Source organism: Canis aureus, chromosome 17 (assembly GCF_053574225.1).
Source record: "Canis aureus isolate CA01 chromosome 17, VMU_Caureus_v.1.0, whole genome shotgun sequence".
NCBI lineage: Eukaryota > Metazoa > Chordata > Mammalia > Carnivora > Canidae > Canis > Canis aureus.
The window spans coordinates 25,202,285-25,346,463 of record NC_135627.1 but is presented as its reverse complement, the minus strand read 5'-3'; the positions used below and the strand labels follow the sequence as shown (position 1 = coordinate 25,346,463).

The window sequence follows — 144,179 nt, the reverse complement described above, 5'->3', positions numbered from 1 at the left end:
CCTAGGTTTTATTCAAAAAACTTCTCACACAAGTATCTGCTTCCACATGTTGAATATTGATTCATAGTGCTTCTTTCACCTGGGTCCATGAATTTTTTTAATAACACTGTCACCCCACTGGCTGACCAGAAATAGCCATGTTGGACTTTGATATGAGTGTGAAATAACTTCTATTTTGCTATGGTACTAAAATGCAGAGATTCATTAATGTAGTTACTATAGCTTCATTGTTACACTTCACTATTTTTGTCCATCATCCTCTATTACCAATAAGAAAGGAGTGATCCAGGAGCAAATTTACTGATTTCTTGAATATTCATCATTTTTAAAATTTCATTTAAGAAATCTTTATTTTATCGATCAAAATTCAGAGTCTTCAACGTGAAATCATGTGACTAATGATGGCTTTAGGTTATGGAAATTATGAAGAAAAAATGTTAGGAGAAAAAAAAAGTAAAGGAAATTAGAAATCCAGAAAATGAATTCTGTTTATTTAGGGCTCATGTAGTCACTAGCTACAAACTAGCACTGCAATAGAGAAGATTGACTTCTGTCACCTCATTACAGTTTTACTTTCACCATGGTGTATGTAGCTGATAAAATGACTAGGTCAGAAGTAATAGCCACCTGCCTTCTATCTGCCTGGCCACCATAAAAGGCAAAGTGGTACAAACATGGTTCCCTGTGTAAATGGATAAATAGATTTGAGTGAGGAATAGGACTGTTATTTCTCTTCCAGTGTCTCTATCTTTGTACATTTCTGGAAGGTAAATAGTAGTAGTTATAAACAAAAAGCTTATGGGTGACAATGTATTAGAAAAGCAGTCTGCCTCTTTTTTTTTTTTTTTTTTGGTCAGTTATTTTTATTCTTCAATTAATCATGATATGTTAGATTATCTTCAATATCCCCTTCCCCAGTATTTTTGGCCATCTACACTGCTTTTGCAATGAAACCCCCCAGCTGTAAAGAGAACCATTTAAGTCATAGAGTCCACAAATAAATAATGATAATGATAATTGTAATAACTATGTGACCCTGAAGTCTGAAATTCTTGCTCCTGCCTGTAAACCAAAAATCCAGTCTTACTTAATTTTCTTTAATCATTGATGGGGTGCCTCATTATGTGTCTTGCTTATGACCATGGATGATCTGGCTTTCCTCCTCTACCCTTTTACTTGTTTCTTTAAGCGTTACCTGAGCAATGTACAAGTTTTCCTGGGTGCTTTTCCCCTATAGGACATTGCTACCTAGGCTGCAACTGATGAATTGCAGTCCATGTAGTAACACAATAGCACTATGTGGTCTGAAGAGATTCTGTGTACAGGAGATGGTTGGGATCCACAAGCAATAAGGAGGTTATCACTATAATACAAATGTTATATTTTTCAAAGGAAAACTCTGTGTATCTATATATGTTTCCAACACAAAGACTTTAGAGAAATACTCCTAGAAATGTTTTTATTTTTAAGATTTATTTATTTATTTTAGAGAGAGATAGCATGTACACATGGAAGAAGGGACAGAGGGAGAGAATCTTTAAGCAGACTCCCAGCTGAGCATGGAGCTCCATGCCAGGCTCTATCTCATGACCCATGAGATCATCCAAGACCTGAGCCAAAACCAAAAGTTGGATGCTCAACCAACTGAGCCACTCAGGAACCCTTTAAGATGTTTATATATAGTGACTTTTCCCCCCAAATCAGCTGACTCTCATATCTAAAGGAAAAATGATGCCTTTATTTTCTTTACCTTGTTAATATTCCAAAGTATTGATCCACTTACATGTGTTAAAGTGTTTATAAAATATATTACTCTTGTCATAGATCCATATGTAATAAATTATATATATTTTTTAATCTCAAAGATTAAAACATTAAAGCTAGAGAAGTTGTATACTTATATTGATAGCTATGTGAGTTAATAGGAGAAAGAAAATTAGAACCCAGGGGGTGCCTGGGTGGCTCAGTCAGTTAAGCATCTGGCTTTGGCTCAGGGATCATGCCCCACATAGGTCTCCCTGCTCAGCGGGAGCCTATTTCTCCCTCTCCACTCACGGCCACCCAACTCATGCTCTCTCTTGCTATCACTATATCTCTCTCAAATAAATAAATAAAATCTTTAAAAAAGAAAGAAAATTAGAATCCAGGGCATCTAGATCCATGTTTACAAGTCTATGCATCCAAAAACTCATTTAAAAAATATTTAGGAAAAAAAATTAGGCAATAGCTATAAAAAGCAAGTTTCAAATGTGACTTCTTTCAGTGACCTTTTTTCCTCTTCTCAGTATTAATGTAATTAAATGTACTGTAATCATGGTTATCCTTTCTCTGCAAGCAGTAAAATGCTGACAGAATGAATCTAGCATCAATCTCTATTCAAAGAGTATATTCCAACGCAAAGATATTCATTCACTGGAGAAATTCTCTAGAGCTTAGGTTGACACATCAAAGAATAAATTGAAATAGAAATTGCCTAAATAAAAGAGCTTTAGGCTTTTAAAAGATAAAATACTTTTGACTATCTTTATATAGTATGTGGACATAAATGTTCACTATAATATTTTTATAATTTCTATTTACTACTAGTAAATGCAGCCCAGTCTTAATCAGGCTCTTGACATTCATTGTTTATAACTTGTTTGAAAGTTTTGAATTTATTCTCTTGTTTATACTAAGGAAATTTGGCTATTCACTGTCTTATATTGAACAAACTAAATGTAAGTGATACAGGTCTGAATAGGAAGAACTAAGACACTGCTAACATCTGTCTTCCCACATATAAACTCACAACCAATGATGAAACACATTTAAATTTAGAGAATCTTATAATAACAGCAATAAATTTTTACCTTCTCATAGGCACAATCAATTCACCTTGTTAACTTTTCCTAAGACCAACAGTAAAATTCAATAAGGTTCTCTTTTCTCTCCTGTAAACTAAAGGTAGATAGGTCTTCACATTTCATTTATAGAAGCTGGGAGAACAACAATAAAAAAATGTGAATTAAATGTAGAATATAGAGCAGTTAATAAAATCCAAAAATAAGACAGCCACAACTCTTGGGGTATTAGATTTCATATATTCATAATTTCAGAAGGAAAAATAGTGAAAAACATAGAAGTTTCCATGGAATTAAGATGTTGATTTAAGTGTGTGTGAGGTATATGTGTGTGTGTGTTTATGCATGCTCACATGCCAGATGTAGAGCTTCAGTATTTCTATGCATTCTGCTCAGAAGTCATTTTCAGTATATTTAAATAGCAACCTCCACCTTTAGTGAGGGAACCATAAAAAATTGCACTGAAATATGATATTTTAATTTTCAACAACAAAATATTTTGAGAAGGGACGTGTGGGTGGCTCAGTGGTTGAGCATCTGCCTTCTACTCAGGTTGTGATCCTGGGGCTCCCCACAGGGAGCCTGCTTCTCCCTCTGCCTATGTCTCTGCCTCTCTCTCTCTCTGTGTCTCTCATGAATAAATAAAATCTTTTAAAATATATTTCAAGGATATTTTATATGTTTACAGTAGTGATGTTAAGCTGTATTTGTCTTGATCTAGATAATGCAAAGTTCATTCCTATGTTCTGTTCCAGGCCTTTGTGTAACTGGCTTTTCAACAGTCACCTAAGATCTTTAAGGCATGATCTCCATCTCAGCACCTGCCTCCATGTCTTGCTCAATATAAAGGTTTGTAAGTACCTAAGGAGTACATGAAGTTACTCTTTCAAAATAAGTTTCTTTTCTGGGTGATTAATGGCATAAGGAAAGGACTAGGGAGTCCAGGAAGGATTTTGACTTGGAGAGTGAATCAGAAAACTATGAAGTCTGATACCAGGAAATGAATGAGAAACCACCCCACCGCCCCTGCCTCCCCCTCCCCTGACCAAGGATGATGCAGTCATTTTCCCACCCCAAGCTGAGCCCAATAAAGCCTCCTTTCTAAATCTTCCACTTCTATACTTAGAATCTTTTTCTTTCGGTATTTTCTTCAAAGGATCAAAGCCAGTTCATGTCTGCTTTGCCTGTGAGATGCATTTACAATCAATTTTTCTGAAAGGACTTGCCACTATTTAAACTTGTACAATGTAAGAATTATTGCATTTGGATTGGGAAATGAGAACATGAACAGGCTAAAAAACAGATAACTCTTCATGTTTTTATGAAGATGATCTTGTTGATGACATATAGAGTTAAAACACAACATGATATACAACTTAAAAAATAAATTCTTTATGGAATTACATGTATTTGGTTAAATATGAAATAAACCAAATAAAAAGTACAAATGATATACCACAAAAGAGTATTAAGTCCATGGGCTGTGAAGTCACACCTCCTGGTTTTAAATCTTGCCTCTGCTACTTACTAGCTCTATTTTTCCAACTCAGATGAATATCCTTTTAATTCAAGAAAAGCCATTCAATTTCAGTGCAGGGATTCACAAGAAGTACAGACTTCCCTTGTAGAGCACAGTGTTTTGTTATTGTTCTTTCTTCTCTCCATTCAGAAAGCTCTCCCTTCATCTTCAGGTTACTTCTTACCTTTTCTTACACGTCAGTTTACAAATCTCTTCCTTATGAACCCATCTAAAGCATCTATTACACCTTGATTTTCTTCAAAGTGCTTATAGAGAAATCATCATATACATTTGACTGCTAATTTGTTATGTTTCTTTTTCCAACATGAAGATAATGACAATCTCTGTTTTGTATTCTTATATTCCCAGTGTTTAGTTTTAATACCAGGCACATAGTAAATACTGAACAAATATTTGTTGACTGAATGAGTGAATCTTGTTGGCTATTCACGATTGTTATTCTTACATTGCAGTGTTTGGTTTTGGCTGTTGGTTTCTCATATATTTCATCCAGGAAAACCTTTATCTATATTTGGCATTTTCATGTCAGTCTGAACTACTGTGTTTCTCACCTCCTTTTTTTCCCCACTGCCACTACTTCGGTGTTGCTGACCTAAGTTAATTGACTTCCCCACTTCCAAATGACCTAAAACTCGAAATGATTTATATATAGTAGAGAAGAGGGTCATATATTTTTATCTGGAAGAATGAAAGCTACATGCAAAAACATCACGCTTATTTGATGGAGAATGTAGGTAATAGACTTAGTACAACACTATCTGAATTATTTTGACACATTTCATTGCTTTTGCAGAAACTCAGCCAATGGCTGCCACTTCCCACTGAACTGCTATCATAACTCAGTATTTAATTATATACTTTTTATGAAATGGTAGTTAAATAACGAACATATAACTGGGCATGACTTCTGTACCTCCCACAAATTAATGTGTCCTACTGTTATAGTGTTCTAAGTGTTTAATTAGGGGAGAATATTATCTTTTAATGTGCTTCTATGAATTTCTTTTCCTTGCCTATTTTTGCTCAATAAGACACAATGTATACATCTACTTATTATCACTAAGTGCAAGGCAATCTGACAGTTGTCTCTATTCTCTTCATGTATATGTACAAATATGCCACCTATTCAGACCTCTGTGCTAACATGAGGGAACATAATGCAGACACAAAATGTAATACATTTCAAGGGCTGCCATTAAAAATGGTACCACAAAGTAAGCTCATACAACCAAATTTTTTGTCTCACGGTTCCAGAAGCTGTTAAGTCCAAAATCAAGAGGCTGTTCCAGTTGATTCCTTCTTTTATTTTTTTAACATTTTATTTATTTATTTATGAGAGATGCAGAGAGAGAGAGGCAGAAACACAGAGGGAGAAGCAGGTTTCCCTGCAGGGAGCCCTATGTGGGACTCCATCTGGGGACTCTGGGATCATGACCCAAGCCGAAGGCAAACACTCAACCACTGAGCCACTCAGGTGTCCCCAGTTGATTCCTTCTAAGTGAAATAAGAATATTTGGCATTACTTACCTTATAGATACTTCACCCCCAGCTCTGCCTTAATGTTTACATGGTGTCCTCCTTCTGTATATGTCTCTTCACATTTCCTATTTTTATAAGGACATCAGTCATATTGGACAAAGGGGTCAACCTGCTCCAGTACGACTTCAACTTACTATATGTGCAACAACCTATTTTCAACTCTGTCCACATTCTGAGGTACTGGGGGTTGAGGTTGGAACTTCACCATATGAATTCTTAGGGAATACAATTTAACCCATAACAATTCTGTTTCTATCATGATACTTAAAGATAAGACACTTAGATTATCTTTGATAACCTGATGCTCACCAAAGAGTGAAAAATATTAATCAGCCATCTTAAAAATTAGGCTTATTTGTTGCAAGTAAGAACCAGAATGTATTCAGGATGACTTACTTTGTGGACACAGTCTTTCTATGTTATATATTTGTCATGTGCTTACACAGACCTATGTAACATATATTTCCCACCCCCCCTTTTTGTATTGTGTAGAGAAGAAGGGAAATGTCAGAAGCTTTACAGTGAGCTATATTTCTACTCTAAGAGGGTATCCTTTAAGTTTCCATGATTACTATTTCTTATTTACAGTCCTGCTGCCCTACCAATCTGCTTTAGTTTTAACTTTTTCGGTGTTTAACTTTGATCTTGTGTATTCTCTCCAATGGTATGTATTGATAAGTAAACACCGCAAATACTCAAGAGGTAAGGAAGTCTTCAAACCTAACCAGTATAGAATTCCCTTAGGTAATGGAGCCAGTAGGCTGCCTTTTTAGAAAATAAAAACATAATACCTTGATATTCACTTACTTTAAATGCACTAAGAATAACCAAAAAGAAGGCTGGCTTTGATATGGGAAAGTCATTGATTTGGGCATGTCAGAGAAAATCTCTCCTTAAAATTACAGATCCTTTTTCCAAATACAATACTCTAGTTATGGGATACCTGGGTGGCTCAGCAGTTTAGCCCCTGCCTTTGGCTTGGGTCATGATCCCAGAGTCCCCAGATGGAGTCCCACATCGGGCTGCCTGCATGGAGCTTGCTTCTCCCTCTGCCAGTGTCTCTGCCTCTCTCTCTCTGTGTCTCTCATGAATAAATAAATCAAATCTTAAAAAAAAAAAGAAATAAAACTCTAGTTATTTGATTTTAATACCAAAGAAAATGTCTTCTGAATTTATTAAAAATGGGAGAAAAATAGTACTGAAAGCACTTGAGTGTACTTAGAAACCAGCTAATGAGTTAAAGATTTCAGAGATATGCAGTATATTCTCCTTTAGAAGAAATAGGCTTTCATCTCTTGGTTATATTTTGAACACCATATATGCTATGTTTGTTCCACCTGTGCTGCATATGACCTATTTAAAGTTGATAAACCGGCAATGCTTTGGTTAGGATAATTAAAATTAAAATCTGTATAAATATTTCTGTTCACTAATTATTATTTTTTTCTCTCTGAGCATCTTAGGGAATGTTAGTACATCTAACTCAGCTTCCTTGAGGCTGGGATAATGACAGGTTATACAGTAGTTTACTTTCAAGTCTCTAACCTTTTTTAGATTTTTTAAGCCTTGTTTTATAAGTGCACCTAATGAGGTCAACAACCATCAAATAGAGAACAGAAATGTCAGCATGGGCTAAATCTGACAATTTGCTCATTATTCACTGTCAAGAATAGCTTATGAACTTTTAACGATAATTCCTAATGAGAAACCCCCCCCCAAATTGAGAACAAGATAATTAGAATAAATGAGACTGGCCTAAGTGACAGACTGATATATTTTATCCTCATGACTATGATTTTATGAAATAACATGTATAAATTTTAAAATAACTCATTTATAATAATGTATTTGACCTTTGGAATTACTATCTTTCATAATCTGTGCCACTAATTTCTAGATCAAGATTAGTCAGTCATTTTTTCCCTTCAGAACTAAAGATAGAATGTTAAGTTTAAACAGAAGCCCATATTGAAAACAGATGCTATTTATTAAATTTGCTTATTTTTCAAATTTTCTGCTGCTTTTCAACTCTGTATGACCTTTCACTTACCCCTGCTGAGTCTGATGTTCCATGGGTCACACCTGTTCTTAAGGAGCTGTGGGAGGGAGTAGGTTGAAATTTGAAAGAAACACCTGGGTGAACTTTGCTGTAAAGGATTTTTACATATTGCTGAGTCTTTTCACCTGCTGCCCCAATGCCCTTTGTATTGACAGCAGCAATGTGCCTCTTGCTGCCCCATGGGTCAGCTTCTTCCTTACAGGCACAATAACAGCAAACAGTTCTACCCTAAGGAGGATACTGAGTAGTTTTTGCTTTCAATGCAAAGCACAACAATAAGAGGACAAACCTAGGGAAGTCGTTTTGTTATAAAGTGATAAATAAACATTGAAACATAAAATGTGCATTACTAGGAGGAGGAACATCTAGGATTTATTCTTAGTGTCTGAAGCATTGTATATCCTTCAGCAGGTTATGCTACTGGGACTCGTTATCTTTATACATAAAATAGGAAAGTTAGACCAGATGTCACATACTGTTCCATCCAATTCCCTTAGTCTATGTTTTTGGTTGTGTGACATTGCAATGTGTAAAGGCAATTATTAGCTTCCAAGTGGTTCTTTCTGGGCTGTTTCATACCTGCTTCCCAAATACATAGCTCTTTTGCTTTGCCATGAAAGACATTGGAAGATGCATGAAATAATACTGTTGCAGAATCAGATGGTAGAAGTTGACAAAAGAAAAAAATAGTGATGAATCGAATATACTTAAGTCAACAAGCCTTGAGCAGAACACTCTACCCCCTGCATGATGGTGATATCTACCAAACACCTACACTATACAGGCTGAAAATTTTACTTTTCTTTCATCATATATCTGACCTCATGTCAATTATATATTCTTTTGAGTTACCAAACTTCATTTACATGTATTCTGAAAATTAGTTTAATACTGTAGTGAGGAGGATGTTTAATGTAGCTGCTTGATCTTAAGAAACCGGTCATATAAAGGTAAGTATAGAGGTTTGCTACCTGCTAACACTTACCAAGTGTGCATAATATGTCATGTACTGGGCTATATATATATATCTGTTTCTGGAAACCTATGAAAATCATATGAAGTAGAAATAACTTTCCACATTTTATAAATGGTTAAACCAAGGATTAGCATGTTTTTGCTTTTCCAGTGGCCACATGGAGCTAAAAATAATACGTAGCATTCAAATAACTATTAAGTACTGCTATTAAGTACTAGTATTTTCAAAGAGCAAGTTTGTTACTGTTGCTGTTTTTTTCAAACTATATATAATTCCATAGTCTTGCTTCCTGGAAGTTTACCCTAACTTTATAAAGCAATTATTTTCCATCTCATTAAAAGTCTTCTTAAATATGCTGTAACTGATGCCTATATTAACATTTTATTGCTGCTGTAATGCTACAGTTTTATGGCTTAAAATAACCCAACTTTATTGTGTTATAGTTCTAAGAGTTAGAATTGAGAGTCAGAGTCCAACGCTGATGTTACTGGGATAAAATGAATCTGTTGACTGAACTACACTTCTCTGTGGAGGCTCCAAGAAAAATGGTTTCCATTACCTTTTCTTGTAGAGGCTGCCTGCATTCCTTACTTACCTCATGGTATACTTATCTTGAAATCCAGCAACAGCAGATTCAGTCTTTATTATACCACATGACCCTGATCTACGTTTCTGTTTCCCTCTTCCCTTTCTAAGAACACTTTGTAAACATTGAGACCACCTGGCTCTAATCCCAAATCTTCCTATTTAAGGGTCAGTTGATTAGCAACCTTAGTTTTTTGTTTTTTAAGATTTTATGTATTTATTCATGAGAGATGCAGAGAGAGAGAGAGAGAGAGAGAGAGAGAGAGAGAGAGAGGCAGAGACACAAGCAGGCTCCATGCAGGGAGCCCAATGTGGGCCTCAATCGCAGGATTCCAGGACCTCGCCCTTGGCTAAAGGTAAGGCGCTAAACCGTTGAGCCATCCAGGCATCCCCACAACCTTAATCTGCAACCCTAACTCCTCTGTGTCACGTAACCTAGCATATTTACAGATTCTGGTGATGGAGACATAGACATCTTTAGGGGGTGGGAGGAACTATGCTGCCTATCACAATGTCTAATACTATATTTTAGGACAATACCCTAATACTAATACACACCTAAAAATAGTAGGAAATTGCACAAATTATGTATTATTTAACTACTACAAATTTCCCATGTCTTGATACATAATTTTACCTCATGGTTAGTTCTTGGAATATGTTTTGGTATTTTTATCTTTAGGGTATTTTTTCCCAGGTACACATCTGTGAACATATTTATGTTGATTTTACACATGGAAGATTAATTCTTAGTGTGTAATTTATGGTTATAATTATTTCCTGTTGAAGATCTATAAAATACTATACTTTTTCCTGCCATCCAGCAGTTCGAAGGAGAAATACGAGGATAAAATAATAGGTAGACATAAATTTTTCCCTGTTGTAGATTTAGAGAACTTACAGATACATATATATATATATATATATATATATACACATATATATACATATATTTATAATGGAATGGCTCTCACATAAAGATGTTAATGCCCTCATTCCTATAACGTGTAAGTTACATGGGGAAAAAAGTTTGTTAAGGCTATGAATTTTAAGATACAGTAGGTGTTCTAAAAGATTCAGCTGGGCTCAATCTAATCACAGGACCCTTTAAAAGCAGCAATATATCCAGAGAACAACCTAGGAAACCATGAGAAGGAATATGGACAGTTTCTAAAAACAAAGCCTAAGCCCCAGCTGACAGCCAGAGGGGAATGGGGTCTGCATTTCTGCCACTATATTAGGAACTGAATTTAGCCAGCAACCAGAATGAGCTTGGAAGTTCTCTTGGAAGGTAAGCTTCCTGCTAATCTTTTGATTTCATCTTCATGAGCACTTCAGCAGAAGACTCAGATGAACACTTGGATTTCTGACCTACAGAACTATGAGGTAATAGCTGGGTGTTGATTTATGCCAATAACTTTGCATTAATCTGTTTTGGCAGCAATATAAACCTAACATAAATAGTTCCTTAAATTACAGCCAATTAGTAAGTAAACATTGAAATAATTAAAACTGCTCTTTCCACTAATGGGATTGACAAAACTAAAAAAAAAAAAAAAAAAAAAAAAAAAAGTTAAATCTCATGTAGGATTAACATGAGTGCTTTCATAAATAGTTTGTGACAATATTTATTTGTAGTGATGTTTAATAGCCGTTTGATATAAAGATTAAAATTCACATGTCATTTGATTTGTATATAAATTCTATGTATATACCCACACCTGAAGCAAAGACATGTATAAGAATGAGTCCCCATTTTAGAACTGTTTGTGTAAGAAGAGGAAGAGTACTAGAATGATTTCATTGCTGTTTAATATGGTATATTCATGCAATGGAATGCCAGGCAGAAATTTTCATAATGAAGTAGATATATTTGTTGTCATGTGTAATCTTGTGATTAATAAGAAACATATATTTGGTCATTCGGATGTCCAAAATATGTTTCTCCTATATATTTGGTCTTTGTCCATGGTTCCTGGCTCACAGCCCTCAAAATCTTTGAAATTCTCTGAGCTGTGAGAGCAATGGGGTCAACTTTTGTTATAATATTTGGTTTCTTGTCCTTGATCTCCGAAATTCCTTCAAAGCCATAAAGGTAAAATGGGTGTCTTGTTCATAGCAAACCCCTTCGACCACAACTGGAGTTATGCTAGTGAGGTGACTTTTGTAAGTACCTGAGGATGGGAGCTGGTTGCCAAAAGAGGCAACTATGTGATCAGAGGGTTGGAACTTTCACTTCCACCCCTGAATTTCCAGAGAGAGGAAATGGGCTGGATGTTGAATCATAGGCAATGATTAAAACAATTGTGCCTATGTAATGAAGCCTGCATGAAAAACCCTGACAGGTTTCAGAGAGCTTCAGGGATGGTGCACGCTTGGGAGATTGAGAGAGCATTAAGTTCTGTTCCCTTTCACCATACCTTGCTCTCTGCCTATCTGGCTGTTCCTGAGTAATACCATCATAGTATAAAACAGTTATCCAGTAAGTAAAACATTTCTTTGAGTTCTGTGAGCTACTCCAGCAAACTTAATTAAACACAAGGAGGAAGCTATTGGAACTTTAGCTGGTTGGTCAGCAGCCCAGGTGATAACTCAGATGTGCTGGGCATCTGAAGTGTGAGGAAAGGAGAGTCTTGTGGGATGGAGTCCTTTATCTGTGGGATCTGATGCTATCTTCGGTAGATCGTGTCAGGACTGAATTGAATTTTAAGACACCCAGCTGGTGTTAGAGAATTGCTTGGGGCTGTGTGGAAGCCTCTTCTCTCCATGTGTGGGAATTGGGTGCAGAATGGTTTATCAGGAAACCATTCCCAAGATGCATTTTTTGAATGAAAATGATCGAGGTCTGAAGAATAATATGTTATGGTCTCATTTGTATTAGGGCTTATATCCTTTATAAAACAGCACGTAGAATTTTATAGATCCATATGTAAAATCTAGTTAAAGATTAGGAAGAGTGTCATGGGACCTGGGAGTTCAAGCTGAGAGATACACTTACTGTAATTGTTTTTATTTATTTTTTTAGTTAGTTGTGATTTTATTTATTTTTGACACACACACGCAGAGAGAGAGAGAGGCAGAGACATGGGCAGAGGGAGGAGCAGGCCCCATGCAGGGAGTCTGATGTGGGACTCGATCCTAGGTCTCCAGGATCACGCCCAGGGTGGAAGGTGGCGCTAAACCGCTGAGCCAGCCAGGCTGCCCTACTGAAATTGTTTTATATTGAATTTTATTTTATTTTATTTATTTTATTTTTTTAAAATTTTTATTTATTTATGATAGTCACAGAGAGAGAGAGAGAGGCAGAGACATAGGCAGAGGGAGAAGCAGGCTCCATGCACCGGGAGCCTGACGTGGGATTCGATCCCGGGTCTCCAGGATCGCGCCCTGGGCCAAAGGCAGGCGCTAAACCGCTGCACCACCCAGGGATCCCCGTTTTATATTGAATTTTAACATGTGCCTGTATCACTTCGCAAAGTGCTTTTTTTTTTTTCTCTTCTGCTATAACCAAATTGTCCTCCAGAAATTTTACAATTTACATTTCCATGAGAAATTGAAATGTTGCCTGTTTTCCTGGAGTGAGTATCCTAGAATTTGAATATCAGATTCCACTAACCTCTCTTCTTGTACCATATGTACATATCCAAGCATTTAATACACACCTGAACACACATGTGGACCTTTGTATACTCTAAAGTCATATTTCTACAAAAAACTCAAAGTATAAAACATCCAGAGAGTATCTAGTATCTGGTCAGTGAGGATATAGGATAAGGGAAGAACACCAATAGCATATTCTATATGGTACTTAAAATTTTAAGGCACTGTTTTAAGCGCTAGGGTGGGGGCAGTAAACAACATTGAAAAGTAAAGTGGTTATAGGAGGTTTTCATGATAGAACATTAAAGTCTAGTAGGATTTTAATTCTAGTGGAATCAAATAAACTTCAATTAAAATGTGTTATGAGCTATTGGATTAAACAGGATATACATTATGTTTCCCAGTGGCAGAATGTGGAGAAAGTTTAGTTTCCTTATTGGTGTTTATCTGTTTTCTATATTTTCTAAGAAACATGTAAGTCAGTGTCATCAGAGAAATCTTTTAAAGATCAAAGACCTAGGGAATGATAGTCCAATACTCTCTATTCACCATTGTTAACCTGCATAGAAGTAATTGGGTCGGAACAAGGACTTTCCAAATTTAGAGACGGATTTCATAGATGAGGCATCAATGGTAGTTTCCATTCTGGTTTCACACTCCTACTGTTTCGATGCTGTAGGCGTTTTTCTCCTTGTGTCTTCATGGGTATGTTAGTTGGAAGTTGCTAGATACTCATCGGTTTTTGCTAACCATCCTCTGCTCTAAGAAGAGTTCTTCTAGTTCAGACTGGGAAAATTGACGTGTTTTTGAATTATGTACATGTAGCCCATTCAAAGTAGAATATTTTGTTATAAAAGAGAATTAGTCATGGGAAATGTGCTTGTCTTATCTGAGCTGCACATTTTTGACTCCAGAATCAACTATAGTAGTCAGATGGAGTACATCAGCTTGTATTTCTCTCCTGTAATAACTCAGATATATCTAACTCCATATTTTGTGAGCAAAGTAAAAAGATTAAATTGCATAGACCCTTGGCAGTGAATGAAAACCGCATATGTATTTACCTGACAGGTTATCTGTACATTAAAACTAAAGATTTGGTGGAGCTGATGTTAACATTCAATTATACCAATGCTCATGAAAAGCCTTTAGCTAAAGGATACATTTTCCTTTTTTTTTTTTTTTTTAATTTTGGTGCATTCAAATTCCTCATTTGGCTTTGTTTCAGATTTGTTCATCTTGTGTTTCTGTACAATAATATGTCCCCTTCCTAATGAGTATTCTTATTTTATTAAAATTCTAGATTTCCACATCTACAATTTGTGAAAATTCACTGAGTTTTATATCTTCAGGAATTATCTCTTAGGAAGATAAGCTTCCTCCAATATGTGCTGCCGAATCTCTGTCTCTAGTTATGTATTAGTACAAAAAGATCCCTTCTTTACATAGTGTATATCTCTGAATTTCCTCTGCTGCTTGCTCCATGTTCTTCATGTATTTTGTGCTAGGAGTGGTCTTAAAAACTTTTTTAAAGATTTTATTTATTTCAGAGAGAGACAGAGATACTGACAGCAACAGAGCTAACAAGAGAGCATGTGAGAGAGCAAGGGAGCAAGCATGTGTGCGTGAGTGGGGAGGAAGAGGAGAGAGAAGCAGGCTCACTGCTGAGGGGGGAGCCTGATGATGTGCGGCCCTATCCAAGGACCCTGGGATCATGACCTGAGCCAAAGGCACCGACTGAGCCACCAGACACCCCAAGACTCTTTTTTAAGAAATATTAACTGTGTTGAAAAATGAGCTCCCCCCTCCCTGCCTTTTGCTGAAATAGTTTCCTGTAGGGTCAGAGTGAATATATCAAACATATTGGCTGAATGCTTTAGGTTAAAACTAAAAGCTTATCATGTTATCAGGGCTACTATGCATAGTTGCAGATGTGCACTGTGTAATACAAGAGGAACCTATTCATATCATAAACCTCACCGATTTGAATATTGGGATGATTTCTGTCCAATGACCAAATATTTTGCTGCAAAAAAGCTCCTACATTTTGACAATGTTCATATATATGGAAGTGTCTTAAGGGAGAGAGATACATTTTTTAAATGTCAGGGGTTGGGGTGGAAAGTCCTATAGGCTAATGTTGACCTTCACTGTTGTAACAAGGAATGTGGAGATTGCATTCATTCAAATACCTTTAGGCAAACAAAACAACGAAGTGGTTATGTGCATGTTATTTGGAGTCGGTAAAACCTATCTCAAAGATTCCTTCGCCTACTAAATGTGTGACCTTGGGAGAAATATTTGACTTTTCAGGAATTTGGCTTCCTCGTGTGGATGAATGAGAATGGGAAAATAAAACTTTCATAAGTTTAAATTTCTCTTGAAATACAAACATACATTGTTGACAAAAATGGGCAATGAGTAGATACCACTAGGCCAGCACACCAGAGAACTAAAAGACTATTTTGAATTTTAATTATCTGTGTGCATGTGTGAATATACATATCCTATCTAAACATGATACTTAGGTAGACTCCTAAGCAAAGTGGTTAGCAGGTAACAATACATGTAATGGTAACTCTAATGCAAATTCATAAAGATTTGAAACATTGGCCCAAATGACCAGAACTGTGGATGATCAGAGGGATGAGATTTAATAATGGCAATCCATAGGTAGGAGTCTTGGCACCAGTGGCTTTGTATGCGTCATATAGAATAAGCTGTTATGAATATGCATAAAGTCCTCTGCTTCCTTCTGGCCAGAAATGCAGATGTTCAATTAGAGATGAAACAAGCTTTCAGCAGAAGAGTCCTTAGCAAAGAGTCCCTAAGACATCCAGGTGAGAAGTACCACTAAGAAAAATATAAGAAACTGAGAAGAAATTTTGGTACAATAAGAAGCCCTTGGGGTTTGTTCTCTACCCAAGACAGAAAAACTTTAAAGTTCATCTCTGGTGAATTCACCTGAAGCAAACTTTATAATACCTCCTGAGTGTGAAAATAGGAGGCCATAGAAAAGACACTAGCAAGGAGTGATTGAAAAGTACAGGGATTTACCCCAGGTAGAATCAAATAAGTAGTGGTATTCTGTGAGGAGCTCTGATCTTTTGGTGTGCAGGAGAAAAAGTAGAAATCTATCCAGCAAACAACATTTTAATCCCAAAATACCCACAGAAGTTCTTGAGGCAGAATAACTGATTGGGAACAGATGTGGACATTTAGAAAGATAAACTAGATGAGGCATAACTTGAATGACTATTGTGTACAAAACCAAATCTTCCAGGAAGTTTGCTTGTTTAACTTTTTCGTGTTGGGAATACTGTATACTTCTTTTTTCCCCCTCAAACCATTTATTTCTGTGGACCATCAGAGAATCAGGATGGAGGCCAGGGAGAAATAGTCATAGGCCGATATGAGTCTAGGGAAACCCTTAGATATACCAGAATATTTGTTTTAAGGCTTGGATTTTCTAGAAACAGAGACTGTAATGGATCTGGGGTATAAAAATCTTTATTAAGGAATGGCACCTCAGAAGAAAAGGAATAGAGGCAGGATTGTGCAGAGGGAGAAATCCAGTAGTGCTATAACTGTGATAAAGCATCAGCCAGCTACTTGAGAGCCCTGCAGTAAGTACTGCCCAATAGAAGTACCCCAGGTTAGCCTGAAATGATTGGGTATTTATGCCACACTTTGCTCAATGATGTAAGTGGTCTTCCTCTGCCATCACTCCTGCTCTAAGGGTAAGGCACCAGGCAAAGCAGCTCTGCAGCTGAGCTAGACCTGAAGGAGCTGGAAGCTGGAGACCGTTGTTCCCCACTCCTCTGGCCCAATACCCACCACCCCCGGCCACCCACCCTACACCCAGGCCCCACCCATTCCTGTGATCATCAAGCCTTCCTTTACTAGGGTCTGAGTGGCACATCTCGGGATCCAGTACTTCTATAGTCTAAGCATTATAAAATGGCTTTGATAGACAAAAGCTCAGCCAAATGCTGTAGTTCTACAAATCTTGACTCTGTATTTTAATTCTCCACTCCCATAGAAACCTTGTTTATTTCCTTTGTGAGCCCAAAAAAGATTGTATCATATCCATCTGAACTATGCAGACTTCTAAATATCCACCCAGTATACATGATTCATGTTTTCCAGTATTTAGATAGATACTCCAGCATTTTCCTCTATTTCTTTTAATATTCTAGCATTATTTTTAGTTTCTCATTTATTTCTTTTTTTTTAATGTAGATCTATAAATGTCTGCTTTTCCAAGTGAAATCAGGAAAAGTAATGCTCTCTATGGTGGAATTGTTTTCACCAAGTATATCTGAAAGAATAACAGAATTTACTACATAGGAAAACAGTTGTAGAATTATGATAGGTAATCCTAATCCAGAAAATTTTAAAAAGTGTTCTTCACTTGAAATCTAAGTCTAAAGTAAACTTAAACAATTCTGTGTTATGCTTTATATTTTAAGAAATTATTTCTTAAAAAATACATGAAGAGCTTCTTACTCAAAATTGGATTCTGTCTTCTTGGGGAAAAAGTTTTTTCATCTCTTAATAAACCAAAGTTTCTACCTAGTATCCCTAATTTAATATCCTTAACTAAGCTCTAATTTAGCACTTATAGTTTATTTTTAAAAAGAAAGAAAAAATAATTGCTGTGATGTTGACAGCTTTTTCCTTAGCTGTCTTTAAGCACAGTTTTGACATTCCCTTGACCATTCCAAACCTAGACGAGACCCTTCAGTCAGGAGTTTTACAGGAGTAGGCAAGCATGAAATTAATTTTCCAAAGTGAAGTAGCTTACAGATGCCAGAAGCTCATAACTCAGTAATTCGAGTAAATCCCTAAATTAGTTCTTTAGCTTCTAGGTTGTTTCGCTGTTGTTATTGCTCTTACGGTTTAACTGGGTGAATTCCTTCAGTTTTTATTTTCTTGTATAGAAAGAGTGGATTACACATTTTCAGAACAAAGAAGCTATTTTCCATTATTTGTGTGTGTATGTCAATTTTTTTACTCTAATCTTTCTCGGTAAGGCCTAGTTATCCAGGCATCCACCAATTTTTTCATGTTATTAGAAGATATTTTGCTTTCAATAGAACAATTGTTCTAGTCCTTTCATTCTGAACAGGTAAGAGACATTAGTAGTACATACACTTGATAGTCCCATAGCTTTAATTTCTACTCCAAGGAAAAACATTATGACCTCTGTGTAAAATCATGAAGGACTTTCACATGAGGGACTATAGCATTTTGATATAAGCTTCTCATTTACAGATGAACATGTTGGGCTGACTACATTTAAAAATTTGTAATTTTTAGTAGTCATTTAGAATATAATTTTTATGTATGTGTACTGACCTAAATATACTGTTAGTTACCACTATCAAATATATTATTTCAACTCTTGCAAAGTAATTGCTACAAGTCTCAACCAGTTATCTAAAATAGATAGATGTGTGTGTGTGTGTGTGTGTGCATTAGTGTGTGTACAAAGAGGATTCTCCAATGTGGTGGTTGTTTGTTTGTTTATTTATTTAGCTGTAATAGCTAATTTGGAGGTTACTAATCAAGCTTATCCCTGTGAATTCCTTCTCCCATGTGGATTTACATACCATCAGCTACAAAATCCTGACATATTTTGTATATCATAGTATATTCTCATGACCACAACTGAAACCATTAAACCAAGTTGGGAATATCTGAATCTCTGCATTAAGAATTTATAATAAATACCTCTTCCACTCTTTCTTAAGCATTATCAGCTCCCTTCATTACTATGGAACCTAGTAGGTAAATGGTAACCTGATCCAAGTCTACCTCTCAATGACCAATGGGCCATTGATCCGTCCCATGTTCACTTTTGTTACCTTAGTATGTAATCAGAATGGATATGCTTCAAGTTGGAAGAATTTTTCACACTTTTTCCAAGACTTGTGGACTAAGAACAAAAGGGAAGACTTAAGTGGAAGCCCTATACTACATCCCTTCACTCAGGTAGAAGTAAAAGATCAGAAGCAATATTGCATCCAGGGAGGTGGTAGAGTTTAGGATCATTCCCATTGATTTATAGGATATAGTGTTAATATGTCTCCATTATATCCCATTAAAAAAAAAAAAAAGAAAAAACAAGATGCACCTCGCATCTGCATCAAAGAAGGCACAGCAATTCTGGACTTCTTTGGAAGATGGCTCCAAACTATTAATAGTAACTTGAAAAGTTGTCCCTTCTGAGTGAGGCGCAGAGGAAGAGCAGGATTTGCAGCAGATTCAAGCTATGATATTTATAGCTCTACCAGTTAAACTATATGGCCCAGCAGATCTCTGGTTGCTAGAGATGCCCAGGGTAGATAGGGTTGCCTAGACCCTAAGGAATTAGACCATGGTTCCCATAGACTTGTCCATATCTCTGAAGAAAATCTGTGCCATCAGCAGCAGAAAATTCTTCCCCATGTGAAAAACAGAACCTGACCTTCTATTGGATCCTAATAGAGATTATTAAGCAACTCTGTAGCTGAGCTGCCCATCGTGAGCTGGGTGTGGCCGACCTGTTAAATCATAAGGCTTGGTTATCAAAGCATCAACTCACTATGCAAATGAAACTGTATACATATTTTGTCTTGAGAAGGTCTGGCGGACACAAATTAGTTTATAGAAACATGGCCTGTATATCCATGCCACTAGCCTCTGTTGCACTCACCCTTTAGATCATACCATAGCCCTGTGATGTTTTATATATATCAGATGATTGAAAAGCAGGTAGAAAAACATAGTTTATGGGTGGCTTTATTCAATCCTATGGTGCACTGCTACTCAAAGCATCACTTAAAGGTGGCCCTGCAAGACCATGTTGAGGAGAAAACTTCCCAGTAGACCGAGCATGGAGTGGTGGTACACCTGCATATCAGCTTGGTATGGAGGGAGAGTAGCCTGAGAGAACTCATAAAGTGTGGTCATTGTGGCTCATTGTTTAGAGGCAGAGGCCAGGAGAACTACTGGAAAGTAGAGCCTCTGTAGCCTGGCTAGAAAGCATGTAGCTGGTCTCATGGGAGTGAGCATAGAGATGGATTATCTACCATTCAAGAGGATCTTTCATGGAGGAGACTCTAAAAACCCATACAGGACAGCTTGGCCAGGCCCTGTCCTCAGCTATCCTAGTACCTAAAAAAAAAAAAAAAATCAATAATGCCATAGCCATGGCATGATCATGGATGGGAATTTTATATACCCCAGTGGGAAGGGTTATCTCTGACCAAGGCTTCTCTAGCTTTTACCCCTGCTCGATCTTTCAAATACTTGGTGACAAGTTAGTTATGTCAAACTCATTCCTTACTGGGGTCTGGAATTCATTTTGATGTGGATTAACACATTTTCTGGGTTTGGTTTTTGCCTTCCTTGACTGGAATAGCACCAATATACTGGGGCTTATATAGCACCAGTATACTGGGGCTCATAGGCAGCCTGATTTATCATCATGACCCATATAACGTGGCTTTTAACAAGTCAAACCCCTCATTGACAAGGAGGTGGAACACTTGGCAAAGCTGTCAGCATCATAGGCTGTATCATGGGGCAAGCACCCCGCAGTTTGGACTAATGTACTTCAAGTGTGTCACTTTATGTTGCTGTGTCCCATACGGGTATCACACATGTCAAGGACTCAAGGGGCAGATGTAGCAGTGGAATCTTATCACTATAACTCCTCATGACCTAACTGGCCAGATTGCAATTCCCATCTGCAACATAAACACTTTCTGGGTAGCATCCCTGGTTTCCAGGAAGGATACTTCTACCAGGAGACACAATAAGGTTTCGACCAGATGTAAAATTATGACTGCCATCTGAATGAATGTTTTCATCCATCCAGGGGTAATGGTGAACAGTTACTAACCCAGAAGAATCAATGACAGGATAGACTGAATTTATGTACAGTTCTTGCAGATCTGTGCATTGTAGCAGGTAGTGACAATGTCCATTCTTATGCTCTCACTCTTGCCTCTTCAAAATAGACAGGTTCTAACTTCCAACTGCTATTACCTGCATTTTACTACTGAGGGATTTTTTCATGCTGCCAAAGACTGCTCATCAATTTGAGTCCATTTTGCCATGATTATGGCACACTGGGGATGCTGAGAACTTGACACCTGGGAAAGGCTCTGAATCAATGACCGCCTAATGACAATGGGAGTTGTCCACTTCCTTGCTGCTCAGGAGGGATCATCTGAAATCAGGTGTCATAGGCAGGCCCTGTAGTTTCCCCAATTGAATTAAGCTCAACTGCTGACTTCTCTCTTTCTAGGGTGATTTCTTTGGTATCATTTCTTTATTCCTCCACCAGTATTCTCTTTACCTGCAAAGTGAACTGCTAACATCCAGATGCTTGTCTCTAGTTCTTAAAGAATCCCATTTAGACATTGCCCTCTCTGGTGTTCAACTTGGATGAAGCTTTTTATTTCTCTCAGGCTGTATCATCGTTCATGCTAGTCTCTGCTGATGTCCACATTCTTTCTAGATCATGATGCACAGTCCAGCATATTCCCTGAAGGCTTCTCCTTTTCCAGCCAGAAGGCCCTTCTAGTTACACTGATTCTTAGACCCATCCACACCACTCTCAACCATATGGGAAAGCATTTAAGCAAGCAGGAGCTCATGGGTCCCTGTGGGGTAGCTCAGGCCTGGTTATTTACACATCATTTTCTGACTCTTATCTTTGAAAATTGCTTCCTGTCAAGACTTGCTGCTTGGAAATATAACATTGGTTTCCCCCTAATTTCATATCCTCAAACTGAACTTCTATCTTCTCTCCCTCCTGTTCACTCCAGAACTGGACTATAAATGTTTCCAGTAATTTTCCTTTTACTCTCATCTAGAGAGAGCACTTATGTGCTAATCTCTGTAGTAGAAAAGGATAGTTCAGAAAGTATATTTCAAATGTAAATCTTAGCTTTAATCATTCAAAAAGACTAATTCAGTTCTTTAATTTCTTTTTTTTTTTTTAAGATTTTATCTATTCATGAGAGACAGAGAAAGAGAGAGAGAGAGAGAGAGAGGCAGAGACACCGGCAGAGGGAGAAGCAGGCTCCATGTAGGGAGCCTGACGTGGGACTCGATTCCGGGTCTCCAGGATTACGCCCTGGGCCTAAGGTGGCGCTAAACCGCTGAGCCACCCGGGCTGCCCAGTTCTTTAATTTCTAACTGCACTTCTGCTGTGACTTCTTAACCTAACAAGGAGAAAGAGTTATATGGTGTAAAACACACATGCATGTGCACACAGTAGTGTGGGCTTCTTTATATTACTTCTACCACATGTGCAGTGAAAGTCATCCTTAGGGAGACTATGAAAGACAGTGGTCACAGTGGCATGTGGGGTGGATGAGATATCATGAGAGATTGAATGTTAGATTACTTTTAGCTTATCAGGGGTAGAGTGTTTTTAAGTACTATAGAACAAAGTAAATACTCAATAGACCTTTATCATATGCCATAAGAGGGTCATGTATATACATGTGGTGGGGAGAAATGCTACTGAGCTACAGAGTGATGCATAAAACACTTCCATATAGTCACGGAAGCTTAATTGGATGCTACTGACTACCAGTGTTTCCAGATGATTTTATGCCAAGATTTTTTTAAACTATACTTTAGATATAATGGCCTTTGGAAAAATTTATCCTTAATCATTTATATTCATTGCCTTTTCAAATGTTAGTTCTATCATTTCCTTCAGGATGTTTTACCTCTTAGTATTTCTACATACAAATGAACATAGTATATCATTATATATGTAATATATAAAATTACATAATTACATATATAAAATATAAATAGGTATATATTATTTATAAAAGTATATTTAACATTATGCCTAATATATAGTATCTGATATATTTGATATATATTATAGATTCATAATTTATTAAAGGGGAAAAACTACATTAATTACTTAAAGTATTTTTATATGTTTGGAATTCTTTGAGAATTATTTTTTTTTTAGATTTTATTTATTTATTCATGAGAGACACTGAGAGAAGTACAGAGACATAGGCAGAGGGAGAAATAGGCTCTGCAGGGAACCCGATGTGGGACTCGATCCCAGGACTTCAGGATCACAACCTGAGCCAAAGGCAGATGCTCAACAACTGAGCCATCTAGATGCCCCTTCTTGAGAATTCTTGAGATTTCTTTAAACACTTTTTTTGGTATATATAAAAATACACTAAACATATTTTGTGTAATAGAAACCTCAGTTTCCATGGTATGGTATATTTCCCCAATATAATTATTTAATAAATGATAACAACAATTTTTTTGTTGCCTGTATATTCTTTTAGCAACATCCCAACTGGTTTATTGCACATGCCAGTTAACAAACCCTAGTTCTAACTAACTGAAATCTAATCTCCAAATATGCTAGTGTCCTCATTCCTGTCAATCTCCTGAATTTACTGCAGCAGCTATCCAAAAGGATAGGTTAATGATCATTGCTGAAATAAATCTGATTCTGTCACAACTAAACATTTCAGCTAGTTTGGGTGAAGAGGAATATAGGATGTCAGATTATGATACAGGAAATAAAAGTTTAAGAACCTAGTGTACCAAATAAATCTTGCTTTCCAACATAGGAGAAAAAAAAAGAGACACCTAAAAGACAGGCCTGGAATATCAAAGGTGATTGCTGTATAAATGTATCCAAGTGGCAAGTAGAAAATATGTGTCAATGCCTTATTTTAGACATTAAATTACTTTGATAATAATCAGTAGTTTAACCATAAACCAATTTTCATACCAATGTTTTCTTCCATAATTCTAGATTTGAAAATTAATTTACCAATTTTCTTAGAAGGAAAAATAGTTTTAAAAAATGTTTAAATGCCTGCCTTTTTTTTTTAAAGGTAACTGCTATGAAAAGGAAAATAGGCAATAGGAAAAGAACCGTGCATGTTCCGTTATATAAACTAGAAAAAGTCATAAATGAAAACTGTCTAGACTCTTCCAAGGAATATGTAAAAGGATCTAGGAAATATTACTGGGTACTATCTATTGAATGGTTTTCATGTGGCAGGCCTGTTGCTGAGCACAATGATTAGGTAAGTTTTAGTTTGCTTAAAAGTGAAGGAGGGGTGCCTGGCTGGCTCAGGAGCACACGACTATTGATTTCAGGGTTATGAGTTCAAGCCCCACCTTGGATAACATAACAACAAAAGAAATGAGCTTTTCTGTATAAATGGTATGTCTAATCAGAGCCTGGATGATAAATCAGTTTATTGTATCACTGTTAAGAGGTGCACGCAGTTTCTCTTATGTGCTACACTTCCTTGTTCAATAAACAGTAGAATCTGCCTTCCTGTGATAGAAGAAAAAGGATAGTCAGTAGTCTTGTAGCTTCAGGTACCACCAGGCTGTAGATTCCTGTCAGAAGCCAGCCGTAACACATTTACAGAGCTTGTCTGCCAGACTGTGCCTCCTGATATGTTGGCAGATGAATCTGAGCCCCAGAAAGATCTATTTCATCTGGATGCAATCGTATATTGCAGATGGGGGTTTGTACAATACACAGCATGTAACGCTCTATAGTGACTCATTTTATATACCCCCTCTGGCGAATGTACCTCTCTTTGATGTCCAGTGCTATTAAACTCAATGTGCAAACTTAGTTATAAAACAAGTCACAGGAATATAATATACAGCATTGGGAATATAGTCAATAATGTCATAACTTTGTATAGTGATGGTAACTAGACTTGTCATGTGATCACTTTGTAATGTATTTAAATGTCAAATCACCATATTGTACACCTAAAACTAACAGAATAGTGTACATCAACTATACTTTAATAAGTAAATTCAATATGCATAGTGTTCCTGAAACTCTGAAACTAATTGATGTCAACTGGTGCCATGTATATAGGCTGCCCTCACTTTAGAGAAAGGAACACAGTTTTTTTTTTTTTTTTCTGATCATTCATTATTTAACAAATATAAATTAAGAACTTCTACATTTATTTTGTCAAGCATTGTTTCAGGAATTGGAACAATCAACAGAATAACGGCCTTTCTGTGATGGGATTTATATCTAAGAAGGTGAAAAAAAAATACCAGTAGGGAATGAGACTGAGGCAGTAGCAAAGGAACATATATGGTAAATTTGGATTTCATTTGAACTCTGATGGAAAGCCACTGAAAGTTTTTAATCAGGGAGTGATCAAAATTGGCATGTTGTCGTCTTCTTCTTCTTCTTCTTTTTCTTCTTCTTCTTCTTTTTCTTCTTTCTAGATCTTAGTTGAGAGTGAAGGAGAGAATATGAGCAGGAGGAGGGGGGTGGTGGCAAAAATCACAAACTGAGTCAAAGTAAGACACTTAACCAGTTGAGCTACCCAGGTGCCCCCAAATTGGGATTCTTCTGGCTGTGTGAATACACACATGCCCCTGTTTACTGTTTATGTGGCCAAAGTAGTTCTCTTGGTCCTAATAAACATCCCCTCAATTCCTCCCAAGAACCCTTCTGTTCTGCCATTAGATTACTGTATGCTGTGCAAACAAAACTTCAAAATCATTACTCTGACATTGCAGTCCTTAAGAACACTGACATACATCAGTGTTAAGACACTGATATTTGTGGACTTTGCTCTCAAAAAACAGGCACAATTTAGTCCAGAGCCTATTTGCAATTCTGACAAGACGGGTTATCTATTTTGTGATACAGCAGAAGATTTCAAGCAGAAATTTTGTAGAGAAGTGTCACTGAAATAGGCATGATCAATCTGAATCCAAAGATAAGGAATTTCTGGTTTTAATTTCTTTTCTTTCTTTTTTTTTTTTTTTACTTAACCTAAAGGAATTCTTTACTCTTTTATATGCCACCATATTTTCTGTTCTCAGAACAATGATTCGCTGTAGATGTTCAATAAATATTTGAATTAAGCTGATGTATCATTCTGCAATTACATACTGAATGTTCCCTATATGTAAGGCAATATGCTAAGTTTTAACGGTGATGCATATTGAGATAAGACAAGTGTCCTGTCTCCAAGAAAGTTTGCAATATAATTTGTTTTAAGAGATTTATGTGACTACGATTAACATGACTGAAATAAGAATTGGTATTTACTGGATGTCTGCTCTGTGCCAGGCACTGTGCTGTGCATCACTCATATATTTTCTTTGTTAATCCTGGTTAAAGACCTATAAATGATGGTATGTTGTTATCTCCACTTTCCGAAAAAAAAGGGAAACTGAATTTTAATTTATATAATGTGACTAAGATTTCAAGACTGAGATATGAACTCAGAGAATTCAACATGCCTTATTAACCACGAGATAATAATGGTCTCCAAGGCATTAGTAGTGTTAGGCCCTGCAATTCACCCTTAGGAAAGAGCTCTTACTATTGGGTCCTGGGAGAAAAGCTCCTGAAGGAGTGGGCTGATGAGGCAACATAGAAAAATATTGAGCAATCCCATTCAAGAGGCACACCAGCAGTACCAAAGTGAATCTAATATGATAAAGTGAAGACAATATAAAAAGGTAATTATAGCTTTGAAATTCCAGTTAAGTTTTGGGTATTGTGATATTGTCCTTTCACATATATATTGAGGCTTTCATTCTTTAACTTTGATTTTTAAAAATTTTTATTGAAGTATTTTAAGCCCCAACATGGGGCTCGAACTCCCAACCCTGAGATCAAAAGTTGCATGCCCTTCTGATTGAGCCAGCCAGGCACCTCTAATTTAGATTTTTTTTTAAATCAGATATAGTTTATCTGAGGTTTGAAATTGTCCTGTATAAGTTACTTTAGCTGATATAATTGTATGAATTCATCATTTTTTAAGATTTCAACTTGACGTTGACTGCCAGGAAACTAGGGAATTTTCAAATTTCAAGTTGAACTGTCTGATATGTGTGTATGTGGGAAAGGGTCATGGAAGGAAGGGAAAGAGGAAGGAGTGAAGCAGCAGAAAATGGAGTATTGGGCAAATTCTCACATTTCAGTGTTGGAAAATAGCTCTTCATGTGCAATATCTGCTTAATGTGAAGCTGTTTCTGTCTCTATCATTACATCATAGTATATGAACATATATGTTGACATATTTTTTTTAATTATATATAGGGGTACCTGGTGGTGCAGTCATTTAAATGTCTGTCTCTTGGTTTCAGTTCAGGTCATGATCTCAGGGTCCTGGGATTGAGCCCTCTATCAGGCTCTGTGTTCAGTGAGGAATCTGCTAGAGATTCTCTCTCCTTTTCCCTCTGTTCCTCCCGACCACTTTCTTTCTCTCTCTCTCTCTTTCTCAAATAAATCTTTTTTTTTAATTATACATAATTATATATAAATTTATTTGTATACCTGTTTCCCAAGACTCTGTATGCCATCAGAAAGTGTGAGTTCCCTGTTACCTCTTTCTCTCTCTCTCTCTCTCTCTCTACTCCTTTCACTCTCTTCCATCTCCCATAAAGCAAGAAGAATAAACCCAATATATTGCATGCTGTGAACATTTTAAATGACAATATAAATGCCAAGGAAACATACCAGTACCGGCAGGGTATCTCCAGTTCTTAGGGTTTAAATATTTTAACCTTTAGATGCAAGTCATTCCTTATCTCTGATTGACATATGTTCTTTAGTCTTGTTGGTTTCTAACAGTTTTTTTAGCAAGTACTTTATATTTGTTCCTAAAAATATATATGATATTATCTTAGTGCATGTACCCTTCTTTAATGCAAATTCTTTTTCAAGCTGGACCTAGGCTTACTGAGAGAAAAGCTTTTAGAAGAGAAGGCATATACTGATAGCTGTTCAAAACTGAATTTTGTCCTTATTCCTTTGAGTTTTGAAATCTTTGTCTATTGACATTGATCTTAATTTGGTACTTCCTAAAAAACACTGTGTCAGTTACAAATTATGTTTTACTGCTATAGTAGAGCCACACTACAAAGATGAAACACAATACAATTTATTCTTCACATAAAAGAACCCCAGAGGTAAGCGGTTGACCATTAGTTTAGTAGCTCTGTGCAGTCAACTAAGACCAAGGCTGCTTCTTTCTGCTCTGTCATCCTTGGTGAGTTATTTCCTGCAAGTTTACAAAATGGCTGCTGCAGCTCCATCTCAAAATAGTTTTGAGAAAGGGGAGGAAAACAGAAGAAAAGACCCATTATAGAATGCCTGTTCTACATTTGATTGAAGGACTTCTTAAACTATTCAATGCTTTTACATCTATCTCAGTGGTCAGAATTAAATATGTGGTCCTACCAACCTGCAAGAAAATCTTTAAAACTATTATTTTCTAATAGTCATATTGCTACCTTAAATGAAAATAGGAGTGTTTCATTAGGAAGAAGAAAGAATGAAAATAGTGTTGGTGGCTGCTAACCCCTGACATAATTCTATCTTTAATCTAGAGTTATGATGGCCTAAGCTGAAAATGATGTTAGAGAAAACATCAACTAAAATAATGTTAAAAATTAGTCTATTTGTTTGTTAACTAACAAAGTCTATTTGTTTGTTAAGTACTAACTTTTATGACCAGTGACATGTTAAAATGTTTACATGTAATATTTTGTGTCCTTACCATGTCTGTGAAGATGGCATAAATACTTTCTACCTCTGATTTTGGTTAAGCATTTAACATCAAACCTCAGTCTGCATACAGGATCCCGGGAACAGTAAATATGGAATATTCATTACTCTTTAAATTCCACATAAGGATTATGTATTCCTAATATACTCCATGGCAAGGATGATGTCTGATGCATGGGAGATCTTTATTTATTTTTTATTTTATTTTATTTTTTTAATTAATGAATGGAAAGTCACACTGCTGGCATGGTTTGAAACAGTTTTCTCTAACTTGACAGTCTGGGCTTTGAATCCTATTGCATTCCCTTATTATTTTTTTGTCAAAATGTCTTGCTTTGCTTTTTATTCACTATGTTCCATTTTTCAATAGTGCTTTTTTTCTCCTCTCAAATAGTTTGTTCGAAAACTTCATAGAATATTTTTTTTTTATTTCAAGCAACAGAAATCCAATTAAAATAAGCTCAAAGGAGGAATGTATTGCAGGGATACTAGGGCTTATCAATCCAAGGATAGAAGTATGCTGGGATCTTAGGAACAACTAGAAACTACTCCAGCAGTCAGCACTTTCTGATCCATTCATCTATACCTCTTTTTGCATATATATATATTCTTCGTACTGCATTTTGTCATTTTATGCTTTGCTCTTCCCAAAACAGCGTAAATTTTCAGCACTCAAACTTTGTATCTTGTATCTGCAGCAATTGAAAAGAAATAGTGTTGGGGTACCTGGGTGGCTTAGGTGATTCAGCATCTGACTCTTGATTTCAGGTCAGGTCACAATCTTAGGGTTGTAAGATCGAGCCCTATATTCATTTGGGCTCAGGCACTGGGTGTGGAGCCTGCTTAAGATTCTCTTCCTTTTCCTTCTGCCCCTCCCCCATTCCTTCTCTCTCCCTCTCTCTCTCTCTCTCTCTCTCTCTCCCCCCCCCTCTTTAAAGAAAGAAAAGACAAGCTGTCCCATGGTTACACTTCCAAAAAGAACTGAGTGAGGAGACTGCCTTCAGGGAATACATGGAGAGGAAGGAGACTGTGTTAATTTGGCTAGATTCTAATTCCCAGTTATTCAATCAAACACTAATTTAGGTGTTGCTATACTTTGTAGGTGTGATTAAAGTTTGCTATTGGTTGACTTTAAGTAAGGGATATTATCCTAGATAAATTGGGTGGGCCTGAGGTTCACAAGCTGCTGATGATCTCCTCAAGACCCACACCCATGACCTCTATTTGCTGCTAGACCTAGAACCAAGCTCTATTTCCAGCAGACCCCAAAGATGAGGTACAAGCTGTAATCCATGAAGCTCTGTATTACACGATAGAAAAATGGTATACTTCTTCCAATTTATACAGAGAGAAATCTGGAAAATATGTATGGAAATGGATTCTAGGGATGGAGATCATAGCAGAAGGAACACAAAGTTGGATCAGGTTGGATCTTTAGATATGGACTCACTAAGCAGAGATTCTGGATTTAGTGCTTTAGCTTTAGGAATTAGAGATGGTTCAACAGTTTGCTAGTTCTAGAGCTGAAATATTAATGTAATCTATGCCAGAACTGCCTTGTCATATTTCAGAGGAAGATATCCAAAGGCTTAGGGAGAGAGGCATGTTAGAGTGAATTTATCAGTAAGAACTGCTTAATCTGTCCTGGATGGTCCAGAGGACACACCTGTCACTAAAACAGAGAAAATGATTTGTGAATAGGGTCTCAAAATCCCTGAAAAGCCCTGTGGTTGTTTTTTGTCTATAAATCCTAAATTATAGTGAACTGTTCCCATCTAACTGGGTTCCCTAAAAGCATCGGGGATAATGTAATCTCAGAATTGCACAAGCCTGATAGTGATATTTTACCATCAAAGATAAGGTGGATATTTTAACTTGATAGAAGTAGAGTTGAAGCAGTGAGAATATCTAACTCCTAGAGAAGTATATCTGTGGTGAGTTGAATATGGTGACCTTAAAGAGAAATAGAAGGAAAGGAAGCTAAATTCTGAATTGAGCTGTATAAGCAGAAGAATTGTAGGTCAGGTGCACAAAAGTCCATCTTGAATCAGTAAAACACTGAATCATGGCCCATTAGTCAACTCCCAGACTTGAGCCAGTTTACAGATGTAGAACTCTACCTAAGAAAGGACCCTATAATACTTCCAAAGGTGCGTACTGTTAATTTTTCTCTCAAAGGACTTACAGCCACTTACCAGAATGATGGCTTTGGAGAAAAGAAAATAATACTTTTGGGGATTGATAGACACTTCTTTGAACTGAAATTAATTGCTGGGGACACAATATCACCATGTCCACCATTCAGAATGAGGGCTTATAGAGATCAGGTGATCAGTGGAATTTAGCTCAGATCCATCTCATCATAGTCAGTCTGGTTGTTTACTAAACATGCACTGTGGTTATTTCCTCAGTTCCATAATATATTCTTGCAATAGACACACTCAGCAACTGGCAGAACTTCCATCTTGGTTCCTCAGACTATAAAGTGATAATTATTATGGTGGAAAAGACCAAATGGAAGCTATTAGAGCTGCATTTACCTAAGGGGGGTAGTAAAGCTAAAGCAATGCTTCATTCCTGGGGATTGCAGGGATTGCCCTCATCAAGAAGTTGAAGGATGTGATGCGGTAATTCCTACCATCTGCCATTCAACTTATTTATTTGACCAGTTCAGAAAACAGATCTTGGAGAATGACTGTAGGTTTTCATAAGCTTAACCAGGTGGTAGACTCCAGTTGCAACTGCTGTTTTACATGTGGAACATTTTATTGCTTAAGCAAATCAGGATATCCCCTAAAACTAGGGTATAGCTATACTGCCAAAAGTACTTCTTTCAGGTGGCAAGGTAAGCAAACTATTAGCTTCACTGTCCTACTTCACAGGTAGGACAGATATCAACTCTCCATCCCTGAATCATATTTTAACTCGTGGGTTATTTTGATTGCCTTTCCCTTCCACAAGATATTACTCTGGTCCATTCTATTGATATTCTGCTGATTGGACCTGGCAAGCAGACTATACTTAATATTTTAATATATAAATATCAATATTAATATTAAATAATATATCAAGTAGAGTGTGTGTCAGACACTGAGAAATCCAACAAATAATTCAGGATCCTGTCATCTTGATTATATTTCTAGAGGTCCATTGGTATGGGGCATATTAAGAGTATTAAAATATCCTTCCCAAGATGAATAAGTAGCTGCATTTGGCCTTTCCTACAACAAAAGAAGTGTAAAACCTAATGGGCCTCCATGGAAAATGGAAGCATTCTTAATTTGTTTATGCTACTTCAAGCCATTTACTAAGTGACCAAAACTGTTCATTTTGAGTGAGGCCCAGAATAAGGGAAGGCTCTGCAAAAGGTCTGGACCTTCATGCAAACTGCTTCTAACATATGTAACATATAATCCAGTAAATCCAATGACCATAGACATGAGTCTATAGCCACTCTTTAGCTGTGGTTAGTGCTTTGGCCAGATGGTCAGGATTTAGAAGGACATGACTGGGAAAACTAGTCACAAGATTTGGGGAAGAAGCATGTGCATACTTCATTATGAATGAGAGAACAATATGAAGATGCTTTCATCCCATATGAGTGCTCATGAAATGGTGACCTCAGATTTTTAAAATTAAGTGGGTAAGAGTACCCATTTCTTTGAATATAAGTCAACCTCTTCCCCTAGCCATCTGTCATTACCCACTGGGCTCATGAGCAGATTGCCTATGGTGGTAGGGATGGATATTTTACATAGTTTTAGCAATACAGACTTTTATACCCATCAAGCCTGGTCTTCCTATAGCTACTGGTTGTGCCAGAAGCTGAGAATAAAACTGGATCCCCAAGCTGATCAGCCAACTAGCTGGTGAGGTAGACTGATTACATTGGGCAGTTTCTGTCATAGAAATAGCAGTACTTTTCTTCAACTGGAATAGATGGTTACTCTAGATATGGATTTGCCTTTACTGCACTAAATACTTCTGCCAACACTATTACCCAGGACTTATATAATGCCTGATCAAACTTCATTGTATTCTACATAGCATTGTTTCTATTCAAGGAATTCACTGAATAGCAAATGAAGTGTGGTGATGGGCCCATGCTCATGAAAATCCCTGGTCTTACTGTGTTTGCATCATCCAGAAATGAATAGTAAAATATCCTTCTAAAGACTCTGTAATGGTACCAGACAGATGGCAATACCTTATGGGACCTATGCAAGGTCTTCCAGGGTGTTGCATGTGCTCTAGCCTAGCATGTGCTCTAGCCTTGTTGTACGGTGCAGTTTCTTTCAGAGCTAGCATTTGTTGATCCAGGAATCAAAGAATGGAAATGGGAGTGGTCCCATTACACTAACAAACATTTGATGTCCTGTCCCCATGACCTTAGATTTTGTTGGTCTGGAGTCCTTAGTTCCAAAGGAAAGAATGGGTCCACAAGGAGATGCTACAGTACCACTACTGAAGTGGAAGCTGAGACTGCCTCCTGGCCACGTTGGGCTCTGCATGCCTCTGAACTAGTAAGCAATAATGAGAGCTGTGATACTATTGCCTGGGCTGACTGATCCAGATTATCAAGGGGGAATTGAGTTGTTACTACACAATAGAAGTGAGGAAGAGTATATCTGAAATACAGAACATTCCCCTAGTGCTATCATGGCCTATGACTGAAGTCAGTGTAAAAATACAATTTGGACAGGACTGCTAATGGCCCAGACCCTTGAAGAATGAAATTGGAATCGGTAGAGAAGAAAGTAGTTATAAATTCCTGGTACAACTATGTGATCCGTTGCAGAAATGAGGATTGTAATAGTTATGTATACTTTCCTACTAATGTGTTTATATATACATTTATATATATGTATATACACATACTAGATAGGTTTCTTCTCTTATTCCCTTGTCATCTAATATAAGAGGTATTTATAACAGTTAATTTTATACAACAATATTTTAACACATATCAAAGAGAAATATGAGCATTACCTCAAGACTTTTCCTTCTCTTCTAGGGAGAGGATAGCCTGTGTTCAGATTTATGCAAGACAGGGCAGCCCAGGTGGCTCAGCGGTTTAGTGCCGCCTTTGGCCCAGGGCCTGATCCTGGAGACCCAGGATCGAGACCCACGTTGGGCTCCTTGCATGGAGCCTGCTTCTCCCTCTGTATGTGTCTTTGCCTCTCTCTCTGTATATCTCATGAATAAATAAATAAAATCTTAAAAAAAAAAAGATTTATGCAAGACAGCTCTGTCATGTACTATGGAAGCATGACTTGTTATTCTCTTTATTTGAGAATTAGATTTAGTTTAAGATGTGTATGTGTGCCAATTTTACAAGACACAGACTGTGGCTGTCCATTTTATTTTTTACTTGCTACATTATTGGCTTAAGTTACTCATTCAAACATTAATCTAGGTGTTGTGGTGATGGCATTTTGTAGGTATAATTAAATTCCACAGTCAGTTGACTTTAAGTAAGTGAGATTATCCTAATTAATCTGGGTGAGCCTCATTCAGTCTGTTGAAAGACCTTAAGAGTAGAACTGAGTTTTTCTTGCAGAGAAATTCCACTGAAGACAGCAGGTTTAACCTATGCCTGAGAGTTCCATCCTCCTCTTCCTCTAGCATGCCCTTTCAGTTTGGGGACTTTGGTTTTTGCTAGTCCCTACAAGCAAATGAGGGATTTTTTTTTTTTTTTTTACAATTAATCTCTTAAAATATATTTCCTAATAGTCTGATTATCTGTTCATAGTCTGGCCAAAAAAAGGGACAAAGTTACATTTCACATAATAGATGCTCTGGTGGGAACCAAAATGTAGAAAGAAGCAGGGATCAATCTGGGAAGTTTTATGGAGAGTGGAGGGGGCTGGGCATGGGGTTAGAGTGGAGGGAGGTTGAAAAGATGAACGTGGTAGAAAGGTCTATAGGTTTTTACGACTTTGTGCTGAGCCTGCAATCAACATTTATGATGCTTTATATTGTGTATAAAATTCTACATACAAAGCCTATTCAGAGGTATCTATCCATTTTTTTTCTATAAGATACCCAAACTGTCCACATTATTATTTAGCAAAGATACTGATAAAAAAAAAAAAAAAAAAAAAAAAAAAGACTACCTTATCCTTGGACTTATCCTTCCACTTATTCTCATAATCTCAAAAGTTTTAGTTTTGAACTGATCGGTTGAAATGCAGTTGGAGTCTCTGTAAACACATAGGGACATACTCTGGAGAATTATGTTATTTAAAGAAAATATATTTAAGTTGGGCCTGTAGGTCCTTTTAAATCTATACTGTGTATTGTTTTACTCTGGGTATTCCAATATACATTAGAACCATTCATCCATTATTTTCTAAGCTTTTTATTCTTCGTGTATTCCTTTTTTCTTTACATTTGCTGGAGTAAAATAGCTCTGAAGTATCCATTAATTTTTCTCAGAAATCGTACTTCCTGAGAAAGGAAGAAAAAAAGCAAACCCCATGCTAGCTCAAGGCAAAATGAGCAGAGATTGCCTGTGTTTTCAGAAGCTCCATTACATAACAAACAGAAAGAAAAAAAAAAAGAAAGAAAATTAGGTTTAAAGAAAATTAAAGCAGTAGCAAAACAAAGTCTTAGACGGGGATTTTCTGCTGAAAGTTAATGTGTTCCTCTGAAATGCAAAATGAGTTTGCTATACTGATGAAGCTCTTCTTTACAATTAAACATCAACAAAACAATTAAGATTTATTATTTGTGTTTTAAGTACCTATCTTTAGGAAGATAACTGGTAAAGAGAATGAGGTAAGAAAGGAGGCTGACAGGAAGGGGTAAAACCAGTCAGAAAGAAGAAACCTTAAATTCCTTCCACTTATTGGCTCCTATAAATATGGTAGAAAAAAAAAATCTTGAAATAGTAATATTCATTCTGTGGCAACTCAATGCATAATTCAGTCTGTCTCACAATAGACTATCTGATTCACAGGAATCATTTTGAATGTTATCTTCTCAAACAGCAATTTTGCCTTTTGGAAAGCTAATTTCACATAGACTAGGATGCTTTTGCGGTCTGTCAACAATAACAGCAGATAACAAAAGCGAGAAAGCAAGAATGAGAGGTGGGGGAAGGGAGAGGGTAGATAAAGGAGGAACACAGTTAATTTACAGAGCCTAGGTATTTAGGCCAGGTACTCTGACTTTAATCCATATTTTCTCCCCTTACATATGTTTCATCAACTTTGATATATTTTTGTGCTGTCTCTCTTCCATGGTTTTTAAAAGATTTGTGTAAAGCATTTTGAAATTTACATTTAGATCCATGTTCATACTTTCAGATTAATATCTCTCTTGGAAGATAAACTTAAAGAAATATTAAAGGCTTTGAAAAATATATGCCCATTAAGCTAGCTATTACTATAGACTTATTTTTAACAGAAAAAAAATTGAAAGAAAAATAAGCATAGAAATCAGGAACAGTTAATAAATCTACACTAATTCAGTAGAATAGTATGCCCCTTACTAAAATGATTATTGTAAATATTGTAGGAAAATATTTATGGTAAGTTGAGTGAAAAAGTCAGTAGACAAAATAAATCTCTACCTTGATTGTAATTATTTAAAAAGCCACATGCATGTGGAAACGACTATAAGCGGCCATGAACAAGCACTTCTGTGTTTTAAAAGTGGAATGGTGGGCAACATTTCAAAAAGTACATTTTATTAATAAATGAAAATGAAGTTTTAATGCATATGGGTTTTCTTTTTCAAATTTTTATTTTCTGAAAAGATAATTGGCACTCTTGGTACATTAGTTTTCCAGAGCACTGTATTCTAGGCTAGTACTTTTATTTTATTCATATCCTTTCATCTTTTGGCTCACTAGTCTGTTGTTACTGTTTTGATATTTTTATTATATTTATTCTCAAACCCAATTCATGACTTACCTCAATTCTTGTTTTAAAATCTATCTTTAGATCCAAAATATACTGTTATGGAGAGAAGAAAACGGACAAGAAGAAGGCTGCTTTGTGCTCTCAAAAGTACAAAATCAAATTCAGATGGATCCACTCCCTTTCCAAAATTGTTTTGGCCAAGTAGGGTAAGATAGACATAAATAATAATTATACACGTACTTACAGTAGATAAGCATCATGAAAAACTAGGATACAAGGACTACATACTGACATGCATGCTCGCTCACATGCACACACACTAACAGACACAGACACCAGAGGAATATAGTCTGAGTTTGGGTTCAGAGGAAAGCATCCACAAATATTATATTTAAGATCATTTATAAAAGACCTATAGAAATTATCCAAGATGAAAAGAAGGAAGTGATTGTTAAAGGCTAACTGGAAACTTCTTGCTTGGCAGAGATCTAAAAAGATATTAAAAAGGTGAAGAAATGAGGTCTTTAGTAGCTTAGGATGTATGAGAAAGTCCAATACTATGATTGCAGTTCAGGGCACAGGGGTAAGGGAAACGGTGTTGTTCTTAGACGTGACATTTAGGCATGATTTTATATGCTATGTAAGAATTTAGAATATTTAACCTAAAAGCAAAGAAGGCCACTGAAATATTTTATGCAAGAAAATAAGAGCTAATACTTATATTGAAAGGACTATCTGGATGCTTTGTGGAGAACCATCTGGGAAAAAAAACAAACAAACAAAAAAAAAAACATAGTGAACATCCATAACAAGAAAGCTATTGCAGGAGACAACAAGAAATCATCATCATGGCTTAGACCAGATGCTGCCATGAAGCCAGGCAAGTTTTGTATCAAAGAAATATTTTTGAGATAGAATTCACTGGGTTTGGTGACTAATGAGAAACCAACTAAATTTGGACTAAGACTGAGAAATTTGAACATTTAAAGTTTTGGCTAATACAAATCAAGGATGGAGATTGGAATAAGTGGCAGAGATAGAGAAATAATTTTTTAAAAGTCATTCACGAAGAAGGGAGTTATTATGTACGTCTAGGTACTTCTGCCTACTTCCTTCTGAAAGGATGTCCCCAAACTAACTTCAAGTGCTCTCAGGTTTGGTTTTGCTTTCTGTCCTGTGTATGTAGAGAGTAATTTTTCTAGAACAGTGGGTGTCTTCACTGCCTTCTGCCACAGGGAATCCTCACAAAAGTCTCCTCATGCGGACTGTCATTCTGTGGAGGCAGAAAGGGAGTAGTAGGATGCATCAGACCTTCCATTCCCTTTGTTGTTCTATTCCAGGTAGATTTCACAATAGTATTCCAGAATGCAGAGTTCTGCTTGGAAGGCCCTGGGAAACCTTAAACTAGAGTTAAAGCCAAGAGGGTACTAAGATTAAAGTTCCAGTTAAATTGGATTTTGACTTGCACAGCACAGGAGAAAACCTCTAACTTCAGCATTAGGATGGTATGTGACGCTGGGAGGCTTTCTCCACCGAACAGATTCCTGGTTTCACACCCATTCTCACCTGCTCTTCTTCCTCATCTCTCAATTCTATTACTTCTATCTCTCCCTCATATACAGGACCTCTTTTGTACTTCCCTCTGCCCTTTCCTTCTAATTGTCAAGAAATTAGCCTGTTATTTCTCTTGTTGCAACTCCTACTCAGAAGCATTGTGGAGGCTGAGAAAAATTAAGGCCATTCCACCTCAAGTTTAGCATTAGCACAAGTACAGCCATCTTAGGCTCCTGTGAATAAGATTTGAACTTTACAGGAAAAACTGCAGAATGTGCTCAGCAGGGAATCCCATATCAGAAAGACCACAGAGCTCAGAATTGCCCTCAGCAGAGAATCCCATATCAGATCTTAAGAAACTCCCCCACCCCTTCCCCCATATTGGAATGGAAAAAAAAAAAAAAAATTCCTCCACGCCTTCTGAAAACCCCCTAGACCAGCCCATAAAAAACCCAGCTGTAACCCACTTCAGGGTCCAAGCCCCTGCTCAGCTGTGTGGAGTATACTTGGACCCAAGCCCGAGCTTATAAATAAACCCTCGTGTACTTGCATCAGTGTCGACTCCTTGGTGGTTTTTCGGATTCACAATCTTGGGCACAACAGCATGACCCTAAAAATTAGCAATTCTCCTTATAGAAAATGCATGTTACAACCTTTCTAGAATAGTTTCCCCAGTGAACACTACCTAGGCTTCTTCCTTTGAACATTCATTTACTATCATTTAGAGTTGAGAATTATTGTTTTCTGAAGCTTTGGAGTATAAAGATATAAATAACTGAAAACATTCAATGAGTGATCTTTGTTCTTGGGGTCTCATCACTTTATATCACTTTATATGTTGATATTTTACTAAAGATTTCCTTACAAATGAAGACTAGCAAATATTTACTCAACTGAGTTCTTGACAATATTGGATACTATGTTGAATATTGCAAAGAATAAAATGTTTTCGTTGGACAGATCCTGTTAGACTGACTTGTAGTTATCTGGTGGCATGAAGAAAATTAATGAGATATGGGGAGATAGGAACAGGGATTATAGTCAGCACATACCACATGTAGCTGTGAAGAAGAGGAAAGAGAACAGTTGTTGAATGGTAAATATCTTAATTTTTAAGGTAGACATCACCAGATAATATGTAAAGATATGCATAAAATTCAAAGGGTTAGATGATGACCTACAAACAGAAGATTAAAAAATCATAAAAACTAGGAGTAAAGAGTTAAGGGAGAGGCTGGGATTTAGAGCAAAACTGAAAGATTGCCTTTATAGGAGGAGGGACGCAATCAGGACTAAATCATGTGTGAAATTATAGATGGCAGGTCTGCAAAGCTAGGTTTGGATCATGTGTGCTAGGAATTGGATTTTTTTTTTTTTTTGGTCATCATATTTTTTTAGTGGAATATGATGCAATGTCAGATGCTCAGAATGGATAAAGTTTTAAAATGTTGTTGCAGATATTCCAGAAAGCTGATTAGAAAATGCATTAGAATACTACAGTGAGGGATGCCTGGGTGGCTCAGTGGTTAAGAGTCGGCCTTTGGCTCAGGTCATGGCCCAGGGTCCTGGGATGAAGTTCCACATCAGGCTCCCTGCAGGGAGCCTACTTCTCCCTCTGTTTATGTCTCTGCCTCTCTCTGTGTCTCTCATGAATAAATAAATTATTAAAAAAAATACTACAATGAGCTGAATGTTTCTGTCCCTACCCTCTTCGCCCCCAAGTTCATAAGCTGATACTTGATGCCCAATGTGATGGATTTAGGAGGTAGGGCCTACAGGAGCTGATTAGGTCATGAAAGCAGGGCCCTCCTGAATGGAATTAGTGCCTTTATAGAATAGACTCCAGAGAGGTTCCTTGCCTTTTCTGCCACATAAGGTTATGGGGCAGAGATGGCCATCTATGAGGAAACTGGCTCTTATCAGACATTGAACCTGTGGGTACCATGATCTCAGACTTCCCAGCCTCCACAACTGTAAGATATAAATGTTTGTTGCTTATAAGCTATCTAGTTTATGACATTTTTTTTTTTTTTAGAGCAGACCACATAGACTGATACAAATACTAAGGAATTACTGAAAGCTAAGTTGAAATTGGTGAACATGAATTTTCAGGTTTAACAGGGTGTCTGCTTGTTTGTGTGGGACTCTACAGCAGCCTGTAGCTACACCATGCAATGTAGAAAAGAGAGAAATAGATTGATTAACTCTTTATGCTAGTGTAGGAGTTGAGTTTGAGTTGTGCCAACAACTAAATACACATTCCACTTTAATACATCTTTCTATGATCTAACATATTTATAATATACAATATTACTAATTACATTTTATTATATGACCTTATAAGGCAAAATCTGTCTGCTAATGAATGGTGTGTGAGACAGCACAGTCATAAAAAGTTGTGCAAAGAATGCTAAGTGTCTCCCTCTTGTTTCTCAGCCATATGCATTGCATACTTTTATTATAGGACTCATCATTATTTTCTTTTGTTTGCTTCACTTTCTATTAGTACATTTCTTAAAGTCTGGAATATCTTCTTCCAATTTTATATTCTTAACACAGAGCACTAGGCCTAAGCTGTGCTCTACCATTGAAATTACCTAATTAAAAAAAAAAAATCTTAATTACAACGTTGCTCTTATATTTAAAACTTATTTATTGCTGATTTTTACTAAAACTAGCTTAATGCAGTGTTTTTATTATGAAATTGCAATGCACATGGACATATGTTCCTGTAAATGAAAAATCCTGAAATTAAGTATAAACTATTATAAAGTAGCAATTACTACCATATGATAAATGTCATCCACAATGTAAAACAAGTATAATGAATCTAGTGTTTGCAAATACATATAAGTTTACTTTAACCTGGTTATGAAAATGCAAAATACTTTGTCCTAAATCTGACAAGAAGCATATATATTTCTATTTTGAGGGGAAATTGTATGTATTTCCAGCAAAGCAAATAAGATGCTGGCTGTCTGCTGAAACTACATGCAAATAACATTGACTGATTCATATTTTCTAAAATTAGTATAGAAGCTCTCCGTATTTTTTCATACTTTATGGTTCTTTTTTTTCAAGTATATGGATGGCAATGATGAGTAGGGGATATTGATAAACAGAGATTCATTTGTTGGAAGGCAAAGGAGATAATGAAGTGAAACAGTCCTCCTACTCAGGTGAATTTTAATAAATATATATTTACCTCTGGCAGTAGGCCCCGATGTGCTTTTATACTCCTCCTACTTCTGTTTTTAAAGCTTTCTATCTAAAGATATTGCTTTAAAGGCAGCACATTTATTCTATATTTTGGGGAGAATAATCCTTCTTATATATTCTACCTGTTTTGGGGGGTCTTCTAACATAAAAAATGTTTTGACTGTTGGTGATCTATAAGGATCATTTCTCATAAAAATAATTTGAGGCAGTCAAAAAATGAAAGTCAGCCTCCTTTCCCTCAAGCAGACTTCAGAGTTTAACATTAAAGGAAGAAAGAAAACCGTTGTGGCAACCCTCAGGCTGTCAGTGTTTTTTAATGTAATGATCTGGAAGTTCAGTAGGGTCATCTCAGATTGGTTCTTGGACTAATCCTAAGAAATGGCTTAGGACTGATGCTGTGGCTGATATGATCTATCTTCTCTGCCAGAGGCTTTGCAAACTGCTTAAAGAAGTTAGATGAGAGTATTTTTCAGATTGTTGATTACAAGTAATTTCAGCAATTAGAGAATGGAGAGGTATTTGTGGTAGTCTCCAGGCCCTTTAATCATCTGCTCTGAGTATAAACACATGTAGAGCCAAAGAATAGGATTATACATTTAGGAATTTTTTAAAAAATTACATTATAGTCTGCCATATTTTCATTTCTCATCCATTTTCCTAATGAGACTTATTTGTACTATTGCATCTTTTGCATTCCTATTTTTGTCCTCAATCTATATAACCTTACTATTACCTATTAGGAGATAAATTGAGGGAAAGATGGATCTTTTTTTTTTTAATTTTTATTTATTTATGATAGTCACAGAGAGAGAGAGAGAGAGAGAGAGAAAGAGAGAGAGGCAGAGACATAGGCAGAGGGAGAAGCAGGCTCCATGCACCGGGAGCCCGACGTGGGATTCGATCCCCGGTCTCCAGGATCGCGCCCTGGGCAAAGGCAGGCGCTAAACCGCTGCACCACCCAGGAATCCTGAAAGATGGATTTCAACTTAGTTTTAGCTAAGGCAAGCTTTTAAAATAAATTTCAGAATATCTGAGAATAGATCAAATTCTTGAGTATATCAGTTTTCAGAAAACTTTATAAATTCAATTATTTTTCTCTTGAAACTATAAAAGATGTTAGTTGATTTTAGTTTCAAAATGGTAGAGTAGGGAGCAACCCATGTTGGGTTGCTTCTGCTGCCGCCACCATACCAGCCCCTTAGGTCCCAACGAGACTGATGACACCCTAGAATGGGAGACAAGCCAACTTGGGAGCAGACTGGATCCAGTTGCATTCAACATTACTATCAGTTATTTGATAACAACAGAACCCAACCAGGCACTATTTATATATGCATCATGTTTTATGTGGAAGGACGCAGTTCCAGGGGAAAACTGCCATTGTGGAGAAGTTGTCTAATTTTTCCCTTCCAGAAAATCCAGCACAGCATCACGGCAGAACTATCAGCCATCACCAGATAGCGGACCATCAGCATGGTTGTGGGTCAGCTGAAGGTTGATCGTGGAGTTTACCAGATGTTCCTGTTAAGGACCATCAATGATACTTGGGTTCGCACCAATGACAGGTTCAGGCTTGCCCTGCACATCTTCAGCTGGCCTCCTCCCAGTCAGGCACTCGTGCTGTTTCCTCCTTCTTCTTCTTCCTGATACTATTCATACTCCTCCAGATGCTCCAAACAACATACACAAATGAGCAGGGAGCAGGGCCACACAGTGATCTTTAATACAATTTTAAAGATAAGATAATTTGTACATTTAGTCTAAGACTCCCCTACCTAATTGCCAATAGGAAAGGAGATGGGGGCAGATGAGTCGCATTTAAGCTTGTTATTGTTACTGTTTTCTTTTGTGATTTTGCTCAGATTTTAACCTACTTTGGAAAAGAAAGAAGAAAAAATGTTCCATAAATATTCTCTAAAACTAAAATATTTCTTCTCAAAGATTTAGATCTTAAAACATTTATGGTGAACCATATTTTAACAAACCAGATGAATAATCTTATGAAAGAATGGACGAATGGTTTTTCCAACATTTTTATTTAAAGCTGGGTGCTTGTTGAAGTAGTAGCTGCTCCTATTGAAAATAGTTTACTAAGAAACAGGAACAAACTATAACATTATTATGAAATGTAACTCTTCTAAAAGAATAAAAGTAAGGAAAATAAAAGGTATCATTTGAAGAACTCCCACCATATTAGGACTCATGCTGTGAATTTTACAAAAACTCTTTGTAATTCTTACCAGAATCCTTCAAATACTATATTTTCTGGAAGATTAAGCAGAAAAAAATATTGTTAAATTATTTGCCCATTATCACATAGCTAAAGGATGTGAAGGACCTGAGATTTCAAACTCCCAGTGTTAAATTTGAGTTAGTTCCACCATAAATGAATTTTTTGCTTGGCCCAAATGGGAATTTTTCTAATTGAATAATTCAAAAATTACATTTTCCAATCAATTGTTATAGTTTTGTATAAAACCTATAGAAATATAGTAAGATGTAACCTATAATCATAAAATCCCTGTTTCCTTATAATCTGTATTCTATGTGGCATCTGTGTGCACATATGAAATGCCACATAGAACTAAATTATGTTCAAATTTAATAGGAATTGCGATAGGTTGAAAATGTCAATTATCAATTTTCTGAATTCTTCTGTAAAGAAAGCAGTTCTCAAATTTGAGCTTCTGTTCTTTGAGTTGGGTTGAAAGTGAAGGACAGTGGTAGATCTGTTACTCAATTTTCCACTTGCAATTATTTTTCTACTTGTTCTTCAGTTAACTGATTATTTTTTCATTCCTTTATTTCACATTTTATATAATAAATCACCAGCTTTCCATAAAGGGAACATTTTCTGAACTTTACTAATAATTGTTTTTTGATAACAAGCACAGTTGGTCATTGGCTTTATCAGAATGATACCTTATATAATAACTCTTGAAGTTAATATCTCATTTTCCTTCACATGCCAAAACTAAGTATAGCTATATTGTAAAAAAAATCTCTGCTTAGAACATTGATATGAAGAATCAATATTTGGTAGTAAGTACTCATGCTATACAGTAAAATTTGAACATTGCTTGTGAACTTTTCCTATGTGCTCTGTGCATTTAAAAATTCTTCGTGTAAATATCAAGAATAAATAGACAAGGCCAAGTAAATTATACAACTAAGCTCTCTGTAATCTCCATATAGTAAAACTGGAAAGGTCAGGATATTAATGTTTTATAGTTTACATAAAAATAAACTGAGTCTTAGCTTTCCATTTGGCCTTGACAGGTAATACAGTGATAATAAAAGCTTCTAGACTCTTTCTCTTTAAGTCACACTGTAATCTGACATCACCTTCAATCTCTAATTTACCTTTCAGTTTGCTACCACTTTCAGAACTACTGGTACATAAAGCCCTTATTCATACTCTGTCTCTGTTATTACCAAAACTGATCTGCATCAGTCACCAAAGAAAATCTGTCTTACATATAATTGCAATGCAGTTAATGAAATAATTGGTTTAAAATGTAGTACTCTAATGGTACAGATTATAAAGACTTTTGCAGGCAATATACTTTTTGGAATATCATTTTGGATGTCATCTTTGAAGTGCACTGTTACTTAGAATGAATTGCATGACAAATTTAAAGCACGTGGTATTTTTCCATGACATTAATACTATACATACCTTTTTCCTCCTCTTTTTTGGTATCGAAAAGTGTTCTTCCTCTCTTCTTAAGTAGAGCAGCAATGTGATGCTGGAAAAGGACTCTGAGTATTGAATCAGGACAGTGCTGGCTGATAAGAGGCAGCCCATGTCTTATAGGGTTAGTCTCCCTTTTGAGCAGTTTCTAACCCATTAAATGCATCAAATACATTTATGTAAATGTGTTCCATGCAGCATGTTTTGTTTACTCTTACTCTAGGTAGTATTCTATTTCTCCCTATATTTGTTCTCTAAGTGTTGGGGGAAAGGTAATTTGTATTGTACCTTTGTATCAAGTTGGCAGCTTGAAAGATTTTGCAATTAGGAAAACTCTGGCCTACAATTTAAGAACTACTAGTGGAGAAAAGCAGAGTTTAGAGTCAAGTTTTAATTCTACCAGTTAGTGGTCATATGTTCTCTGACAGGTCACTTAACCTGCTGAATTTCAGTGAATTATTCAGTGCATAAAAGACACTTTTAAACTATGTAATTTGTCTACATAAGGTTTGCATAGTTGAAATGTGTAAAGTTTCTGGGGTGTTAACCAGGCACAGTGCTCACACAAGAATTATCACTTACCCTTCCTCTCAATTTTCAGGCAACCTAAAATAAGCCAATGTCACAATTGTCTTCTTAATATATGCAGGTGTGTATGTCATTATGCATCTAGAGAGATGCTAGAAACACAGTGGATGCTTATAAATACTTTGTGCTTATTGGTTATTGACTGATAATTTATACATACCTGGACAGTGGCTGAATGTGGGATTTGATGCAGTCCAGCAAGGAAGGAAAGAGTATTTTATGACAGAAATTGTTTATAATTGTTGGCATATGGTGATGATAACACATACACCCACTTTTATTCTATTTCACTATTGTATTTAAATTTTCTACAGAGGATGTAACCCCCGCCCCCCCCCCCCCTTATTGCATTCCCTTTTTGATATACTGTTGATGGAACTGCTTGGTTTTGGCTACTGTCTAATCAGAATTTGTCACTTCCCACATTTCCCTAGTTAGTGTTTATTTCTGATTATTTATGCAAATGCTGCCTTGGGATCAAATATAGTTAATATTATTTGTTGATATGAAGAAACTAGATATTATTGTAGGGATCCTGAAAAATCCAGTTGATTCCTATTCATCTTCCAAAATCTTTTTTAAGATGCTATATTTATTAGATTGAAAGTGGAATTTAGGGCAGCCCGGATGGCTCAGCGATCTAGCACCGCCTTCAGCCCAGGGCGCGATCCTGGAGACCTGGAATCGAGTCCCATGTCGGGCTCCCTGCATGGAGCCTGCTTCTCCCTCTGCCTGTGTCTCTGCCTCTCTCTCTCTCTCTCTCTCTCTCTGTGTGTCTCTCATGAATAAATAAATAAAATCTTTAAAAAAGAAAAAAGAAAGTGAAATTTAACTATACTTTAAAGATAAGTAAGAATCACAGGATTAAAAGTCTTATCAAAGGGGCCTTGATTTTTTTCAAACACAAAGAATAATCCTTACCGTGTTTCAACTTTCACCAACATCCAGACTATTAAATATACTTAAAGCGGGAGTCTTTAGGCAGAAGATAAAAATGACTTTGATATGCTAGCACAGACCTCTCTTTCTTTCAGCTACTTCAAAGTTGCTGTCTTCCATTTCTACTCCAGAATTCTCAAAGGAAAAACCTTGACACTTTGTCTACTTCTGCACCTCCCATTCACTATTCAACCCACTGCAGTCTGGCTTCTGTTCTCAGCACTCAGCTAAAAGTGCTATTATTATGATCACCAAGGAGTTACTAATTCCCATATCTAATGAACATGACTTCATTTGATATTGTTGAAACACTATTTGTTTCCTCATTCTTACTTTTACTCTTTTTATGAGCACATTAATCTCTTTCCTACATTCCATATATTTGTTTTATAGATTTTTCCCAGACCCACTTGTCTTCTAACTTCACAAACTGCTCATTTTTCCCCACAAACTTACTTATTCTTGTGGCATCAATGACCTTGTCTATGTTGATTCCCAAACCTCTTATTTTAAGATCAGACCTTGAAGTTAAGATTTGTATATATAATCATGTTTGCTTTTCCTCACCTCGCCATCTAGATATCCTACAGGTATATCAAATTGAACAAACTCCAAAACTGAATCAGTTGTGTCTATGCATAAACAATTCTGTATTTTCTGTTTGTACTGTTATCCATCTATTTTCCAATCTTAAGAAACTATTGATATGTTTAATTATCTTTCACATATATTTAACAAATAGTCTATACTTAAGTTCCTTAATTTTCATTTCTATTTCAGGTGCTCAGGGTCAAGTCTTTTCTCTCTATATTAGATATATAACTATTATAGAACTATCCTAAGTGGTTCCCTTGGTTTTGGTCATATCCTACTATATCTATTCTCCAGAGAGTCAACATCAAGTACTATAATGCAAATATGATCATGTCATTTCATGTTAAGTGTTCAAGCACATTTTTATAGGCTTTCTAAAAATATAAAGTCACAATATCCTATTTTCACTCTTCCATTTTGCCTATTGTGGAAAATATACTTTTCTTCTACAGTGTCCACGCCAGTGACAAGTTACAAAAAAAAAAAAAATACAAAGCCAAAAACCGGGTACTTACTGTGTCCAAGGAGTCAGTGTCTTCATTTGGTCCAATGGGTAAAACTTGAAGATATGATCATCGAGCAACCAGAATCCATTCTCTGCTTCCATTGCTGCTTTTACTATACACAATATTATTATTGCAAAGAGGCAATTTCTATATGATGCTCTCCCTTATGTGTTGATGTGATCATGGACATTGCTGCTAGATTTTCAAAATTTTGTTTCTTGGATTAAAAAAAATTCTCTCTAGTGTTATTCTCAACCATACTATTTGATACCACCATAATTCTTGGTTCCCAATGAACTATTTGAGTATACACACACATGCACACTCTTCCCAAGTGAATGTCCACAATATTAAGGTGGCTTCTTTGAGACTAATTCTGGCCCAACACTTGTTTTTGCAAAAAAAAAAAAAAAAAAAAAGATATTTTCTATGGCAATCAAGACCCAGGCACTAACATATTCCATTATGATGATTCCTTAACTCAAGGGAACCTTGTTATACTAACCTACCAGTGTCTCCTCTCTAGGCTCAAAAATCAGTATTAGATATTCCAACAACACTGACCTCCTCAAAATAAGAATTCTTCTCAAAGTAAGAATTATGAAACTTGATCTTACTTTTTAAGGAAAAAAACGAATCATTACTGCTATCCTGTTCAATATTGTATATTTTCCACAAAATAAATACCATGCAAAATAAAATATAATTCACAAGGTTGTGTATATTCCATATGTAACTATGCCATCCTTATTAACAAATTTCCTTATATAGATTTTCACTGCAACATGTTCTATTCATATTTTTGTAAATATATTTGTAAATATACATTCTGTGACCATTTCCTTAGAATAAATTTCCTTCACTGGAATTACTGAAAGAATATTTCTAGAGTTTTTATAAAAGTAGTCAATTATTTTCTATAAGATAAGCTTATATTTGTTTCAACAGTGTATAAGCATGCCCACTCTTATGTTTAACAAGACTGCCTTAGCATTTTTAATTGCAAAATAATCTCATATTTTAACTTAATTTCATAGATTACTTATAACTAGGACCATGTGCTCTTTTTCCCACATATATTTATGTAATATTTAGAAGGTCCATTGGATATCTCAGACAAACTAACAGCATTATTTCCACTGTTCAGCAAATTCCGTCTTCCCTAATCTGGGCCCTATACTAATATATTATTAAGACTTTTCCAGGTGTTCTCTCTTTAATTCTCAGGCCGAATTCATAGATTTTCAGGATAATTTGAAGGTTTTCTAGGTAATTTGGTGGAGACAGGTGATTTGGAGACCCTACTCTTCTGCCATCTTGCCCCCGCTGTGCTATTAAGACTTTTGATGTCCAAATGACATCACTGATTTTGATATGTGCCAAAAGAGTGATTTCTCTCACTGTTCATCTTAAAGATGCTGGTATATGTTAAGATTTTTGTTTGTTTCCTGCCACATTTAAAGCTCAGTGTTATGTTCTACACACATATGAAGAAAGTGGTTCTACTTCCTTCTAAATTTAATCACTATGTACTATTGTCATTCTGTCCACTTGAGATAATTACCTTATAATAGTGCCTTGTGTTCTGACTCTACTGTCTAAGGATGAGCACTTCATCTGTTCACTCACACAATGACCCCCAGCAACCTTCTTTTAAAAAGGTTACTCAGAAATGTCCAAACCATCTAAATTCTAGACCATGCTACCCTATAATCACTCTGTTATGCATGGAACATTTTTTGTGGGGTTAGGTGGGGGGTGGGGGGACTTGTAGCTCCTATAAACATACACCTGAGGCCAGTTCCCTAAATATACCAGAAATCAGATACTTTGTGGAATCCTTTATCTAGAAACGTTAAACTCAACTCTGTATATTTAAGTCAGAATATAAGAGAACTAAAAGTAAAGGATTAGTTCATTTCATGGTAAAATCTTTCAATTCAGGGTTTTTTACATAGATTCATGGTGCCCATGGTCTACCTGAATTTATATGGAACATTTTATTTCAATTGCATATTTTCCCTTAGCTTTTACAGAAGCTGTGAGAACTTTGTGACTCAGAATTATGTTTAATTATAAAACTGCACAGAGGCAGCCTTCAGCAGGACTTCTACCTTTCTGGTTACAAGATGACAGAAGCCGAGTGAGGAGAGAAATATTACCTATGCTTGGGGGCTTATAGCAGAATCTTAGCTTTGTTATTTTTAAGTCCTTGTTCTTGTATACAGTGATGAATTAAGATAAAATGATTTTTTTTTCAGTAAAAATTGCTGAGGGGAAAGTCTTCTCTCTTTAGTATTACTCAATACTATTTAGCAACTCTTAATTGAAAAGTTTTATCTTTTTTGAAAACAGTAGGGAAATAACTTTGACCTTTCTGATGAGGACATTATTGAAAATTCCTATCTTCTGATATTCTTTTTTCCCCATCTATTTCTCACTGACCTTTATTGAATAATTCTGAATTAGATTTAAATTTCCTTAGGTCTTTGTGATATTTACTATTGAAATACCATTTGCTTTGTGGATCATTTTTAAGAGTCTCCTTTATGCACATAGCATTACTATAAATGAAGCACAGATACTTCATGAAGTCTTTCTTCTCTGTTCTTTTTATCCTCTCAGCCAGCATTTCCTTTCCACATATCTCTAATCCTGAAATATACTTTTATCATAAACAGTGAATATCTTAATGTTTTAGTATGACAAGTAATGGTCTAATTATTTTAAAAGATGACTCTAAAATAAGCTAATGCTGATGAGATCAATTTAATGATCAAGTTTATATGATTTTTCTTCTACAGATAGAATTAGGTTTTTTTTAGTGAATTGCAGTTTAACAAGATATTTTGAACACCTAATGTCTGCAAGGCCCTATGCTAGGAATAAGAGAGAGCAAAAGGTGTCCAATACACTATTTCTACACTCAGAAAGGTTGGAGATTAGTGGATTAGCGTATTGGGATATATAGTCTAGATGAATCATACAGAATCATATATAATTGCTTTTCACTCATAACAATGAGATAAGTGGGTAATCCCACATATTGAAAATATGGATTTTCAACAGCAGTTTTCAATAGCAGTTTTGCTCTAGTAGATCATCCAGGGTTTAGGGATCTTGACTCTTGTGTCTCATCTCATTCAACTATTGCCATTATCTGCATACTCAAACTTGGTTGACCAGTGCCAGATCCAAGTCCCATCTCATGGGAAGGAGAAAAAATTAAAAGGAGAACCAGAGCCTAATTTTTAAAAAGGAAAGGCCTATTCTTATAACAATTGGCAAGGACTTTATTACATACTACCTCTACAAAAGGTGTAGGAAGTGATTCTGTATGTGCACCCATGTACTAAACTAAAGCTAGCAGAGAATGCTAATAAAGAAAAAGTAAGATTGGAAACTAGAGAATTACTAGCAATACAAGTGTGCTTTTATAGAAATAAATAAAAAATTAACATACCTGAAGTACTATAATAGAAAAGTAGACTAGAAAATGAATATAGGAGTATGAGCTATTATTTTTGGTTATGGGTAGTTGGGAATAGTTCATGCATCATTCTTGAATTGGTTCTTAATATTTGACTTGGAAAAACAGTAAATACAGATGGAGGGAAGGGACTTTCCAATAGAGATGTCATTGTGGTCAAAAGTAGGGATAAGAATGTGTGGAAAATATTTGGGAAGAGAGAAATTAGTTTAAGATGTAGAATGAAGTTTTGAGAGTTGAAAAGAGAGCTTTCACAGAGAATACAGGGATTTGGGGTTTATTCCTTAGAGAATTAAAAGATGTTCTGTACAAGAATCTATTTACTTAGAGGTGTATTTTGCAGTAACAGATCTAGAGAAGGAAGATAACAGAATCATTTAGAATGCCACAAAAATATTCATGGTGACAGATAATCAAGACCTGAATCTGTGATATTTGAAAGGAGACCTAATGTTTTGATTTGTACTTTTATTTTTTATTCACTAATAGCAGGTTATTAAATAATGTAATCCTGGAAGGGTCTACAATTACTGACACATTAACTTATTAACAATGATTCTCTCTTGATTGCTTTGTTTTAAATATCGACAAAATTATGTTTTCAGATATACCAATAAGAAACTGTACATTACAGTTAATTTTTTAACGTTACTACAATTTGACTTAGTGATTTATATGCTCCATTTCCTGCCAATTTTTCCACTATTATTATTCATTGTATTTGAGATTGTCAGCAAATAAAACAGATACTAATTTTAGACATATAACAAAGACCAATGACTTGACTTCCAAATGTTATGCTTATTACATGGAAACTTATAATCAGGAAAGGAGAAACTGATTATTATATACTTCTGAAACATTGACTCAGAATGCCAGCATTGATTCCACAATAGTAACTTGGAAAGAGTCTGTCAAATATTATTAGAAAAACAATAGTTTAATCATTCCTTTTGGTTTTTTCTCTATATTATTCAGGATAGGACACACATTCTTTCATTTTCCAGTACTATTATGGGGAGATAGGAAAAGAAGCATGATGATCTTGAAAGAACTTGCCATTAGGTATTAATAAACCTAGGGTCCGGTCCTAATTTGTCTGCATTTAAGCTATGTCTCCGTGTTTCGGTTATCTAACATACCATTACAAACCACCCAAAAATGTAATGGCTAAAAGCCAATATGGTAATTTGTCTTGCTTAAAAATCTCAATTTAGAAGACAATTTAGGCTGGGCTTGGTGGGTGAAGCGCATCTCTCTTTTATGTGTTGCCAACTGGGATGACTGACCACAGCTTAAGGATCCAGCTGAAGGTGGCTGACAGCTTAGTTAGCCATAAACTGGGAGCCTCAGTTTTTGTCCATGTGGGACTGTTCAGCAATTGCTTGGGCATTTTCCAATATTTTAAGAGGCATAAAGGGGAGGATAATCTGAAGAATTAGGCCAGGAAACTGGTACAAATCACTTCTGCTAAAATCGATTGGTCGAAGTCACCTCAGAGCCAAAATTGATTCAAAAAGAGGGAACACTCAGTGGTGTACTCGTGAATGATGTCTCAAAAACAAACAAGACCCCCCCCAAAAAAAAAATCATGATTTATAGTATTTACCAATAAAACTGGGTGAATTCCTTCATAAGATAGGAATGGTGTCTGCATTGTCTCACAAATTATGTTAGGCACAAATATAGGTTGTAATTGAAAACGCTTGGAAATTTAATGTGTAACAGCTTCATTATTAGAAGCTCTCCTGCAGTTGCATCCTTAATAACAGTGATGTTTCTCCAGTAGATAACATGATGTGTTACTTACCACCTGATTTTTCATACTAAAACTATATAATGAACACTGTGAAACTGCTTTATATTATTATAGCTCACATTCTGGTAAAAATAGTATATTTTATTTACAGACAGTTCTAAAAACTATATGTATCTCAAATATAGGAACACTATATCTGAATAAATCTCCAGATTTTAGTCATCTTTGAAATATTAGGTAGAGGAAGCACAGAATCTAGGTCTCCTATTTTGCATAATATAATTCCACTACAATACACTGATAAAACTGACCTTCTGATCTCAAACCGGGACAATGAGAAACACTTTGTTTCAGTGCAGTATTAAAGAAAAAAACAGAAGACTGATTTCTATAGATTGATAATTTTCTAAATCATGTTTCTTTGTTGAAAGATCAAGTTGACTGTTAATATTGACCCTGTTTCACAAATGGTACTTTGTTCTGAAGGTAAGCAAGCATTTAAAAATACAGTTTATTTTAAAATATTTTATGTGTGCATTTTAAACCCACCATCACAGAGCAACACTTTTGAAACTGGGGTCTCTTATGGAATATTTCAAAAAATATAATCTCACATTTATTTCAAGAAAAATCTCTTATGAACAACATTTCATAAATATATCCCTAGCATTAGAGACATTGCTTTTAGGAGAGATCTTTGTTATTCATTCCAATTGTATGTCTTCATCTCAACAAGTATTTTGTCAATTATTTCAAAACTAAAGACTAAGTTAAAATGTTAGTACTTGAAATTAGACTACCTTGCCTGGATTTTAAAGAATGAATTACTATGCTCTGATATTTTGTCATTCACCTATCTATCTATGCAGCAAGTGTTCTGCAATTAGTGCTTCTTTTAAAGAGTAAGGCTGTCTATTTATAAACTATGACAATGTGACATTTGTACAAAAAAAATCTCAATTTAGAAGTAAAAGTCTAAAAGAGAAAACCATTATAGAAATGCTTAGTGATAATTTTTTTCCTATTGAATTGGTTTTTATATTAACTTTATTCATTGCTAAAAAAAATAACTGTACAGATTTTCTGTAAGTAAATTTAGAAAATTGTATTTAAATGTTGACTAAAAATATATTTTCCTCCCTTCTCAGAACTACTTTGAAATGACAAAATATCCTAAAACAATTAAAAATGAATGCCCCTTATGTATATATATCACCCTGGATTCACCTCAAAAACAATGTGAATGACAAAAAAACATGCTTCACAATGATAGAGTAGAATATATTTTCTGTAAAAAAAAATAACATTTACATATATGCATTCAAAAACATGTCCAATTCATCTAAAAACTAGTTGGCACATTAGTGGACCAGGGACTGTTGAAGGATCTGGAGGTAGAGAACACCTACCTTCAAGGTGTTCACATTGTGATGTAGGAGGCAGTACATAAGTGTTATCCATAAAACACATTGTACTTGAGATTGATAACTACAATGGAGAAAAGAAAGATGGAAAGATAGGAAGCAGTGTGTGCTGGGAGTGAGGAATATCACTGCATTTTAAAAGTGAGGATCTCCCTGGGAAGGTATACTTCGAACAAAAAAAAAAAAAAAAGGGTGAAACACCAGGCTTAACATACTTGGATGAAGAGGGCAGAGGGAATAAATGCAAAGGGCCAGAGAAGGGAACATGCTTGCTCTCATAGGGAAAAGCCAGAAGGGGGAAGGAAAGACCTAAAGCTGAGAAAATGAGGGGTATAGTAATAGGAGATGTGGCCCAGAAGGTAACTGGAATAGAGGATTTTCTTGGGTTTGGGTCTCCAGAAGCATACCCTTGAGGGTATACATTCACACAGGTTATTTATTATGGAAGTGTTCTCCAGAAGAACTTGATAAAAGAGAGGTGTACTCAAGAATGGATATGGAAGGAGCAAAGAAAGACTGTGATCTTGCAGGGGAGTTCTAGAGTACAAATCACCCTCCAGATCTGATCTCAATTGCAGTCAACATGGCTAGGTTTTCTTATGCCAGCACAAGTTAGTCCTCAAGCCAAAGACTGCTTGAAGGAATACAAATTCTCAGGGACGCTCAGCTCATTGGCTCAGTCATTGGCCTAAATGGCTACAGTCATTTAGGGCAATCCTCAGTGGAGACTTGCAGTCTTGTGCTATTAGAAGTAGAGTCACAGGGATGGGGTAGAGATGGGGGGGCAGTCTAGGGTACCTGTGCAAAACACCCATAATGTGCCTACAGATCTAGAGATTGCATAGCACTTTGTCAACTTGTAAAAGTTATGCTTTTTCCTGGAAGCAAGATGAGAAAGCACTGGAGGATTCTGAGCTAAAGCAATGTGATCTGACCACTGCTTTAAAGAGAATGGAGTATAATTTTTAAAAAGGCAGGATCAGTGTGAAGTAGTGTGGCAGTCCAAGCTGTATTCCCTTTGACCTATTTTGGTGGTTTGGACCAGAATGCTAATATCAGAAGTATTAGAAATGTTTGGATTCAGATTAATTTTGAATGTAAAGCAAATAAGATTACTAAATAGACTTGAATAATGTGAGGGGGGAGGAATCAGTTAAGAAAACTCTAACGGATTTGGTGCGACCAACTAGACATAAGGAACTTGGAAAATTCTTCCCTAATATACTAGAGAAGAATTTGGGGTGGGAGGTGGGAGAGTAATTAAGGTCTCAATTTTTGGTACTTTACCAAAAGTAAGTATCTATTAGAGAAATATCTATTAGACATTCATATGATTATGTCAATAGGCCTTTAAATAACTGAGTCAAATTTGGGAAAGAGATTCTGGCTATAGACACAATTTTGTAATTCTTCAGAGTATGGAAATACAGCATGAGACAATGAAATTTCTGAGTGAGTGCAGGTAGGCCAAAAATATTTCAGGGATAGACACCTGAAGTACTGTAAGATCTATTTGCAAAGAAATGAGAAAGAATCCAAGGAAATGATCAGGGAGATAGACACCAAACCTGGAAGATACTTGGAGGACGGGGGGAAAGGGCTTTGAGAGAAAGAGAGAGAGAGAAAGTGGGGGAGGCGGAGAAAGAGAGAGAGAAAGAAAAAGAGGGAGAGAGATTATATGAGATGCTACTGTGGCTCAGGAGGAAAATGGAGAATTGACCATTTTGTTTAGCAGCTGAGAAATCATTTAATGTCTTGGCACCTTGACTACAGATATTTTGATATAGTGATAGTGGCAAAAGCCTGGCAGGAGCAGGTTTGAGAAAGATAAGAAGGGAAATAAGGTCAGAGGGTATATATATATGATAAAGTTAAGTTTTGCTGCAAAGGAAGGGAGAGAAGTAAGGACAAATTAATAAATAAGATTGAGGGAAGTCCTGTCTTTTGTTCAACATGAAAATAATAAGAACGGCTTAGTTAAGCTCCTGAGTCTTGATTTTGGCTCAGGTCATGTCTCGGGTCCTAGGATCCAGTCCCTGAGTAGGGTTCCATGCTCAGCAAGGATTCTGCTTGAGATTCTCTCCCTCTGCCCCTCCCCTCACTCACATGCTCTATCTCCCTCTAAAATACTTTTTTAAAAAGGTTTTATACTGTAAATATGGATTCAGTAGCAAGGGAAAAAAAAATGATACAAAAGAGAAAGGGAGAAATCTTGGAGCAATGGTTTGAAACATTACCAAGGATGTGGAATTGGATGTGTAAGTAAAAGTGTTAAATCTAGAAGAAGTCTGGCACTTCATTAATGGCAATATGACAGAACAGATGGTATGTGCATGGACACGAGGTAGATAAAATTATGAGAGTTTATGGATATTCTCTTCTGTATTCTATTCTGTTGGTAAAATATAAAGTAGGGGTATTAGTAGAGTGTAAGTAGAAGCAGGAAATGTTAAATGTTTGAAATCCAAAAAGATGTAAAATAGTCATCTTTCAGCCTGGGAGAAGGGATGGATTAGAGAAATAAAATGTGATTGTGGGAGAGCAGTGAGTGTTCAATTGAAATCATTGATCATGAATCTAAACTGGAAGATTCAGCAAGATTAGTTTGCCTTTAGCCATATTCAGCATTATAGTTCCAGGCCAGGGGTGCAGCTTCAGCAACTGAGCATGAAAAAATAAGAGTTGAAAGGAATGAGGATGTTTGCCACAGAATGAGTACAGTGAATGATCATGAAATTTAATCAGGTTATGGGGATAAAGAAGATATTAGTATTAATAGACAGTAAATAGTTGGAAGTATTAGTTGTAGACTATGGTGGGTTAGAAGGATTGTTGTAATTGCAGTAATATAGTTAGTGAGGTGGAAAGGAGGTGTTAATCAGATACTGATGTACTTGCAAGTGAGATTAGTCTGAGGAGGTGGCTGTTACTGATCATGAAAAGATCTAGAGAATAAACCTGTAATTGAATGTCTGAAGAGCAGTGGAGTATAAGACCATTTGACATGTGAACATATCAAGAAAGTTAGAGGCAATATATATAAATGCCAAGAAGGCAAAAACTATGTTTTATACACTGCCGGGTTCCCAATGTCTAGACCATTGTCAGCCACATATTAGGCACCAGGGAAAGATTTATTAAATAAGTAGAATGAACAATAAAAATGTTAATATGCCTACTTTAAGTATATTCAATGACTTCATGGTTGATTCTATAAGTGGTATTTTAGTCTGTCCAGGCAAAATACCACAGACTGCATGGCTTATAAAAAAACAGATTGCTCACTATTCTGAGGACCAGTGTGGTCAGGAGAGGACCCGTGATTCAGGGTCCCAGACTTCTTATATCCTCATATGATTGAAGGGGCAAAGGAGCTCTCAAGGGCCTCTTTTTTAAGGATTTTATTTATTTATTCATGAGAGACACATAGAATGAGAGGCAGAGCCATAGGCAGAGGGAGAAGCAGGGAGCCCAATGCGATACTTGATCCCAGGACCATGGGATCACAACCTGAGCCAAAGGCAGATGCTCAATCACCAAGCCAAGCAGGTGCCCCTAGAGAGCCTCTTGTAATGAAGACATTAATGTCATTTGTGAGGGCTCCACCCTTATGCCTTAATAACCTCCCAATGGGTCCATCATCTAATATCAATGCAATGGGCATAGGATTTCAACATAAATTTGTTCTTATTTGAGATACATGTGTGTCACACTATTCTCCGGACATTTTTATATATTTTGCATTCAAAAGATGAACAAAATTAAAAACAAGGAAATAGAATGCAACACTTATAAAACAGTGATGAAGGAATTCTATACATATACGTGGTAGAGAACTATATTTCTACAAGAATAACTTTAGGTTTTCACAAAATAAGGCACATATGATTAATGATGAAATGTAGCAATAAAAACTTAGAACCTAAAAACTGAAAGAATTGGCATCCAAAAAGAGGATTTTTCCCAGTGTGACCACAGAGTAATATTAAAATCTGAGAGAACAGTCAGGACTGCATTGATTAGCCAGGAGGTTAATTACTTAAGGGGAAGTTTCATTTTCAAAATGTAACAGAAAATATGAAGAGATTAAAAAAAATTGAAAAGGAACTTAATGACCAACTGAAGGGGCTAAATAAAGCCAAATGTATTCAGGAAAGAACACCACTGAACCACCAAACGATAGATAATTTACAGATTATTTAAAAATTGCTAAAATAGGTTTAGGTTGGAAGGCGGGGTTAACAGAAAGCTTTGTAACTCATTCTATATCATTATACACAGACCGGGCAAGTGTAACAAAAAGGAGTAAAAAAATCTTAAATATTACTTTTATACATGAGAACATGTGTTTTTATATCACAGATTCAGTATCATTAAATAAAACCCAGCTTCCACAGGGAGACACACCAATGATTTCAAATAATTGCCAACTGAATATACCATGTAACCTCTTAGAGCTACTCATGCCAGTAGATAAATAGGATAGGAAGGGTTGCTCTGTGGCTGGGCGGGCTGGCAGATGGGTGGGGGGAGTTGGTCCTAAGTATAAAAGAGAAACTGTGATGCAATTAGGAAATAGGAGGTAAGGAGAAGAATGCTTGGTTTTCCGGGGATCTTACGGGCACTCCCAAATCCTATGATTAGAGTCCATGGGAAATCACATCAATCCAGTTCAGTCAGAATGTGTAATGACCCCACCACTTTAAAGGTTTTGCTTATTCAACCAGACAAGAAACCACAGTGGGCTGAGGTGATTGCTGGGAATAAAGGCAATACAGAATGAGAGTGGGAAAAGGTAGTGAAAAACACCAATTATGAACTCATGACTAAATGCCTGACATGAGGTCTACAATAGTTGAGTAATAGTTATTTATTTTAGTAAGAGACCAATTTAAGCATTTTTCCTCACAATCAGCAATATAAGACATGGTAACAGTGGCTAACCTTGTATCTCAATATTTAGGTTACAGAATGTCAAAGTGTGACTCATCCTGAAGAGGAATAAGCATCAACCAAAGACAAATATAAGGTCTCAGTGAATTTGGGAAGAAGGTTAGTATGTAGCATCATTTTAAGAGGAAGTATGATTTTAGAATTCATTTGTGGTTATAAAAGTGCATATAGATTTCAGGATGGCAAAAGAATATTGATAGTTTTTCTATTGTGTCAATTTAACTAAGCTGGAATGCTATTTCCCAGAGTTTCTTTCCCTCTATATTCTGGGCTAAGCTTGGCCATAAGAAAAACATTATGTGTAAGATTTAGAAGGTGGAAGTGAACAACAGCTAGATTGAGGCTCCGGGTGTCAGTGTAGGATCGGATACAATTATAGCTCATGCACAGTGTCTCATATTTGCTGACTCACCTTGTTGGCATGAAACCGTAACTGGGCTTCCACCTCCTCTGCCATCTGCTAGATCTCCTCCTCCAGCTCCACTGACTCCTGAGCCAGATTTTTATTTATGCCCTTGACAAACAGCACCAGTCTCTTCTGCAAATCATCCCTATCATTGAAGTTGAATAATTTGAGGTGTGGAGAGGCTAATATGGTTTCCAGTTCATCCTCATAGGTTTTAGCTTATCTTCACAAGTTTTAGTTTGTCTTTGCTCTGACACTATATATTTCCTGATGTACTGCATGCCCTCATTTCTTTAGAGTCACCACCTGACAAGAAATAATAGTTATAGCTAAATTGTTTAACCCTTTTCACAATTATATGAACAAATCCCAATAATAAATAATTTGGTATATACCATTCTTAGCAGCCCACCTGTAATTAATTTGACTCATAAAAATATCTACAAATTGAGCAACATTTCTTAATCTTCTCTCTTCTAGGAAATCTTTTAAAAGGATTTCTCTAGGAATGTTTAATATTTAGTCATTTTAACAAAGTGCTTTATTTTAGAGTAGCAAACATTTTCCCATTTAGCAATGTATTAAATTTAGTTGATGTTCATTATAGGAGGAAAAAAAACCCCACATAAATTATAAAATGTTATAGCATTGAAATTCAACAACAAATTAACAAAAAGAAAAAATTTGCTTTCATAATCAATTGGCAGTTCTGTTTTCATAATTTATTTGGTTCTAAATTTGTTCTTAAAGGTTTCACTTATATTACTTTAAATCAAACTTTTATTTACTAACATGTTGTCAGAGTGGTAAACATTTCTGCATCTCTTTGTATTTTGCAATAATTTAAATTTGTACCACTCCAAAACAGCAAACTGTTTTTTTTTTCCATTTAAAAAAATTAGCAGATGCCTAAAGTACTATTTTTTACAGGGTTTCCACAGGACCCAAATGACTACATTTTTTAAAAAAGAATTTAATTACTTATTTGAGAGAGAGTGTACATAAGTAGGGGGTTGGGGCCCAGGGAGAAGGAGAAAATCTCAAGCAAACTCTGGAGCCAACAAGGGGCTCAGTCTCACAACCCCGAGATCATGACCCCAGCAGAAATCAAGAGTCAGGTGCTTAACCGACTGAGCCACCCAGGTGCCCCTGGTTACTACTTTGATATAATCCATACACTATATGCTGAGCTGGTAAAATATATTGTAAAGTATTTTATCTGCTTCTATAAATGGAAGGTGGAAAAATACAGTAGTCAAATTGATGACTGTAAAATTAGTTAACATTTGCTAATAATGCCTAAACTTTTTGACTCTAAAGATCATAGCTCCCCTTCACTTTTGTCATAGCCCTAAAGTGGCCTGTTTAAATTTTCATGTATACTTAGAGTTAATAAGATCATGTTTTCTATTACACAGTTTTATTTCATTCTTTGTATTTCTTTGTGCTCTCGTCTTTTTTTTAAAGATTTTATTTATTTATTCATAGAGACACAGAGAGAGAGGCAGAGACACAGGCAGAGGGAGAAGCAGGCACCATGCAGAGAGCACAAAAAAGTGTGTGCAATGACTATTTCTTGTGGAAATTATTTGAGCAAAGTGAATGCATCTGGGACTCGATCCAGGGTCTCCAAGATCACACCCTGGATTGCAGGCGGTGCTAAACCACTGTGCCACCGGGGCTGCCCTGTGCTTTAGTCTTTAATAATGTTTGTGACTAAGAGCAAAGCCAAGTTACAACAAATAATTTAAAAATCTTATAAACAAATGGTATCTATGATTTGACTCAAAATAATGTGAGGAAAGAAAAAAGGTAAATGGATGAAACAATATTAGTCAAGTTTTGATAAATATTGAAACGTCTTCATGATGTTACTCATGGTCAGCCCCTACATAGCTTCAGAATGGGGGCTGGTCATCAGAAAGAACAATCTCCTGATTAATGTGTTAGAACATTGAGCTAGCCCAAATTCTAAGAAGAGGAAGGTAGCTGGAGATTGAATTCAAATACATGGACAGATTTAATCAATCATATATCATTTCATATAATGAAATCTCAATTTATTCTCTGTATGCCCAAACCTAGTAGAGGTTCCTTGTGGGTGAACACATTAATGTGCTAGGAGGGTGACACTCCTTGATTCCCTAAGGAGAGTGCACAGAAGTTCTGCATTCCCTGTGTAATAAAACTGAAATTATGCACATAGTATTTTCCTGTGTATTGTGAATCATTCTAACATATTATTAAACCTGCTGGGAATCATTGTGGAAACCCCTAAATTTGTAGCCAGTTGGCCAGAAGTGGGAGGGTCTGAGGATGCCCTCAAGACTTGCAGCTGGCATCTGAAGTGAAAGAAGTCTTTTGTAGAGGACTCTGCCCTTCATCTGTGGGTCTGTGCCAACTCAATGTGATTAGTATCAGAATTGAATCATAGTATGTATAGTTGGTGCCAGACTAGTTGGAATAACATAATTGCCTTTTGAATAGTTTACATTTTTTGACATTTTTTTTAGATATAGCCCCTTATTTCTCCAATAACTGCCCCTGCTGTCTAATTCAAATTGGTGTTTAGAAAAATATAATCATTTAGGTGTTTCTAAAACAGTGCTTATCTCCTGCATATGTTCATGGCACCCATTTTGGGTAGTTGTCCTTATAGACCTAGATATCATCTAATATGATTATTTTATACTCAGCTTAGTAATCAATTCTGCAGGGTGCATTCTCAGTTACCATCTGCCAACTCCAATACCCTTCCAGTACCAACACCCTGTGCTAAAATAGTTGGAGAAATTTACTTCTTAGTTTAGTTCTTTTTTTTTTAATCAACTGTATATTCCATTATGGTAGTTGTACATCTTTTTATAAGTTCAAATAACTATTTTCCATGGCAGGCTGTTAGCTCCTCAAAAATGATTTTATCTTTGTTTCTCTATCCCCAGAACCTAGCTCCATGGTGACAAAAAAAGTGTGTGCAATTACTATTTCTTGTGGAAATTATTTGAGCAAAGTGAATGCATCTGTATATGTCTTTCATAATGTGCCTTTTCCCTTAGATCTAGATTTATTATGTGTGTTTGTTCTATGGAAGTTATTTTTATGATTACTCTTAAGTAAACAAGACTTTTTTTTTTAGATGAGGAACATTGCTTGTTTTTCTCTAACTTACCTTCATGTTCAAATCAATCTATTCTACTTGCTTTTTGCATGAATGAATGCTACAATTATGTATTTCCTCCCTTAATTTAAAATGTCCTTAGAAATATTTTGTGATTACATTGCAATTTGGACATCTGAGGTCAAAATGACAAATATATTAATCTTGACAATATTTATTTAACATAAGGTTAGATCTTTTTATAAAGGATAGAACACTAATTTTTTAAAGATTAAGCTTGGTAGATATACAAAAGTCATTATCACTCAAGATTATCAACTACTCAGTAGTAAAATCCTCATTGAATCTATTAGAGTGCATCTTCATTACAGTAATTTGATTACTATTTTTCCTCTACAGTATATGTAGAGCAAACCAGTTTTAATCTGTGTCTTTATAATGTCACTTATTTAGATAAGTGAAAATGTTCATTACTCTAAATGCATAACCTATGTGTAATTAGAAAACCAAAACTACAAAAATTTATTTTTGTTTTAACTACAGCTAAAATTATGTAGGTCTCTAGACTCCTAGGGTAAGAGTAATAATCAGAATCTGCTAAAAAAAATTTTAATAAGAACTAAATGTAAGTACTCTTGCCATCACAAGTATTTTAAATTTTATGTGCAAATAATGAAAAATGCACACACACACACACACACACACACAGACACCATTTTATTTTTCTCCTAAGCTATTTCTTTGTAATTATGTAGGCCATGGTTGAATTTGCTTACACTTGAGAATCTCCCTTTCATCCAGGCTACTTTGTCCATTTGCAGGCTCTATATGGTTGGAGAGCTAATATATAATTTCTATCTTAAAAGAATTTTATATTACCATTAGAAAAGGAGGTAAAAATTGTTCAGCAACAGAAAACATACCCTGCTCAGGACGCTGCACAAATGCTTTCACTCAACATTATTTCTGAATGAATAAACCTATGTATGCAATGAGAATCACTCCATATTACTGAGCAGTGCCTGGGAATTCACACCAGATCTATTCCATTTTATCTCTTTCCAAATATATCATCCTAAATGTAAACATTTTCGTATTTATAGGATATTCAAAAAACATATTCTAGAAAATTCCATGTATTTTGATGATTTTAGAGTCCCACCACCCTTCAGCATTGAACTCAAGTCCCATCTCCTCATTGATAATTAAAATTAATTTGCCTTTTCTTTGGTAGTAGAGTAGAACATATAATTTATTACTTTATTGACATCTAATTTTAATCTGTGTTAATTTTGCCCATAAGTAAAACTAAAAGCTCTCTCAGATCACCAATAAGATTTTTCTGTTTTACTTTTCTATTTTAATAATCTGACAAACATAGTACCAACCACAAGGTGGATATATTATACATATATGACTAATTGAGTAGAAAAAGTAAGTAATTTTTATTAACTTGACCTTTTATAAGAAACCATCCAAAGTGAAAAGAAATCCTCAGGCTAATATACTTAAACCATTTGAATAGTAACACATCTTCTTTTGTGGCTTTAGACTTATTCATTCATATTTAAATGAAACAGTTGCATATATTGCATTTATATGACTATATCAATTTAATATGGAGAAAGAAGAAAGGCAGAGACAGACAATATAAATATTGCCACCATAAAGAATGTTAGTTCTAAACCAAAATGCCTAGATCCTTAATCTCACCTGTAATATATTAACTCTTTTATCTTGGGCAAATTAGCTAACTTCTCTGTCTTAATGTCTTACTCCACACAATTTTAATAATTTACAACCACTTCATAATTTTTTTTTGCTGCAAAATAAATGGGGGATAGATGAAAGTTAAATAAAAAAAAATTCTATGTGTGTATATACATATAATACACATATGCACTAGATATATAATATGCATAGTGTACAATATAGAGTACAGCTCATAATTTACTCTATATTGGGACACCTGGGTGGCTCAGCGGTTGAGCACCTGCCTTTGGCTCAGGGTGTGATCCCAGGGTACCAGGATCAAGTCCTACATCAGGCTTCCTGTATGAAGCCTGCTTCTCCCTCGGCCTGTGTCTCTGCCTCTCTTTCCCTCTGTGTCTTTCATGAAAAAATAAATAAAATCTTTAAAAAATAATAATAATGTATATTGTAATCACTATAATGCTGTATCATTCATAGACATTATTTTAAGATAAGTTGAGAAGTTGTTTGGGGGACTGAGTTAGAGAAGATATCAAGTCAACCTCTGGAAAAGAATTCACTGTCATGGAAAGGTGGCTACAGTATTTAATATGAGCCATTAAAAATCCTCAGGATCAGGAAGAAGTACTGGAGTATAAGTCATTTGGATCACCTTCTGACTCAGCCTGAAGGAGCTGATGCTTGAGTGCTAGGGAGAAAATGTCACTAAAATATGTCTCACCTTTAGAGAAAAAAAAAGGACCATGGTCCTATAGCCTGCCTAACCAAGGCTCACTGAGGATTATTGCTGGAAAATTATGAAAGACACATCACAAAACATAATCCAGAATGCAGAATAGGGGGCAAGCTATTTGTTTTTGAGGCACTAGTTAAAGAAGCATCTGTGAAATAAGATTTTGTAGTGGTTTAGAACTGATGTTGGTTTGGGGTGATTTCCCAGCATTGCTGGTAGTACTTGCCACTTCCTGCCATCAGTAGCCAGCATTATTCATACCAAGAAATGAAGAGACAAAGGAGACACCACATGGCAATTCATTAAAAATTATAGGACTTGCCTAACAGTTTTTAAATAGCAGGATAGAAATAAAATACATACTTTCTTTCTGATTCAGTGGCTAATTGTAGTGTCCTTGGCTTTCATCTTTACCTAGATTTTCATATTTTGCTGATCATCAAAGTCATTTGGAAAATATTTAAAAAATCCATTATATTGAGTCATTGACATTTTAATTCAATATGTTGATATCAAGACAAGGAAATTTTAGTTTAGTCTTTCTGAATCTGAGATAGCCACTCACCTAGACTATAAGGAATCCTTTAAGCTTCTATTTATTCATCAGCTTTGGAATCAGCTGGCCTAGTTAAGCATCCTCATTCAGCCATATAATTAGCTGTCTGGTGTGGGACAACTTTTTAGAACCTCATAATACTCTTTTTCGATTAGGCCTATTTAGCAGTGTTGTTAAAATTACAGATAATTTGGCAAGTCATAAATACTCAATAAATGACATCTTTCATTAGATCAGTAAAGTTGGTCTAATAAAAATTGTCCCAGCATATTATGTTAATTTAAAAGCTTTTTAAAATCAATCAATATATTAGTCATCATATATGGTGCATTTAAAAATCATTTACTTCCTTATAAAATTTTTTTATATAATTAGTATAGGCACATATCCTTGCAACCCCCAACAAATTGTAACTAATTCTAAAAAATTAGTACTGAAATTAATTAAATTTTACTGAACTGGAATTCTATGTGAATTATAAAAATATTAAATAAAGCACTTTCACAGGTAAACTTAATTTGCTGAATTAAATACCAAGTATGTTTACTATTATTTTAATTCTATGACTATTCTATCTAGTGATTTTTATAATTATTTGCTTTTTATCACTACTTAAAAATTAAATCCAACTATCTTCAGGAATTTTTGATTTTCCTAGTCTTTAGAATTTTGATGTACCATAAAATGTAAGTGGTTTGGATTCTTGGTTATCAAAGTACTATTTATGTTTTATTATTTCTGCTTTGCAAAAACTAGTTCTATAATGTATTTATGAAATTCACACATTATGTGAAAAATAACTAATCTAGTTCCGTTTCTTCTTATTAACCAACATAAAGTTGAAAATGATACTTATAATATTTGAGTTTTCTGTTCTTTTTAGAAGGGACTTCTAGAAACCTATGCTTTACATACATTTACCATACTACGTGTGCATTTGAGAAAACTTTCTCTATTGTATTGTTATTACAATCAATTTATATCATTCATAAAGAATATTACAAAGAGGCACTTTAGAAATATATTAACAAATATTTTAATATAGAAACAAGGACATATGTATTTAAATGTTATTTTTGAAGAAACATGTTTTTTTCTTCCAAAACTTAGCTAAGAGCTTAAAGAAAATACTAATTACTGAAGAGATTGTATATTCTTTCAATTCCTGATGGTCCTAATTTATAATGTTTCTGCCCAAGATTTACAATGTAATCAGTATTAGTATGCAGCAGGATTCTGAGACTCAGTAGATACTATTCTAATATTGCCTCAAACTTTAGAAATTCATGTTGTTACAAAGAATCCAAAATATAATAAGTAATGTACTTGAAATCTATCATTAAATTTCTATTGTATAAATTAGGAAAAAAATAAAAGTAAATGGAATTAAACATACTGAATCTGCTTGTCATTCAGATTATATAAGTATAAAGATGTGTTTCTAATCATGAATGGAAATATAGGAGAAAAAGAAAATATAATTTTTGTATTCAAGATACCTTCGATCTTTAATAGAATATAGACATATTATCATGGTACTATGTGTATAAATAATTCCAGTTGATTATGGAAGATGGAATTATTCATCTGGGTAAGGAATTAGAATCTCAAATTTGGGTTCTACATTAGAAAATAACAGCTTCTGAAGAAGTAGAGAAGGAAGGAAAAAAGGGAAGGGTTTTAGAAAAGGCATTGGAAAACACTATAAGCCTCAATTTTCAGAGAATGGCAAATCACAAATCTGGCTGAAATTTGGAAGAAGCTAGCCTAGTAAGCATTCTAGTTCAGCCATACTATTAGCTGTCCAGTCTGGGACAACTGGTCAGACCCTCCTCATACTCATTTTCAACTAGACCTATTTAGCACAGTGTTGTTAAGATCATAGATAATTTGGCATGTCATAAACACTCAAAGACAGGTTTGAGGGTAACAGAAAGATGATAGGATGTAGTGACATATTACAAAAGGCCTTGTATGTAAATTTAAGAAGCTTGTTTTTTAATATTCACTGAACAGTTGTAAAACAGTAGCTCAATCTAAACTGTTCATTAGGACAATAACTAGCCACAATGTGAAGAGTATATAAACAGACAATGAAATTGGATTTTGAGTGAACAATTAGACCACTACTAGATAAGGCATTATGAAATCTTAAATGAACAATGGAGCAGGATGGCAATAAGTAAATATGATAGAATAATTTAGACCATTCTTTAAGGTGAGGGTTAAAAGATTTCTAGTGTTAGTGACTGAAAGGATATCACAACTCTAAAACACTCGTGTACAAAAATCATTTTAAGCACCCTACCAAAATGTGGTTTTCTAAAAATCTACCAACAAATATTAAAGTATTTGATTTTGAGTTTTCTTTAGAAAATCAAAACCTGTATATAAAAAAACACCTGTATAAATTTCAACATATTAGAGATCAAAATACAACAGTGATTTCAATTTAAAGAGAAGAAATTTACCTGTAACCATGCAGAAAATACCACCTTCTTCACTGTTCAGTCTCTTAAATATGAATGTGACAAATCCCCATGATAAAAGTTACTAATTTTTAGGAATATTATAGATGGTATGATTCAGTTTGGTATGTTTAGAAACTTTTTCACCCTAGTATTTATTCAGTGGTTATTTTTTCAAGCCATTACTTCCTAACAGAAAATATGGACATTTGTTTTGAATACCTGTAAATATCTCAAAATTAGGAAGTTATTCACTGTATGCTAGATGCAAACAAGTAGAATGGTATGAGAATAAGAGAAATTCAGAGACAATCTCCAACTTTAATTGTGCTTAATCTCTTTAATCTCTCTATACAAAAATTTAAACTTTTACTATTAGCTAAAATTTCTTTGCTTCAATATGGTCTCTGACATAGGTGCCAGGGAGATCTCAAATGACCAAACTTTTGCAAGATAAGGAGGAAAAAAAAGATGAAAGCGTAGCTCAGTTAAAACTAAATTACAAATTCATGGATGGTAGGTTTTATGGATTCACTGAACTCTTTACCAAGTCCTAACATAAATGATTTTAGGAAACGAAATGCTTAAATAAAGACTAGATTTTTATGGCTCTATTTATTCATTTATTTTTATGACTTTGGAAAGGTAATTGACCTCTTTTGCTACATCTTACAGACATTATGACATAAGAATACTGAACCTGAAAGCAATGAGAAAAATGTGAGTTTACTTGTTTATGTTAACCTTGAAAATTATTAATACTAATAAATGTAAAAGAGTAACAAAATGGTGAATCCCAATTCAAACCAAAGTTTAATTTGTAAAGTCAACTTTGTTAGTCTTCCTAAAAATTGCTATTATTCTTCATTAGCCTAAAAGCCCTTGAAGATGTTGAACTTCTGAAACATACACTAAAGGTACCACTGCTGGAATAAGAATCCAGTGCATTTATAGTTTTCTGGTTTTAGCTTATCCATTCTCTACTTTACTAGGCTTAGCTTTAAAAGCTGGACTATAAAAGAAAGTATAAAGATTGAATTAAATGAGGTTAATTGGATTAAAACTTCAGGTGGGAGAAATTAACATGAAGATCCAACTTGAAAGACAACAAATAGAAGCTATCATTGTAATGCCAAGAGTTAATCATGTGCCAAGCAAAGTACCCGGCCCCTAAAAATATCATTTCTTGAGTTTTCACAATTGTCTATTGATGCTATTATTAACAAACATCATTAGTTAATTTAAAGTTACCCAGGTAGGACCTAGAAGTCCTGGAGTTCACACAGTATAGAATATTTATGGCATTTAAGTCCATTTTCATCTATAATTCCAAGATTCCTCTGACAGACAGGTGGGTTGTCTGGTAACTATGCCTAGCTTTTCCTCTATTTTTGAATCTCAGCTAATTATTCAGCAAATGTGATATCACTTTAATATGACTAGGATTAAATTTAGAATCTGTGCCCCCACATTCAAATTAATCAATTGTCAAAGATCCTTCACTGTTGCCTATTTAATCCTAATAAAGAACTGAAGTGAACAGCAAAATTCCTACACTATTAACTCTAAATTGAGCCTTCGAGAATTTTTCACTTCAAGGTCTTCAAAGTTTTATCTTCTCAGCCATAGTATCCCATTAAAACAATTAATATGAACTAGGTTAGTAATACAACTGTACAATTGTATTTCAGCATGTGTACTTTTCTGGGTATCCGTTCTTGCCTGTAATTAGTATTGCATTATTTAAAAACATTCAACATTAATTAGAGCCCTGAAAATTGGCTGTGCATGCTAAAATATGGCTGTTCGTAACTTCGCAGAGATTTTCCAGCACCTACTTTGCTCTTATCTGGCTCTTTGATTTATCTTTGATGCATTCCACCATTTATATAAAATTTAGAGATTGATTTATCTATTAAATTTCTGAAGGAGGTAAAAGCAGTTCATCATTTTTTCTTCTGCTTAAAAGTGTTAGATCTACATTAAGATCATTTTCCATTTCTCTTGGGCCTTTTTAAATTGTGTTCTAAGGTGAGAACAATGAATTACCTGACAGAAAAAGGTTTTACCTGCACTGCCAACCTTCCAGTGCATGATAAAAGGATCTTATGTAGTTTTTATGCAGCCCATAATGGCTGCTGGCAGGCAACTGTGACAGACAAGGGCCAGACATCACCTTTATTTCACAGATCTCACAGAACAGCTAGCGAATCAAGCAAAGGCATAAAGTGAAGGATGAGAACTCCAACTCACTTCATTTAGAAGGGACATGGCTTACATTTGTCTTTCCACCTTTGAAAGAAAATTGCAGAATTGCAATAAATCAAACTTTTTCAGAAGTTGAAATGGTCTGAACATTACTTAAACCAGTAAGGACTGTGCTGCAAAATTAAGAATCTTGCTATCTATAATGAGTTTAAGACGAGCCTTGAAGACATGAGGCTAAGTGAAAGAAGCCAGATAAAAGGCCATGTATTATGATTCCATTTACATGAAATGGCCAGAATAGGCTAATCCATAAAGACAAAGTTGATTAGTGATCACCAGGGATTTGGGGGAAAAGGCACTGAAGAGTAGCTGCCAATGAGTACAGGTTTCATTTTAGGGTGATGAAAATTTCTTAGAATTAAATAGTGATGGTAGTTGTCCCACTTTAGTATACCAAATGAATTGGACTCTTTAAAAGACTATTATGGAATGTGAATTACATTTTCCTTCAAAAATGGCCTCAGATACTTTTTGAAGATGTTAGAAGCTAAAAAATCTAGATGAAAGAAAATACCAATTTGACCAAATGCTAGGTAGTCTAAGTTTAATAAGAGTACATATTCTGAAGTTAATTATTTTCAGACACTTGAAATACCCTTAGAGTAAAATATTTCAGACAGCAGGCAAGGTGTGAAGTCCCAGAGTTTTCAAATATATTTCTTTTTATTGTGAGGATGAGGCTGAAACCCAGTCGTCCCTAAACTCTTAGCCTAGAAGTACTGAAGAATTTACTTTCACAAGATAAACACATAAAATAGCCAATAATGGATTAAAAAATAGAAAAGCAACATGGAGAAAACTCAAATATTAGTGTTCCTATTATTCTAATTTTACTTCCTTGGATGGAGATATACTTCAATGACTTAATATTAATTCAGAGTAGAAAATTCCATGACTGAAAGAAATCTAGCTTTCTCTCTCTCTCTTTCAGAAATGTCTAAAGAGCTTTATTTTAATGAAATGTACATTAAAATTGCTTTTTACAAAATAAAACCATTAAGTTTATATGCTAATATTATAACAACTTAAATGTAATGTGGTTAAATATAATGTTTATCAAAAACCAATTGTTTATGGCTTACACAGAACTTAATCCTTTAACCTACCCCTGCATCTTTATTTTGGTACCTGCACTGTATGCAAGTTAAACTGCACATGAAAATAAATGTTTTATGTTTTGATTTGCAGCTACCTACTTTTATTTTCCAACTATGCTCTTTAACAACAAAGCAAAAATCTGATGCGGTATCATGTATTTAATAAAACAAATCATGAAAGAACTAAAGGGAGAAATGACAAAGGAGAGTATCAGAAAGATAAGACTTTTTTACCTTGAAAATATGGAAATTATTTTAGGTACCATTTACTGAGCATCTATTAGAAACCAAGTTCTGTGTATTTACAGTATCAAGTAATCAGTCCTCTCATCACACCTACTATTCATTAGCCAAAATAATAATAATAATAATAATAATAATAATAATAATCTATATAACTGCTACAAAGCAGTTAAACTTTCCCAAAGTCACACAATTGAATAAGTTCATGTTTGATGTTAAGGTAAGCTAATAAGTTAATATTTAATGAGATTAGAATTTATGTCAGTTTCAATAGTCTACCATACCAATGATTATAACACACACATGCACAAGTATGTGGAAAATAACATAAAAATTACTAAAGTCCTCCCCCGACTCTTTATGGGGCACATATTTTTAAAACACTCTGTAAAATTTGGTATTTAAATAATTATTTACAGAAATATTTTATAATCATTTAGTTAATATTTAAATTACCAGTTTTTAAAGACCAATAATATATTTAAGCCATCTATTGCAGACAATTGGAATGCACAAGTTACTCTAGCATAGGGGTACAGAGCAGCATGAAACAGCATGGGTAGAACATATTTACATTTACACAGCAGGGTAACTTTAAAGCTGTTTAGTTGAGGTAGCATTATAGGAAATGTAGTTAACATAATTTCCTGTGAAAGAATATCGTAGAAGTCATAAATGAAAATTATGGTACTGTTATGTAGAATGCATTAATCAAATTTGAAGAGAAAATGGTATCTTTTTCAAAAGGAGTTATACATTAATAATGTGTATAATTGATGTATAATACATTACAAATACACTCTTGTTGGAAGCACAGACTGATTACATACATAGATTCTCTAAGTATCTCTGTATATCCTGTCTTAATATTTGAATGTGGTAAAATAGAGTGCTCAACCTTGTATAATGTTCTTAAGGACACCTGAGTGGCTCAGTAGTTGAGCATCCACCTTTGGCTCAGGTCATGATCCTGGAGACCCAGGATGGAGTCCCACAACGGGCTCCCTGCATGGAGCCTGCTTCTCCCTCTGCTTGTGTTTCTGCCTCTCTCTCTGCCTCTCATGAATAAATAATTTTTAAAAAGTGTTCCTTAGAATTTAAAACATTATAACACATCTTCATAATCTGTATAATTGTTTATAGGTATTGACATCAAGTTTTGTGTCTCTGTTTTTAACATGTTATCCTTTCCTTATGGTTCTTAGGACATTAATAATATGTTCTACCATGGTTTCTTTAAACATCCATTAAAATACATTCTCTACCTACCAAGAAAATTTATTTTTCTGTGTATACATTACCATTAGAAAAACTACATTATGACTTTAATATATTTGTTATGCAAAAGCCATTCCAGATTAAAGAATGCTAATGGAATTCTGATACTATGATAAAGGTTGTTGTATCAGATTTTTAAAGACAACAATAATAGTACAAATGTTTTTTGGCCAGAATTTAAAGCCAAACAAAGTCACATGTGTATTTAAGAAAATTAGGTCTTTAAATTGCATATACAAAAAAAAAATGTTGAAAATGAATTTCTGGAAATAGTAAAGTTATGATATTGCTATGATCTGATGTGATAATAGAGACATTGACTTACTATAGGGTTATGTCTTTATGGATAAAATGGAAATCAGAGCACTTATTTACTAGATGTCAGTGACAATCTATGTCCACATTGGTCAAATTAATCGGTCTTTCTATAGCAACCATGAGAAAGAGAGGTACAAACAGAGAAGGGAGAGAGGGAGAAAAAAAATTGGAGAATTGAAATTTTAATAAACTCCACTAAACCAGGCTAAACCTAGAGAGATATTACAGACTATATATCTCTCTCAAAGAAGCTGAGAGCAGCAAGGCAAGATTTTCTTCTTTATGAAAGGAAGTCTCAAAAATTAGACCAGCAATGTTCTTCATGTATAGCAAGGGTAAATAATAAGCCCTTCTAATACAAATCAAGGGTAGTCAAGGAATATAAATTTTGTTGTATTATTTTTGTCTCCAGTGGCTGAATTCTTAAAGCCTATTAGAAGATGCAACCTGTGTTCAAACAGCAACTAAAATATGAAGTGAAAAAGTGTTTCCCAATTTATCGGTCTTTTCTAATGCCAAGAAGACACTTGTTTCTTATCCTGTATCTTAATCATGGTAGGAAGGGACTACCCGTGAAAGGCTTGCCAACCAATGATGGTGAAGAAGTCACCTATACTGAAATGGATCAAGACTTCATTGGATCTAACAATGGGCCTCAGTGGGCATTTCTCAAATTAATGTGCAATAAGTCCCGGGGCTCCTTATCAAATTTTGGTACACTGTTGTGTTGTCCAATTACATTTGTGTAATTCAGCTGCTCACTGAAACACACTTTTGTAAAACACAATATATGTATAGGCATAAATTTTAAACAGTATGGGAACTTTCAAGTTTGGTAATATGTATGTCTATGTTTTTGTTAGATAATATGTATATGTAACTTGTAAGTTTACAATTTGAAGCCAGGCTGACATTTTAAATATAACTAGATATAAATATCATTTTATAGATTTAATTAAAATATTTGTTGGTTTTGTACTTTTTATTTAGTTGAAAAGTGTCTACTATAGAACCACAAATTTATCTAAAATGAAAAAGTTATTTTGTTATTGGTGCTATTTCTATTTTTATATTTATTTCTTTTCTAGCTTACTTTATCTTAGAAATTCTCACTTAATATATGGTAAACTGGATCTCCAACATTGAACCTGCTCACACTCTTTGTAGGCTCACCTCAAGAAAATCCTATATGATTCAGAGCCAGTCAGTTGTTAACAGAATCTCAGAGGATGATGTGAATTCTCTAAATAACATGATTATAATACTGATTTTTATACTTCAAGACTACTTATATTTAAAATTACCCACATTCTATAATGTAAACAATGTTATTATAATATTGTCATGCTTCCCTTGAGATGCATGGCATCATGTATGATCAGAGGTTCACTTCATAAGAGAAGGGCGGGGGGAGTTAGATCGAAGATGGATAGATAATCAGCATTACTGGAATCTTCCTAACCATAGCTATTGAGTGTGGAGTTACTGACTGATCTGTATTTGCATAACTGTCATTTCATTTCAGCTTTATTATAATAAATACATTATACTTTATTAATAATCTATTAACTCTTAATTGTCAACTACCTATTTGGTTAACTTCATAAATACCTATTTCATTACATGTAGAATCACTAACTATTTAAGACAATTCTTAACAAAAAATGATTATTCTTTTCCCTAAATCAATATGTAAAACCTGTATGATAAAGAGATCATTTAATAACCATTTCTTACCATTGTTTTTAAGGTTGGAAAGTGGGAATTCATGATATTAAGGCAAAAATGGTATGTGTTTTGACTTATATTTTTAGAGTATTATATATTAGCAAAATTATATATTTTTAAAGCTTTTAGATGCTTGAGAATTTAATAGTTTATGGAGACTATGTAAACATAATGAATACTTAATAACATAGCAAATGGACATTCTCTGTCCATTATGTTATTTAAAACCTTATTCAGTTTCTAGTTGACAATTTAGTCACATTTTTATACATGTACATATTATGCCATTGATTATTGGCAGCTAAGAGTCAAACTGAAGTTTAGGTATATATATTCATTTGGGTAGCAAACATCAGTGGAAATGAACCAACCACTGCTTTTGGTTATGGTAAAAAGATGTGTAAATCTCACACAAAAGGTATCTGGAGCTAGATTGTGTGTGTGCTATACACAAAAGATAAAGCTACAAAACAAGTGAAACTACCCTATGGCATAAGAAGTTATGCTAATACCTGGAACTTGATGTAAAGGTACATCCATGGAGCTGGTAATGTTCTATTTCTTGAACAGCATGATAGTTATACAGGTGTGAAATCACTAATTACATATATATGCATTTTTATATATTAAACTGAGTTTAAAAATGTTTAATACAAGTATTAGAAGCAGACTACTGCAACTTTTTAAAAAATCTTTCAAAAAACATAGAGTGGCTTTTTGAACTTCATTGTAAAAGATATAAAAATAATTGTCTCCTTGTGTTGTGAAAACACTTGATCAAAATTAATACGGATTTTACCAAATGGGACATTAAATATAATGAACACATCTAAGTGCTACTTCTAATTACCATTAAAATATTTATGAAAAATGATGAGATTTTTTTATGTTAAACTTTTAAAATGAAATAAAGGGATAGTAAATATTTAGTAATCTGCAATAAAATGAAAAAATACAATAATTAAGCTACTATCTTTGTATTAGGTTAAGATGGCTTTTCTTTTTCCACTTTGTTTCTTTAGATCTTTAAATTTTCTAAAAATCTAACGGGACTTATAACTTAAAAACCACATCCTAAAAGTGCTCATTTCCACTTATCAATGATTCAAAGACAGAAAACTTTTTATCCTTGTATTTATAATACAGGGATTTAATGAATGATTAAGGAATACGCGATATGCATCTAAAGAATACCAACATGGTTATTATTATATTTTACAAAAGCTTATAAGAGTTAAAATTATTTTTAAAAGTACAATTTTTCTTTCATCATAATTTTTTCACTTCTGTATTATACCCTGAAATGATGTTATTCCGTAAACATTGGAAATACATATGTACTCTTTTGTTGAGAAGCATTTATGAAATGTCAAATCTCATATGCTGATGATCTGTAAAAGTCCATGGCAGCATAATTATTGTTCCATAATGAAAGTACATAATCAAAGCTTTATTATCAGGGTAAGTATGTATTAGGAAAGGTAAAGACATTCCAAAATCTCAAACTGGAACAAAGGTGATTATTAAGGGTCCTCTTGCCTTGAAGATACTTGCAATTACTTTTTCAGATGGTTACAAATTCGGGAATTTTATCTCTATCATAAAGAAATGGAACCTGGGAAAGTTATTTCTCATACTTAGTTGGTTAACCGCACCACAATCTTGGTATACTAGTTACTGTCTGCATCAGAATGCTCACAATAGGAGGAGTTTTTTTCATAAATAAAATCCCATGCTTGAATTAAAGGCAGGAAAGGAGAAAAATCTACACCTCTGATCATTGTAACCCTTAGATATCTGTAACAGCATATAGCTAGGTTGGGATGATTTAGATAAACAGTGCTTATTTGTTATTCAAATAGATTTTTCCTAGTGAATGATAAAATTGTATTGAGTATTTTAGATGACAATATATAATCCTGCCTTTTGATTCTGATTTAACTGGATATGGTCTTGGCAAGGGGATTGAGAAATACTGCTTTTTTTTTTTTTTTTAAGATTTTATTTATTCATGAGAGACACAGAGAGGTAGAGACAGAGGCAGAGGGAAAAGAACGCTCCCTGTGAGGAGCTCGATGCAGGACTCGATCCCAGGACCCCAGGGTCACAACCTGAGCCAAAGGCAGATGCTCAACCATGAGCCATCCAGGTGTGCCAAGAAACACTGCTTCTAAAGCAGTGAATCTCAATTCTTATTTCTTTTTTGGAGAGGGGGAAAAGCGATGTTGAAGAATACCTCAGGGCAATGAAATAACTGGGCTAATAAAGCCAGGCCATTGCTAAAATCTTAAAAACCTGAGAAGCACTGCTAGAACACTAGTTCTCAAGATGCTACCACTGGAGTAGCAGCATAGATCGCTTTGAGGAACTTGCATAGAAAAAAAAAAAAATCAACCTCATTAGGTTACTGGGTCCCACCTCCAGAGTTTCTTTCTTGGCAAACTCTGAAGGTAAGTTTGTTCCATGGTATAGTTGGAGAACTACAGGTGTAGACTAGCATAGAAAAGAATGACTCTGAGCACCTGGGTGGCTCCATCGGAGAACTATCTGCCTTCAGCTCAGGTCATGATCCCAAGGTCCTGGGATGGAGCCCCATGTTTGGTTCTCTGCTCTGTGGGGAGTCTGTTTCCCCCTCTCCCTCTGCCTGCTGCTCCCCCTGCTTGTGCTGTCAAATCTTTGTTAAAAAAGTGACTCAATGTATTTTATGTGGATATTGGATTTAAACTCTACAACAGTATACTAAAATGAGTCATTGACTGGGGAATTAAATTCACTGTAAAAATTCTGCCTAGAAATATGTCTATATAGATAAATAACTAGGCACAGATCCTTACAGGATCCCTTATTTATAAAGGTCAACAACATTGTTGTGAGTAGGTTAGAGTAGAAAAAAGAGATGACTAAGTTTTTATTATTTTAAATCTATATGACAGTATTTTTTTTTTAATTTTTATTTATTTATGATAGTCACACAGAGAGAGAGAGAGAGGCAGAGACATAGGCAGAGGGAGAAGCAGGCTCCATGCACCGGGAGCCCGATGTGGGATTCGATCCCGGGTCTCCAGGATCGCGCCCTGGGCCAAAGGCAGGCGCCAAACCGCTGCGCCACCCAGGGATCCCTATATGACAGTATTCATATTATCCAAGCTTTTCTCTAGCCACTGTTTAATTTTTATCACTAAGCAAACTAACCAAGAAAGTGACCTGGAAATATCATATATGCTTTTTATGGACTAGGAAATAGACTTAGGTTTATGGTGAAATTACTTAAAATCTCATGTCTAAGAAGAAGCAGAACCAGAGTTTTTGACTTTGATAGTCTGAGGCATGTATTTTAAGAAAGAAAAAAAATGGAAGGAAAGAGTCAATTTTTGTTTATCAGGCATAACCACTCATGGATTTTATCATGAGTGTATGAGTGTGTGTGCCATTAGATTCCCCACCATTACAGAAAAGGAAACCAAGCTTTTATGTGAAGCTCAGAGTTATAATTAAAACAATCAAATTCAAGATCTCTAAAAAGATTCTGAATAGATTACAGATTGCTTAAAAGCAGAATATAATCAAGCAAATTCAGAGAGGATTTAATAAAAACTTTTCCTGTCTTAATTATATGTACCAGTGCAGTGAAGAGCCTGTAATAAAGAGGGATCATTTTGTTTTGTTTTTAGCAGAGACTCATTATCTTGCCATTTGTCATAACAAATATTTATCTTAAAATTTGTATGTGACCAACCTTATAACTTTTCTCTCTGTGTAAACTATGTGCATCTGAATTTCTCTTCAACAACAGAAAAAATAATTCAAAGCTCACTGGGTTCCCAGTTATCTAAATTGTTGGGTCTGTCCACAAGAGTAAGTGATAGACTGTACCCTTAATTACCACCATTTGAACTCCATCAAAATATAAGTATAATTTGTTTCAACTATGGAGAAATAGAAATATGTAAGCCAGGATATAAATTAAATTGACAGCATGGAGCATACATCATTCATTCTATTCACATATTGTAGTGCATATGTTATATATATATTTTTTAAATTTAACTTCAGTGCCCACGTCAATGTATGTAGAATTTTCATGACAGAAAAATGTAATTCAATTGAACTGGGCTTCTATTATATGCCAGGCATCATGCCAGGTCCTCAGAATGCTCTGGTGAATTAAAAAAAAAAAAATACTGCCCTTCTTGACAAAGACAACGAACAAATAATTTAAATGTAATAAATGTTATAAACGTGGAAATACAAAAGAATGATGGATCCAACTTAGCCAAGAGAAAAAGGCAAGTCCTTCCAGAGCAAATTACACAGCAGCTGAGACCTAAAAGTCTGATGTAACTAAATGGGGTAGATAAGGAGGAGAGATTTCGTTCATAGAGAAGACCATGTTTGAAAGCATGGAGTACATGGCTTGCGCTCAGAACACATGAAGGCAAAGCAGGAGTGGGAGTGTAAGGGAGGCAGTGAAGTACTGTTAAAAGTGTACTGAAAAAGAGACCATTTATGTCGCCTTGGAGGTCAGATATAGTCCTTTACCCAAAGGTGAAAAAGAAGAATAGAATATATATTGATTAAAAAAAAATGTTGAACAGATAGAATAGAAATGAGTTGAGCAGTTTTGTGGGATAAGAATGAAAACAAGAAATATCAGAGCTTGAAGAGGAAGATAAATTAGCCCTGTGGAAAGGGGGAAATGTAGAGATAAAAGCGAGTGTTATCTCTAAGGATCTGAAATCTGTGGCAATAATATGATGCATGTAACTTAATATCTAATGAAAGGAAAAGCAGTGCATGTGTCTTCTTTCTTACATTACAAAATAATCTGTAATTGCAGCTTCAAACTTTATACCTGATCTAGGAGGAGCACCTTGAGTTTTTTTTTTTTTCCCCTCTATACATTTCTCTCCTCTCAGCCCACATATATGCTCTCTTTCTACTCTTTATGAAATCAGGGCTAATCTAGATCTCCAGCTGTCTTCCATTTGCAATTTGTTTTCTATTTGTGTAATCCAAGAATCATAATTTTGATAGAATTGAAAACACCTTTCTTGACATAATACCATGCGTTTTGGAATTTTTTTCATTATATTTAGAGATCTCTTTTGATCAGAATCCACAAGAACAAGATGCTAAAGGGATCTGTGGGGCATTCCAGCTCATTATTGTCCATCCACACAACTACAGAAATATTGTGTCGCACAGTAGATGGAAGCTGGAGCCTAATTGTACCTGAGCCTAAATTGTAGCTTTTTAAACTTGGGCAATCTATTTAAACTTCTTAAGCCTCAGTGACAATCTGAAAAATATGGAAAAGAGGATCTGCTTTTAAAATAACCTATATAAAGTATATACCACTAACAATGCTTAATAAAATGTTAAATTTTCTATGAAAATATTTTAACCTAGGTTTTTGTGGTCAGTTGTTCAATACTATTTGTTGAGAAGCACTAAAGATAGGAACACATGGCCAAAATGTTGTTCGTAATTGTTATTGATAATCAAGGGTCATTGGACTCAAGGGCAGAATAGCAAACATCTGGGTTATTTTGCAGACATCACTGAGTAAAATTTAATAACTTGCATATATTTTATCTTAAAAATGGAAGTCTTATTAAAAGAGTGTTATCATAGAATGCCATGATAGTCCTGTAGTATCTGGTATTTGCCCTATGCTAGATGTGCAATTTATACTCATTATCTAAATCTGAAACAAATGTTATCACTGCAAACCACAGAGAACTGAAACCTCTAGGGTTTGAATGACTCTTCTAAGCTCACTCACCTAATGCTTATTGATAATGAGCTTTTGAGTTAGTCCTCTTGTGCCACAGACAATCCTCTCTACATTTCATAGCATCATAAATCAAAAGAAATTCAACAAAATCTTTTAATTGAAGACAAGATTGAGCAAGAATTTCCAACCAGGAACTTGAGAGATACACTTCCAGGAAAAATAGCATGCTAAGTTGCTTTGCTACAGTCTAGTAGTGAAGTCTTTGTTGTCTAAATCCTCAACATCCTTCTGATTGATTTTTATCCTTACCATAAAAATGAATTTATTTACATGCCTCATTAAACCCAAAATCTCTTTCCTTTGGAAATTATATATATGAAGAAGCTATGTGTCTTCTTTCTTACATTACAAAATAATCTGTAATTGCAGCTTCAAACTTTATACCTTATCTAGGAGGAGCACCTTGAGTTTTTTTTTTTCCCCCTCTATACATTTCTCTCCTCTCAGCCCACATATATGCTCTCTTTCTACTCTTTATGAAATTAGGGCTAATCTAGATCTACAGCTGTAGAGTTGTGGTGAGTTTTCCCCCACTGTCTCCTGTGGGCATTAGTTACAGATGTCTAGGTTGTAGGGTGTATATTCCATGGATTACTCAAGAACATAAAAAAAATAATTTAACATCTACCAAATTAATGCTCTGCAGTAGTAGGGGAAATCAAGGACACATTTGATTCTACTGTCTCTGGCTAAATTACCTAAATACTCAAAACCCAGTATTGAAGATATAAGTTCCAGATGGTTCTCAGATATCACTAACAAGTTACAAAATCTCTTTATATATTGAGCCAATATGGAATATTCCTGACATGCTAGACATAGGTGAAAGTAGCTTCCATTTCATTGCTCTCTGGAAACTGTCAACATAACAAAATGTAAGTGCCATCTAAATTATTCTGCGACCTATCTGCTTTAGGCAATAAAAAATATAAAACTCATTACGTGTATTTTATATTCTAAGTTTTAGACACAGTTGCAACATCACGAAAATAGCAGGGTGAAGTATATTGGAAAATCTATGAGGAATCCTTTATACAACTCCTCTCGTTTGGGACTATGTTTACATTATGCATGTTAGAAGCAGGTGTTTGCAAGATACAAGTTCATACACACAAATTTACATAGGTACTAAATAATTAAATAGTTACATTTGGTATGCTGTACATAGAGCAGTAGCACAGATGAGTTTGCACCATTAAAGGCTTTTGGAGTGTGGAGTTATATTCTGATATTCAGATTGTTGATGGATTTTTAGTTTGGGAACAGGGAAGAGCTAACCGTACTGATGATTTTCAGATTGCACACCCCCGCTATTTCTCATCTGCTCAAGTGCAAATCATAATATTGCAGTAAAGTTGAACATTACATTCTTCAGTTCATTTGCATTCACCTCTCCCTTGAGGCCTATTGTCCTCTCTTATGTTATAGCACATGATTAATTTATTCACTCACAATTACACTTGAAACAAAGCTTAAATTTAAGAAGTAACTTGGTTTAAAGATGAGGGGTGAAGAGACTGCCTCTAGATGATGAGTTCAGGCTGAAATTTAGTTAAGAATAAGAACTTTACGGTATTCGAATTTTGAACACTAATCAAGGAAACCTCATTTAAAGTGGGGTTGGGAAGCCCTGAAGGGGGCGCTCTCCCAAAGGTACCGCTCCTTGTAGTGGGCCTAACCACCGGATGAATATGTTTTCCTGAACAGACAGGACACACCATTTGCATAGGAATTTCATCTTCTGCCTTTAAGAAAAATAAGGCAGATCTCTAACGGCCCCAGCCACAACACTCTAACCACCACTTGTAGCCAATGAGAAACCACCACCACCTCATCATTCTTGCTCTTCTCCAATGAACTTCTTTCTGTTCAAACAACTCTTCCCAATTTCCTCCTAAAACCCAAAAAGCTGACCTTCCCTTTGTCTCTTCGAACTTTACTGTTGTTTACAATGGTTTGTCTGTCTTGAATTGCAGTTCTTCTGCTATTCCTAAATAGACTCATTTTGCTAGCAAAATAACTGGCTATTTTTATGGCTGAAAGCATCTTGCATGTTGTAAAATATCAACAACACAATTTGGTGATTATACTTGTATATATTATTACAAAGAAAGACAATGCAATCATTTGTAAATTTATGGCAAATAAAATATACATTTGCATAGGGATAATTTGATTTTCCTAAAGCTATGGCATTTTACCCATATTTTACATTCAGTATTTGCTATTAATTTGAATGTTCTGACTCCTATTATTATCGTTATAAATCTCCAAGAAATGTGGTTTTCAGCTGAAATGTGCATAGCAAATAAAAGTTCAATTATTTTATCATCATATAATTTTTAGGAAAATAAATCCAAAATCCATGAATTTTTACCACAGCAAAATAATTTAAAATTGTATTTACATTTAATGATGAATGTTGAAATTATCACAAGATTATTGTCTTTATACAGCTCTGAATGTTTCATGAAGTTTATCTGGGACTCAAAGTAGACAGATTGCTATTAATGATGTTTATCATTCTTTATGTATACAGATATACCTTTTTAAAATATATATATTTACATATATTTCTTAATGCCTCTCACAGAATGTATCATTTTATAGTAATTGCACATAGAAAACACAACCATATAAAACCAAAATTAATACTTTTTTACTTTTATCCAGACTTACTGGCATATTTTCTATTATCTTTTCAGTAGTGTAGATGCTAGGAATATTGAGTGATACTGAGAAGTACTTCTTAGTGGGTTTTATGTTCTTTTTTTTTTTTTTTTTTTAAGGTTTATTTATTCATTCAGAGAGAGCGAAGAGAGAGGCAGAGACACAGGTGGAGGGAGAAGCAGGCTCCATGCAGGGAGCCCCACGTGGGACTCGATCCCCGGTCTCCAGGATCACACCCCAGGCTGCAGGGGGCGCTAAACCGCTGTGCCACCGGGGCTGTCCTGGGTTTTATGTTCTGACATTCATCTCTAATATTACCTTTTTTTCTTTCTCTGGGTAATTTATTTTTATTTATTTTCAAAGCTATAGTGACTCATCATTCCTCTACAATTTCAAGTACTACCCAAAGTAACAGATCTATTGTCATCTTTTGTTAATGTCATCTACATTATGAATTCCATGGTTTTACTGGAAAATATTGAGATAGCAATGTTGGATTGTATCATGTAGTACAGCATTTTGATTTCCTTTATAACCCAACATATTCTTCTGATACCATTTGCACTCTGTTTGCAGTTACCATGTGTAGGTATGGAGGTAAAGTATATCTGTTACTGAAAAACTGCCACACTCACATACATTTGTAAAAAAGCAGTTTCTAAATAAAAAGTATGTCAGTAGTGTGAGTTGGGAAAAAAAGTCTTGTACATGCCTTTAAATGTCAGTGAGAACATGCACAGGAGCTTGGGTGGTGCAGGGCAGCAGGGAACATTTCTTTAAATCAGGCTCATTAGGCATCTTGAGTGGCTCAGTAGTTGAGCATCTGCCTTTGGCTCAGGGCATGATCCCTGGGTCCTGGGATCAGAGTCCTTTATCAGACTTCCTGCTTCTCCCTCTGCCTATGTCTCTACCTCACTCTGTGTCTCTCATGAATAGATGAATAAAATTAAAATAAAAAAATCAGGCTCATTATTTCCTTTGAATGCCCTTCGTTTTGAATTCACTTATATTCAAATTTTTTTCTAAACATGTGTGGATATTTGTTTTCCTGCTGAAGTCCTATAGAATTAAAAGGTATTCTTGGAATTTAGAGTTACAAAAACAAAAATACTTACTTTATAGTGAATTTCTGAAATCCTAGAAAAATCTTTTAAAGTAGTTAATATCCCCCCTAAATGGGACTTTTTTTTCCCTTTTGGTTTCCCAGTCTAAGCAACACTAAACTGTAAATTTCCTGTGTTACTGTTTTTTTTTTTTTTTTTTTAGTTTTGGTTTATTTCCACTGTTGTAAGCTTGGCACCATTTGTTTGGATATATGCAGGAACTATTTCTGATTACAGATACAACACAAACAACATTACTGGAGAAGTCTGAAACTTCTAAGCAATAAAATATTGAGCATCAATATGTGGTCTTACTCTAATGTTACTTTTTGACAGTGGTGTACTGATATTATACGTAAGGGGATTTTTCTTATTGGAATGATTTCTCTATTGATAGACATTTTAGCACTAAGACACATACCTTCTTACGTATTCATTTATATAAATATATAATAATTATAGAATATAAAGTTAATAAGTTTACAAAATACATAAGCTGGGAAAAAGAAATAATTCATTTCTCTGCATAACAAAAGTTCCTATGTTTCTTTTCCTCTTTCATAGTATCACCAAACACAGTCTTAGCATTAATAGGACTTAGATCAAATTTGGCTCATGAATCCACTACTTGATGTTTGTCTACTGGACACTCTGTGGAGAAGACAAGATCTTGCAACATTCTATGCATTCATTTCATCAATATATGTATGAGCATCTGTTTTGTCCAGGCACAGTGCTAACTCCTGGTGATCCAGACATGGATAAAACAAATATGTTCCTCTCCTCATGGAATTTGGTGGATGTTCCCTGTGGAGTTCTGATGGCATTCCCTACAAGACAGTGCATGCTCCATGACTCTAGCAGAGTATTTTCTTTACCCCTTTGCTTCAAAACTCTTACATTTAGAGATACATTTTATTATAACATTTCTATAATAACTTTCTAATAAAATTAGAAATAATTTTAAATAGGAAGTATGTGATTTAAAAATGTGCCTTATTATCTGTTCTTACCATGTTATAATTTAACCAAAAAAGTTAAGAAGAGTGAAATCATACATATCAAAGTAGGGGAAATGTACATTTCACCTTGTAACCATTGACAACCACTTATATAATTTTTCCAGATTGGTTTACGTGCAACAATAAACTATGAAGAAAACTTTTCTAGGCATTTTCTAGTCTCAATTTTTCTTTTGACAGCAAATGCTAATGACGTTTCCAATTTAGCATGACTATTAGCCTATATCAGTCCAAATAGAAGCCTTATTCCAATTCCCACTGAAATCCATGCATTTCTTCCTAATACTGAAGTTATTCCATCTTTATTTTAAAAATCTTAAATAGCCCCATTTTCATCAGCAACGCATTGCTTGGAAGCAGTTTTCTCAGCAGTTTCTTTTACCACATATCAATCAACATGATTAGTCCTGCCAAATACTCAAAAGAATGAAATAAAAATAAGACTGACCTGCCAGGTATAACTTTGTAGATCAAATGATTTGAAATCTCTGTACTAGTGCTGATTGTAGCCCTAGGAATATTTAGAGAAAAGTAGTCTTGAAGCTAGATTTATAAGAAAGAAAGAAAGAAGAAAGAAAGAAAGAAAGAAAGAAAGAAAGAAAGAAAGAAAGAAAGAAAGAAAGAAAGAAAGAAAGAAAGAAAGAAAGAAAAAGAAAGAAAGAAGGAAGGAAGGAAGGAAGGAAGGAAGGAAGGAAGGAAGGAAGGAAGGAAGGAAGGAAGGAAGGAAGTCTTAAAAATCAACTTCCACTTTCTTGAATACTTTTTTCTATAAAAAGTTAAATAAATGGTGATGAACTGCTAAAGTTCAATCTCTAATAAATTAGACTGCATAAATGATTACTTGTAAAGCAAACTTAAGGAAAAATATATAAGCAAACTGCCCCAAACATGTTTTTCTATATTTATTCTTATTAAACATAACTTCTCTGTAATTTGCATAACAAAATAGATAATTTTCTAACTTGTAAAGGTAATTTGCATAGATAAAATGTTCTTATAGATAAATATTTTATTTTTTCTAGGTTTCCTTGTTAGTACTATGATGTCAATAATAATGCTGAAATAATTTAGTAATATAACATGTTGCTATTTTTACCTCGACATTATTTGTAATTCACTGGTGGACAATAATTTTTAGTATAACTTAAAATTTAGTATAAATTGTAATATTCATCAATCTCAGATGAAGCCATGAGGACTCTTCCTAAAGAGGACTCTACAAACACCTCAAAGAATTATTTTTCCCTTTCCAATATGATGTGACATGTGAACAAATAAAAGTGGTAGTCTTTTCTATTAAAAGTTTTACGAATAAAATTCTTTGCTCTATTACTTTTTTTAAAAAAATTATGTTTATACACATACATTGGAGATAGATTTGCTATATATACATACCAAGCCATGAATAAAGATATCTGCATCTGATGAAGAAGGATGTGTATTACATTGAAATGCTAGACATGAGACAGTTGAAAGTATATATGAGAAATGAAGGAAGCATCAATGTCAGGTGGCAAATGTGCTAAGCATTGTTAGATATTGTCATTGAACTCCATAAATTATCATTATTTTCCCAACCATCTACTATGTAGATGTTGGATGGGCTATAAAGTCAAAGACTCCAATGAGTATCTCATTCCCTTGCCATTTATTGCTCCAGAAACCCCAGCCTAAATCAATCAACATTTAATATTCTCACAGTGAAAGGAATGAATACAATAGAAACCAACAGGAGTTTATCACTGATTTACCCAGAAAAGTTTTCCACTTATAAAATCTAGGAGCAGTCATCTCTTTCCTGCTGAATAAAATTGTTATTGCTTCCAGCAATCATCCTAAATCTACCATGACTGTCAAAGAATGACTGAATGAGACTATGGAAAGAGCATGCAAAAATTGTGTTACTATTGTGCCATTAAATCATCAGACTCTGAATCTCATGGTAACTGTAGATTTCTGTTATGTGATTAAATACATATTAATATTGTTCACAGCTATCTGAATTGGATTTTCTGCACCTTGCTGCTAAAATCATTTTAAATAAAACATTGTCTCTAAGTTTGATTGAATGTTAGTTTGATCTTGATTCAATAATTGATTCATTCTTTGGACATTTATTGAAGATCCACTAGTTCAGTAAAGACTACAAATAAATGCCTTATGTGTTTATGTCTCTCTTATATAAACACACTCTAGATGTGAGTGGTCCTGACTGAGTTATTGTGTCTGGTCTATGAACTCCCCAGGGAACCAAGGACTATCCTGTTCAGAATTCTGCTATATTCTGAAAGTTTTATATGTTTTTATATGTTCCAAAATGGAACATATACATCCCAAGAAGCAACAGGGTGGAGATGAAAAAGTCAAAATGTATCTGCCAACTCTCTTAAAGAAAATTTCTGGAAACTTCCAGATTATGCTTCTCTCCTTACCCAATCTGACCTGAATTTATCCACACAATCACACTTGATGCTTTATAAAAAAGAAAGAAAGAAGAAAGAAAGAAAAAGAAAGAAAGAAAGAAAAAAAGAAATAAAGAAAGAAGAAAGAAAAGGAAAGGAAAGGAAAGGAAAGGAAAGGAAAGGAAAGGAAAGAAAAGAAAAGAAAAGAAAAGAAAAGAAAAGAAAAGAAAAGAAAAGAAAAGAAAAAATAAAGAAAAAGTCCTGTGATATTCTGAATTGGAATGCATAATCTTGGAAAAATAGGAGTATGGATATATGGATACTCAGGATAACCAAGAATCTTTGCCACTCCCACTGTGTGTCAGAAATTGTGTTCACTACTGGATATTAGCAAAAAACATGTTTTATAGTAATGATAAGTATATTACCAGTAGATAGTATAGCCACTTCGTGTACAAATTGAAATAACTGTGTGAAAGAAAAATACCATTAAAATTATGCTGGGAAGATCAATATAAATTGAAATTTTCCATGAACATTATATATAGAGAGAAATAGAATTTACATTTAGGTATCAGAGCTCTTTATGCACAGATTCTACTTAATTAGATCATGTTATAGTTGTTATGTAATTTTACTTATTCAATGTATACACTTGCTATTTTAAAATTTAAAAGCTAAAATAATTTTTATTAATGGCTAAATGTCCTAGGAAAATTTACTATTTTAGATATGTGGGGATATTTTGAATATAGTAAATTAATGTATCCCTATACATTTTGTTCTGTATGATAATACTTGAACAATTTCTATGTTTTGCTTTTTGACTATTTCCTTTTCCTCTATGTTTAAGCTGTCAGTTATTAATTTTGGTTTTGGTCACTATGCTTTTAAGAGTTATTCTAACACCCCCATATAAAATTATTGTTCTAAAGTAGTTTGCTTTGGGCTGAAAAAATGAAAGAGTTTATTAGAATAGCATGTAAAATAAAATGCCAAGATCTATCCAGCAGAGTAAAGTACATGAATTGTAGGGCATGAAACTTTAGACAACTATTTCAGGCTACCCAAATCACTGTAATGGCTTATTTCTATTTTCAATGATTGTTCAAGAGACTCTAGATTACTAAAGGAATCAGTTTATATAATCAGTTTATATATATATATCAGTTTTATAGAAATATGTCTATTTGATACACATTATATCACATTCACTCATTAGTTTTTGACAAATTGCTAGTTCCCTCATTGTTGCCTTCCTGTAATAGGTCAAAGATATTGTCACTATGAACTCTACAGTTAAGTCAGGGAAAGGGAAATTATTAATCCATATTGTTCAAAGAGGCTGAATGGTTACACAGGTGGCAGATGGCTGAATGATCAAAAGAGATATAATGGACTGAAGGAATAAAAGGGAAGAAGAGATAATACAAAAAAATCTGATTTGCTAATAATTTATCTGAAATGGAGTATACCACCTTTCATCAGCTACTGCACACTAGAAGAGGCTATAGTAGTAGTTCTGGACACACTAATAAGATGAAAGTCATTGACACAATCAAAAAGTATCCAATAATACCTCATGGCTACCACTGCTCTAAATAATGCTAGCAACTGCCAATATAGTAATCCCCCCACCTTATCCATGGGGGATACCTTCCAAGAACCAACCCCCACCCCTGTGGATATCTGAAACCCTGGACGGTATCAAAACCTATATGTACTATGGTTTTTCCTATACATATATACCTCTGATAAAGTTTAATTTATAAATTAGCCACAGTAAGAGATTAACACCACCAATAATAAAAATAGAAGAATTACAACAGTAGATTGCAATAAAAGTTATGTAACTGTGATATCTACATATCTCTTTCTCTCTTGAAATATCTTATTGTACTATACTCACCTATCTTGATGTGAAATGATGAAATGCCTAGAGGATGAGATGAATGATGTAGGCCTGCGACACAGCATTAGGACACCTCAGAAGGAGGATCATCTGCTTCCAGATCCCAGTTGGCCACAGGTAATGGAAACCATGGAAAGTGAAAACAAATAACTGGGGACCTCTTTAACTGCTGTGCTAGAATCAGGAAGCTCTTCTTTTTCTCATTCCTTCTGATCTCTATCAACAATGATTGCTATTGGCAGAACTATTAGAAAGCCAGCCAGTAAGACATGGGACAAATACAGTTTATAAATTTCCATGCTCTAAAGGACATAGGAGAGCAGAGAACTACATAAATAGAGAACAAAATTAAATAGGCAAAGACAAAAATGAAGACCAACATTTGAACTTGAGAAGATTAACCACATAAATAGAAAGTGAGAATTGATCTTATTGGCTCTTGGATAGGTCTATGATGTTTGCTCCTTACCCTCATGACGGTTTTGTTGGCTTTTCTGCCTGTAAACATTAGAGTAACTCCGGGAGAATCTCATTACTAGATTCAATTTGGTTTTTACTTTAGTTAATTAAGAGATTACTAAGTACATGGGTCACACAGACATGTGAAGCACATGTATATAATTAAACTGAAATCTCCCACAATTCTCTGGAAGGTTGACCTGACCAAATGAATTCACTTGTGTCCTCTAATGAAATTATTTTGCTTCATTTAGGATTTTTCTCATCAGGATAAACATATTTTCTTTATTTTCCTTTACTATGTATCTAATTCACTGGGTATTAATATTTACATACTATATTAATTATGACAACTTGGGTTTTATTACGCTAACAAACAGCACAAATTCTATACACACAAAAGTTTATTTCTTGCTGCTCTGTGTCTGCTCTATGCTCAGACATCTATTTAGATGAGATTGTTTCTTACCATCCAGGTAGTTAATCAGTCATCTAGGCTGCTCAGATCTTAACATTACTCCTCCACCTCCAAACAAGACCTTCTTGCATTTTGCAGCAGGTATAATGTAAATGAAAGGTTTCACATGGGCTTTCCTATGCCCATGCCTAGAGGTGTTTCATTACTTGTAGTCAATTTCTTTTACACTTATGTCACTAAAATTCACAGAGGCTAGGAATATAAAGAAGGAAATAAACATATCATCTGATAAAATGTTCTTGAGGAAGAGACTACTTAAAATATCATAGTTAGAAAGGGCCTTCCTGAAGAGGTGACATTCGAGTTCAAATCCGTATGGGATGTGCTTTTGTTTGAGATACTATTTGCTACTAATTCTGACCCAGAGTCTGTAGTTGCATACTAAACCATGAATTTTATTTAGTAGAGATGCAAATCATTTCTGACCAGAAGAATTCAAAATCATGATTATATTGCCTTCTAGAACATGAATTCTGTAGCATAAAATTCTGAACATAAATTTATAAATAAGCTGGCAGTTTTTACTCCTATTTCTTAATTCTTACAATCAATTCTTAAAACATTCCCTTCTCTCCACATGTATAATTGTGAGTATACTTTGATAAAAGAACATAATTCAACGACAAAAGGATTATCTTTTTCAATGAATGGTGCTGGAACAACTAGACATTCCACATGCCTAAAAAGATGAATCTAGAACACACCTTTTACTTTTCACAAAAATTAACTCAAAATGGCTCACAGACCTAATAACTGTAAAATAATACTATAAAACTCCTAAACTAGGGGCATATAAAGGCTCAGTTGGATGAATGTCTGACTCTTGATTTCAGCTGAGGTCATTAACTCTGGGTCCTCAGTTCGAGCCCTGCTTGAGATTCTCTCTTCTCCTCTGCCCCTCTCCCACCCACCAGGTGCATGTTCCTTCTCTCTCTCTCTCTCTCAAAAAATAAAAAATAAAAATAAAAATAACAACAACAAAAAAACCCTCCTAGAATATAACATAGGAGAAAAATCAGGTGACCTTGGGTTTGACAATGTTTTTGTGGATACAGTACCAAAAGCACAATCCATGAAAGACAAAACAAAAACAAAAACAAAACAAAACAAAACAAAACAAAAAAACAGTGACAACTTGGAACTTCATTAAAATTAAAAACTTTTAATTTGTAAAATACACTTTTAAGAGAATAAAAGGGAAACCACATACTAGGTGAAAATATTTGCAAAACACCTGGAAACTCGTTTCCAGAAATACAAAGAAGATTTAAAAGTAAATAAGAAAATAACAGTAAGAAAATAAGTGATGCAATAAAAACTAGGCAAAAGGTCTGAATAGACAACTCCTTAAGGAAGATGTATGGATGGCCAATAAGCACATGAAAAGATGCTAAACATCATGTATTATTAGGAAATAGCAGATTAAAACAACAATGAAATGTCATCATATACCTAAAATTCAAAGCACCAAAATATCAAATACTGGCGATGTTATAAGGTGACAGGAATGCTCACTCATTTCTGGTGAGTGTAAAATGGTACAGCCACTTTGGAAAACAATTTTGGCAGAATTTTATAGATCTAAATGTATTCTTACATGTGACTCAATGATTGTACTTTATGGAATCTTCTCAAATGAGGTGAAATATGTCCACACAAAAACTTGCACATGGAGGCTTTATTCATAGCTGTCAAAACCTGAAAGTGACTAAGATGTCTTTCAATGGGTGACTAGATAAACAAACTGTGATACATCCATACAATGGAGTATGACTCAACACTAAAAACAAAAATAACTATCAAGCCACAAAAAGACAATAAGGGATTTTAAATGCATATTGCTAAGAGAAACTGGCTAAATAGGAAAAGTCTGCATACTATATGATTCTAACTACATGGTATTCTGGAAAAGGCAAAACTATGGAGACAGTAAAAAAAAAAAAAAAAAATCAGTGGTTGCCAAGGGTTAGAATGAAAGGACAGGATCAAAAGGTGAAACACACTAAAGTTCAGAGCAGTGAACTATTCTGTATAACATTGTAATGGTGAATAAAGATCATGATACAATCGTCAAAACCAATAGTATGTTCAGCACAAAGTAAACCCTCATGTTAAATATGGGTTTTAGTTAATAATGTATTGATATTGGCTCATTAAACTTTACAAATATATTCAAGTAATATATGATGTTAATAATAGCGGAAACTAGAGGAAAGGTGAGGTGATTTATGGTAAAGTTCTACTTTCTGCTCAATTTTTCTGTAAATTTAAAACCCTCAAAAAATAAGTCTATTGAGGAGCATCTGGGTGGCTCAGTGGTTGAGGGACTGCCTTTGGCTCAGGTCATGATCCCAGGGTCCTAGGATTGAGTCCCACATTAGGCTCCCTGTGAGGAGCCTGCTTCTTCCTCTATGTCTCTGCCTTTTTCTCTGTGTCTTTCATGAATAAATAAATAAAATCTTAAAAAAAATAAAGTCTATTGAAAAATATTATTTGTATCAATTTTACTACACTGCTTGTGCTTTCATAAATGAATTTTTTAGATTTCTGACACATTTCTCCTTGAATGAGATCAAGATTTTATACATTTTGAATTTTTGTTTTTACACGTTAGTTAAAAAGAGTATACAGTTTCAAGTATACAAGGGAAGTTGAAAATAATTTTAATGCATATATTTATATAACCACATTAGTAATTATATTAGGACTAGAGACTCTTAAAATAAATCTGGGATATTAGAAGAAAATTTCCCAGAGCTGAAGAAATACATAATTCTGTATACTTATAAGGCCTGTCAAGTACTAAGAAGTAAGCATAAAAAATGACCCACAAAGACACATATCATGGTAAAAATTTTGAACTATAAGGAAAAATGGAGAATATGAAAAGCTTTTAGAAGAAAAATTGCCTACAAAGGAATGAAAATAATAGTGTCAACTTTCTCATTACCAAAACTCGATTATGCAGAAAATGTTTTAAGAAAATTTGAAAAATAATAATAATTAATAATAGCATGTTTTATCAGACAGGTGATGTTGAATACAGCCATACTAACTCAAACAATATGATGCTGATGGGAGGGAAACTGATTTGGAATTTAGAATTCTAAATCCAAACCAAACAAATATTAAAAATGAAAGAACAAATGTGAAAATATGAGTACTCAAGGCTTACCTCTATGCATGCTCTCTAGAAAATTATTATAAAATAAAATTTATGTGTCAAAAACCTTAAAACTGTCAGATTCATCAACATATTATAATATGTATTGATATTAGTGAAATTAAAATTTTCCCAATGAAATATGCAATACATATCATCCATATAATTTATAATTATTATACCAATGTCTAATAATAGTTAATATTGACTGCTTACTCTTTGATGTGTTATGCCTTTAAACATATTTTATTCAGTGCTCATAATTCTCTGAGATAGACAGTATTTTATATCTCTCTTATAGATGAGTAATTTGAGGTTTGTTGTGAGGTTTGTTTGTAGTCTCATGCTAGTGTCTTCTTAATCAATGTATTATAATAAGATTATTTATAAGAAATGGGAAAGTATTAAGAAACCACAATATCGAGATCCCTGGGTGGCACAACGGTTTGGCGCCTGCCTTTGGCCCAGGGCACGATCCTGGAGACCTGGGATCGAATCCCACATCGGGCTCCCAGTGCATGGAGCCTGCTTCTCCCTCTGCCTATGTCTCTGCCTCTCTCTCTCTCTCTCTCTCTCTGTGACTATCATAAATAAATAAAAAATTAAAAAAATAAAAATATTAAAAAAAAGAAACCACAATATCATATAAATGGATAACATCCTATTAATAACAATCATAGGGAATGATGATATCCGAGAATGTTTAAAGAAATTCTAGCGATGACATTAGGAATGGCTCCAGATGTTTAAAAATAATTATTAATTTACATAATTTATATTAATTATATAAATTTATTGCTAAATAAAGCAAGATAGTAAAAAAATAGCTTATTTAAAATTTTATGGCAATACAAAATACTATCTATTAATTCATAATATATTTCATCTATATTTAGATAGGCAGGAGACAAAAATCTAAAACAATGAACATTTATGTGAAAATAATACACTTAAATGAGGAAGCTAAACTAAAATATATATATTTGAAATAGGTAACATTTTTTGGTTGCTTAATATGTTTTAAATGCTTCTACTTTTCTGAGAAAGTAAAAGTAACACTTTATAGCACATCTGAAAACAAGTTTGAGAACTCGGCTCAAATATCCTGCCAAATGCCTAATTTTTTATCCTCCAATTTCTGGTGTAGTTCTTATACCTTTTATTTCATTCTACCTCTTCCTGCCACCTCCTCATTACACCATCACTTACCTCTATCCCCTCCCTCCAGGTGACAATCCAGCAATCTGGTTAGAATTTGCAAATATATGTCAGAAGAAAACTCTCTGAGTAATTGCTAACTTCACCTAAGAAAGGTCTTGTCATTTTTAGATGTAAAAGGAAGAAATATTCACAAAAAGGAGGGGGGAACAATAGTACACCTAAAGGCAGGATTAACAGATAATCCTACCACATCAACAATTTCATCTCTCTTATGATATTTTTGTCTTCTTCTCCAGAACCCACTTCTCCATAAATTCTCTAAGCTCAAATGTTTAGGTAATAGTTCTTTGTTCTTATATGCATCAGTGAGGAGTTCTAAAACTTTAGGGTACTTTATTTTTTAGGGTACTTTAAAATTACAAAATATATCCATTGAAAGAAAATGAACTTATTTAGGCACTTTTGTAGAATCTGAACTAAAATATCTAGCTCAAGTATTCTGCATGTTTAACAATCTCTCTGAGGGCTCTTAAGAAGATGGTCTTCTGGCTGTATTTTGCTCCATAGTTTCACTAGGAATTTCTAGCTATCTTTTAGTCAAGTCTTCTAATGATTACTTATTCTTTTAACAGTTAAAATGTTAAGGGGTTTAGCTTGGTATTCAATGGCATCTGTATTTAATATCAGAAAATTAATCGTTCAATTGTTCATTCAGTCATTCATCAATCCTTCCATTCAATAAACAAACAAGTATTAAGATCTTATTATGTACTATGCATTATTGTTGACTCTGGAAATATAGCCATGGGTAAGGCAAGGCTCTTGACCTTAAAGAATTCCATAGTAGATTGTACTATTTTTTCTAGATATCCACTGCTCCAATCTATGAAACATCTCTTCAGTGTTCTCCCTGTAGGATGAATATACCCTCCCTCTCCCATTTGCATCAGGGCCAATAGACCATAGAATTGTCTCTGTCCAAGGAGATGAAGGAATAAGTGATACATCACATTCAACCACAATCACATTCAAGTTTTCAGAGCCATTGGACGGGTTTGACACTGCTTATTCTACTGCTTATTCCACTGCTGCCACAAAACCAGTATATCCTAGATACGCCTGTTCCTTCAGCCTGAATTCTAGAACATTAAGAAATAGAACCCACAGTAGAGGACACAGAACAGTAGTGAGAAATAAACCTTTGCTATATGAAGCCAGTGGAATTCTTAGTGATATCACTTAAGATTTTATTTATTTGAAAAAGTGAGAGAGCACAATCAGGGGAGCCCCTGATGTGGAGTTCCATCCCAGAACCTTGGGATCATGACCTGAGCCAAAGGCAGACACTTAACTGACTAAACCACCCAGGTGTCCCAGTGATACCATGTTTAGTTTAGTTGTTGTTGTTTTTTCCCCTAACACAAAAATTTATTTCTCATAGTTCCAGATACTCAGAGTCCAATAACAGGGCACCAACATGATTGCATTATTTGGTGAGGGCCCTTTTTCTGGTTTATACCTGGTGCCTTCTCCTTGTGTGTTCACGAGTAGAAGGACGATATAACTATTTGAAAAATAATGTCCCAGGAATGTTGAGTAATGGATTGCTTTCAAATTGCAGGTAGGAAGTATTGGGAGCCCTCTTAAGTGGTATGCTACAAAGTCCTATCTTTGTACCTTTTCCCTTCAGCATTTTTATTAACATCTTTGATAAAGTCATTTTGGATGTTGATGCCATGCATCAGCCAGAACGGGAAGAAATATTTAACGCCTGATGAGCGTTGCTTTTCAGACAAGCTGAATAAAGAGGAAAGGAATATCTATCTGCTTACCAAAGCAAAACAAAATGCAAGCATATAATTACACATGTTCATACACATACATACACACAGATAAACATACTCTACACAGACTGCATTGTCATTTTATTTATCTAAAAATATAAAATCATAATAAAAATGCCCAAACAGATGTAGTCCCTGGTAGAGGAAGGCAATCACATTACATAGCATACTGTCTGAACAAGGTAGGGTCTTGCCAGTTTCCAAAACGTCAATTTGTTTCATGATTTTGACATTTCATGCATGGAACTTCAGCTGACATTTTAGAAAATCTCAAATTATCAATCAATGTGTTTTCTTTTAAGGAAATACATAGACGTCCTGAATCAAACAAACTCTCTATCAGCAAGGCCATACTTTTTCCAGAGGAAGAACTCATAGTTAGTGCCCAAATGACTCTGAAAAACATCTCTGCCTCCAGCTTTCTCAAGAAATCTCTTTTTTCTTACATTAGACCAATTAGACTGCAAGAATATATGATGAGAATTGTGAAATAAACTAATATTAAGCCACGATAAAAATAACATCTGTATTATTGTGTTTATAAAACACAATAGGGGCACCTGGGTGGCACAGTTGGTTAAGAGTCTGACTCTTGGCTTTGGCTCAGGTTGTGATCTCAGGGTCTTGGGATCAGCCCCCTGTAGAGCTCTGTGCTCAACATGAAATCTGCTTGGGATTTTCTCTCCTTTCTTTTTCAGCCCCTCCCCCAACACATGCATGCTCTCATGCATGCTTTCTTTCTGAAATAAATAAATAAATAAAATCTTTGGGGAAAAAAAAAAACAATAAAAATACAGGCTAGGTAGGAAGGGAGGGGTAACTTTGGTTTACCAAGTCAAAATTGTCACCTTAAAATATATGATTTTATTGTAGTGTGTGCTAGTTCACTATGCATTTTCCATTATTAAATATTTGTGCAGAATTGTACTTTAATTAGAGTTGTTACAAACCAAGTAATACAAAAGCCAAATAACATAAGAGGAATGTAAAGACACAGTTTGGAAAAAATAAATAATCATCTTCAAATACTCAATGGACTTACAGATGGTAAACAGAATTCTTTCATGTACAAAGACCGGGGAAAACTATAGGGAAGCAGAATTTTTTGAGAGAGAGAGAGAGAACACTAGTGTGTGCAGGGGAGGGGCGGAGTAAAAGGAAGAGAAAATCTTAAGCAGGCTCCATGCTCAGCACAGAGCCTGATGCAGGGCTCAACTTCACAAACCTGAGATCAAGATATGAGCCAAAATCAAGAGTCAGAAGCCCAACCAACTGAACCCAGGTGTCCCAGGGAAGCTGATTTTTAATCAATCCAAATGAGGAATGTTAAAAAGGAAACTACAGCCCAAAATGGCATCATTTATGCAGAGTCCCCAAATTGAGGTTTAATATTCAATCCAGCTGCTGTTTCAATGTCTCCCAGAAATTGAACCAGTCAGTCAGGAATTTTCTTCATTGGTGTCAATGAAGCAATCTACTATGTGGGCCCTCTTCATCCCCCAAAGGAAAATGAGGTCATCTGCTGCCCATTTTTCCCCCTAGTCAAAATCAACCTTGCCTGGAACAATCCTTTTCTTTTGGTAGTAAAGATGCCCCACCCTCCTTTCATTTGTACAATTCCCAGCTCCTCTCTACTTACCAGATAGGATGGTGCCTGATTCATGAATCCTTTAATAAAGCTAATTAGATCTTCAAATTTACTTGGCTGAATTTTATTTTTTTTTAACAGGAAATTGACTAGAATTAGAACAATCTATTAATAGGTATAGACTGTGTCACAGAAAAAAACACAAAGTGGCTTGTTCAAATAAAGTTTAAAGAAGCATCTGCAAAATCTCTTTTGTAGAAGAGATTAAAATGACACAGCTATGTCACAAAACCGTGACCAAATTGAGTCATAAGAAATAGATTATAAAACGTAGGTCTGAACTCCATAAAAAACCTCTTACATTACTATGCACTGGAAAAGTGCCCAGGAAGTAGATCCATATTAGCCACATTATAGGCAGCCCAGCCCATTGATGCCTTGTCCTAACTTGTAAGTACATGTGATATTAAATCTTATAGATAGATACAAGGTCATCTATGCCTGTGGTTCTCAACCATGGCTACCCATCAGAATCACCTGGGAGAGTTTAAAACTGATTAATGCCAAGTCTCCTCTACCTCCAGGTATTTTAATGTAAGTGCTTGGAACAGGTCTTTAAAACATGATTTCTTTCAAAACTTCCAAGTGATTATACATGCATCCAAGGCTGAGTGCCATTGAAGTGATTTAAATTCATTATAGTGGGATTGAATGGCAGTAGTTCCCACTGAGTAGATTATATACAGTTTTCAGTATTTCTCAAAAAAAAAAAGTTTTCATTTGTTCACATATTAAATAAACATGAGTTCTTTAGCTAGGACTAAGAATAAAAGCAAAGTTAAAGTAGCTCACTATCAACTGGATAACAGAAAGACAATTAACAAGACACACAAGTCAGTGTGAATATAAATAGCAGAGAAACATGAAATTCAAGGGGTAAAGGTGCAAAATGCACATTATAATCTGAAAGGACATACATCTTGACACGGTAATTTGGATTAGAAAAATCAGTAAAATATTAGTATAGAAGAGTGAACAGAGATCAGCTTGGAAAGAACTTCCAATATCCTGAAGCATTTGAGACTTACTTATTCTAGAACAAATGTGGTGATATTTGAGATAAGGAGAGGAGCTCACTCCTCCTGCTTTTTCCCACTCACATTTTTTTTCCCAAAACACAGACATACAGGAATGGTTTTTAATTATTTTTGGCATGCAGTAGGTACTCTTTAAACACTTTAGAACATCCAAATTTGAAATTCCCTTTAGTCCATGTCTCAAGGGAAAATACAATCCTGGTGTCTGTTTTCTCACAGGACCTGGAACTGAAGACTAATATTATAGGAAGGTATGTGATGGGTATCTAGAAACAGAAAACATGGAACTTTGGACAATCATGACCTCAGAACAGACTGATGAGCTGCTATGTTTCACAAAGGAAAAGAATCGAATTGACAGCTTATTAATAGAATTTAATTATTTTGGGGCACCTGGATGGCTCAGTGGTTGAGCTTCTGCCTTTGGCTCAGATGATGATCCCAGGGTTCTGGGATCAAGTCCCAAATCAGGCTTCCTCCAGGGAGCCTGCTTCTCCCTCTGTTTGTGTCTCTACCTCTCTCTGTGTCTCTCATGAATAATAAAATCCTTTTTAAAAAAGAATTAATTATTTTAAGAACTTAAGACATTAATGGTCTTGTCTAAGAATCAACTTGTACATGTGTTTTAATAATACTATTAAATATTAATTATATTATGGCTAGTGCTTATTTAGTGCTTCCTGAATACCATCCACTATTATATGGTTTCCTATTATGAACTGGTAAATAAAGAAAACTGTACATAGTAAATGAAGTTTAAAAAATAAATTATGTATTAGATTATTTCAATAGTTCTTGACTAGTAAGATACATTGAAATTATAGGAATATATAGGAATATTATAGGAAATATTATAGGAAATTATAGGAAATATATATATATAAATATTATAGGAAATTATAGGAAATATATAGGAATATTATAGGAAATTATAGGAAATATAGGAATATTGAAAATACAGGAAGTATTAAGTAAAATATACATACATACTTCTGTTAATGGTAGCTTAAAAATAACCCTAGAAGTAGGCCACATGCTATGTTCAAACGAGGTCATGGTCTCAATTCAAGCTTCTGTAAAATAAGTATATTTTTAATCTTTGGCATCCCCTGTTTGTATGTGTGTGAGAGTGTGCACGTGGATAGCAGTGATTCGATAAGATTATGCAGACATATGGCAAGAAGCTGGGCTTCTTGGCATATTTTGGCAGAATGACTTTAGAGATTTTTGAGTTATAAGTGAGCAAAAAAAAAGAATACTTTTTAACTTTGTAAAACATTTGGATTTTCATAACTCTATATAATCCAAAATAACAGCAGTTATAAACTTTATACTTGGCAACTCTAACATTCTTATTTCAAACCAAAAGAAGCTTATGTTTTGAAGTCTATGGAAATGTAATCATCTGTAGTCTATTTTCAACACAGGCAGGAGAGGAGTTTAGTTTAAGACCACATTTAACTAAATAATTAAAATCTTTTCAGTTACTCTGATTTGTTTAGCAGTACAGCTAAATGAGATATGAGCTAATGATTTCTAAATTAATATACTCATTAATTTACTCTTCTGCTAGTTTAATGCTATCATCTCAGAAAATTTTTAGTTGAATGATGTTCTATAATGTTTTACAATTTTCAGTCGAGGTTTTGGTAGCCATAATAAGAAAATTATTAAATGATATGCTTCCTATTACACTGGTTTTAAAAAATACATGCTATGTTTTTTAAACCTTTTATATAAAAACCATAGTGCATAGTCTTTTTTAAAAGCCACATTGTTAATGGCTTCTGAAAAAGAAAAACAAAACAAAACAAAATATGAAATTGTTCTTTAATTGTGAAGATTCATTCTAAACACATTGAGATCACATATTTAATCTGTAGTTCCTGTGTCATATACAATGCATTGCACTTTTATACTGTTGGTAGGAACATTAATTAATGCAACCACTAATGGAAAGAAAACAGTATGGAGGTTCATCAAAAAATGAAAAATAGAACTCCCATATGATCTGACATTATTTGAAGAAAATGGAAATACTAATTCAAACAGATATATGTATCCCCATGGTCACTGCAGCATTGTTATAATAGCCAAGACACAGAATCAACCTAACTTTCCATCAATGGATAAAGAAAATGTCACACACACACACACACACACACACACACACACACACACACAATGGACTATCATTCAGCTATAAAAGAGAAGGAACAGGGATGGAACTTGAAGGAATTATGTTAAGTGAAATAAATGAAACAAAAAAACAAACTTAAGATCTCATTTTTATATGAACCAATCAAATAAACAAAAACTAAAGCTCACAGATATAAAACACAGATTGGTGATTTCCAGGAAGGTGAGAGATGGGTGAAATGGGTGAAGGGGGTCCAAAGGTAGAAACTTCAGTTATAAAGTAAGTCATGGCAATGTAATCAGCATGGTGACTACAGTTTTAACTACTATATTATATATTTGAAAGGTGCTAACGGAGCAGGTTTTAAAAATTCTCATCACAAGGGAAAAAAAGTTGTAGCTATGTGTGGTGATGGATGTTAAGTAGACTTACTGTGGTGATTATTTTGGAATATATACAGGTATAAAAAAAGCCATTAAAGGTCAAACCTTATCATCACAGGTGCAAAATAACTCCTCAAAAACTATTGTTAACATTGTTTTCAATTATAATTGTGCTTTGAAAAGTTTACTACACAGAAGTATTGACCTCACTATAACAGTCTGACTCACATATAGATGGTAATGATCACTTGTTTACTATTCCACAAAAACGAAACTGGAGAGATTTCTCTCAGTCACAACTACTACATGGTTACGAATGGAGAATTTTAAACAATTTCAGATAATATATGGATGTTTTATCTTCTTTTCCCTTGACCAATTTTTTTAAAATTTTTAAATTTAAATTCAATTTGCCAACATATAGTATAACACCCAGTGCTCATCCCATCAAGTGCCCTTGACCAATTTCAAAACCAATTTTTGTTTTTTACAAACCAAAAGTTTGTATCTATTTTTTCAAGAGTGTGTATTTGTACATGTCTGCATAAGTACATATAAATATATATACAGGTATATATATTCTGTTGAAATATTATACATGGTCATTCACTCTCATGCTCAAGATATTATTATTTAGTGGAAATTTATGAGTTTCTAAGAACTATGGCAGGTCTAAACCCAGTGATATTTGCTCAAAGCACAAGTATCAGATACGAGAAAAAAAGGCTCTCAGTTTCATTCTTACAACTTTGGGGTCAGATACTAAAAATAAAGGCTCTGAGTTTCCTTCTCACAACTAATACTCTAAATACTATAAAGTTACCACATGTTACTTTATAATAGCTTTCAATAAGCTATTGCATTTAATTTATCACAGAATTCGAAGTCTATCTAGCAGTCAGATTAATTTATGAGCTCTTTCCATGAATGACTTCATTTCACATAGAATTTGAAGTTTCTTAGTTGAAGCTGGAATAGTTTTTAAAATATTATTTGACATTTTAGTAATAAGGGTTAAAACTTTTTAACATAGGGTAGCTCTTCAGGTTCACTTTGTGTTAGGGGGAAAAAAAAAATCCCATCTCTGATTAAATTGACAGTTTTGAAGTTGAGGTTTTTGTAAGAGAGAATTGCTCTTTATGGCAACTCTGTGTTTAAAGCATTGGTGGTACACTAATTAGCCTCCTGTCCTGGCTATTGATGCAAAGAATACAAAATACGTGCTAGTATTCATGATGGTGCAATTTGAAGCTGATGAAGTCAATGCAAATGTCATGTATGGGATTTTTCAGGGAGAGCAGAGGGCTGGAATAGTGACAGAGTGTTCCTCTATGAAAGAAGTGTTTGTGCATGCTGCTAAAATGAACTACTTGTTGCTGTGCTCAGCTGGCCCAAATCCACAAATTTTAGACCTCACATGTTCTTAGCATCCCTTTGTTTGGTATACTACACTGTATTTTTAGCATTTACAGAGATTCCTGACATCCTTCGAACATCCCAAAACACAGTGATATTGTTATTTTTGTTATGAATCCACTCTAGCAGAGTTAAGTCAAATTCCATTACACTAAGGGCATGTGGATATATTGTAAATACTAACATGAAATCAAAATATATCTTTTGCTCTGATCACCTTTTTTTGGCAGAAATGCATTTTTGTGTTATTATGCACATTTAGCACATTTATCATTAGTCTCTTCTCTAGTTTTCTAAATATAACATGGCAATGCTTTATGCTTCACAACATGGTAAAATTTGAGAATTTTTAAAGTTTATTTTACTCAGAAACAGTTATCCAACAAGTCCTTATGCACCCTTATTCTGACTCCAAAGTAGAATCAAGCCATGATTTAATTAGAAATATGTATGTGTGTCTGTGTGTGTGTGTTTGCACACACACATGTATCTGTATTTTTATAAAAAATATTATGGCCACGGACAACAACCTTCTTCCTTGTTTTACTACTATGTAAATGTATGATTATTAAAGTGAAAAGGATTTTACCAATTTTTAAATTACAAAAAAAAAAAAGATCATCAGATACCAATCAAGGCTAGAAATGCATTTTAGAGATTAAACCAGACATAAGACATTTTTGAGAAGCTAACTTTAAGCTGGCTGTGATAAAATTTTCAAAGCAATAGAAATATTTTATCAGCTAAATATGGGTCAGTTACAAACTGTTAAGGAATTACTGAGCCAGACATAAATTTTGGGAATGTGTTAATCATTTAACTTTGTCATTCTGAATTAAGCATAATACTGAATTACAGAAATACTTACATTTTTTAAAGGCCATGCATGATATTCTAAAGAAATTTTAATGGAATAGCTCCTCAGTAGGATAGCTCATTAATAGTTTATATTAAATAATCAGTAACTAATTACAAATATAAATATATGAAATGAGACATTTTCATTTAGAAAAAATACAAAAATTCCAAACTATTTAAATTACTGAATAACATTGTACTGTAATATTGTATAGTACAGTATTGAAATACTGTAATAAAAGATCCAAAATATTTTTAAGTTAAACCAAGTACTATAGAAATGAAGTGATGAATATTTGAAGCTACAAAATTGTGATTTAAATATTAAATCTGTGTAACTCTTTCTCTCAAGACATGCAAAACAGAAAACAAAATACACAGTGATTCTTAAACTCCCGTTTGTACTAAAATCACCTGGAAGGCGGGTTAAAAAACACATCACTGGGCCATACCTCCAAGTTCTTGATTCGTGTGTCTCGGTTAGGGCCTGAGAATTTATGTTTCTAACAAGCTTTCAAGTGATGTCAGTGCAGCTCATATGAACACTACACTTTCAAAACTCCTAGATTAAAAAAGGATAAAGAAATCCTGGCATGTAAGAATGGCTAAAAATGCAAAGCCAAATTAAATCTCCATTATTCTGAATAGGATTGTATTTTAGTTTTCTCTTGTTTGCTACACAAGTGTGAACCGAATAAGAGAAAAAGATTCAGTGGCTTTGTCCTTTCATCCAATTGTGGGAAGATTCAATAACATTATGGTTCTTGTCAGATTTGAAAAAGTCAAACAAGTTTCATCAAGTGCAATAGACTAAAATCCTATCTCATTCAATGCTTATCTTCTAGACTTCTCTGCCTACGTCAGGATCAACTCTGGCCCTAGTAGCCCACATGGGGTAGGTGGTAGTTTCTACTTTCTCACTGCTTTCTTTTTTCTTTCAGGTTCTGCTCTCCTTCACTAGACCAGGATAGGAATAAGAGGAGTAGAAAAGAACAAGTGTCTCTTTTGGCTGCATCTTCTTTCCTCCCTTATCTAGGTCATCACTGATGTTCTGTGTAACAGTGTGAAGGTTGGCTATCTCACTGTATACATGGGTAAACTTACAGACAGGAGATATGCAAAGAGGGTGATTCCTTTGGTTTGCCTTCTTCCAACCCTTCCGCTACCACCCCACAGTCTTTTGTTCGCTTGGCAGCCAGCAGATTTGGCAGGCTTCCTGATTGAGATACCAGCAATGGCAACATGTCTCAAATTTGATTTTCATGTACTATAAATACCACAGAAAACTTATGCATCCTTGCCACCTCGAGTGATGGTTATGCTTGCTGCTCCATTTTGTGCCTTCTTCCTGCCTAGCATTTTCACTTCAATTCCCTCCCCAACTCTTGCCTAAATAAGCATATGTAGCTGATAGTTTAAAGAACAGACCTTCAAATGGAGAAAGAAGGCAACCCTAAAACTCTGTGAGTAATTTTGTTGGAAACATTCTTACTTGGCTTAAAATGGAGGGCTCAGAAACTAGATTAGAATCAGGGTAGCACAGCCAATGTCGCTTCTCTTATTAAATGCTGAAGTGAGTATCTGGCCTCTAACTGCCTGTTGCTTGATGCTTCTCAGTCCCCAGTTTTGGATACCATTGTCAATTTTGGGCAACAGAAGCACAACTGAGCATTCTGTTACATTATTAAAAGAATAAAATACAAATTCAATCTTAGAATGATTCTGAGAACAAAATTATGTCATTCTAATTCAGTTTCCCAGAAAGTTTTGGGAGGCAAGATGGAGAATTTTACAATTAGTTTAAAATTAGTGATTGGAGGAAGACATGATGAAACTCAGGTAGAATCAAAAAGAAATCTCAAAGGAGGGGATGGTCTATTCTCATAATGACTACTTCAAAAACGTTTTTTCAGCAAAGTTATTTATGGGATACAAAGAAGCAAATGATTGTAGATAGACATTATTGGGGGACAGACTGGTGGTGACTGGTGTATGAAAATTTTTAGACAGAAATGCCTAGCTCTAGATAGAATTAATATCTATTTTTTTCTGGCTACCAGCCTGCTTCTGGTATTCTAGAACCCAAGTTCTTTCTGCTACAAGCTGCCAGTGAATCATAAGGCTATTTAACTCTTCATTTCATTTTCTGATAGGTGAAATGGGAATAAACCATTCCATGGCACTGGTGTGATAATTAGGAGAGATAACTTATACGAAGTGCCTGCGTAGTGTCAATATGAGCGCTATTAGCACAGTCTGGCAGGATCTACTAGAAGTCAATTAAGAACATAATTAAACTATTAGGCCTGAATTTTAAAATAATGAGAAAGTTTCACAGAGACTTAAAGGCCAGGAAAGTAGAATGCAAAATTAGTGCACATAAGAATCACCTGGAAGTGTGGTTCTAAGGCAGGTCTCTTCATGGTTAGGATGAAGCCAAAAAATTAGATTAAATCAAAAGCTATTCTAGTTTGTTTTTCAAATTGCACTTTGAAAAATGGAAGAGAGGAATTGATGTTGGTTAGTGGAACATACTGAGAGGATAGAATAAAAAGCATGGGACAGGACTGGAGATGAGTGGAACAGAAAATTTTAGCATTAGCCATATGTTAAAATTTAAAGCTTAATTACACCATCCCATGCACTTGTTATCCTATACATATACTTGGTATTTATAGTACATTATTTATAGTACTTAGAGATACTTTGATCCATGCACTTTTCTTCTACTGCCTGGTCTATTATGTGCAATAGTTAAGGCAGGTATTATAACTATTGGTATCAAATAGGTTAATCTGCTATAAATACTGCATCTTGTTTCTGTCACAGATTCTACTGAGATTGTGCTTTCAAGACCGTGAACCCAAGCATATTCTAGTAAGGTGGAAAAATTAAACTGAAAATATTTTCTATGTCCCAATCCCTTTCTTTTAAGACAAAGAGATTCATTAATTAGAGCTAAGCTAAGGAGTTTTGTTAAATAAATGTAACAAAAGTCATTTCTACCAATTGTGTAAAAGAATGATTATTGTTGTTGATTATTTTGAACTCATCCACTGTATTAGAGTTTGTTAAAAATATCCTATTAACACAATCAAGAAATCTCTAAAATAGTCTAAGAAATATTCTAATTATTAATATATTTCAAGAAATTTCAAGCAGAGTATTTGTTCCTCATTTATTTCAAGTGGAATATTTGCTCCTAATTTATTTCTGCCTCCAATCATAAAAAGAACAAGTGAATTCAGTAAAGTTTTAATTCATACAAATGGTAAATATATAGTGATTAAATTGCACCCTTGAGAAAGAATTCCAAGAGAGGATTTCCAAGTTTCTCTGTTATGTACTTTCCAGTTTAAAGTAATCTACATTCCTGACAAAATTATCATAAGAACTGGCATTTATTTAATGCTTATCTGGGATTAGTCAGATATTGTGAAGGGTCTGAAATTTCACCAGACTTGAAAGTAGCTAGTTAGCCTAGTAGAATTTTATGTTTACATACTGACAGAAGAACACAAGATCCCTGGATCAAAAGCACAGTTTATTATGTATGACGTGAAAGGCAACCAGAGCTATAACTTAGAGTGATTCACTATACCCCAATTCCCACAGGGAGACACCATGAGAACCTGTCACCACAAGAAAGGAAATCTGCCATTTTAAGATTCTGATCTTTATCAGAGTTTTTGGTGACCTTACTATCCTCCCTTTCAGAGAGAGTGAAATTTACTCAGTACCATAGGATGTAAGCAAAATTCCTCCATGGGAAACTAGGATGCCATCTTTAGGTTATTGCTCCATAATGTAAGCATATGTTGAAGTGAGGGGAAGAAGGCTTCATCTTCAATGCCCTAGGATGACTCCAAATTTCTCCAGAGGGATATACTATTTTTAATTTCCAATTTCACTTGCTTTCAAGCATGCCCTTTGCTCAGAAGTCAAGAGATCACACAGAAACACAATGAATCCATGGAGATTCATATCATAATACTGTGCAGCCTAATTTTAATGCATGTTTTAATTTTAACTACTATGATGATCACTTTCCCCTCATTTTACAGGTAAAGAAAACAAGAAAAAATAAAATTTAAGTAGTTGTCACAAGATCATAGATTAAAACAGTCCTTCTTTCAAGCTTTGTTTCTCCGTGTTCTTTCAGCAGCATCAGCAGCTGTTATAGGCTGAATTTGTCCCCTCAAAATTCATGTTAAAGTTCCAACCCCCTCTGAGGTAAGGTTTCTAAAGAAGTGAAGGAGCTAAAATGAGGCTTTTAAGGTTGTACCTAATTCAGTCTGCTTTGTGTCCTTATAAAAAGAGGAGATAAGACACAGAGACAGCAGGGACGTATGTATACAGGAAGAAGGCCATGTGAGGACATATGAAGAAAAGTGGCCTTTTGCACGTCAAAGAGAGAGGCCTCAGGAGAAGCCAACCCTGATAACACTTTGATCTTGGACTTTCAGCCTTCAGAACTGTGAGAAAATCCTGTTCTGTTCTCTAAACCACCCAGTCTGCAGTATTTCATTATGGCAAGGCTAGTAAAATAATCTACCATGCTGGCCTCAGACAGCTTATTCTCCATAAACAAATACTTGTGAAAATTTAAAGATGGAAGTGCTGTATGTGTCATTTAAGGAAAAGTGATGGGGCTCCTGGGTGGCTCAGTTGGTTAAGCATCTGGCTCATGATTTTGGCTCAGGTCATGATCTTAGAGTCATGGGATCGAGTCCCACATTGGGCTCCATGCTCAGCAGGGAGTCTGCTTGAGATTCTCTCCCTCCCTTTCCCTCAGCCCTTCCCCCACTTTCAGCCCCTCCCCCACTCATGCACACACTCCCTAAGATAAAAAAAAAAAAGAAAAAGAAAAAGTGCATATATTCTGAAGTACTTCAGCAGGTAAACTCAAGCTGGTCATTATTTATGTTCAAGACTAGGTTCTCTGTTTTGATGTTCTAGAACATTAATATTATCAGAGCCTGGGTGTTTTAGTCTGGGGACCCTGACGTTAATAAATAATATAATGATAATAATAGGAAGTAATAGGAAGTAGAAAGATAAAATAAGAATGATAATAATAGGAAGTAATAGGAAGTAGAAAGATAAAAGACTATCAAGGAAAGTAGAGAAATGAGACTCTTTAGCCACCAGTGACTACAGTCTAGGCATTTTTCAACTACCTAAGACTTTCATTTGCTCATATAGTGCCTCTCTGAGAGTATGTACAGTAAATTCATAAAACCAAATGAGTCTTCTGCTAACTCCTCCAAGAAAGGCTGAAACAAGCTGTGGCTACATCACAGAATTAAACAGTGTTCATATCCCAAGACAATTAGATCATGATTTCTAGGTGGAACATGAACCCTGCTATATTCAAACTCTTCCCTGACCAACTAAAAATGTGCAACAAGCATAGAGACCACTAGGCTAGAATATTCCCAGCCACATCTTTCCCTTGTAAGTTCAGTGTTTCCCAAACATCACAGGCTCTTGCTTTTCCAGCATGTGGTGATATTCACATTGCCAGTCTGTGCCTCTGGTCAAGGGTGCACCTTGAAATATGATAAATCAAGGCCTAGATGTCTTTTACTAATCAGAGAATGTTCAGGATTTATTCTATTTTGAAAAGTCTATTGCAATTGTGGCAGGAAGATATACACTAACTGCAGTATGTCTCTCCCTTGTCTCTGATGATCCTCTCAAATCAGGTCTTGAGACAGAACAATGACATTGTCTTGAGAAAAGATTATAAAACCTAGTAAATACTGAGCTTTTAAATTAAATAAAAATATTCCTTATTGCTATAAAGGAGAAAGATATAGAAAGCTTAATCTTTGCTCCCAACCATATAATCCTCTGAACTGTGAAGAAAGAGGGCTGGAGAGTATGTGAGGATATAGAGTCAGAACAAAGTAGATATGATATTTAGATTATAATTTCTACCTGTATTTTTGTGTGTCGGGGGTTGTTGTTTTTAAGATCTAGTCTTTTGGAGTGAGGTGTTGTAATGGTGCAACTTTCTTGACATTTGGAGAAATGATTTTAAAGGAGACCAGTGCTGCAAATTCAAGATAAAGCCTCTCTCAGTCATCACAATGGCACTGTGTGTCCAAGCCTGAGACAGCAAACACAGAATTCCTCAGACTCCTGCATTTCCTCAGTAGTGCATGATGGACACCTACAATCCCACTTGCCCATGCCCAAAAGAGATACAGAAACTAGCCATGAGGGAGAACACAAACAGAAAATTTTATAGGGGCTCTCACTGTCAGTTAGAGGGGATCTAACAGCAGAAGTGATGGAGGAACCATCCAAACAGGTTGATGAGGGCAGTGATAACAGTTCACTGTATATTTTGCTAGAGGATCCTGAAAACTCAACAAAGGGAGGAGTGGGCTGGATGAGAGGACTTTTTTATTGTTGTTTTTTAGAGATTTATTTATTTTAGAGAGAGAGCATGAGCAGGAGGGTCAGAGAAGAGGGAAAGACCCTTAAGCAGACTCCCTGCTGAGTATAGAGCATGACACAGGCCTGATCTCACAACCCCAAGATCATTACCTGAGCTGAAACCAAGAGTCAGAACCTCAACCAAGTGTGCCACCTGGGTGCCTTGAGGGAGAATTCTTTAAGCAAGGAATATCTGAGAAAAATTACAAAAGTCTGTTATTTAAAAGAGTTTAAATCAAGGTTTTTGTTTTGTTTCATTTTGTCTTATCAAAAAGAACACAGAGATCTTCTGGTTATGGAGGCATACAGAAGTCATAAAATGGTCTCCTTCAAATCCAAATTGGTATCTGAACAAAGTTGTCACAAATATCTATATCTATTTCAAGATTCTGGAAATTGGTCAAAGGCCAACAAATGAACAAAAACAGAAGCATTTTTAAATGATGTACCAATGGATTTCAGGTAAGAACAGTGAGAATCTGTGTCATTATTGCTAGGGCTTCTCCTGTACCCACTTCCCATCATTTCAGTCAGCATAGTATTTCTACAAGAGCAGTGCCAACTGTGAAAACTGGAAGTTTCCCTGGCAGAGGAAGCAAATGTAATTTGTTTCAGAAAATGGGAAGTCTAGCTCCAGCAATATTCCTAATAAAAATAGCAAACACACTTGGAAACACAGAAAGCCTATAGCTCTCTTAGCTTAAGGTAATAATCATGCCTGGAGTTAGTGGAAGTCCACTAGCCAATCAAAACTTTTAGCTGAGGGATCCTAGAAATTAAGAGCCATAGTAGAGTTAGATAAGCAATTCCATATTCTGAGCTCTATGGGTAGCACTATGTACATAAAGAGGAGACTCAAATGGCCCCAAGGTCTCCAAGAAACTACGGCAGAATAGAAAACTTAGCACTTGCTCATGGGAGACAGGAAAGAGCTGGGTGGAAAGATTTGAAAACTGCCTGACTTTGGAAATATTCCCTAATCTGGTACAAAGAGCTATTGTAAGAGAGTGGAAACCTTACTAGCTTTAGGTTTGAGCAGGCTCTTTCAACAACCATTGGTTGCCTACTAGACTAACTAGGAATTAGGGCTAAAAACATAAGATCAAATGAGCAGAGTCATCAGTGACCACACAACTTCAGAGAAGACAGAGTACACAGATCAAGTGCAGGAAAGTTACAGCATCAAGCAAAACAAAACAACAAAAATTAGCAATGGCAATAACACTTCTCTGTTAAAAAAAAAAAAGATAACTAGAATCCAGAAATGCTACAATAGATTGTACAAAAGGTACAGTTTCCCACAGCAAAGTAAGAGACATGTAAAGAAATAAAAGAGTGTAAACCTTACTCAAGAAAACTATTAATTTCTAGAAACTATTCCTGATGGGCACAGATATTGGATTTTATAGACAATGATTTCAAAACAGCTATTAGACCTATGTTCAAAGAATCAAAGAAAACTATCCTTAAATAATTATAAAAAACATGAAAATGTTTTAGTGAAAAGGTAATATCAATAAACAACAGAAATCCTACAAATATGCCAAACGGAAATTCTAGTGTGAACAGTAAAAACAATAAAAAAATTATATATGCTTAACAGGAGGTTTAAGATGACAGAATAACAAATCAATGAACATGAATACAGATCAATAGAATGTGCATAATCTGAAGAACAGAAAGAAAAGATGAAAGAAAATACACAGAAGCTTAGAGACCCAGAGGACATCAGGCACACCAACATAGATAAATTGGGAGTCAGAAGAGAGTGACAAGGGGGACTGGAAGAAAAAAAGAAGGATGATGACGCACAACTTGTCGAATTTGGTTTTAAAAATGATGACAAAGAAGTTCAAAACCAAAGAGATGCACACCCAGATACAGAATAAACAGGCTTTCAAAAGCCAAAAACAAAGGAAAAAATCTTGAAGGAAGCAATGGAAAAAAAAAATTTGCCTTGTAGAGAGCAGCACCAGTAAGATTAATTCTGAGTTCTCATCAAAACAACTGGGGGTTAAAAGGCCAAAGAATGGCATGTTGAGAATACACACACACATACACACACACACACGCATACACATGCACACACACACACACCCCTTCAAAAAAAAGTGAAATAAAGTAATTCCTGGATAAACAAAAGCTGTGATAAAATCATTACTGGTATATCCGTCATTCCACATATAGTAAAGGAAACTGTCAGACTGAAAGGAAATTACACGAGATATTGACACAAATACACAGAAAGAAATCAAGAGTAGAGGAAATGACAAATATGTGGCAAATTAAATTATTTTAAAAATATGCCTCTTTTCCTCTTTGAATTTCTTTAAAAGACACATGATTATATAAGGCCATAATTACAACACTGCATTTTTCAGATCAAATACGAAGATGTGACATATATAAATTATAGCACAAAAGGGTTGGGACAGGGTTCTATTAGTGCAGAGTTGTTGTATTTAACTAGGATTGACGGTATTAATCACTGGAAGGCAAATTCCCATAGGCCCCTCACATCTCCATATATTTTGTCAGCAGAGACAATATATATTTCTGGCTTTGGTTTGGACTATCTTTTTAAGGATATCTGTATAATGAACAGCCTTGCAAGATAGAGATAGTGTCTTCCCACTGGAGCAAAATACAGGTGAGCTTACAGTCCTATATAGAAGATCTAAGTAAGCTAACCTCAGAGTTTCCTTCCTGTAAAGGAATTCACTGTGTTTGCAAGTGCCACTCGACCTTTTTCAGTTAGTCCTGTGGGAAATAGGCTTCAAAGAACTAGTTCTGGAACGCCCATCCTTCTGCTTCCATTTATTGCTGCGAGTAATAAAGTCCTGTGCTTCTTCCCTAAGAGTCATATATACTCTGTCAGCTTCCATGATACTCTTGCAGGCTATTTGTTATTGAAAGTAAGGCAAAATATCAAAATTTCTACAGCTCTTGAAATTAACTTGAAATAGACCTGTGATAGGGGATCCCTGGGTGACTCGGTGGTATAGTGCCTGCCTTCCGCCCAGGGCGTGATTCTGGAGTCCCAGGATCCAGTCCCGAGATGGAGTCCAGCATCGGGCTCCCTGCATGGAGCCTGCTTATCCCTCTGCCTGTGTGTCTGCCTCTCTCTGTGTGTGTTTCTCATGAATGAATAAATAAATTTTTTTAAAAAATGAAATAGACTGTGATAAAGTAAAATGCATAAAAACCCTATAAATATATTGTTAGACAATCACCAAGGAAATGAAAATGGGCACTAAAACAATCATTAACACAAAATAATGGGAGTAAAAAGGAACAGAGGAAGAAAGAAAGATATGAGAAATATAAAAAGAAAACAAAATTGTAGTCAGAAACTCAAATATACTGAGAATTATATTAAATGAATTTTAGCTAATAATTCAATCAAAATGCAAGATGAAAAATCACAATTCAATGAATGCTGGCTACAAGAAATACATACATACCAAAAACACCAATAGGTTGAATGTAAAAAGACAGATAAAGATATACATGCCAAATAGTAATGGCAGAAGAATGGGAGTAGCTATATTGACATCAAATACAATAGAAGTTAAGGCAAGAAATATTACAAGAGACAGAAATATTTAATAATAATGAAAGGGCACATATATCCATAAGAGATAAGAATTATAATTAAAAATTCATTCTAGCATAAGTGACTCAAAATACATGAAGCAAACATCAACAACACTGAAAGAATATATGGAAAATTCATAATTTCAGTTGAATATTGCAATACCACATTCTCAATGATTACTAAAACAACTATATAAAAATTACCATGAATATAGAATACTTGAATAATACTATGAACCAGCTTGATCTGCCATTTAGAGAACACAGCACACACAAAAAGAATAATACATATTCTTCTCAAGTGCACATGAAATTTTCTCCAGGATATGACATTTGCTATGTTATAAAAAAAACTCAAAAGGGTTGAAATAATTGAAATTATATCCTCCTCCAAACATAATAGGATTAAATTGGAAATAGACAGAGTTGGGAAATCTTCAAATATTTGGAATTAATCAGCACAATTTAAATAAGCCTACAGTTGAAATAAAAATAGTCAAAGAAATTAGAAAATAACTGAATCAAAAAAAAAACCAATATAGGTTGTAGGTATTGATAACTTTAAGTGTCTCTATTTAAAAAGAAAGATCTTTATTCAATGTAAATAACAGAGAAAATTTTCAAGAGAAAGGAAAATGAAATGAATTAAAGCAGAAGTGAAATAGTAGATATCTGAGAAGAATTCAGAAAAATTAATAAATGAAATCAATGAAACCAAAAATTAATTTAAAAAACACAAATTTGACTGATCATTCATTAAGTAAGATAAAATAGAGAAAGCAGAAAGTATCAAAATCAGAAATTTAAAAAGCCATTATTTATGGCCCTAGAGAAACTTAAAGCATTGTAAGGGAATATTATTAACAATTTTTATGCCAGTAAATCAGGCAATTTAAATAAAATTAACAAGTTAATACAAAGACAGAGTTAACAAAACTGACTCAGTATAAAGAGATAATCTGACTAAACTTATTATAGATAAAGAAATTAAATCAATAATAATTTTAAAAATCTCTTATGAAGAAAGTTTCAGGCTCTATGAATTCACTGATAAGTTTTATCAAGTATTTAAAGAAGAAATACTGCCAATCTTAATCTCTTTTAGAAAGAGAGAAAGGGGAAACACTGTCCAATTCTTTCAATGAAGGCTATATAACCTAGATTCCAAAACAAAACAAAGCACAAGAAAACTATAGAAATTCCATGAACATGAATACAAAGATTACTGACAAAACATCAGCAAGCTAAATCCCACAACACATATGAAGTATTATGTACCAGGACAAATTGGAGTTTTTCCAGGAAGCAAGGTTTGTTCAACAACTGATAACAGTTTAATATATTTATTAATAGAATAGAGGACAAAAACATATCATATCATAGAATAAAAGCATCAGGCAAGACCCAATACCAATTAATGTTAAAAACTCACAATAAACTATAAGTAAAGGGCAATATATTTATCTAATGAAAGCATTTATGAAAAACAATCTCTATTATTGTACTTAGTGGTAAATGACTATTTTCCCCCTAAGATTAGGAACAAGGCAAGAATGTTTGCTTTTATTACTCCTGTTCAAATACTGTATTGGAGAGTCTAGCCAGATAATTAAAACAATAAAAACAACTAAAAGGCATCCACATTGGAAAAAAAAAAAAAAAGTAAAACTGCCTTTATTTGCAGACCACATAATCCTGTATGTAGAAAATTTTAAGGAGCCTACAGAAAGACTACTAAATCTAAGAACCATATTCAACAAAGTAGCAGGATACCACTACTATTAAAAAAAAAGGATAAGCTACAGACTGGGAGAGGATATTTACAAATCCCATGTCTAAAATAATTTTATTCAGAATGTGTAAAGAACACTTAAAACTCAATACTAAGAAGAAAAACCAGCTTTGAAAGAAAAAAAAACGATATGAATAAACATTTCATCAGAGAAGATATGTGAACAGATAGCAAACATATCCTTAAGGAAATGAAAATTAAAACAACAGTGAGGTATCGCTCTGTACTACTAGAACGGTGATTGTCAGTAAAAGTTATGATATCAAGTATTTGCACAAACGTGGAGGAAACTGTTACAGGAATGTGAGAAACAAATTACTGTTAATGGAAATATAAAGTGGTGTACATAAAGTGGCACGTAAGCAAAAATGTGATGCTTAATTAAAAGGCCAGACGCAAAAGAGGCCAGAATCCAGTTATAAGGAAATTCTGGAAAAGGCAAACCTATAAAGACAGAGAGTGAATCAGTGTTTGCTTGGTGCTAAGTGTAAGCACATTGACTGCAAATATGCACAAGGAAAGTTTTCGGGTGATGAAATTTAAAATGGGATGTGGTGATGGTCTCACTGCTCTGTATATTTACTAACTATAGTACACTTAACACTTGGTCAATTTTATGGCATTCAAAGTATACCTTGATAAAGTGATTTGGAAAGAAAAAATATAGACAATCATGCCACACCTAAGTTTAGTTACAAGACAAATTTTTTTAGTTATATTTTAGATTCATAGGACTAAAAAACTTTTATGTGACACCACTAAAACTACCATATCATGCCTAATATCCTTTGGTATTACCCACAAGGCAAATCCCACTGGTTACATGTCATCTCATGTTAATGTCTATTTTATACTTCTCATTAATTCTACTTCACTAACACAAATTTCACTGTCCCACTCTTACCCAAATCTTTTCATGATTCCCTATGAAGGCACTATTCTGAGTACAGAATGTATAATCAAAAACTCTCCACTAAGGCATCTTGAATGTCCTTGTCTTCAAAAATAGATTTTCCCCTGAGGGACCTATCTCCCGTGTACCTCTGTGAAGTAAAGGAACAACTTACTCCCACAGGCTAGGTGTTCCTTCCTCTCTGCCACTGCCACACTTATGCTTTTTCTTGCAAACCTCAGTTCTCTGAGGCTCATTTATATTGTCATAATTCATCCTTATTTTATTGGGGAAAAATGATCCTTGCAATGTCCTACTTTTCTCATTAATCACATTGGCTGCATCTACTTGGAGCTTCCACTTATCAAATACTGGCACTCATCAGGACTCTAGTCCTTCGATTTTTTTTCCCTATCATCAGCTTCCTTTTTCCATATTCAGTTTAGGTCCCATTTCCATGATTTCAACCACTGACTTATCAGTATGTATAGTCCCTCTGTGTATTGCCCTTCACCATACCACCCTATCTCCAGGACACTCTGAACCTGAATTATGACAAATGATTGGCTTCAAATTTATTGCCAGAGAAACATAGCTCAATTTCATAAATCTGTGCCAGTGTCTATCCTTGTTTTCCAACATAATCTGGGCTCTCTACAAAGTCAATCATTCCAAGTTATTGCCTATTCCCTTTCTCCAGAGAAAATATTGTAAACATTATCTTCCATCGTCCTCATTCTCAATAGACAATGTTTCCTTCAAAATCACAAACAGAAATGCTCAACTTTCTGCTGCCAATATTCAAGAAGAAGTTACCTTTTTCTGGCAATAATCATCTCATTCTCTTTTCCCCTCCTTCTTCAGATATATTTATCTGCTAATTAATCTTATTTTGTCCTGCCTTCAGCGGACACTTTTTTTTGGATCCTTCATTGACTACTTGAGCATACTTGATTTTTCTTTCTCATTCACATCCCATCCCTTGATCTCAGGTCTGCCTGGCAACCATATGACCCCATCTGTTTTCTTTCCTGCACAAACTCCTTGAATTAACTAAGTTGATTGTCACCATGTTCCATTTTTTAAATCATGCTTTTATGCAAAATTTGTCTAATTGCTCTGAAATTGCAGTTATTTTGCCAAAACAAGTATTAAATATTTCCATATAAATAACTGAAAGACATTTCATCCTACTGACCATATATCTTCATGAAAACTTTATTCCTCTGATTCCTTTCAACTTCTCTGGCCACTGTTTTGGTTTCTTTTTCAGCCCCTACAGTCTCTTCCTATCTCTCCAATATCCTTATTCTTTAAGATTATGTTCTGTGTCCTCTTTCCTTCTCTCCCTCTTCTCTGTTATTTAATATACTAAACATTATCAGTCTAATTAAGCCAGGCTACCCACTTCTAATTCCCTTCCCAAGAAACCAATGATCCCACTTCTGATTTATAAGTAAAAAAATAAGGAATTAGGATTCATTTTAGCCTCTTATTCTTCAACTTATATATACATATACATTATCACCTCACGTTTTTAATGCGGCAGGTAACATGTGTCCCTCCAATCCAAAGCTAATTGTTGTCTCTCTTTATCTCTCCTGTGGATAATACCTGTTCCTATTTTTCATAAACCCTAATCAATCTAATTGATATCTACCTTCCCTTTTATCTTATAATTATATTCTTTCACTGGGACAATCCATCATGCAAGGCTGTATTCTTCTCATCTTCTTTTCAGAAGGCCTCCTTGTGTCCTGAAGCTCCCTTTATCAAACACCTCACATATCTTGTCTCATTCATAGACGTGCTTTTTTAAAGACATATTCAATTTGCTGTGTCCATTCTTCAGCTTTTTACACCTTAGAATCACAAAGTCTTGTTTTCATTCCTACCTCTTTAACTAAGCCTGCATCCATGACAACTGATTTCACTTGAAAGCTTGGCTGCATTTGAAAGGCTAGGTCTTCAATGTTTCTGTCTCTTATGTTTCTAAATCACACTTTCCATTTTCTCCTTTTGTTCAGAAGTCACTTGCAGCCTCTTCTACATGTTTCTCTTCTTTTCATGACTCTTCAAAACTTAGTGATCTCAAGATTCTGTTTTTGATACTTTCATTGCCTCCTTATCCAGACTCTATAGCACATATTGCCCATGTTGGTGGCTTTCAATGCAGCATTTATTCTTCTCATAAATTCTTCACAAATTTATGATGTTCTGATATTTGTGCTACATTTATGACCCATACTTATTATCATTTATTGAATGTAATTACTGACTCTCCTATAGCACAGGCGTTTGAATACAGAATGTCTCACATCGTTGTTTGTCCTTATAACATGCTCTTAATTTTCCTCAATCTTGGTTAAAAGCACTATAATAAATCTTCAGAGTCATTCTTAATTTACACTACTATGCTATTACTTTTGTGTGTGTATATATATATATATACACACACATATGTATATACATACATATATATGGAGAGAGAGAGAATACACAATGTTACTAGGGTAATTTTTATAGCACTATGATGAGATACATAGATATATCACATATGTATTATAAATATTTATAATACTTTTATAATATTGATTATATTATTATAAATCTATAATATGTAAGACTATATGGTACAGTCTATCTATATATATGGTACAGTGGCTATACTTTATTATTTAGTATGTAACATTCACTCTATCTTACTCTAATGCTTACATTCTTTTCTCTTTGATACTCCACCTACTCACGTTACTGCAGACTTTGAGAAATGGTAACATATGTTGTAATTGAAAATTCTAATTTTGAGCATGATGTAGAATCCAGTGGACAACATTGCTTTAATCAAATTGAAACCATTTTAGGGTTATAAATAACACAATAAATGCTGATATATAATATTCATATCACCATCACCTAGTTTTAAAACTTGATTCATTTCAACAAATAGTGTGGGGGAACTAGACAGCAACATGCAAGAAAGAAACTGGACCACTTGATTTCACCATACACAAAAATAAATTCAAAATTGATTACAGACTTATATGTGAGACCTGAAACCATTAAAATCCTAGAAGAGAACTCAAGCAGTAACTTCTTTGACATTGGCCATAGCAACTTTTTTCTAGATATGTCTCCTGAGGCAAGGGAAGCAAAAGCAAAAATAAACTATTGGTACTACATCAAAATAAAAACACTTCTGCACAGTGACGAAAACAAAATTAAAAGGCAACCTATGGAAGAGAAGATATTTGCAAAGGGCATATCCAATAAAGGGTTAATATCTAAAATATATAAAAGACTTATAAAACTCAACACCCAAAACCCAAATAAACTAAATAAAAAATGGGCAGAAGACACGAACAGACATTTCTTCAAATAAGATGGAGATAGCCAACAGACACATAAAAAGATGTTGATTATCACTTACCATCAAAGAGATACAAATCAAAACTACAATGAAATATCACCTCACATGTGTCAGACAGGCTAAAATCAATAACACGAGAAACAACAGGTGTTGGTGAGGATATGGAGAAAGGGGAACCTTCCTGCACTTATGGTGGGTATGCAAACTGGTGCAACCACTCTGAAAAACCATATCAAAGTTCCTCAAAAAGTTAAAAATAGAACTACCCTATGATCTAGCAACCACACTACTGGATATGTACTTAGAGAATACAAAAACCTAAATTCAAAGGCATACGTGCACCCTGATGTTTATAGCAGCATTATCGACAATAGCCAAGATATAGAAGCAGCCCAACAACTCATTAGTTGATGAATGGATAAAGAATATTGAGGAGTGTATACATACATATGCACACACACACACACACACACACAGAGGAATGTTATTTTAAAACATAAAATCTTGCCATTTGCAAAGATATGGATGGAGCTAGAGGGTAAAATGCTAAATGAAATAAGTCAGAGAAAGACAAATACCATATGATTTCACTCATATGTGGAATTTAAGAAACAAATTAGCAAAAGGAAAACAGAGAGAGGCAAACCAAGAAATCGACTCTTAACTATAGAGACAAACTGATGGTTACCAGAGGGGAGGGGATAGGGTGAAAGGATTAAATAGGGGATGGGAATTAAGGAGTGCACTTGTCATGATAAGGGCTGAGTGATATATGGATTGTTGAATCACTATATTGTACATCTGAAACTAATATAAACATATGTTAACTATCTGGAATTAAAAATAAACTAAAAAATGAGTAAATAAAACTCAATTCATTTTACTAAAATTCAGGTGGCAGTGACATCATATATATGAAATGGAGGAGCTGTAGCTCACCTAAACTTTTTGATGTAGGACTCAATGGCTGTGATTCACAAGAAATTTGGAGGACTCAATGGTTATGACTCAAGAAATTAATAACACTGTTTTGAGGTAACCAGTGTTAAAATGTCTTGGGACTATAATCATAATGAGACAATTGGTCTCATAGGATAATAGAAATCTACTGTGGCTTAAATCCATTCCTATTAGTTTTGTGAAGTAGGGAGAGGAACTCAGAGACTTCTCAGTGTATTTTCTACCTATTATCTGTAATAATCTACATAAACTATATTCTCTAAGTCTGCTAAGGCTACAGATGGATATATAACTCTAAAGTTCTTTAAATCTATTTGGGCTTTAACTGTATGATCTTTAAAAATTCTATTCATATATTATCATTGTTGAATATTGCCTTCTATATATGCCAGAAATCAAAGGCTCTTACTTTGGGCTCTTAAGTATTGCATTGCAAACGGTTCACAAAAATGCCATTTAACTATATCTGTCTACTTTATGCTAACAAATGACAGCGGCTTTGCAGAATCTAGTATGGTTTTACATTGTACTCAGTTTCCTATTGCAAACAAAGAACTATATTATACAGTGCTAGAAAATCCTCCAAATTAGGCTAGATGTAATGCTTAATCTGAAGTTAATACCCAGAGTTAGAAAACTCATCAGGCATAAATGCATATAATCATCTGTGCAAACAAGGAACTAGGAATTTTCCCAGCTTCCTAAAATTTGACATTCTTCTGGTGGTATTTAAACCTACTTCTCACTTTAAAAAGGAAAAATGACTAACATGTCTGCCACTATAGAATATTTTAAACTCAAAGATGTCCTATGCCCAGATGACATTTACATCCCATCCACTAAATCCTATCTCCATCACCCCCCACCCTGCGTATACTCTACCCCTCCAGGATGTTCCTTCTCACCAGCTTAGTTTTAGTGGTGCAAAATGGCTCAAAGAAAAAGAAAAACAAAAATATTCAATGTATCCTAAACAAATAAAAATAACGTCAGATAAGTCAAAGTATACAATAAGTGAAACACATCTTTAAATTTCAAATGTAAAAAAAAAAAAAAGAAAAAAATAAATAAATAAATTTCAAATGTGGCAGTAATTGACTAGCTAAATTATTTTAGAAGTATTAATATAAATACCTTTTGTGAATTATCAAATTATTTAAACCACCTTATTTTTTTTTAAACCACCTTAATTAAAAAAAATAAAAAATAAAAAATAAACCACCTTAATTAGTGCAAGATTAATATGAGAGAACAGGTTGATGGTTAAAGTAGAATATAAATGTTCTGTTTCCACAAAGCAGATATTTGGTAAAATTAAAGACTTAAGTAAAGTCTTTACAGGGAAACTATAACCAATTTAGTCAATTTATTAATAAGCTAAATGTACTTATTTGAAAAATGAGGCTTTAATCCATTAGTTATTGCTGTCCTCCTTTAAGATACAATGCATTATTACCATTCCTTGAATAGATCAACTTCAAAGCATTTTTCATATTCAAATTACTGGTTTGTAAGCTGTCATACCTCCAACTATCCACAATTTCCCTTTCCTTCCTGTATTATCTTCTCTCCTTGCTTTGAGCAATAATCAAGCATTCATTATACTTTAGCAGAACCTGGAGATTCAGATGAGGCAATGTAAAACTTCCTCTTTTCCTTACCCTTGTAAAAATGTATACTAAATTCAATATTTATTTCCTTCAGGTTTCAAGCTCAGTTATATCTACCTAAAAAATTCTGCCTCAAAAATTCTTGCTTACACACACATTCTTTTAAACCTTCCCTTAAACTTCTGTCCAACTCCTGAAATTTTCTTCCAGCAAGTGTATTGGATCCACTAAAAACAAATGTGTACTTCAATTAGCATCTTCTTTGATCCATTTTTTTTTTTTCTATCCAGGCAACTAGCCTTGGCTAGACATGCAGAACAAATTGGCTATGTTTTACAATCACCTGGAGTTTTATCAATTTTTGAAAGAAATCTAGTAATGAGAAAGTCAGGTAATCATTGCTTATTTCAGCTTCATCCTATGGTAAATACGAACAGGGCATAAAATGCTCTTGGAATGAAAAGTTTAGTGATACAGGGTTCAAGACATCCTTTGCAATAAATATTGGACGTAGTTAATTCAAGTATCTCTGGGTCATTGACCTCAAATGAAAAGGTTTAGTGATTTACAATGTTTAAAGTTAAGCAGATTTTTTTCTTATATTTTAATGAGGTTGATTTGACTGCATGCTACATAAATACTTTATCTGCAAATGGATGGACTTTCATACAAAATACATAAAGCAATTGATGAGAAAAATTGCAAATCCATTGACTGGGCATACTTATAAGCCCTCGGTTCACTATTAAATTTGACATAATATATACTGTAATCAATACTTATCAATAATTATACATGTATGCTAAACTAATATATTCCAATGTCATGGGTCTTTCACTAAATATCAGGAATTCAGTTCATGACAGAATTGATTTGTTTATAACTAAGATTAAAGGTAATGTAGTAAAGATGATTTTATATGATTTGAACAAAAATCCTTTTTTTATGAATGAGTTATCACTATATGCTGTAACTTTTAGTTATAACATTATCTGATGATGCTGATAATCACATGTGGATAAAGATAGCTAAATGTATAGTTCTTTGAATTTTCATTATGTTGGTCTAGGTGATCTCCGTCACAGAACTATTGAATGAGGGTTTTTTTTTTAATTTTATAAACATCTCATCACTTATCTACTCTAAACTAAATCATGTCATATTTCTGAAAAGAGTGGCTACTCTGATGCAATACTGTGCACTCTTCAGACATCTACTTGACTGTGTAGAATCTTCGGATCTTGTGAATTATTTATAATTGTTGCCAGGAAACATTTTTAAGTCACCTTTCTCCCCCAGTAGACTAGACACTCCTTTAAGGCTGAAATCTATTAGTCATCACTCCATCATTGGTAACTGGCATGTTTAATGAACTAAAGTTAATAAGAATAATAACCAACTATTAAAACATGAGAAAACACAGCCTTAAAAAGATGGTTTTAAATATACTAAAAATAAATGCCCCATGAGTTGATCTTCAGAAAATACAAAACTGTTCCCATGTTCTTCCTGTGTTTGTTTTTTAGGCATTGCAAATCATAATATTAAAATCAGCCATATGAGAAAATACTTATAAATTATCCTCTCAGTTATTTTCATAATTTAGTAATTCTCAAGATATCAAGGTAGAGAAAATCTACATTGCACATGATAGTAATGGTTTTTTTTTTCTTTCCTTTAGTTGTTATTTATCTTATCAATATTTTAAGTCATTATTTTTATATATATTTTAAAAGAAATGGTAGACGACATAAGTTGTAAGTTCTTTAAAGGAAAAAATATTGTCTTACTGAAGGATAGTATCATTTTAATCTGTTTTCCTCCTCCCTTCAATGAAAACAAACAAAATCACCTTTGAAGTCATTAAACAAGGGAGCCATTGAGGTCACTAATACCTTGGTAGCCTAGTCAGCAAACCAAAACCTAAGCCAGAGTTAATGCACTCAAGTCCAAGAAAACAGAATTTAAGAACAGCCAATCACAACAGTCGACTAAGCTTTTCCGAATGAAGCAACTGCTTAAACTCTAGCCAATCAAATAATCTCCTTGTTTTGCTTCTGCATTTTCTGCATAAAAACCTAGCTGTTATCAGTGGAGTGCTTCTAACCACCTTAGGCTTGGTGCTGGCCATTTCTAATCTCTTTATGCTCAAAGAAACTTGAAAAAAAAAATGAAATGTATCTCAGTTTGCCTTTTAACACACCCATGACTTCTGATCACCAAGCTATTTTTTCAATATTCTTCAACTTTCAAAGTCTCTCAGTAAGTATAAGCTAATAATTATGTCTTCCTTAAATTTGAGACTTTCTACTTTAATAGCATTAAAAATGCATAAATTCAACATCCATACAATATTATCCCCAAGCTTTATACAAGTTTAGTCTATGAATTCTAAAGACATGAATAAGCATGATCCATATACCTACTAAATCCTGATCATTAATTATTATTAAGGTTATAACACCAAAATAAGCCTCCAGAAATCTTTGGTTAGACTACTTTATTATAATTTTAGTTTGCAGAAACAAGTTAAGTTTCTTTACCTCGTAAGTTCTCGATATCCCAAAATGGCCCTAAGACACGTTTCAAGTTTACCAAAAAAAAAATCTTTGTTTGGCAGAATAGAAACATGTAATATCATCTTTGAAGCTTGAATAGTTTCACACAGTGAACTATTAAACTATTACAACATTATTAATGGGAGGAACATAGGAAATAAATAAAGTTGCATTGAACCTTCACCCATCCAAATATTACTGTGGTCAGAAAGAATATTTTGATATTGGAAATATCTTTTAGCACTGGTGAGTTTTAATTTTTAATTTTTTTTTTTAGCACTGGTGACTTTTATAAACATCATGCTGTTATTTTTAGTGAGTTATTTTAATCGGTGAATTATTTTACTCAAATACATCACACATACACACAACCTCATATAACACTTACAGAATATTTCCTATATGCCAGGTCTTATGCTAACTTTTGGAGATCCAAGTGGAAGCAGGCAGTCATAACCTCTACTCTTATTCTGCTTGAAATCTAGCAGGAAAGATCACTACCCTTCATTTCTAGTCCAGTGACCTCTAAAATGTCTTTTGATACAATGATGAAAATAAATAGATGTTAAGCCAAATTCTGCAAGTTTCTTTTTTTTTTTTTTTTTCTACCAGCCCATCAAATGTGGATTTGGAAGGAAATACGTAAAACTGTTGAGAAAAATTGCTTATTTCAGCCACTAATTAGCATGGTATGTTTCGAATAAAAAAAAAAAAAAACTGAAGAATTAACACATTCATCACATTGTTTGGTTAAAACTAAACTTAAAGCTTTATTTGAATTGTTTTAATAATTAATTTGTAACCATGTGGTAGTTTAAATTTCCCAAATGCCTTATATTTATGGGTATATGGATGAGTATGAACATGTAGTTCATATATAAAGGATCTGGCATGGTAGTAAACTTTTAAATAACACTGAAGATTAGACATCAGTGTAATACTCTCTTCAAAATTCTGATGGGAATAGGTTTCTAACCTAGGCTTTCAACAACTGCAAAGATAATCTTCTTCAAACATACAGGTTCTCAAAAAAATCTCCCCACAGATTATTTTCAGGAACTACTGGTGAATGTGAGCAGACAAAACTAGGAAGGAAAACAAATAAGAAGATAAAAGCCAAAGCTAAGGACACAATCAACCAAAAAAAAAAAAAAGGTAAAGGAAATTTTCAAGATTATGAACAAAGAAAGTCCTAAGGATGAGAATAAGACTAGGATGAATTCAGAACAAACTGAAATGAAGGACTTCAGAAATATCTCCACCTCTAGGATTGAAGTGAACCTGATAGCACCTGATTCTATTCTCTGTACTGAGATATAAATTTTAATTATTTTGTGCTTTTATGGATGAATTTAGATAGAAAAGGGGAAACCAAAAATTCACAAAATCCTAATGGAACGTTATAAGAGAGGAAATACAATCATATCACACCAACAAAAACTTATATGGATATAAAGATTAAATCCTGAATATTTACCCCCCAAAAGTTATATTATGTACAGAGAGAATGGGAGAAAAAGTGTGCCGGGGTGGGGGTGGAAGGAGTTTATGTATTAGGTTGACTAAATGTTGATTTTCCATAGTAAGAATAAATTATGTATAAAACGGAAAGAATCAGAAATAACAGGTTTTTTGGTGAGAAAGTGGAAATGAGGGGCACCTGGGTGTCTCAGTCAGTAAAGCGTCTGCCTTTGAATCAGGTCATAGTCCTAGGACCCTGGGAACTTCTGCTCAGCAGGGAACTTCCTTCTCCCTCTTCCTCTGCCTGCCACTTCCCTTGCTTCTACTCTCCCTCACGCTGTGTCAAAGAAATAAATAAAATCTTTTTTTTTTTTTTTAAAGTGGGAGTGAATAAAATATAAAGCAAATAATAAAGTTGTAGCAGTTGACTAGCATGGAAAGGGATAGGCAAGCGACTGCGATTATGTTATAAGCATTATAACATGTATTTTTAATGTGTTTTAATTGATAAAAATAAACTAAAAATAAAGCAAATGACTTTATATTTTTAAAGTTTTTAAAGAAAATTTTGTTAGCAAGTTCTTATTGGGAAGGGCTCCCTGATACTCTGAAAAACAACAGGAAATAATTCATTTTTGATGGACATTTTTATTGTAATTTATCTTACATGCTACATCATCAGAAATAGAATAAAATGATCTGAGTTTCCATGCTATGATAAGGCAATACTAACTTGTAAGAACATTATAATGAGGCTCCTAGCATGATCAGAGATGCTATATTTGGACTGTGGGTAGGGCAGAGGGAGAGGTAACTCCATTTGCCCAACTGTTTGTCACACAGCATCTTACCTACTTTTTGTATTTGGGCAGTGAGTGCCAAATTATGCCCTGCGTAGGGTTGGCAGGTAGAGGGCACAATTTGCAGGTTTTTTTTTTTTTTTTTTTTAAGATTTTATGTATTTATTCATGAGAGACACAGAGAGAGGCAGAGACCTAGGCAGAAGGAGAAGCAGGATCCTTGAGGGGAGCCCGATGCAGGACTCCATACCAGGACCCCAAGGTCACATCCTGAGCTAAAGGTGGAAGCTCAACCACTAAGTCACCCAGACGTCCCTTGTCAATTCTTCAACTGACAAATATTTATATCTGAGACTGGAATTTGAATCCATGTGGCTTATTTTATTTCTCAGAAAATTAAGTGAGAGTGGATAGGGGAATGACAATGGAATAACATTTTTCTTATATTCCAATAAAAACTTACAAAGACAGATACAATATTTTAAATAATTTTACAAGAATGTGTTGTATTTTTAAATGCTGATTTCTTCTTTTATATCATTTTCATATCATATAAACAACAATATATTCCCTACTGTCCAATTCACTACCTGATGAATACTAAAAACATAAAATGTTTCATTACTTCTTTCAGCTTTTGTGGCACATTTGATTAAAAGTAACAGACTCAAGTGCTTGTTACTTTGCCTCTTAAGTAGTTTTTTTTTTGGGGGGGGGGACTCAGAAATCTCACTGGAAATAAACTGTTGAAATCTGTTACTGACTTCTGCCACCCATGCAGTTGCTTATACGACAGAGCAATGAAAACAAATGAGAAAATGAACTATAAATTCTGACAGTCTTGTAGGAAAGTGGGAACTGTAATGTGGCATACTTATGTCATAATAACTTTTCACAGTTTACATAATAAGAGCTTACAATGTAGTCTCCCCAGTTTATTGTCCATATTTCAAACCACAAATCTAAAGTATTATTTTCCTCGAGGTAATATTTTCACTTTTTTAAAAATGAGAGCGAGGTTCCTTGAAGTTAAATAAGCTCAAGATTGCAGATATTTATGATGTCCAATATCATGACGTCAATCTAGTGGTCAAACAAGTAATTACATATAGCATGCATTTTATTTTAAGATTTATTTATTTATCTGAGAGAGAGAGAGAGAGAGAGAGAGAGAAAGGGAAAATGGGGGAGGGGCAGAAGGAGAGAGAGAATCCCAAACAGACTCTCTGCTGAATGTGGAACCCTTGTGGAAATCAACCCCACAGCCCCAGACCATGACTTGAGCTGAAACCAGGAGTTGGACAGTTAATCAACTGAGCCACCCAGGCACCCCCACATAGCATGCATTTTAATGGAAGCAGTGTTTCTGGCAAAACAACTTTATATATTCTGGCCAATTAAATCATATCTGAAATGCTTGTTTAAGAAAAATGGGGGCTTTCTCTATGAAATAAAAATCCTGCTTGATTTATATATCTATGTCCATATGTAAAATTGGCTTAATAAAATATTTGACTGCTTCATCATGTCAGGTAATTGTTTCATAGACCTTCACAGTAGCTGAATCAGCGTGACACCAAAGCTGCAGATGAGAATCAGGAAGAGAACAGACACGGTTCCCTAAACTTGGTGTGCTACTTTTTGCCACATGCTTCAGTTTGAAGGGATATATGTAAATGATACATTAAAAAGGGGGACTATAAAGCAGTGACTATAGTCATACCAGAGTGGCATAATGATATATAGATAGAAAAAAAACAAAACAAAACATGTTAAACCAAAATTTCACCTTCTGTGATGTAGCTTAAAGTTATAGGGGCAGCGAGTGTTTTTGTTTACTTCTTTTTTCTAAAACTAACAAAGAAAGAAGAGTGTGGTAGTCCACAGAAAGGTCAACACTATGAGGAAAATAGAACTGGATCACCAGGAAATGCATTTAAATAATATTGCTTCTTGACAAATCCTAAGAATGTAGGAATATTAAATGTGAAACATTAGAAAATATAATGCTTAATATGTAAGAAGAAGGAGGGCTAGGGTGAACTTATCTTGTCTGAAAATCAAATAATTTATAAAGAATTAGAATTATTAATATAAACAATTTTTATAATTACAGAACACTGTATTAGAGTAAGCACAGCCACATATTTCAATACACGGAATAAAGAACCCAGACAGCCCATATATAACATATTCCCATATTTATATGGGAAGATGATGATATAACTGTCATAAAACAAAATTCCTTTCGGGGTATTTGGGTGGCTCAGTGGGTTAAGCATCTGCCTTCCGATCAGGTTCTGATCTCAGGGTCCTAGGATTGAACCTCACATCAGGCTCCCTGATGGGCAGGTAGTCTGCTTCTCCTTCTCCCTCTGCCCCTCCTCCAACATGTGTTCTCTCTTCCTCTTAAATAAATTTTAAGCAACAACAACAAAATCTCCCTTTTATCTGAAAATCTACTGTCAATATTAAAAAAATAATAACATAAACTATATTGAACCTTAAAGGTCTTTGAGAAATTTGGAAATCTTGAGATTCTAAATGTGCAGGTGATTTTCTCCTTTGTACAGCAGCAACTCCCCAATTTTATAATGTTGGAATGAGTGTAAAAGGACAACATTGACTAGATATACTTATTTTGAGAATATAAGAATATATGTGGTTTGGAATTTTGTATAAATTTGTAAAATGCTTCCATATTTCTTAAGACAAACAGCCCACCAAGGTACAATAAATATATCACTATTTTCGCCAGTTATGGGAATAGTGAAACACAACTGTGATGAACAGCAGAATCAGTGCCCCCTTTAATAACATGAAATTCAATCACAAAGATCCAACAGAAGTTTACATGGAAAAAAAAAGAAACTCTGTGTTATCTGGTTTTAGTATGCTCTGTGGATGTTAGCTTTAGATGGACTAAATTGCAGAAAGCCCACTGTGCTCATGAGTGCTATGAAACCAAATCCTCCCTGTCCCTTTAGAAGTAATTTGTCCTTGAACATTTGCCTGTGGTACTAGAGCCAAAGACAATTATGAGAGATCCTTCTGGATTTCCCTAGGAGAGGCTAAAAATGTCAAATAGCTTGCTTCTGATGTTCAAATCCTGATGAATTCATAGTGATTGATTGAGACAGTATGTCAAGAAGAATTCTTTAGTTAATTCTCTACACAGCTAGACAAATGCAGTTATCAATTAGGCAGCATTCATGCTTTTTGCTTGCCAACTCCAAGCTGAAACCTAGAATTCCTTAGAGGCCTTAATAGTTGAATGGACAGTATCACACGAGCATAGCCACGTACAATATAAGGGAAAACAATATCGTCTTTATCTCAGAATTTCAATCGTACAACACTTCACCATTTACAGTTTCATAAAAGGAAGAATATAAGGTTCTACTATTATGCAAAACTATTTGGAATGCTTAACATAGGAAGGCACTACAATAATCCTTACACCAAATCAGCTCTGTATATGGTTAGCAGAATTCCACAGTAACAATACTAGGCATTGCTCTGCTCTATGTGCTCTTCTGTGGAAAGTTAGGATTGGTGTGAGGCAGTCAGTACAAATGAGAGCTGGGGAGCAGTGGGAAGGAGCAGACAGTGGAAGAAAAGGACAAGTGAAAGTAATCTGTAGGTGTAAGCCAAATACTCGGACTGACATCAATGGAACTCAACATTGCCTCAAACTCTTTTGTCTGCAAAATAATCAATTGGGTTTTTGTACTATTTGATCACATTTTTCCAATATTTTGATTCTATATGTCTCTACCATGTCTGTTCTACCATTTTGACTCTGATCTTTTAATCCCTCTTCTATTTCATTTTCTATTTTCTACTTCTGCTCTTCCTTCTTTTTCTATGTGTATCATAGAAATCCCTGTTACCAGTATTCTCAGTGACTTTGGCCTTTTGCTCTTCATGTCCTTCATCCAGCAAAACTACCACTGTGGACTGATATAATTGTAGTTGATTCTAGTACAGACTGGAGGAAGGTAAGCTCATCTGCAATGCAGACCAGGGAGTTGATGTCACATTCAGGATCACAGCCCTGCCCTGCACTAACTCCTCCAGTCTCTTCACTTCTAAATAAGGCATCTCTTTCCTTCAATCTTTGTGCAGGAAAATAAAAAGGCCATCTGATGAGAACTCACTTGACTTTCCACTATGCAGACCACAAATCTACTCTTCTCTGGAACCTGAGTAGGGTTTTTGGCAGACCTGGATGCTAACTAGTGAGGGAGACATCATGTGGAAGGAGTGCGGTCTTGTTTTCTCTGACACAACCCATTTTGTCAACCATGTTGCCACCATCGTGGCTGTGTCCTAGTTATGGGGTAGATGCTGGGAGTTTTTTACGTTAGTTTATAAACCACTTCAAATCCAAAACTATCTTGACATTCTCAACATTCTCACTTCTGCTTTGTGAGTGTAAGGGAAAGGATGGGCAGCTTCTACTCTTATCTGTGCAACAGCCTCCATCACCTCTCATGCCCCAATACCCGCAGTAACTGAGACAATGCCTACATATTTTAAACAGTTACTATTTGAATTGAACACAGATTGAAAATGAATTAACCTGAACTACAATCTAATAGTGGTCATAATTACAGGTCCTCATCTAAATATTTTAGGACTCACTAATACAAATGAGAAATAAGTGCCTGTAACATTCAACAATTCTGAAATTAGAAATATGAAATTATTTCAATCACCATTCTGAATATTTATGCTCAAATAAGTTGAGCATAAAACACATTATAGTTTTTTCCATAAGTGCTTAATTTGAGCATTTCCAGTGGTACCTAAATTTTTAGTTATAAAAAGCATATTTTATATAAAGTCCATATTTTTTCATATCTTCCAGAAACAGATACTCTTATAAAGGAAGATGGGCTGTACCTTTATTTTCATCAAAGTTATTAATCTAAATTATTTTTAAAGCTCTTTAGTATATATATTTGAGTGGCTGAATGGCTAGCAAAGTGAAATCACACAAAAATGTCTTTTAAAAATAATAAAAATGTTTCAATCAATGGTGCATGATCACTTGATATTCATTGTTTACTCTTTCATTGCTACATGTATATTAAAATTATAATGATTATATGAATTAATATCAAACAATCTTAAGGATAATATACTGTGATAATTCAATTTTCTTTTTAACAGGGCTTATCAGAAAAAAAATTATAGTCTTTATTCTTTTAAACTTTCTAAACTTTATTGATTTTTTATTGCATATACATAACAATTTAACTTATATTTGCTAATATAAGGTACTTAGGAGAATCATTTCTCACGCAGAACAATATAAGATGGATACAAAATGTCTGCCAGTATGTGGAAGTTGTTCCTAAGAAAAAATTTAAATATATATTTGAAAATGTAAAATATATAGGTTTTAGCTATAATTTTTACTTCTAGAAAGGAAAACAATATCTTAATTGATGGGTTGATTACTTATGCTTTAATTATTTAGATATATTGCTTCATATACACTTTGGCAATCTATACTTCTAAAATCTATCACATATTTAGTAGCAAAATTTATATCAACTACTGAATAGCTTATTCTATGGCCACATACCTGACATAGTGGCCCTTCCTTTGGTCAGTCAAGTGACCTAAATTATCCTTTGTGAAATTAATTCCTGGAGCTTAATTCTATAATGTCACTTGAAAATAAGTTCATATATTTGTAAAAAGGAAGAATATATACTGCATGATTTTCATTGCTAATTTGTATGTCCCACACATACTTTGACCTAATTCCTTCTTTTTTTTTTTTTTTTTTTTTCTCTCCCCTAAACATCTATGAAACTCTGGGATGTTCTTGAAACTGACAATCTTAATTTAGCTGCTATTCTTGTGGGTTCCTAATTACATTGCAATATAGACACACATGAATCACAAAGTATCAAAAAGAATGTTTTATTAGGACAACCTCAGGTATCTACTGACATAATTTTTCACTGTTAACTATTTCTTTCAAATCTCTGACAACAGTGCAGTAGTCTCATCTTCTGTTGTTACCTGAATCTAAAAGAGGACAGTGGGATGGAAGAAATAAATAGAGTTTGGCCATTTAAAACTACAGTTTAGGGGTGCCTGGGTGGCTCAGTCAGTTAAGTGTCTGCCTTAGGCTTAGGTCGTAATCCCAGGGTTTTAGGATGGAGTCCCACACTGAGTTCCTTGCAGAGCAGGGAGCCTGCTTCTTCCTCTCTCTCTGCCTCTGGCTACCGCTTCCCCTGCTTGTGCTTGCACTCTTTCTTTGTCAAATAAACAAAATCTTTTTAAAAATAATAAAATAAAATTACAGCTTAAAAGAGTAAAAAACATCTGTGCATATCATTGTTTTAAGTAATAAAGTGACAATAATGAATAGTATTACGTACGATGGAGGTTTTTCATACGATGAGGTTTTTCTATTATTTTTGTTTTAGTTTTCTATTAGTACTGTTTATACTGAAAAAAAAAAAAAAAAAAAAAAAACATAAAAATAACCCCAGAATAGATATAGGTCCAGATGCTTTTGTAAGCAAGGTATCAATCACAAGCAAGGATCCAATTAGTAATGCAGACAACACACAATCTCACATACAAAAAGAGAAGAGTCCAAGGAAATGTGGATACTAGATAGAAAAAGATTTTAAAACTTTATCTCTGGGGTGCCAGATGGTTAAGCTGTCTGCCTTTGGCCCAGGTCATGATCTCAGATTCCTGGGATCAAGCCCAGCATCAGCCTCCCTGCTCAATAAGGTATCTGCTTCTCCCTCCCACTCTGTGTGCTGACTCACAAGCTCTTTCTCTCAAATAAATAAGTCTTTAAAAAAATAAAAATGAATAAAATTTCAGCTCTGCTTTTCCTTTTCATGGAAACTAGTGCTTAGGAAATAGCCTTAAGTTAGGATTCAGTGTGTTATAATAGAATAAATGCAGAAAAGTGAACTTCTGAAGCATTTTGTTACTTCTATTTCTATGTGTCAAATAACTTTGTTGCAGTAATTATTGAAAACCTCTGATATTTACATTTTATATGCAATGCTCTATCAACTGGGTACCTCCAGAGAAATAAAACCAATAGAATCTATCTACCTACCCCTTTGTAAGGAAATTTATTTTTACAAAATGGCTCACATGATCCCAGGGCCAGTGAGCCTGAAATTTGTCAGGCAGGCCACAAGACTGGAAACTACAGCAAGAGCTGATATTGAATCTTTTTTTTTTTTTTTTATGATAGGCACACAGTGAGAGAGAGAGAGAGGCAGAGACACAGGCAGAGGGAGAAGCAGGCTCCATGCACCGGGAGCCCGACGTGGGATTCGATCCCGGGTCTCCAGGATCGCGCCCTGGGCCAAAGGCAGGCGCCAAACCGCTGCGCCACCCAGGGATCCCTGATATTGAATCTTGAGGGATAATGTTGTCTGAGTATTGGGGACACCTCAGGTTGTGCTACCAGAGGTTTTGAAATCACTGAATGAGGCCCACCATATTATTGAGAGTAATCCTGTTCTTACTGTTAACGGATTATGTAGTGGCTAAGCACATCTATCTACACAGTAGTACCTAGATTGGCATTTGGTTAATAATGGGGCAGCACAGCCTAGACAGCTTCAGAGATAAAACTAACCATAACAGAGGTTATGTATATTGGACCATCACAGGATATATCATAATAGACAATTTTCTATGCCCTATTGCTTATGATTTTTAGTCTAAAACATTTTAAAGGTCTTTATATTTTTCCATGGCAGCATTATGAATAAGCTGGATGCTATATATCTTATACAATACCTATGATATATGTGGGCTTAGCTTAAATAGACCATTGAAATTTAATATTCTTAAATATGAGGTGAGTATTTTCATTACCAACTTATCTGAATTAAATTTTATCACATGGCAGATCTACATTTTTGCCTTATTAACTCCTCTTTAAGATGCAATGCTTTTAAGAAATACACAAAGTATATAATCCCTAATTTTTAAATGACTTAATATCTAGCAATTGACTTATTTGCTACATGTAGTTCCAGTATAGTTTTTTATTCTATATTAATACACTTTTTTCTATTGGTATTCAGAATACCAATATCTATCTTAACATAACTACCTCATTATTTAAAAATATTCTAAATTCATATTTAACAATTAAATCACATTAGACTGACATATGTTGTTGATTCCTCTGGTGTGTTTTTATCTTTAAAATACCTCTGACATGCTATTTGCTCTTCATATTGGAACCATAACCCAAATCTCTACTTTGATTATTTCCTTTTTGTTTCCCAAACATGATCTTGTGTTAGACAAAATGTTTTTATTACTGCTGTCATTTCAATTTACAAATACAATGAGCAACAGTCTATACAAGACTAAAGTATATTATTTATGATAAAATAGGAGATTCATTACTTTTTCAAGCCATGAACATATTATAGCCATAATGCATGAAAAGATTAATATAGGCACATAATTACAATCATTTAGAGAATTTAGCATTCTCTAAAATTTGAAACCTTACTTCATTATTTCATTTAATAAGGACTACCTGTTACTAAATATTTTTTTAAAAATAGGTTGCCTTTTAAATCTTTTATTATTTTGTTTGGTCACCTATGACCTTACCTCCTAGTGATTTCAGGTCAGGATGCCTTCATATTTTAAACTGGCAGTTCAAAATATTATGTAGGTTATTTGTTGGTGTTGTTACAGAATTTAAATTCATATTTCTTTCAATTTACCTTTTTATCAGTGCCTACAGGGAGAACTAAGAGATGACCTTGGAATCCAAGCAGCTAGATAGGGAACACGAAAAGAAAATCAGCTTAAAATTGCAATGGCAAGGTTATGTCCTCTTTGTAATATTCTGAAACACACAAAAAAAAGACAGTTATTGACAAGCAATGAGGCAGATGCAGAAAGCTTTCTGCTATTATATAACCAGAAATGGTAAGAGTTTATTGATTCTCACCTAGACATTTAAATGAGTAAAGAGGATTTTAAAACACTGGTTTTTCCTCTCTGCAAAATTCTTTAACACATTAAAATAAACTCAAATGTAATCTAACAAAGGAGTATTTCTTTTAACTCTTACACACAGAGAGCAGGGTACGATAACTTACTTTCTCCTGTACTTTAAGCACTCCACAAAGACTTATCATAACAGTTGATTGATTTAGAGGATAGATGATTGCTAAGACTTTCCATTCTTGCCCATGATAACAACAGAATGAATCCTAAATTTAAACATGTTTTACTATGGTAATTTGCCCTTGATATGTGTCCATTCTTCAATTTTCACCTGCAAATCGTATCTTATACAATATTTTCAAAATCTGTCATCAATACCTATTATATTTCTACCAATATACTCAGAATTTACATGGAAATGCTATCAGAGATTTAAAACTAGGACTTACCTATCCTTTGGGAGAGAAAAACTATCTAGGCACACACAGCCAATGAGGGGTGAATGACCAGGTAGTTTACATGAAATAAGATCAGCAATGTTAATAATTATTTGTATTTTCCATTGTCACTACCATTGCCCTAAATGGGTTTAGGCTGTCCCAAGTAAAAACATTCACCTACATAAGAAGATAGGGTTTGTTTGTTTGTTTGTTTGTTTTTTATCATAGCTGAGGTCAAACAAGTATTGCATACCTGCCCTGTCAGTTTTTTTGTTCTTATGACTGCTAAAATCTCCAGCTGTAATGAGGCAAGGAATACAATTTTTACAAAACTCAGGTCAATTGAGCTACTTCATTACTAATGGAACCAACTGAGAATTGGTTTAGATATGAGCTTGCTTTGGAGTGGAGGTCTACAAATATCTGACTCTACTCACCAAGTTTTCTATATCAGACTCTGATGGGCTACCATAACAAATTGGAAACCAGGCACCTCACTGTTTTCTACTCACATGAAGTTTTGATTATAATTTCCCCTATTTTCAATTTGGAAGGATCTGAAACATACTGTATCCATACTTGTATTAAAAATTGTCATAATAACATATGTGCATGAATATTATCTCCTTTCATTCTTCATATTTATATTAGAATTAAAATACAACTTAATAAAGACCTTGAATATATTTCAAACTTTTAACCATTTAACATTGATTATTTAAGTGGAAACAGTTCTCTGATAGAGATTTCTATACTGCTCTATTTTCTATTGCCCTTTTAACAAATCACCACAATTTATCAGCTTAAAGCAATGCACATTTATTAACTAACCTCAGGAGGTCAGAAATCCAGATGGACTCAGCCAGTTTTCAGCTTAGGGTCTCAGAGGCCAAAGTTGGTGTCACCCAAGCTCCTTCTGTTTTGGGAGGCTCTGGAAATGAAACAGCTTCCAAACTCATTCTGGTTCTGGAGGCACTTAGTTCCTGGTACTGAAGTCTATGACCTTGCTGGTGTCAAGAGTTTGCCCATATTTATTCTGATGCTTTCCAGCTGTCTCCCAACACTTCTGTGGCACCCATATCCCCCACCAGGTGGTAGGTAGATTCCCTCTCAGACTTCAATTCTCTCCAACTTCCCTTCTGCCATTTTTCACTGCTGTCCTCTTTTTCCAGCTGGAGACAATTCATTGATTATAAGGACTAATATTATTAGATGGAGTTCACCTGGCTAATTCAGGATGCTCTCACTATTTTTTGGCATGTGCCATTGCATCAAAAAAGATCACTTTTTTCACTCTCTTTCATTGTACCTCATCAACAAAGATCATTTGCCATGCAAGGTAATACTCATAGGTTTTGGGGATGAGGTCATTGCATGTTTGGCGGAGGACATTATTCTATCATAGCCTTAGGTCCAGAGGGATTGGTTTACCTTCTCATTTATCTCAGCATTTGTCTGTCACATTTTCCAAAATATCAATACATTGTTCACCATTTTCTAACATAGCCATCCTAAATTTAAATATGATGTTTCTAGCTTAACTATAGACTAAGTAACATGATCCGTGTTTTAGTTGTGAAAAAACAAAATTTGAATCAGATATAAAATTAAGTACCTGAAATCTAACAAAACATTGATGTTTTAGATACTCAGTTAAGAAAACTATTAAGATGAATACTAAAATATAATACATATTTTACCTCCCAGTTTTCCATTTCCATTTCCCAGAAAAAAAAAAAAAAAGTTATAGGATCTTAAACTCCCTGATGTCTTGTCCTTTTTAATCTCTCACCAATAAGACCATGCATTGATGCTCAGAGAAATCAATGAATGTGTGATGGAATATTCTTTCCATACTTAATTAATATTCTGAATGGGCACTACATTTAAATAGTTCCTTTTTATCATTTGTTCCCTCAGAGAACTTAACATTCTTAGGCCAGAAGGAGACATTGTAATTTGTACCTTTCAGCATGTTCTTTTCCCTCTGCAACTTAAACATTATTTGTACTGTAGTCCTATGTTACACACTGTAAGTAGTGCAATGAAAATTTCCTGATCATCACCCCAAGCATATTCTTTAAGAATAATGTATTTATCAGTCCTGAAAGTACTTGTTTATCAATAACTCTACAAGTTTATTTTATGAAAGTTTATTATTTCCTAAAACATATGAAGCAAAAAATAAAAATACTTTTTTCATGTTTCAAATTGTTTTCTATTAATTTTACTTCACTTTTACCCATTTCCAATCTCTGTAAACTAAGCAAACTGTAAACTCTCCTTAGTTTTTAAAGCATGTAATTCTTTCTAATGTGTCTTGATTACTAAGTTCATCAATGAAGTAGAAATTCAACTGATATAACAGTATCTTGTATCTGATATTAACAATAAGAAACTGCATGGATCTATTTTAGGATTTAATTTCTTTGCAGTCTGTCCCTTCAATATCCAAGACATTTCCGGAATGATGGATATTCTATGAGGAAGGCGATGTCAAGCCTGCAGACATGCCTGAACACACTGTGGTAATTTATGGCCTGCTTTCTTGGTGCTAATGTAATGAGCTACATCATATTTGAGGTTCAAGAAGATAAAGAAGCTGTCATTTTGGCATTTTGACATGTATTGCTATTGGAAAAATAAGCCATTTTCAAAAGGATAAAAGCCGTGCACAAATGTTTCTATGTTATTAAATATAAATAAAAGTGTAATTAGAATAATCATGTGTATTTTCTGGCACATTACCACTAAACTGATAATAAAATATCTAGGAAAATCAAACCTAAGTGAGCATTGATATTTTACTTCTTTTTTACATCAATTATATATGGAATCTCTTTAAAAGCACCAATATATACTAAGGTGTTAATAATATACAAAAGTCATGCATATATATATGTATATTAGAATTATTTTTCTAAAGAAGAAGAACAGACATTTAAGTCGGGAAAGCACATTGACAAGTTAGGAAATTATATCTCAGGAAAAAAAAACATTCTGTCTGATGACATTTGTGTATATATCCTCTTATAAACTCTGCTGAATATTATAGTATCTTTATAATTATTTCTATATTTAAATATATGACAATAAATAAATACATTCTTTTATCTTTCCAGTTATAAAACCTTTATGTATGTTTTAAGGCAATTGTCATTTTCTCCATGCCCAGTTAAAATTTTAATTACCAGTAAAAAACACGGGCACAAAATATTTTCTTATCTGATTGTTTAAACCCTTCTCATTCTCAAAAGTTTGAGACAAATAGAAATTTTAGTTTATTTATTTTTTAAAAGGCTACAACCATGATTCAAATACAATTGCTTTCTAAAAGTCTACTCATTTCACCATGCAAGAGGCCACAAATACAGAAAACAGCAGCTATTTGTTTAACGTGTAGTGAAGAGTTGTTATATGGTATATGTTTTATATAGTTGGCCATCTGAAAAGATTAGTGGAAAAAAATCACATTAACATTAGATTTTTTTACCTAGTTACAAATGCATATTTTCTCCTAGCTTTTGGTATCTAAAAGTATCCCATCACTTTTCCACCTTTGCAGAAGCCTGTGAAATACTAAGATAAATCACTATATAGATGTATATAATTACATTCACCTATCATTCTGAGTTTGGGATATATCTAACCTCCTCAGCACCTCAGGTTTTAAAAAATAATAGTTCTCAATGATAGAGTTGAGCAATCGATATTAACCGAATCTTGTTTAATCCTATTGACTGTACTCCCTCCCTCATGCTCATTGCTATTATTTTGCCTCTTGATCCCTCTTTCTCACTGTTTCCTTAGCCAGATGGAAGAAAATTCTTTTAGATTACATCACAGAGGTAACATGCCTCTCATAAAGTAATATCCATATGTCAGGGAAAAAAAGAAAATTTGAATTGAAGAGAAAATATTACAAAGATGACTATTCATCACTTTAAATGAAAATAGTACTATCCAATAAGGAATTCAAAACTTGTCTATCAGCAAATTATTTTCAAAAAAGGTACCCGTGACTAGACCATTAACTTTTCAATGACCTTATCAAAATATTATTCAATAAACCTCTCTATATGCAACATATATATGCATATAGATAATCTGTCTCAAATTTATGAAGCAGGCTAAAGTCATTCAGTGTTAGTGACCCAGATTCCTTTTTTCTAAATTCAGATTTACCAAATATTTTCTGAACCTTTCCTATTCTGTTAGCATTATTTTAGGCATTTTCTAGGATTCCACCTCATTTAATGTTCACAAAAATTCTTTATGCCCATTGTATTACAGAAGAAATAATAGCAAAATTATTAACCCCTCCAACAGTCTTAGGGTTATTGTTCCTTGCCTAAGACCTACAGATAATAACAGACATATCTAGCAACCAAATCTTCTGAAACCACATCAATCAAAACCTAGCTCTTATCTGTACCAATGGCTCTTCTACAATGTTAAATATACAATACTATCAGGTCATCTAATGTTTAGAAATATGCAAAGTCTCTAGGTGCAGACTATTTAGCTTATGCCGTGGTCATTTAAGTCAATTACTTGAAATTGATTGTTTCAAAAGCATTCTGTCAAGGACTCTGCCTTAGAACAGTGTCTAGAATAGGTCACTCAGTAATGTTAGCTGTTATTATTCCCTAAAACATTCAGCAGCTTTCTTGAAGCTGGGTGTTGATGCTTTTGCCATTAAAAATTCCATTTACAAAATTAAAGGAGGAGAAATCATTTTAGTAGCTTTGCTTCACTTGACTTTTCATATGCATATGATACAAAATGACAAAAGGACGTATGTCAATTATGTACTGGCTTGATTGATTCAATTTTAGTTAACTCCTCTAGACTTCTCTTAGTATTTTCTATTTTATTTTAGATTTTTTATGTAGAGAAATATGTTTAATATAAATTAGTAAACTGGCTTTCTTTTGGGACTTTTGTTTTAATTGGCAAATTAGTAAACAAATAATTATCCCTAATGATACATTTACCAGGTAATAAAGATAATTTGCTGCAAAATTGTTTTTTTTTTCAAATAAGAAACCTCAAAATGCTATAAATATATAAACATATATGCATATGCTTATCATACATGCATATTATTGTGTATAGTATTTTAAAGCACATTTGATTTACATTAAAACCTATTTTGTACTAAATTAATATAGATCATGGGAAATCTTGTAGATATATTGTCCAAGGGCATCATTTACAATAAGATATAATAATCATTCTATCCTAATATGTACTCTTAAGTTTAGAGTATTATCTTATAGATAGAAAGTCTTATTAAGTCTAACTTAATATTAAGTAAAGAAATGATAAACCTAATAAAATGTATCAAGACATTAGTCTTCTTTTTTTAAGATTTTATTTATTTATTCATCAGAGACACAGAAAGAGAGAGCCTGATGCAGGACTCGATCCTGGGACTCCAGGGTCACACCCTGGTCCAAAGGCAGGCACTAAACCGCTGAGCCACCCAGGGATCCCCAAGACATCACTCCTCTAATGAATAATGAAGAATATTATTAGAATAGCTTAGGTCATAAATTCTACTTTACCTAAAATATAGATATAATAAGGACATTAGTGGAAACTTATTTGATGATATTAACCTAATCTGGCTTGTTTGATTTTATTCAAGTGAAACATTTACATTTTAGTGTAAAATACCTGGGTTATTATTTTTTTTATTGAATAATTTTCAACTACCATAAAAATTAAGGACTTATTTTGGTATCACTGAAATCAGAAGTAATCACAGTGGGGCACCTGGATGGCTAAGTTGGTTAAGAGTCTGCCTCTGGCTCAGGTCATGTCCTCAGGGTTCCCGGGATGAAGCCCCACATTGGCGTCCCACTCAGAGGGGAGTCTGTTTCTCCCTCTCCTTCTGCCCCTCCCCCACCTACACTTGTGCTCTCTCTCTCAAATAAATCAATAAAATCTTTAAAAAAAAAAGAGAGAGAGAAGTAATCACAGTAAGACACCATGATTCTACATGTAACTTCTCCCCACATTTGACAGGAACTTTAAAACTACGATGAGCAGAAGGGACATTAGGGAAAGAGCTCCAAATTTCCAGTAATAAAAGATATTTTGGAAGACAAGTACATGAAAACTTGCTAGATATGACATTCTTTGTTTATGCATTATGCAGACTCTGAAGCCAGATGATTTAGATTCAAGCTCCAGCTCCATCACATGCCTATGTAAGACCCTGGAGAAGTTGCCTAACATTTCTGTCTCTGTTTTCTGATCAGTAAAACACTGGTGATAATAGTGGCACCTAGACCATAAGGCCCTTAGAGATTAAATGATTCAACAGTGCCAGTGTCTGGTAGGTAGCAAAGATTCTGTAAGTGTTATCTGGTAAGTCTTATCATCTATCTTTTCCTAGACATGAATAAAACCACTTTTATGTACATTTCCTTTTACTTTCAGCAAACAGAACTAATAATCCTCATTCAGTTATCTTCATTGAAATCTCATAATGGCTATTACCTTTATTTCCAGAAGACCTTCCTAGGAGCAATGAGAT

At 34.5% G+C, this 144,179-nt stretch overlaps 2 long non-coding RNA genes and 1 pseudogene across 8 annotated transcripts; 2 read left to right on the top strand and 1 right to left on the bottom strand.

Annotated features, from left to right (window-relative positions):
• Positions 1-28,117: 28,117 nt before the first annotated feature.
• LOC144287479 (uncharacterized) lies at positions 28,118-37,327 on the bottom strand. 2 transcript variants are annotated; one of them, XR_013355267.1, is made up of 3 exons: positions 36,636-37,327; positions 34,833-34,919; positions 28,118-28,244 (listed from the first exon to the last, which is right to left on the bottom strand). It is a non-coding gene; the product is annotated as an uncharacterized LOC144287479 (long non-coding RNA). The 2 variants fall into 2 exon arrangements; XR_013355266.1 differs by lacking the exon at positions 28,118-28,244 and adding an exon at positions 30,217-30,669.
• Positions 37,328-37,937: 610 nt separating this feature from the next.
• LOC144287852 (uncharacterized) lies at positions 37,938-140,300 on the top strand. Of its 6 annotated transcripts, none has more exons than XR_013355629.1 (7): positions 37,938-38,089; positions 59,315-59,403; positions 68,974-69,018; positions 75,253-75,290; positions 90,165-90,253; positions 105,665-105,792; positions 107,553-107,728. It is a non-coding gene; the product is annotated as an uncharacterized LOC144287852 (long non-coding RNA). The 6 variants fall into 6 exon arrangements; XR_013355631.1 differs by lacking the exon at positions 105,665-105,792 and adding an exon at positions 105,569-105,618; XR_013355632.1 differs by lacking the exons at positions 105,665-105,792; positions 107,553-107,728 and adding an exon at positions 140,068-140,300.
• LOC144287601 (nuclear transport factor 2 pseudogene) lies at positions 42,588-43,004 on the top strand (annotated as a pseudogene).
• Positions 140,301-144,179: the final 3,879 nt, after the last annotated feature.